The sequence below is a fragment of the Vigna unguiculata genome, chromosome 1 (assembly GCF_037176805.1).
Source record: "Vigna unguiculata cultivar grain cowpea cultivar isolate G323 ecotype 2 chromosome 1, ASM3717680v1, whole genome shotgun sequence".
NCBI lineage: Eukaryota > Viridiplantae > Streptophyta > Magnoliopsida > Fabales > Fabaceae > Vigna > Vigna unguiculata.
Window position 1 is genome coordinate 46,149,562 of NC_140792.1, and position 125,056 is coordinate 46,274,617.

Below are 125,056 nucleotides of genomic sequence, written 5' to 3' on the forward strand. Positions count from 1 at the left end.
AAACTAACAACCTAGTAAAGGGAAAAAAACTATATTAAAGGACCGAGCATGCATCCCAATCAACATTAATGATGCAATGCAATCTTTGTCAACTACATTCGAGGTTGGTTTCAACTCCCTTTCCCATTCTAAGCTAAGCCAAAATAAAAGCACTAGCTGATGCCCTTAATAATCATATCAACAAAACATTTCCTTGTCAAAATTATTGCTTACACGAACAAGCAAGCAAAGCAACGCAGGATTTTATTCTCAAAATCTTCAATTCCAAGTACTTGTACCAAACTCAATATATGTTTCTCCTTTCATTACATTTTGACCATCCATCTAAAAAATAAAAAATTGTTACAAATTCAAATGTGAGTCTAAGTTTTATATTGAGTAAAAATAAAAATGTTGAACACCATATAATCAATGTGGACACCGTATAGTATTGAGCGTTTTAAAGATTTTTGATTAAAAGTGGTGTTAATCTCTTATCTGTAGATTGAGCTCATGAATGAAGATTCATAAAATTATTATTGATATTGTATCTCTTCAATTTTTCGATATAACCAATTATTGCACATTGATTAAGAATTGAAGTTGAAATTTTTTTTTCAACTCTTCGAGATGTCTCTAAAAGATAAAAACATAAACTTCAAGACAAATAATATTTCGATAATTAAAAACAAATCGAACTACGGTGTAAAAAAATTAAAAGAAAATAGTCACGTGATGTGAATTATATATGGATGGTGAGATTTGCATATGGGTGAATGGATGTTAATTTGTACGATGTTTTGAAGATAAGTATGAATGGATGTGGTCCATATAGATAGATATGTAGGTAGCAGAGGTGTATGTTAACAAGACCGGTGGTGGTGGATAAACATTGCACCAAAGGTATGGCAGGAAGAAATTAGAATGATGATTAATGATATAATTAATGGTGTTGTTAAGTGAAAAGCAGAATAATTTTGACCTTAGGGTCAGAATCAATGAAAACAAGTGTGAGCAAACAAATTTTATGGTGTAGGGTTCTTGAAATGGACTAGGGGTTCACTTCACTGTGACAAGCTCCATCATGAAGCACTAGTTTTTTCTACCCTGAAAAAAACATGGGGGCCCTCCAACCATGAAAAAGGTTGTTTTGCATCCCCACTTTGAAGTGCACAAACCCCTTTTCCAACCAACCACTTCTTAGTTTTCCCTTTTCCTATGAGTAGCAGTAAATCACTCATCACATATTCTCCACTGTTCCACTCAAAAAGCTCCTCTTTTGAATGAATAATATATCAAAAAGCAAGCAAGAACGAAACCCTTTTGCTTTCCAGGCCAATTGTCAAGCTCATACACCTCCTCCACCACCCACACAACTTTTCCATCATCCAATTAATCTCTTTCTTTCACCATTAATTTAGGACTGAACAAAACAAAACCCAGTAATATTTCTCCTTCTTTTTCGTTCACTTTTATAAATTATACAGTTTTTTCTAATACACAATTTTATATTTCAGTCTAATAAAATTGTTTTAGATAATTTTTTTTTTGGAAATCTTAATTTAGTTAACCATTTCAATATTTATGTTTCCCCGAATTTTTCCTTTTAGTCCCCAGCTTTCAAATTTCACAATTAGTTTGTCTGTCTTTTTTAAAATTTTTATAAAGACCAGGTTGTAGTTGTTGTATCTAGAAAATTTATATTTAGATCTCTGTAATTGTTTGGTTTTAGTGTTTGTTTTAAGGGTTAAGTAGGTTTTTAGTCCTTGAATTTTTATCCAAAATTAGAATTTGTCCATGTCTGAAATTTTAATATATTTGGTCCCTAAACTTTAGAAATGAATGAATATAGTTAGTTTAACCCAATTATGTTAACTTTTTTTACGTGTCGAACGCTTTTCATATTAGTATTGAAGTTGTTTACAATGTTTGACACATTCCTGGTTCAATATCTATTGAGAAATGCGTTCGACACCTAAAACAAAGTTAACGTAATTGAATTAAAAGAACTATATTCATTTACTTTTAAAGTTTAGGGACCAAAATATATTAAAGTTTAGGGACCAAAATATATTGAAGTTTCGGACATGGACGAATTCCAATTTTGAGTTAAAGTTCAGGGACTAAAAACATACTTAATCATAAATTTAACTTTGTTAACTTTATAGGTTGAATCATCATAAAACTTAAATTTCAAGATTTAAAAAAGTCTTAGTTTAATAATTTTTTTGTAATAATTCTTGTCATATTATTTTAAGGGTTAAATATATTATTATCCTAAAAATTAAAATTAAGTCATTTTTAAAATTTTAAATCAATTTAGTCCTTTATATTTATTTTCGTAAAAACTTCCATGTTTTTACATTGGAGAAAATAATGTAGTATTTGGAAAACTCTAAAGATAAATTAATTGATGAGAAAAAAAAAGTTTTTTTGTTGCTATATGATTTTATTGAACTTTAGGAGGTTGCATAACCTCAAGCAATTAAAATATTACCCAATTGTAATGAATGTTACCTGATTCATATTGAGAAGCTAGCTCGAGCGATAATATTTTGATATATGATTGATGGTTTTCAAATGAATATTTATCAAAGTTCTATATCAAGTAATATGAAAAAAAAAAAAAACAAAAAAGTGTTGTAAAAATAAAGAGTCATTTTTAGAGTTTCCACCATAATTCATCAAGTTTATAAGATGTATAGGAGGTTTGGATAGTTGTATGTCATTGAAAGATTTACAAATTTGTACACAAAAAATTGTATGAGAAGGGTTTGCAATTTTGTCTACAAAAATTTGTGTGAGAAGGTTATTAATTATTGTTAGAAAAATCAATATATTAGTAATAATACTTTGAATATTCGTATGTAACCATAAATGTGTCGAACTATATTAGATTTTTTGTGTGCTTTTTATATTTTATTTATGCTATTATTTACGGGTGTGCATTTGATGAAAATATTTAATATAATTAAAATATATAATTAAAATATTAACTACAACAAAAATCACTTTAGGCAATAACACAAAATTATGACTTCAATTATAAAATTCGTGAGCTAAATTTTAGACAACAATTTTTTAGGTGTGGTTTAGGTGGGCGTAGTTGTAGGTAATAGGTCACAGTTTTCAATACGACAAAAGTTTTAAAATCTTTGCTTAAAATCCTCATAACAGGCAATGATTTGATGTACGTGTTTTTCAAAACTTCACATTTTCAACACTGTGATCTCGATCTCTAAGCATTTTTTAGTCTAAAAAAGAAATTCAAATTTTTGCGTTTTTGAAACTGAGTTTTGCGTTTTCAGTCAAAATAAGAGGAAAGAAATATTTCTAATCTAAAAACTTTAATTTTTAGTGTATTTTAGACCAAATTTTATGGATTAACCCAAACTTTTTACAAGCAACATTTATATAAATGTTGTTTACGATAGTTTTTAAGCAACATTTTATATAAAGTATTGTCTTACTATGTTTAGACAAAACTTTTATACATATGGTCTCATTTAGTGTTGTCTAAAGTCATTTTTAGTCATTTTTTATGTAGTGATTATCATACGCTTACTAATATTTTTATGAACTTTTAATTTTATGGGTAAATGTCATTTATGGTTAACAATTATAATTTTATTACAAATTAATATTTTATTTAATCAGACTTATTACAATTGAGTATTAAGTTTCTCTCTAATATCTATAAATACTCTCTATTTGTATGAGAATAAACATAACAAACACCGGAGCTCATATATATGTGTTTTGTTTTCTTCTCTATATTATCTTTTAAAATAGTTGTGTTCTCATAAGATTCAGAGATCCTTCATTGCACTCGATTGATTTGACAAATTTGTATCTTGGGAGAGAAGCGCATATGATTTTGTTTTGCCTTGTGCAGTAGGGGCATTTTCTCTCTAAGGAAAACACTTTATGTGTCTCAACCTAAGATATTTATACTTCTTTCCTCATTTACATTTTATCTCTTATTCTTATAAGAATGGTTGGGTTTAATTAATATTCTTTGATTCATATATATGTTTCGGTATTACTATTGCTTTCATAATTACTATTATATTATTCATATTTTTATTATTAGTAGTATTATTTGATTATTCATTAGAAACTTAATTACTCATCTACTTATCAAAAAGTTGATCTATCAACATGGTCAAGGGGGATGCGACTAAAGCCTATAAATTAGTTGCAACAATGGACTTCCAACTCCACATGAATGACAATCCTATGGAACGGAGTTTAATGGGTAACAACAAAGTTATTGTTGACTTAAGTACACCAAATAATATGAATAAATGTTATCTCTCATTCCTATGGCAATGTGTATTATAAATTGTGACAATAATAAGGTTGAGGTATGTGCATTATTATACTTAACTTATCAATATCTCTTAATTAACCCAATGACAATTATTGTAAGGGTGTAAGTCACAAATCACCCTTTGAAGGTTTACCTAGTGAGTGTGATGGTGGGGTCGCCATTGTGAGACATGGACAAGTCTCTAAGTGACACTCATGAAATAAGATACATGCACAAGGCCGTAACGTGCAACCATTGATTAGAACCTAAAATGAACATCAATATTGTTTGTGTTATTTACTAAAATCCGGTCACATGAGATGTAGCTCAAGACAATTAAGACTCTTCATTTTCTCGGGTGGAAGTTTATAAGAACTAGGTATAAGACTAAAATCTGGAAGGTTCTTTACGTTGAACTACAATATTTTGTTTTAAAAGATGATATATTTTTGTTTTATTTTATTTTTTAAATTATGTGAGGATTGTTGGAAATATTTAATATAATTTAAAAAATATATAATTAAAATGTTATCCTATTATTACTAATATTTTTATGGACTTTTAATTTTTATCGATAAATATTCTATATGGTTAACGACTATAATTTTATTTAATCAGACTTAATATACTTCACTCTTAAGTCTCTCTAGTATTTATGAGTACCTATAAGTACGTTGTATGAAATAAACATAACAACATTGGAACTCATTATAAAAGTGTTTTGTCTTCTTCCCCATATTGTCTTTTAAAATAGTAGTCTTCATAAAGTCCTTGATGTACTCGATTGATCTGACGAGTTGTTGTATCTTGTAAGAAAAACATATATGACTTTGTTTTGTCCCCTGCAATAGGAGCGTTTCTCCTTTGAGAATAGCGCTTTGCATGTCTCAATTCAAGATATTTCTACTGATTCTTCATTCACTTTTCATCTCTTATTGTTATAGGAATTGTTGGATCTAATAAGTATCCTTTGATATATATATATATATATATATATATATATATATATATATATATATATATATATATATATATATATATTTATTTTAGTATTATTATTGTTCTAATAATTCATATTTTAATTATTAGTAGTATTATTTGATTATTCGTTCTCTAATTAATATATATAAACAGATAATTATTCTCTTATTTACTAGTAAATTTTTGTCGTATTTTTTTGTTGATATGTATGGTATGAATAGGATCGAAAAGAAAGTTATATATTAAATATTTTGGTGATGGTTGCATTTGAGCTGAATGTGAATAGAATATGAAATTAGCGTTGGCTATGGTTTACGATATCTGCATCGATGAATCCCATGAATTAAGAATAGTTTAAAAGATATTGTTTGATATAAGTGTCAAAAGCTGACCCTTCCATTTCAAATTCTTGATTTGACCTTCTATCCTTTGGATGCCCATTTTGTACTTTATTTTTTATTCTATATTCTAAGCACCTATGCTGTTTCTTTACCTTTTATCACAACTCACCAACATTAATTTAATATTTAACTTTCCCTTTTATTCTTCCCAACTAAACATTTTTTCTTTTTCTCTTCAAATTCATTTAGTAGTTTTCACTATAGTAGGAACCGTCTATATTTCTTTTTTCAACAAAATCAGCAAATACCATTTCAAATCAAATAATAAGATAAGCAAGTACATGGTTTTGGGATAAGTTGATGTGACAATTTTATATCCTCTCTATGTCTTATAATTTATATCAATTGGATTTGAAAAACACAAGAGAATGTTGTTTATGTGTTTATCAAAATTTTGGAATTATGATTTCACCCAAATAACTTAAACAACATGTCATTCCAAATTAATTGTGTTGAATTTACATTTGCGGTGTGTTTAATGAGATAATTCAATAGAGTAATACTTTATTTAGATAATTTGATAGCATTTCGTTGTATGTTTGAATGAGACAATTTAGTAATTAATTTATTTTAAAAATTTGAAAATTTTCTAAGAAAATTATATGTTTAGATGGAAAAATTAAAAAAAAATTGAATTTGAGAAATTTTAAGAAAGTATTTTAAATAACTAAAATGGTAAAATTTGAAATTTATTAAAAAAAGAAAAAAATTGAAATTTCACATGTTGTGAAATTACTTATTAGTTAGCAAAAAAAAAAAAGTCTACAGGTCCAAGGTTGAGACAGGTCAAAAGTCAAGCTCATGAGTTGGGCCGAAAGTTGAGGCCAGTTGGGCTGGACGAAATGTAAAACCAGGTCGGGTCGAAAGTCAAGACAAATCAGGGCGAAGGTTGAGTAGGGTTGGGTCAGGCCAAAGGTCGAGCTAAGCCGGTTCAAATCGAAGGTCGATCTGAGCCAGTTCGGATCAAAGATCAAGTCTGATTAGGTTGGGTTAGGTCGGGTTAAGCCAAATGTCGAATCGGTCGGGTCGGACCAAAGCTCAAGTTGGATCGAATCGACTCAAAGGTCGACCCGAGCTAGCCTGATCCGAAGGTTGACCCAAACAAGCCCAAGGCAAAGTATGAGTCGAGTCGAGCCGAACCAAAGATCAAGTTGGGCCAACCCAAGACGAAGGTCAAGTTGGGTCAATTCGAGCCGAAGGTCAAGCTAAGTTAAGTTAGACTCAAATATAGAGTTTTGTCCACCATAAAATAGAAATTAAATTATTTATCTAAACAAGAACATTAAAATTTAAAATATTTCAGTTACTTCATCCAAACTAATTATTTAAAAAAGGAAAAAAAATTCAATTACAATTAATTTAATTACTAAATATTTCAATTTTTTATTTTTGAATTGTTAAATTCCTCGTTGACATACAAGTTAGGGTTTTCACATGTTGAAATGTATTTAAGATTTAACAATTATTTTGAAGAGTCTATTTTGGACGGAAATTTTATTTGAAAAGATGGTTAAGTTTTGGTTTGTGGTGGTGATGTAAGATGTTAATTCAGTGGTAGTGGATGCTGATATTTTCACTTGAATTCATGTTTGAGATTGAAACAATATCCAGCGAAAAAGTTGTTTGGTAACAAGTTATTGTGGAGCCTAGGTTGATGCTGTGTTCTTTTATACCCCCATCTGTGTCGTAGAATAGTTGTTTTCATAATAAATGCACTATGTTCAAGTCTAAAGAACAGTCACTTAGGAACAGGACCACCTCCCACTTACGCCCCTATCTTCTTTCTAAACCCCGTTTCATTTTTCACTTTCATTATATAACTTCACCAGTCTTTTAAAGGATTATTGGAAACCTTCGATATTAATGAAGTTTGAATTAAACTACACAAAAGTTTAATATCATTCTAAACTAGAAAGTGAGTTTGAGGGAAAAAAAGAAAGAAAGAAAGCGAATGAAAAAATATGGATTTTCTAACCAAAGGAAATTGAGTAAAATGTAAAAGTTAGGTTTACAATAAATTTGATTAATATGATAGAACAATTTTAGTTGTATATTAACATATTTAGATAATAATTTGTATTTTTTTAAATGCAAATTAAAATTAAATTGAAATAAAAATAGAAAATTTTAATAAATAAAAAAAATGTATTTGAAACAAATTTAAGTTCATTATCACAAAAGTATTCAAATAGAAGAGTCTAATTTTATATAAAGTATGACCAAATTTTCAAATTTTAAACAAATTTTTTCAATTAACTTGAATGATTGAAACAAAATTTATAAAAGAAATCTTAAAATTTTGTATTATTAGTAAAAGAAAACACTTATAACCATTATTTTTCACCACATAATAATTTGTGGTATAACATTTTAAAAAATAGGAAAGATTTACTATATGGTTTATTGCTTAAATTATGAAAAATGTTTTACTTATTATGTTAACTTTTTTTCCCAAATTATTAAATAATTCCATCTCTAGTAAGTTTTCCTCTTTCTTTTCAAGCATTTAGAAAATAAAATGATACTTTCCACCAACACATAACAATATGTCCATTTGACAATTTACTCTAATAATAGGATAAAATGAAAAATCAAATTAAATACTATTTATAGTCATCAATATAGTATTTTATCTAATTATAAATGTTGCTTCACATGTTTTATCTGATGTAGAGTATATGTTTCTCCATTTTATATCTTAAAACATGCTTATTTGTATTTTACATTTTTAAACAAGGGCTTTAACCATTTTTTTAAAACAAACATCTTAAAAATATTCATTCACACGTAACCACAAACGTGATATGAGTTTTTCTCTAGTTTCAATGTTTGACAATAGAATGAGAAAGATTGAAGAGTGCCACTTTTTATGCAAATATCCATATAATATCCTACAATTATCGTTGATGAAACGTTGACTTCTTCAATTTTAAAATTCAACTATACCTTTATATCTAATATTTCATGTATCTATGTGATAACATATTGTACTTTCACTAGTAAGGAGGACAAATATTTAAGTAAAAACGAAGATATATTTTAAAAAAAAAAATTAATAAAACAAATAACTTAAATTTTTTATACAACACAAGTTTGTTTTCATTATATTGGCAATGTAATAAAATTTAAAAAAAGAAAACTCGACAGAGTACAGAGAGGAAGAGAAAGATGAAGAGATGTGGAAAGGGAAGAGGATAAAGGACAAAAGTGAGGCACAGTCAAAATTATGGGCCTAAATTAACCATACGTGACCCAAGACGTTATAAAACATATCCAAGTCCAACATGCAGCAAATATGCTTTGGGCTTATCATTTGACAAAAAATCTCACAGCCCATCCCTTTGGCCCAAACTATTACGCAAACACTACTAAAATTAAAGTTAAACAAATGAACGTCTCAGCAAAGTCAACAGTTTTGAGATATGTGTAAATGTTAATATAACAATGTTTTTAGAATCATGAGCCATTTTATTTTATTTTATTGAATTTCTTTTTCAGCAGTAATCATCAAACCACTTTTTATTTTTCTTGTAAAAACTATACATTGAGCAATTCGTCCCTTCTTCACAACGGGAAACAAACAATAATTCAATGAACTCCTTTCAGATCTTATTTCACGTGGTAATTAGCGACTCGATTTTTTTGGTTTAGATTCTATATGTATTTAACATTTATGTACATGGTACTTTTCGTTCCCCCACCTTTTTATCGATCTCTTAATTTAGATATTCAAAATATTATATAATTATTTTATTTTGTTTTATAACAAAAAAATTGAGATTTCTTGCATTTTTTCTATATAACTCGATTTTGAAATAGAAAAGAAATATTATCTTCTAAAGATATTGACCTTTGAAAATTATAATTTTTTTTATTTTCTTAAATTTAATTCAATTTTATAAAACTAAAAGTAAAATTTATACTAATTTGTCTAGTATATTATGAATTAACCTTATCATAATTAGTGTAGGACTTTTAATCGATTTCAAATATAAATTAAGAATAAAATAACATATTTTAACTTTTAATTCAATTAAAATTTAAGGTAAATTTTACTTATTATTAATTCTGAATAAAGATATAAAAGATATTAATATAGTAATTAAAAGTTAGTTGGAGTGTTGGGACTAAATTTTATATTACGTGAATAATAATAATTGATAATATTAAAAAGAAAAAGAAAATTATAGAAAATAATAATAATAATATTATAATAATAATAATGTTTATGTTGTTTTATTCGAGTGATTTTAAATATATGTTTGAATTAGGATTAAATACCGAAATCAACTTTTAAGTTTTGTTAAATATTATGTTTAATTCGAGTTGATATCTTTAATTTCGAATTCAAATTAAAAGTGCCTTGAAATTGAAGTTAACTTAAGATAAGTGAACTTAATTTAGTTAAAATCCAAATGGCACATGACTCCATGTTGCTGTATATTTATTTTCAATAGATTGTACCTGAAAATTATATTATAGTCTATTGTGTAATATTGTTTATCATATGAAATACACTCTATCTTGTGTTGTGAAAATTTTGTATAGTCTACTATGTCTGTTTATTACATGATAAACATTTTACATAATGTTTGCTTAAAAATAATATTTAGCATTTTTTTATAAAATGCAATAACATATATATATATATATATATATATATATATATATATATATATATATATATATATATATAATTATAATACAAAAATATTATTAAAGTGCAAGTACCAATGGTAGAAGAATAAGATGATTGTAGATTTGACTACTATAACATTTCAAAGCATGAAATACAAATTCATTTTTATCCCCCATAATCACATAATCAAAAAGTATACAAAGCTTTCATTTTATCACCATCTCCGTAGATATACCTTTCCTCATGAATTCAGGATTTCAAATATTAATTAAATAATCTTTTAAATAAAATAGAAAACACAACAAAGAAAACATATATCAAAAGATTAAACTTTAATGATAAGTAAATTATAATTATATAAATGTGAAAAAAAAATTGAATAAACGTTACATAATTATAAAAAAAAATGTTACATAATTATAAAAAAATAACCAAATATATATTGGAAAAAAAGTTACGATAAAAAAAGTAATATAAATTTTTAAATTATCAATGTTCCAGTACTTTAAAATGAAGATGAGAAAGAAATTGATATTTATATATTCATTCTCATCTTATAATTAATTTAAAATCAATAATTATATTCAAATTTAGTTAATACAGAATTTTTTTTTGTCAAAATTGTGATCGGTAACCGTATCATTAGCTTTGTGAATAAGGATGAAGTTAAATGTTTGTAAAATTATAAAGAAAATGATTATTTGAAACATTTTGACTTACAAGAATTATTTATAAATAAATTTTTTTAATTCTATATATAAATAAAAATATCAGATTTTAATCTCACACACGTAATTGAAAAAAAAAGCTATATAAATTGAAGAATAACTCTTTCATATTTTTCTGTAAATTTTAATTTCAATCTTTAACTTTAGGCGCAATTTTTTGTCGCTAATTACTCGAGTAAAATTTCCAAAGAAATCCAATCACTTAAACTCAAAACACAACCTTCCTTGGTCCTTAACCTCAAAAGCACTCAAATCTATATTAACTCCTTTTTGTCCTACATGTCGGTTAACTTCTATTACTGTACGTTTTACACTAAAATTAAAAAAAAAAAATTATTATTAAATTTTAACTACTTTTCATTATAATATTAGATATTATTTTTTAAGTGATTTTATTCTTCTCTACTACTTTCTCAGAACCCAGAAGAAAAATTTAAGAAACCATAATTCTTTAACTCTCAAACTTTTTGAACGACCAGGCTTCAAGTACTAGAATCCATTTTCTAGAAATCAAAAACCAGTTAACGTTGAATGAAAAGAAACCACCATAGGTATAAATTTGTAAAGGAAAAAAAGAAAATCATGTGTGCTAACAAAGAAGAAGCCAATAGTAACATACATTATTGAATATTAAGCTGTTTCCGATGGATTGTACAACAAAAGATGAACATTATACGTAGTAGCTAAAGCACAATGCAGTACAGAGTCGAAACTTATAACGTTTTCAGATGTAAACGTTATTATTATATCTTAATGGCTTAGGATCTTTAAACCCAATGATTTATTCAACCATGCCTTCCATCCACCACTGCTCTTTTGAGATACAAGCTCAGATTGTGGAGCTGTTTTTGATGAGTAAACCTGTTTTTTGCACAGCACAAAGTTCCTCACCCCAAAAGATCCTATCGCTTCCAATGGACTCACGGCTATGTATTAAACAAGTAGCACCGAAAAATAACAACAACAACAACCCTTTTAGCTTTTCAGAATCAACCAAACTTTATAATATGTTGCACTGTTCTATCAATACATGTATGGATGAAACGTGTTATGTGATGTCATTTAGTTACTAATTAAAATAATGAAAGCTGTCCATAGTTTAATACTTCGTACAATTATGATAGATTTAGATATGAATTTAAATGTAATTTTAAAACACAATCGTTTTCGATATGACAACTGATTGAATGATTTCATATTGGTTTTAATTATTAAATTATGAGACATTCTCCGAGGAAAAAAGAACAAACGATAAGAGAGGCATGAAAACATCATTAGAGGGAATAGATTATCGAACCCAAGCAAATGACAGTCACATACTTCATTACAAATGGTCTTTCTGATATAACTCGCATATTGCAGAGAGACCAAGCTCACAAAAAGACAAATACTAGTACAAATTCATGCACCAAATGAAAATGGGAATAAAACTCAGTGGTTGTTTTCAATATTATTTTGCAATTAGAATGAGAGTTACACCTCTTATTATATATATATATATATATATATATATATATATATATATATATATATATATATATATATATATATATATCAGAAACGAAATTGACTTCACCTCATTGTAGAATAACGTCAAAAACAACTTACAAAACTCATAAAATTGCATTTCTTGAAAATAAGATTTAGATTCGATTCCTTAAATTTGTTTCATGTTATTTTTCTTTAGAGTTTTATTCTGTAACCAAAAGTTTGTACTAACGAACAACCATGAATTGAAGATTTATCTTTCAATTTCATTGTTTTAACCCTTATCATATAACTAAAAGAATTAAGTGATGTACGTAATTGAAAATATATGATCCATATCAGAACTAAAAGTGAATGCTGTCAAGTGCAAAAACTAAAACGAAACTTCGTGTGAATATATAACATCCAAATAAGCAACTAAAAGTGTTTGTTTAAACAACTTTAAAAGTTTGTGGAATTTGAAAAAGGATTAAAGAAGAGAAGAGAAAGAAGAATACCATCAAAGCCAGCATTTGCACAGTAAAGAAAGAAATTGGTGGCATCAAATCCCAGAACAGGAAGCCTCCCTTCACGAGCATAGGATTTGAGAGCAGTTTCAATGACCGCAGAAACAACCTCTTTCTCGTTCACCACAAACCTTATGGGTCCCGCACTCCCCATTATGTTAATCGTAACCAGAAACCTAGTACTCTTCCTCCTTGTCTCATCCTCGTACCTTCCCTTCTTCTTGTTCTTCTGCAACACCATCTTCTCAAAACCACTCTTCATCTTCTTCCTTCAAATTTTGGCACCCACCCACCCAGATGAAAAATGGCCCCAAAAATCGCAGCTTTTCAAGGGTCGAGGCCCAGGCAGCGATAGTACCACACAGTTTTGGAGGATCCGAAGGAAGAAGAAGAAGACGACGCGTGAAGTGTGATGCCACGCGATGAAGCGGTGGAGCAGAGCATGAAAGAAAGAGATAAACTCAAACCCAACATTCAAGGCAAAGTAGTAAAGAGGATTGAAGAAGAATGCATTAACCACGAGTCAGAAGAAAACTACAGAAGCTTATGGTGTCACCATGATTCTGCCTCAACTCTAAGTTTAAGCACTTTATATCCTTTTTCTCTATGTATATTAATAATTCATTTCCTTTAGTTGCTCTAATTATTTTCAGAAAATATGTTATTCCGTCTTGTTTTAGATCGTTCATTAATATTAATATATATATATATATATATATATATATATATATATATATACTTTTGACTTTATTCGATTTGCTCCATCCTAGGACCACCTTTAAATTATACTGTTACCCAATGTGTATTCAGTATGTTGTATTAAATGTTTTATTTGTTTTCCATTGGTAAATGTATTATTTATTTGACTCAAAAGTTTATTAGCATTATACTGAATTTTTTGGATTTTCTGTTGATTTTTTTTACTTCATTTTCAAAATATATTAATGAATATTAATTTTAATGTTTTAAACTATATTAAAAAAATTAATATACCAATATCAGCGAATATTTAGTATAGAACGGTACCAATAAATCCAAAAAAAAAAAACTGAACTTCATTATACTAATCCCTTTATTTATTGAAGAATTCATTCAAGGTTGTTTTGAATATATGACGAAAAATGTGTTAATTTCAATAGAATATTTATAAAATATTCAATTTTACTTTTATTATTTTTACATTATGATATATATATAATTTGAAAAAATATTTTATTTGGTCTATGAAATATGGAAAAATTAACTAAAAAAATTGTTGATATAAATATGCTAAAAATAATATATTGTCTTGCATCTAAATATCCCGATAACACCCTTTCTAAGTGACTTGCAACTAATTTATTATTTTGCATTTAAGTCTTTTTATTACTCTTGAGATTTAATAAAAAATGGTTTACATAATCCCAAAACTTTTGTATTAGACAATCAAGTTCTTTTTATTAAAAGATTCAAAATATCGTGAAAGCATTGGAAAATATAATTAAAAAGGTGGTTTCATCCCAAGATTCTTTTCTCTGTAAATTTCTCCCCTTTACAAAAGCTATTGAATGACTAAACCTTAAATTTAAAGCAAAATATTATATAATAAACACCATACGATTTTAATAATGACTCTGCAACGAAAATCCTTATAAACACGAATGCGTTAAAAGATAATATAGAGGATACTACAGAACAATTTTATAGGAGTTTCCTCACAAATAGGAGAGTTCCAATTGAAGGGGTATGGAATTGCAGCTTTTGAAGGTGTAGTGAATGAATGAAGTGATCGATGATAAAGATGAAGACTTTGATTTTGAGGCTCTAAATTGTGCATTGTTATAATTGGAATGAAGAAGCAAAAGTGGAATATCCCTTTGGTGGGAGATTCTTTTTGAAGGGCAGGTAAGGTCTTCGATAAACCTTTCTTTATTCTTTCTTTTCTTTTCTTTTCATTCATAAACTAATTCGTCAAACTTAGCATCTTCTACCTCCTAAATCTACCTCCCAAATTATTTATTTTTTTCTTTTCAACTTCACATCAATGCACCCAATTCTTAATTGCTTTTATGGCTTATGTTTTTCTTAGTCTTTCCAACCTTTTTCGAATGGTTGGTTTTTAAAATTTCCCGTTTTAAAATTTTGATTCTTGTCGTTTTATTTTATTTTTTATAGTTTTTCTTTATCTTGTGACAAGCAGATTATTTATTTTTTTAGTCCTTTTTAAATACTTTTAAACAGACAAATTCAGAATGAAAAAAAAAATCTAAGAACTAAAATAAAAATTGAATATTGTGAAGAGACTAAACAAAATAATAAAACCACAATACGAGGAAGGATCAAAAGTAAATATTGTCGATTTCCACTAAAATGCTTTCTCTTTACTTCTTCCAAAATTTTGTGAAACCCAAATAAAAAATGTTACGAAAAGAAAGATCTTAAAGTTTACAGTGCTGCTACGATTTGATATTTGGCTCTTGCAAAATACTCTTTGCTTTGCAGAATCTGATGTGACAATAAATTTAAGATTTTAAGCTTTTTAGTTACTAATTATTTTATATTTGATTTAAAGTAAATAGTATTTTTCGGTGTATTTTATAAGACGAATACTTTTTTATATTATAATTAACATATATAGTAAATAATTATTTTCAATATATAACTTAAACTTTAGATTTGTAATTAAGATTCAAAGGATATTGTAGCTATCAATAATTCCCATTAAATTTAAATAAAAAATCATGTATTAAAAATATAATAAAGTAATATATACATTAAAAGTTAAAAGATAAGTAGCTTGAGATTTAATATTTTTAAATGAAACTAATGCTAATCAATAATTAAAATCCATCTTGTATAAAAATATAAATTGTTTACTATACTTTAAAATATATTTTAGGAATTTAAAATTTTGTATTTATTGTATAAATTTCTTTTGAAGTCATATAATATAAACATTTATCTTGTGTAATATAAAAGTTAAAACGTTATTTTGTCAAAGTTTTTTTAATTATATTTTTCATTTACAGTTTCAGATTTTGTTCAAAATAGTTATTATGTCCCATTCTACCATAGTGATATTCAAGTTTAAAATAATATTTATGTAAGAGTTAATACCTCTATTGTCAATTGAGAAAAGACTATCATTCGTATTTTATGGTGAATAATTGGACACTTGGCTGATTTTATAAGTCATCGATAATTCGGACTAAAATATTTGTTGACAATAATTATTGCTATTTTTTAATCACTCAGCAGTAATCATTATGCAGTTATTATATAAAATATGTAGTCTTTTACCGGTGTAATGTATGGAATAAATATTTACTTTATATAATTAATATTTGTAATAAATAAATATTTTCTAACATGCAATAATGGTGTACTTAAAATTACAATAAACAGATATTGTTTTGTATACAAGTTTTTTTTTTTTAATTTAGAATGAACAATTTACTTTGTGGTGTAAGATTTATTTGTAACCATATATTGATAATATTGTCTTGAATTTTATTGGAATTTAATTTAGAATAGACACAAAAAATTATAAGCGTAAAAATATAAAGATAAAAGATGGTGGATTAATATGGTTCGTGGGAGTTTTGTGTAGGCAGTTTGTTAATAAAATGTAGTTTTAAGATGCAAATATAAAAGCATATAATTAAGAGAATGTATTTAAAATGTTATTTTCTCATTTATGATGTAAGAGTATAATATTATAAAATTCAACCAGACTAAATTACATGAATTTATGATTGAACAAGGGTGTAATTGACCGAAAATGTATAAATACTCTTAAATGAGGTAGTTCCTCTAAAATGAAATTCTACAATAATAATAGCTAATATAATAACGTCTTTGTATAGTTAGATTGATGCTTAGTTTTAGATAAGCTAATTTTTACTAACTTTTATTATATAGAAAATGTTTATTTATAAAACAAAAAATCATTCAAACACTCAAACAAACCTTATATCTCCTAAATGTTGGTAAATAGTTGAGTCTAAAATCTCTTTCACTTTTCTTCTCAACTTTTACTATCAAATCCAAAGTATAACATTTTGAAATTCTTATTTTAAGTATGTCTTACCAAAATATTTTCACTTGATTCATTCTTATCACTTAAGATCTACACATGAAGTTCAACTCAATAAGTTAAGACAAACTCATTGAACAAATAACAAAAATAAGAGTATGAGAGTTTGACTCAACTTCTCATCACTTAATGTCTTAATTTACATGATTGAAACCATTAGTGAAGTAAGGTCATCTCCTTTCAATAATGAGTTTGTATATTAATACCACAAACAACAACAAATTGTAAGTATCGTCCGTTCTGAAATATGGAGATACTCCAACACAATTTTATTCTTAAAAAAATTATCTCGAAAGACAGAGGAAAAAAAAATATTTAAACTGTGTCTGACATCGACTCTTAAACAATGTGAGACTTATTAAGTGCAGCGGAACACTTCATTTTCTCTATCTCTTCCACCCCTTGTGTATTTTTTATGACCCTTCTATATATTTTTTAAAATTTCAAAATTTCCCTTCTCTGTTCTTAACATGTCAGGTATAGCGAAGATGTTATTTCAGAATATATTTTTATTTTTCTTCTTCTGAAATTATCTAAATAGTACTAAGTTTAATTATTATTTTGAAATATCCTTTGAGAAACATTTGATTATATTTCAGAATATATATTTGACATTGTTTTGAATTATGTATCTGGAACCCTCTTCATTTAACCTTTTTGTTAACAAAAATGTATAATTTATTTATTTTTAATATATCTCAAATAACATGTATTCGGTAATTGCTAAGGATTTCAAAAGAAATATTTATCCATCTAATAGACGTGTGCGGATGCAGGAAGAAAAAAATAAAAATAAACTCCTTAACTATGTTTGAGATTTGTTATTTCAACTTCATGCTTACTATTAAATCTGTCACAATTATGAATGCTTCTTTAAAAATATAATGAGATAATAGAATGCACTTTCATGCTATCCATATAATGTGTTGGCTTTTTCTGCTACATTGCCCCTTTAAGAATTAAAGTTTGTAGTTAATTCGGTAAATTTTGAATTTGCTATTTGAGACATGTTAGTTAATTTAGTGATTCTTTTAAAGATAATTTCTTTAATTTGAAATTAGTAGAAACTTTAAAAGATAATTTGTGAAGCTATTATAAGTGAAACTTTTTAAAAATATTGTCGTTTAAATTTAAATTACTTAAAGTTTTATTTTCATCTTACAACCTATTCTATCTCATTTTCATCTCAATCTTAAGAAAATGACCAAGTATATCCAACTACTTCGTCAAAGAAAAGAAGTTATACACATTGTATGTTATGTTCATTAACTATTACAAGCATAAAATGTGTTAGAATTGCAACTTAAAATTTTCAAATTAGTTAAAATTTAATATAAGGAATGTCATACACTTTACAACAGTCAAAAGTGTTGGTGGGTATTTATAACAAAGATAATTTAAATAACTTACACAAAATAACACTCAAGTTTATGCGTATTCTATTACTAGAAATGAAAATATGGATCATTACTCAACAACTAACAAATTATTTTTCGTCAACCCTTCACCAATAATGGGGAATTCTGGGGACAGCTGCCATTCACCATCTACTAAGAATTTAATTTCATACCTACACAACAATTATTGTTTTCGAGTTTGAAGAATACTCCAGGTTATAAGGTGAGTTCAAAAGCTACACAAGTTTAGAAAAATGGTACCTTCCTGGCCTGAGCAACAATGTTGTTGAAAACTTCGTGTAAGAACCATTATATTCCGGTGAAAGGTGCTCTCCTTGGCTCCAGCCATCAAAGGATCCCATAACTTGCACGCTCTGATGGAAAATGAAAGTTCAAACGGGCAAGGCATTAGCAAATATATTAAATTTTTGAAGCCACACTATACCATAATGTTGCAAGGCTTCATAGAGCAACTATTTTGTATCCTGAACATTTAAACCGAATACCTGGTGCTGAAAATCAAATTTCCAGAGATTAATGTACTAATATTATACTCTTGTACTTGTACATGGGATGCAACTTCTCGAGAAATCAAATCTCAGGTTTGAAATAGCTTGATAATATAATATGCATTGTATGCAAAGAAATTTATGTGTTTATTGACAAAGCTGAAGCTTTTTGTGAGACTAGTAAGGAAGGGAGAGGGAAGAGATAACTTCCACTGATTCAAGTTAGTTGCATCAGGTAATAATTCTATTACATTTTTTATACATGCTACAGAAAGCTATATAAATTAATGAAAGCAATACACGATTCCCATAATTTCAAACCAAATTCTTATTTAACATATTTGGAGGTTTAATCTTGAATTTGTTTACCTCAGCCATGCCAATCCAAAACACGGAAACCTTCTTTGATTGTGCCGCATCGACATCCTTTATTTGTTCCTTCAGTTGGTCATGTACGGCTATGTAGGCAAAACAAGGCATTTGCATCGATAAGGACACAAAAGAAGCCAAGTTGGCAACACAATGCTGTGAGGTTTCATTAATATATTCTACACAAACATCAGCAACTAGTTATCCGGAACTATAAAATACACTTCTGGATCATTATACCTTCTAATCTAGCAACAAGGTGAGAATGAATGTACTTTCCATTGATCTTCCTCGAACCTTCTGGAATACCGGATTGAGCTATTTCTTCTGCTAGTCTAGCTAAAGCCTAACCCCAAAGTAAACCATTCATTATGTCTCAATATGATTCTTATCAGCTTTTAACGTTTAAACAATTACAGAGCAGCAAAAGAATTAAGAGAGGAAGCCAAGTATCAAGCATACTACAATTACCAATGCATGCCTGAAGAGCACAATAACTGATTGAGTGGAGAATTAAACAGTAATTAGTCCGTTGGATGACATTCTTTTACTCGTGATCATCTTATACATATATAATCTAGCTTTAATTATTAAAAGCTTTATCAAATAAATGTAATTGTTGAAATAGTTTTATAATTTACAATCAGCATTTTTTATCTATATATTTTCAGACACAAAACTTTGATATTATACATTAAGTTATCACTTCAACATTATACAAGCTTTAACAAAATTTTAAATTAATATTATCCTATGATAACTTGATTTATGTTTTCAATATCGATGACTTGGAGTTCTTTTGAAGATAAAAAGAGTATAACATTACAGCAAGCACACGAAGGAAGAGTATTCCTGAGGTGCAACTTCTGTATGAAATGAGAATAGAAGAGATAAACTTCCACGGAAAGTCCTGTAAAATTTCGTGAGTCGGTTCTTAAATCAATAGTAATTAAGATACAACAGAGTATTGAAAGGTATAAGTATACTCATTCAGTTGAAAAGTATGAAAACTCTAGATCACCAAATATCAAACCAAGAAAAGTTGGCAATATATAACAGCATAAAAAGTGAGAAGGTAGATATAAATTAAACCTGAATTTCAAGCTCCATGACACCAAGTTCACTTTTGAATTTAACCAATGCATCCTCCTTTACGTTCAACTGCAGAGAAAAAAAGTCGGTACAGGATGTTAGCGCAAGGAACTTTGCCATTCATACGTCTTCATTCTAACTTCTGATCATGGCGTCTATAACCTATGAATTCAATAAATAACCAATACTTGCTTTATTACCATCCCATGTGCATATTATGACATCAGTGAATCGTCTTTCCAATGAATCATCTATAGGTTGGCACAAATAAGATTTCCCAACTTTTTATACAAGAATGTGATTCAACTTTGACCATTTAGGCAATTAGCGTAAATTGCAAAAACAGGAAAAGTCACTATCATTAAGAAAATTGCACTTTAGTGTCAATGTAAGGGCAATGCAAAAGATATCAAACATAATGCAGAACCTGTCTTTTTAGGAATCGATTTTGCTGGTTGGCTTCACTAAGCTTCTTAGTGAGTTTTTCTCTCTGTGCGTCAGCAAGCAGTGCCATTATCTGATTAACAAGATTTGGAACAGAAGGTCTAAGTATGATATATTAATTTCAAGTTGCAAACACGGTCACAAAAAGAATGTATTTTGAACAAGTGTAATCGCCCTGGCCAAAAACATACTAGCCATTTCTTAGAATGTGAGATAATTTAAGCCCAATAAAGTAAACACAAACTGAACATGTAACTTCACCATATTAAGTTATCTCCCAAAATAATCACACAAAGGAAGTGAAAAAATACAATTAGTCTCGGCTATTGCAATCTCTTCAAAATAACTGCACAAAATAAAGGTGTTTGTTCAGTTATTGGAACTTAGAGAACCATTTCTTCGGGTTTGATTTCTCTTATTTTAGAAAATAATACCGCAACTAAAAACAAATGTGAGACCTATTTAAATAATATTTCACCGAAAAAACTCAACTTCAAAACTTGAAATAGTTTCTCTTTATTAGCTTTCCTTGATCCTTACATTTGATTTGTCCCAAGTCTATTTGTTGTTCTGCATCCCCGTGAAAGAAGTATATTAACGGAGAATCAATTTTTTTAGAGGATAAAGTAATATAAGGTGGTGTTTCAGAAATAAAGACTGCTTACCTCTCAGCATCAAAAAAAACACAAAGCCAAGTAAAGGAAAAATGCACAAAGAAAATAACACCACAGCGAGTGAAGGATTCCAAGTCTGCTTATTTTTCACTTTTTCTTACGCAATAGACTATAACCTAAAGAACTTCCCAGTTTATTTTCACAGAGAAGCAAACTGAGACAAAAGTAGATAAAGAGAAGTGGTTTCAACAGAGTGAAGGATTTTTTATAGCTCACAAGATACATTAATACTTCAAGGCCATGCTAAAAATAATCTCAAAACAATGGCTTCATCTGCTCTCAAAAACGAGAAAAATAACATAGTCAGACAATTAAGAAGCATTTCCTAAATTTCAGCTGTTTTCAAAGTTAAGAACATGTCTGTAATCAAATGGTAGTTGTGCGATTTCAAAAAGACAGTTGTAAGTTGGATAAAGAATACCTGTTCACGGGTAGGTGGTTGTGCCAAAGTCTCCACTTCTGAGTCTATAGGTGGATTCTCACCTTCAAGCGAATTATCTCCATTAGATGCAGATTCCTGTAAACTAGTCGGCATGGAGTTTGGTCTACAGATTAAATGCCTTTTAGGATTCACAGAAGTAAAAGCTTGACAGGAAGAGGCCAGTCTGTGAAAGTCCTGTGTAGAACTTAAGGCAGCCACAGTACATGGAGGTTTCTTAGAGCTTTCCCATGCTATTGTTCTTGAAATATTTGAAAAGAATACTCCCCGTGTTTCAAGATGAGGCCTACTCAAATTACGAAAGAAAAATATGGTGATTAGTATCTCAACTTGAAACATGATAATAATGTATAACAACGTATACAATTCACCAAAAGCAAAGACTACTACTTTATAACCCCCCTCCCCAAAAAAAAAACTTCCCTTTTTTAGGGTTAGGGGGAGGACCAAAGGAGAGGGAGGATGCAGAGGTGGCATTAAGAACAATGATAACGCTTCACACATCCTCAAGGTTAATTCATTATTATATATTGTGTAGGTTTACCTTGCAATACTTATTTCCATTATGAAGTGATTGTTACTTCCCCTGCCAAAAAGAGAAAAGAAAAAAGCAGAGCATCAGGACCTGTTCAAGCAGATATAATGAATGAACGGGAGTAACTTTACAAAACCAAAATGTCAGGATAAATTACCTAAAGGGAACACATGAAAAGAATTCTGAGAAAAGTGTTTCAAATTTTGTTTTACTGTCAAGTTTCAACACTTATAAACCAAAAGTTAGAAAAGATTCATGTCAAATCATGTGAATTAAAGTATTTTTTTTAATTTCTAAAAGAATATTTTCGTTGAATATCACCAAGGTGATCCAGCCCAATTAAAATGTACATGAACTAATTACCTTAGGAAATTGAATTCAATGACAAATAATTTAAAATATCAATAGAGAGAACTAGGTTGTGGTGACAAGATTCATCCTCGGTGTCAAGTAGCTTAGTTTCACATCTATCAGGTATCAACAATGTCCCAGTCCATCAACACAACAAATTTCTTTTTCCTTCATAGTATAGCTCATTGTTCATAAAACGTTCAAACTTAAATTGTCATGACTTACTCTATAAACAAATCAGTCATGTTGATAAGATTTCCATAGTGGCCCAAAACATTCTTTAAACCCAGAGATTCCTCAAGATCAATAATGAAACCTAACTTCAAATGAAGGTGATTTACTGGTTCTTTACTTCTTTATTTAACTCATTATGAGCTGCTAATTACCAAGGATACAACCCTCTGCTATCATCCACAATTAACAGTGAACTCTAAACGGGAGTTTCCAGCACAAAAGGTTATCTCCAACACGAATGCAGATTCACAAACTTCCCCCATGGAAGGAGCCACTAGTCCCCTAACATACAGATAATCTCATCAACAGTAATTAAAACTATTTGGCACAACAATACCCAAAGCAATTTACAGTATTAGAAAGCACACAAGTATGTGAGGCCCAAACATCGACCACAGGATGATTTTACTGTTTCCAATCCAAAGTCCTATTCCACAAGATTTTACCATGAAACTCTACTGAAAACTGAAGTTCCTTTGTTCTTGAATGAATTGAGTATTTAGAAGAGCGACACAAGCAAGAGGGAAATTCTCGTCTGTCATGAATCTTGCGATACAGCTGCGAACAAAACCGAATCCACTAACATGATTGAGGATTAATGATGCTCTGGGTAACAACTAGTGGATGTCCCTGATAATACTAAACTACACTCTATTGTTCAGAAAAAAAAAAAAAAAGTTATTAATGAACAAAACCTCAATGTAATGTAAGCACTTACACACAGAGAGTGTGAAGAATAGGAGTAGATGGTTGAATCCCTTGTGCTGTGCAGTGAAGTTGGTTCAGATCACACCGCTATGGTTCATGTTTACTCTTTTATCAAGGCCAATAGTGTGAGTGATTTTTGTGGCCAGGGGTTGGAAGTGACACCGTTTTGATAGAAGATGAAATTTAGAAAATGAACAAGCACAATAATCAGCACGTTGAGTTTTGCATCAATGAACGGTGGAGGATTCACCGTGTGGTTTGGCCTCTTCTTTCTTAAAAATCATCAGTTTTAGTTTGATTTTATCATCTCCTATGTGTAAAGCTGATTATTTTTCACCTTGAAGATGATTGTTTATGAACCTTGTACAAGAAATATTATAAATATTAATGCTTCATATTTTAATATATTCATAATTTGCTATACATAAGCGCATATTATTGACTATTAATTTTATAATTAAATGATTAAGATTATCTTATAAAACATAAGGTTCCCTTTTAAGAATTGCATTTTTTTTTTATAAGTTGAAAAGCAATAGCATGAGTTCATAATGAAAAATGAATGTATTTCCATCAATTCTTGGTGGATAATGGTTTAATGATATCTTTTGAATCTCAACTCTCTCTACAATATAATTTTATGATTTTCTTGGGACTCAATTATGTATAGATAATATTTTATTATTTTCTTGAAACTCTAACATATTACTACATGAAAATCTATATGTGAATGGTATGTTTTAACTCACAAAAAAGAAGTATATAAAGTAAAGGTGATTTTTCTACTTTAGCACATTGGCAAGTGATCCAGATATACTTTGTAACTATCAGTGATTTACCTAGGTATCATATAAACCATATAGCACCAATAAATGTCCAAACAATCAATATAGAAAAAATTGATATATGACTAGCGACTAACATATAAGCGCAAAATCTATATGTTAAGTTTCTTGCACATTATTACACGGTACTGGAAGATGATTCTAAACTACACCTAGAGAAACAACCTCTCCCATTCTTCTTCACTAATTACTACTAATTGCAACACCATAGATGGCAAACCAATATTGAACAATTTTGAAGTTGTGCAAAAGAGTAAAAGGGTAGCATAATATGAAACATAAGGTGTTGCTGGTTTATGAAGCTGCAAGTCTAAACTTTACAATATGCCAAGTCTTGGACTGTGGTCATCATGTCTTGGACTGTGACCTAGAGATGCCTTGAACCAGGAATGTCAATCCAATGCAACTGGAGTTCCACCTCCCCACACTCTACATTTCTTAGTCTAAGAACCAGGTTTTGCACAACTTTGCCATCCTTCCACACAATGTGACTCTCTTCAGCCAAACAGTTTTGTCTGCTAGGTAACACTTTTGTAACTATGGTATTGTTGGGGAGACCTGTCAAGCCCATCTTCACTGCTTCAGTGAATGGACCAATGGAAAAATCAGCATCTCCCATTTTGTCATCTAAGCTGAATGTGTCCTTGTCATACACATGCTGCATCAAAACATAAGAACATTATTGCTAGAATTTGCTGATAAATTGAATTGATCTATATTTTAATGATCTTCCATATGCACAATAAGCAACAGACAAGGCTGAACATTGTTTCAGAAAAACACGCATAAGTTATTGTTTATAGACTCTAAAGTTTACATCTTTTGATGCTATGATAATATTCATATGGCCTTACTGTGTATTTAACATGTTTGTCTCAGATGGTCTATATAGCTTTCATTTTGTTCATTTTGTACCAAAGTTTTGTTCTCTGGTATTGCATTGAAATTTGAAACACAGACATTATAAAAAGAGTTACTTACAAGATGGATTGGAGCATGAGGATCTGAAATAGACAGGGTCAAGTCATCGTTCCATTCAGGATTTAAATTCTTCTTGACCACCCGAGTCTTCAGCTTCTGCAAGAGACATAAAATGCAGCAATGAGATGGATGTGTAAAAAAGCACAAGGTTTCATTCTGCTATCTACTATTTAATGCCATGTAACATAACCCAAAATTTGGAAAAAACACATAATTAATTATACTGAACATTCTAACTACTGTGTAGATAGAAATTTAAGATATAACTTAATCACCCCTTACACATGAAGTTTTCTGCATATCCATATTTAAGTTATTGAGTTGCAGTGCCAGAGTGCAGAATCTAGTTCTAGTGAAAAAAAATAAAAAAGGTCAGAAAAGACTACTTTGGGATGCAAACAGGAATTTTATCCTCACTTTTTTATTAGAAAGAAATCCCAAAAACAAAACAAGAGAAGAGGGCCAACACTTGATTTAGCTGATCAAAGACAGCTTAGACAGAATTTATTATAATTTATGCGCCGGCCATATCCATTTTTAACTCAAAGTAACTTGCTTGTTGAAAAATATTTTAATACTTCCAAGGTTTCATATCTTTGTACAATTCTAATTTATTTTAATCTGTTATTACTGGACTTGTTGGTTTGCCTCATCTTCCCCACTTACTGTACATGCAAGTTGCAAATCTTCAGATTTTGTCTCTATATTGAAGGATGTAAGAGAGGGAGACTATGAGCTTCCAACTTGAATTAGTCACTTTCTCTAAAAAATGTTGACTTACAGAGATACTATATATTATTTTAATTGTTTCAAATTCATCTTCTTCTCCAACAAAGTTCTAGAGCCATCTATGGTGGATAATGAGATGACACAAAAAATGAAACAGATACTCCACTTTTAGTCAAGAAAGATGAGCATGCATCAGAGTTAGAACTGCTAACAAAAGAGGGGGAAGGGAATCAGAGAATTAAGATGAAAGAAGAAGACACAAAAAAGGGGATTAAGAATAGAGAAGAGAAATCAAGAGAAAAATTAACAGAGAACAAGTCAAGACTTTCAGGAACATGTCGCAGAAGCAAAAGATGGAAGAAAGTGAGAAAATTGATGATGACAAAAGTGGAAAAAAACGTACCTGCTTGCCCAGTTTGATGACAACATAAGGATCACTGCTCACCACATCCCTGATTGCAAGATTGACACCTCTTTCAACATGAATTCTGAGCAGACCCAGCAAGTTCTCCATAGCTAAATGTGTAAGGAAATGAAGAAAAAATTGAATTTTTCAAGACAGAGCAAATGGTAATAGGGACCCCTAAACCATGAGCAAAGTGGTTGAAGCTATTTATAATATAAGAACTGTTAATTTCTCTCACTATTTTTTATTATTATTCTTTTATGACTAGTTCTCCTCTCTTTTACTGAACAAGAGCTTTTATGAACTTTGTGGTGTTCAGATTCATTGTCAGTAAAAGTCACAATAGTTTCACTTTCAAGAACTAATTTGATAATAATTAAATAATTTCTTCGATACTCCTTAGATCAGTATTATTTGGTGCAACCTCGTCCAAATTAACATTAAGGAAGAGCAAGTCTTCTAGTAAATTATAAAAAATATACACTGTCATTTAATTATAATTGATGTTGTCGTAATTTTTCGTAAAAGTCACAATAATTTCACTTTCAAAGTTTTAATTTAATAATAATTAAATAATTTATTTGATATTCTTTTAGAGCGATATTTCTTGGTGCCACGTCATCAAAGCAGAGTAAGTCTTTCCTGAATTATAAAAAGCTAACCTTGTTGTTTAATTATAATTTATAAAGAAAGTTGAATAATACCAGTGTACAAGTTGAATAATATATAAGGAAGGATAAATCTTTATAAATTTATTGTTAAATTTTAAAAATAATTTATAGTATTAATCTTTTGAATGGAAAGTGATTTGATATATTTATGATATGTTGATGTCATTTTTTTTAATATATAATTTAAGTATGAATAATTTTAAATGTGATTAATTTTGTACATTGTGAAATAAAGTAATGTTATTATACTATGAGGTCATGCATTTATATCTTTTTAGTTAGATTAAATAGGTGAACATTTTGGTTTGAGTTTTATTTGATTAATTAATTTTTAAGTCTTTATAATTAAGTTTAATAAAAAAATTATATTTTTTAATTCAGTTATGAATTTAAAAAATATCTATTAAGTGTTTATAAAATTTATATTTTATAATTGAATTTTTATTATTACTTGAAATAATTATTTATTTTGTAGTTTCAAGTATAAAATTATAAATTTAGACAATAAAAACTAAAATTAGATAATAAATATAATAAATTCTTTTACGAAGAGTTAAAGTAAAAATATCCAAATTAACAAAATAATTAATTACATCATTTAAAATGTAAAACAACGCTCCAGATAAAATGTAAATTTTTTTAAAAATCAGACAATTAAAAATGTAAAATATTGAACATTAAATAAAATAAGAGTTTTAAAATTTCTCATTTAAAAATTCTATAGAATTGAATTAAAACTTAATTAATTTTTGTAAGTAATTGGAAATCGAATCCAAATATTACTACTAGGACAAAACTAAAAGAAATGGAATGGAAAGTGTGAACTGTTTCTCAATACTTGCATTCACGTTTTTGCAATTTCTTTTCCTTATTAGGTGAACAATTATCCACGTTTATTTTATTGGTACCCATTCAAACTGTGTCAACAGTTACTAAGTTGACCCATTTTAAAAATTCTGGTGGCTAAAACAATTATAAACAAACACGTTAGAAGTGGAAACAGAAACAAGGTTAAAAGATGAAAGATGTTACTTTGTGTTATTTTTTAATTTCATTTTTTTGTCTTTTTTGTTTGGCAAATTTATTAATTGACATCAACGGCTGAATCCACATAATCTCAAATTGATGTGAATGAATATACAGCTAAAAGGTCGACGAAATAAAAACTGAAACTATGAAATATATTTTTGTTGTTTTGTAATGGAATTTGATGTCATAAATTATGTACATGCCTTTTCAAATTGCCTAGCCATCGAGTAGGACCAACTATTCTTAATTGATGATAGATATAACTAGCTGCCACTCATCTTTCTTGTCCTTTATTAAAGTTTCACCGTTCTGATTTTTCTTCTTCAAATAATACTATATTGAATAAAAAAAAAATAGATAACATATTATTCTTGTTTGATATTTATGATCAGAATTTAGTACAATTTTATTCATAGTAACATGATTGGACCTATGAATTGTTTTAAAACTATAAGTTATATATTTAAAAAACAAACAGACATTTTGTTGTTAAATAATAAAATCTATAAATAAATAAAAACATCTATTAAAATTTTATTCCAGAAAAATGATTATCTTTATGAAACACTTTTTATTTATATTATTCGACTTCTTTTTAGAAATCTACTTATTTTTTTTCTTTATTTTTGTATCATGGTTCATAATAGGAATCCTAGTAAATAATAGAGCAATTTATTCTATGGATTTTTTTTAAGTAAGTTCCTATTCTCCTTTTTAGTGAGTTAGTTTTGGACAATTTTGGATGTTCAGAGGGTTAGGAATGTTACATGTAATTTTACTATAAGATAAAAATGAATTTCTATTATATTTTGATCCTGTGGCTCTCATATGACAGAAGTGGTTTTGGAGAGCTCAAACTTATATGCGAAAGTTTTCAGAGGTAACAAAATCTAGATTAAGTTTTAATATCATAGGTTAAATAGGTTAAATGATTTGAATACAAAAGTGATTTGCTCACTATATTTTATTTTATGCAAGCTTTATGTTTTGTTTGATCCGTATACATTTAGTAATTTATGTTAGATTGAATATTGAAAAGTTAAAATAAATCGATTGAGTCAAATCAAATCGGTTTATATTGATGTTATTTTAGAATGAAATATATATATATATATATATATATATATATATATATATATATATATATATATATATATATATATATATATATATATATATATATATATATATATATATATATATATATATAGTATTAAACATAAGAAAGGAAGAGAAAAACTTAATCTAGTTGATTGGTGATCTTGTTAATTATATAATTGTTAGACAAACCATATCTTGTTGGATGAAATTCAACGAATTGAATTGAAATTTTCAGAGCTTTGATTATTAAGTAACTTTTAAATAAAATTTTCAATGCGAAATTTGCCCATTAAAAACCTGAAAGTTTTTTGTGTAAGATGAGTCATATTTTTTCCTAAATATTGTTTTTGTAAAATCTTTCCATGATCACTAAGCTAGTAGAATTTTTCCTCGATAAGCTAAAATTCACAATATACATTGGTGCCTTTGGTTAAATGTGAGTAATTTTGATACAACATGTGCTTAATTTGTGGGTGAATTAAGTGTTAGCTGAGCAAGAGAATATTTATGAACTTTAAGAAAACAAGTTTGAATATTATTGACTTAATTATTAATTTGGTCATCTAATTTCATTTGAATTTTTAAAAAGATTGCTAGTTATTGATTTTTTCAATTTATATCAAACAATCATTTAATCACTTGTATATGTCTAGATGCATGAACATAAAAGACAAAGTACACCTGTATATTTAGTTATAGTTTTACATTAGTGAAAGAGAAAGAGAAAGGAAGAAAAATGCATGGCTTGCTAGTTAAATTAAGAAAAATGTAAGGAATAATTTGGAAAAGGAAGAAAAAAAATTGTAAAAGTTAAAATGCTTATAATTTGCAACAACCATTCAGTTGGATTTGACAGACAGTTTTCCCACAAAGCAAAACAAGTTATGAAAAGTACAAAAACTCATAATAATAAAAATGAAACTACATAATCAAATATGATCCAGACTTTAGTTATCACCAACTGTTTTACATCTCAACTATAAAACCTGACATAATTACTTATAAACATAACTATCAAAGAAAAATAAATGTAAAATCACTTATATTTAACTACAATAATAATGATTACAAATTTCCAAGTAATGATTAAAAAAATGAAATGTGATAAACATTATAAAATTACTATACCCATGCAAGTAATTCAACAACCAGTGAATAGTTTTATTAAATCAAAGTAAAAAAAAAAACGTGTATTATATGCAGTATTTTTATATCACTCAACAAGATGTCGTGCAGATATAGTTTTCATTTTTATGGAAGATTTCACTTTAAATTATTTTTCCCTAATTCCTACACACCATTTTCACATTTCCTTTCAAAACACTCAAGGACGGAACATAAAACACACTAGTTAATTTTCTGAAAAAGAATTGTTTCTATTTAAATATAAATTTTTTTTTTTAAATTTAAGCAACTTGAAAAATAGAAGAAATATATTTGTTAATTTTTATAAAGAAAGCTTAAATTATATTTTTGAGGTGCAAATCCAAATTTCCTTTTATTCGGTAAGATATGGCAACTCCATCTACTAGCATCACATTTTGGACCGTAATCGGAGTACACATTTTTTTTTCTTTTCGTATTTTAATGAAAAATGTTATCTTCTTAATATGGAATAAGACTGTTTTTGTTTTTAAAATAAAACACCTTTAATATATCAAGTATTTTACTTTAATTTTATTATTTTTTATTGATAAAAAAAACACTTTAAATATAAAACGAGAAAAGTTATGCTGACAAATCACTGCAAAAGAAAAAAAAATTATGAACATTTCTTTTTTTTTGAGTGGTGTATGACAGGTTGGGTAGTGAATTTTCAACTTCAAACTCTCCCTAGTCCACTTCTTTGACTTTTCTGCTATTAGTTCTTAGGTAGTCAAGGACGGAAGAATTAATGTGTTTATAGGGTTTTGACCTCAAAATTTTAATATTTAATATTATACATGTATCAATAATCAAATATAGTTAGTATTTGAATATTTTGAATAAATACTGATATTTGCATATGTTTATTTATTTATTTATGTTTATCAATCACGTAAATTATTCAAATTTATTAACCGAGAGAAATATGTAATATTATTTGCCTAATTATACAATTAAATATATTTTTTAGTTATTTACATTTTTATTTTTATTTTAAGTTTTTGAATACATAATAATATTGGAGAGGGTATTCACTCAATTTTCAACTTAATATTTATATACACTGATATTTTTAATGGGAGAAGAATTTTTCTTTAATGAATATCTTCTTAATCTATGTCATCAACTCTGTGCAGATATCAAAAGATTATTTGACCTGTTGAAACTTCTCTCAAGAATAAATACCTTTTTGTGAGAATAATAAGTAATATTTTTTTTATAAAAAAAATTATAATATAATTTTATTAAAATCTAATATATACTATTTTTGTTATGAATGGTGAGAGAATCATCCGTTTCTTTAATTAAAATTAAATTGTTATAAATTTCTAATAAATTTAAGTATTTTAATTAAGTTTTAATTAATTTTTTATTTTATTGAGTATTTAATTTTTATATTTTTAATTAAATTTTTATAGTTTAATTTTTCTATCATCTGGTCATCTTCATTTTGTGATTTAAAACTTTTAATAGTCCCCTAAAAGATATGTTAGATAACCATAATGTTTTTATCGATGATAGTGACATGACGGTTTTGAAAGTGATGAGAAAGTATATTATCCAACATATTTTTCATAAAAATAGTAGAAGTCTTTCCAGGTTGTATATTAAGTATAATATCCTTATAGAAAAATATCAAATTTTTAAATACTTAATATCAAGAAAGTTTAATAAAATTTTATTAGTGTACCGTGACCAACTCAACCAAATAATAACAATAAACAATCACCACATCTATACTGGAAACAATCCAGGTAGCCGGCTCAGGTCGACATAGGCCTAACTGGCCTAAACCCATAACCAAAGCTGCTAAAGGAACGATCAACCTAGGACAGTATACGAACAATAACGACATAAGCCAACTAAGGAAGTAACCGATCACAACGACCATTCTAAAAGACTTGGCGAAACTAAAACACCTAAGAAACAACAAGTCCACGATAGTCAGGACTAGGGGCCTGAGCGAGAGCCCAGGTCCAACTACGGTCCAAGCTAGGGTCCAACCCATGGAATGATCAAACACAATTAATAATCTATAAATACACTTGGACCCATAGATTAAAGGTACGTATTTATTACTTCATTAATCACTTTATTTGACATTTTGAGAGCTTTCGCTGATTTAGGCTTCAGAGTCCCTTCTGCACTTCTGCAGGTAACCCCTCTTGGATCTAAACCGATATATACCAAATGAGAAGAGGCCAACCGAAAAAATAACGGACTATATGGATAAAGTAAACTTGTACCTAATTAATCTTATTTGTTTTCTGTAAGAACAATTAATATTCAATTTTTTTCGTGAAGGACCAAGTCTTTGATTAATTATTGAATTGTTGCGACTTATATGTAAAAAAAAATTCCATGTATATTGTGAACTATGTAGTTAAAAATATAATGTAGTAATAGGAAGAGTTTTATATTAAACAAAGGTAATTTTATATGATTTAAGAAGGAGGTGAACAGAGATGGGAAAGGTTTGACTTCATTTATTGTGGATGCGTGTTGAAGTGTTTAAATGTTGGAGTGTCTGCGGAAGCAGCTTCCTCCTTCCTTCGACTTAACAGGCATGGAAGCATCTTCAGACAATTTTGGTGTACCAGACATTTTCCCCTTTTTCTGATGTAACGCATTAATAGGTCTAAATCCTTAACCAAAACAAATACATTTCTTGTTTCAATGATCAATTTATTTGGGGTTAAACTCACCTCTTTTACAGGATCCACTTCACCATCTCCCATCACCTTCCAACCACTAATAACACCACACCTAAAAAATACAATGTCTTCTATTCAATTTCAATGCCATTTTTAATTAACTTAAAATTTGATAAAATCTGATACAAATTGATTAGTTAATTTTTATAGCGAGTCTATTCATAAGACTTTTACTTTTACCATATGTTAGTATTAATTTTTGTCACGTATCATTGTTCTACATATAATTCTTTATGATGTTTTAGAATAATTTATTGATATTTATTAATAAATATTTAATATATATAAAATAATAGTATTTATAATGATAATAATTTATAATTTTAATATATATAATTTTAATTTAAATTCACACAATAATAATTATATATTTATTATATTTTAAAAATTATTATATATTTTTCAATATCTATATATCATATACTATATTTTACAATTTTCAAAATAAAGATATCAATTTATAAAAAATACATCGTATTCGATACACATATTTTATCATTACATTATAGCTTTTACCTAGATGATTTAATTATAATTAAAACTTACTTCATGATTATTAGAAATATATATAATTTAAATTATGATTATATATTTACATCATTCAAAGAACATAATATAAAAAGTTGTAATATTTTAAGTTATTCTAATTTCTTATTTAATATTATTAAATTAAAGTAAATATCTCTGGATATATAATATAAAAAAAATTTAAAGAGTGGGTAACTATAGCTCACCGATTCCCTCAATGGAATAATAGGTAACTTTTTGGTTGACATTGACAACTAAATAAACATGTAAAAACTATTATCTCTCACCAAAATGAAAGGGAACTCCTTCATTAGACCCGATTTAATTTATTACCTCTAACATTTCATAATTTTATGAATTAAAATTTGAATATTTTATTTGTAAAGGTAATCAAAAATAGTTTTAGTATCTTCTTAAATATAATTGATGTGTTAAAAAATTTACTGTTTAAAAAGATAGATGAAGATAGATTTAAATCCATATCTCCTAATCTTCTCATACAATATATCATTCAAAAGGAACGCAGCATTAAAGAAACTTTTGTTTCGTTGTCTAATAGAAAAGTCAAGGTGATGATTTTAGTTTAAATAGTTTACACGACTTCAAATATTGATGTTTTGTATTAATATACATTGTATATAAATACTAAGGAGTTTAACAAAATTGATACATATTATTTAACTAATTTATAAGTGACAATGATATGTAGTACGAATTATATGAACTTAGTCATAATCAAAAAGTTTGATTTTTAGGTTACAATTGAAAAGTTCAGTTTTTCTTAGGAAAATTGTTAGAAAAAAAAAAATTCTATCACTCAACTATGACTTTTTGACAAATAATAAATGTCTTCCATTTAAATAATTGGAACTGAGACTAAGATGATAAATTAAACTCAATCAAAAGGACAAATTGAAACTGCTTTGCCATTAAGATAATAACAATACTCAATACTCCTGATATTTGAATATATATATATATATATATATATATATATATATATATATATATATATATATATATATATATATATATATATATATATATATATGGGAAAACCTTTACATGAATCTAATTTATTCATGACTCTCTTTTTTTTCATTTTTTTCTAATAAAAAAATATGAAAAATGGTCTAGATTTAACCTAATTTTATGCTGTAGTAAAAGTCATAAATGAGATAACTTCTTAATCTTTAATTTAGCAGGTAACTTGAGAATTGTAACATAAGTGGAATCATATTTTTTTGATCCTATTTTACGTAGTTTTATTTTCTGGAGTGGATAGATAAGATTAGTGATGAAGTTGAAAATGAAAAATTGGTGTGATGTGAGGCCAATTAATTCAGCATCAGCAGTGGTTGGATTGGATAGATGTAATGTGTGGACTATATAAGCTTTGTAGCAATCTGAAGCCAAATTGTGTGCAGTGGGTCCTTGGTTTAAACTTCAGTGTGTCTACCTTAAATTTATTCTCACACAATGTTCTTTTCCAAATCACCAAGTTGATGCCAAGACATGCGGAAAAATAATTCTTTATTGGTTCCACACACTTAAATGCAATCACCGAGGATTCACTTAGCCACTGCTTTTCTATTCAAACGTACACATTTCTTCAATAATATTAAAATACTACTATCCACGAGCATTCCACTTTATTGTTGGGCCGTTGGCCTCTGATGGACGTAACCCAGGGGCCCAACCCAATAGTGTATATAATTTTCTTTTCATTTGGGTACGTCCTATCAATTTTCTTACTACACCTTATCACTTTCGAAATTTATTTTATTTAAGAAACACAATAAATATTTTCAATTTTTTTTCCGGAAAATAATCACTCATCGGTACCATACAGAAAAAAAATTCAATTTCCAATTACCCGTGACAGGGTGAGACAGGAATTTGATAGGGTGCAGGAAACGATACCATTTTCGTTAGGTAGTAACTAAACTAAACCTGTACTTCGGTTGAGAGACTAAGTACAAATATTATAAAGTTTAAATATTAACATTTATAAAAAAAATATTCGTATTTTTAATAAAATAAAAATAAGATATATATATATATTTATTTATTTTTTTTGCTTTTTTTTCACAAATGCTTTTTTCGCTCACCGTTCTTGTTCTTGTGAAACCTTTTCTTTCTTTTCAGTTATTGTATCCCTAGCATCAGGCCCACCGTTGCGAGGCCGTTATCTCACCCTAGCACTGAGGGCAACCGTTGAACTCAGGCACACCGTCGCGCCGAAGCATCTCCGGCTTCTCCCCGAAGGTTACTTGTTGCTGTATATTATTTTGTCCTTCGCTTTGTAGTTCTTCTATTCCCTGAATTTTGAACGAAGGTGTTTACTTGGTCTCTGTTTACTGATAAATTATATTTTAGAAACATAGTTCTTTTGGTTCCATCACTGAATGGGTGCATACTTGGTAATTCATCATTCAAGGATTATTGGAAAGTAAACGTAATATACTAGTTGTTCAATGGATGAAATATCTAATCCTCGAATACTGGAATGTTGATTACGCATTTCAAGTATTTTCTGCATGTTGAGAACGACAAGGATATTGAAATTATATTCAAAACTTTCCCTTCATTTTCCTTTGAACGAAAGCAAGAGGTTCGTGAAAACAATAACTTAATTTTATAAATGTTTGATTAGTGTTTATGTAATTGTACTACATCATAATGAATTTTGAGATAGTTAATGGATTTATAAGGGATATAGTTCATCTGATACGTTGAGATAATTGAGTAAATTCTGAAAACGATATATAGCTTTGGAATCAAATGGATTGTTTATGCATGACAAAAAGGTTCAAGATAAGTGAATCAATTAAATGGGAAAGTGTTCCAATTTAAAAAGAGCAGAATACAAATATAACTTAAAGAGAAACCACTAAAAACAAAATCCTTGACCAGAAAATCTCACAGGAAAAACTCCTAGAAGGTTAATCCTTAGTTAAAAATTATGGTTAAGTAAAGTCTTTCTCGAAAATATCATTCCAGGATTCAAGCCTTGACATGGTTAGGTAAAGTCTTCTTAGAATCTATACTTCCATTGCGATCAATTCATTTAGTCATCTATTCTTTTATCTTCATTTTTTTTATCTGCATAAAGGTAAAGTTATCTCTATTTAGTTTTCACGGATAGAAATATAGAATTCTGTTGCAACCTAGGCACTCAGATCTTTTGGTTTGGTACTTTTAGAAATCTGAACTTCAAAACACTTTGTAATTGATTGTTCGTTTTCCCTTGATATATAGCAAGCATTTGCTCACTGCTTATTACTTATATAATAAGAGTGTTCTAAGCGGGAAGTAGTTGATCTTCCACAATACTGTTTATTAGGCTTTTTAATTTTATTGTGTTATATGTGACCCACTTGTTGCTTACCAATTACTGACCCAACCGTTCATTACCCACTGTTATTTTGGTTTTGCTTTTTAATCTTTTTTCTCCTCTTCTTGCCTTCTCATGGGAAGAAGATTTCTTATTCTACATATGTAATTAAACAAAGAGTTTAAACTACTTCCACCCATTCTATTATATACTCAGCTAGCCAGCCCACAATAATATTCAGGGTCCTTTGTCAAAATAAAGATTTTTTTTTTCTGTTCCACCATTCAAGGTAAAGTCATTTGTTGCTTTATGATGATCTAGTATAACTTTGTCTAGAATTTCAACTTTGGCAAACTGATGTAAGATTCACTACCAAACAACTAGAAGAGTAAATGAAAAGCAATTTGGCAATACTAATTCAAATTGCATACGTTACAGAGAATTTCAGCGCATGATAGGGCAGGTCTATGCATGTTAAATGTAAGAACATGTATAAAACATTTACGAATGCACACCAAATCTAATGGCTTCAGCTTTAGGGTAGGTTGGTTCGTGACAGTATGGATATCTGTCTCATTCTTTGCTTCTACTTAGTTTTCTGTCTTTGTTGCCTCTTTTACTGTCACTATTTTTGATTCACATTTCTGTTCACTTATACCATTTAAAGTAATGATCTTCCAATGCTTACTAAACCGGTTATACTTGTCCAAAACTCATTACAACTAAACACCTTGTTTATATAACCCGTACCAAAGTTTTTTGCTGCCCGCGTTCAGTTAGAATTGAACTGGCAAAGAAATTATTTGAGATTCTGCATTGGATCAATATTTCAATATTGCTATTTCTTTAGTAGGAGAAACCAGACGAACTCAATTTTGTTGCTTCTAATGTCCACCCAACCCCACCCAAATTTTGCGCTTTATGTTAAAATTGTATTAAGATGTATTTTTTGATAATTCAATTATTTAATTTTGTGTTTGTTTGTTGCTTTATTGCAGAAGCAAAGGAGAAAGTCCCTTTTTGTTACTTCCTTCTCTCTCTAGTGTCTCACAAATGAAGATGTATGTTTCCCCAGTGTTGTTTGTTTTCAAATTAATACACTATTTTCAATTGAACCTTTCCCTTATCTATTGGCATATGGCTGATGTTTACTAACTTTGTCATAGCTTAGAGGCCAATGCTGGTGCACTAACAAATTTTGAGGTCCTTGATTTCTTACGAGCTAAAGGAGCTTCAAAGGATCCAACAAGGGTTATTGCCAAAGTAGAGCAGTCTGAATACAAGGTTAGGTTTGCTTTTTTCTAATTTTTTTCAGTCTGAATACAAGGTTAGGTTTGCTTTTTTCTAATTTTTTTAAGTTCTATTGGTAGATGAATCTCCTGCATATCTAACAGGTTTATGATTATTTGGTTGACACTGCTGCCTCTGATCAAACAAGAGAGAGCATCAACGAGTTTTTGACTAGTATTAAACGGCATGATCTTGCAAAAGCCGAGGTTCTGAACATATTAAACACTAGGCCAGCTGCTGAAGTTGAATTATTCCCTGTAAGTATCAAAATTTTAATTTTCCCACTTATTTTACACTAAACCATGTAGTTAGAAGCTATTAGCTCTGTAATGTGTTTATGTTATTTGCCTTCAGCTTTGAAGTATGAGGTATGAAGTGTTGAATTTTAACTTTTAAGCTGTGATGTAACTTGTCAACTCTAGCATATAAGCATCAAACAATTCTGATAAGCTTGGTGAACTTTTAAATCTCTCTGTTTTGCTACCTTAGGGAACTTTTACTTACCACAAGCTTCACTCATTTAAGGGGATGATGGAGTATATTATTGGACATTTTTAACTTATTATACACGATAATTTCTATTTAGACGACGGTATAAAATATTTTTGCATTTATAGAGTATAGTCAGTGTATACTAGCTATGATCATCTGTACGTAGGGTTTGAAATTTCAAACTTAAATATATTAAGAAGGATTAATGAAGTTTTTAGTCTAGAATTTTAGATTTTTGTTCAGTGCCTATAGTTTTTTTTTTGTTTCAAAATTACTCCTTTCAGTAAGAAAAATTTACTCCGGGAGAGGGTTTAATGTTGATGGTTAAAAATACATGAAAGACTAAAATCGGTCAATTTATTTTGTAAAGAGTGAAATAAAAAATCCAACATTTTTTAAGGACTATACTTTTTTAGCCTTGTAGCTGATTGTCATATTTTTTTCAAATTTGCTTTGGGATATTTAAATTCCTGATTAATTGTGTTTGCGCAAGTCTGCCATTTCTTTTTGTGCAAAATTTTTAAGCCAAAATATTATAGGGCTTTGTTATGTTTGATAATAATTTTCTGGCACGAGAGTATTGTTATCTCTAATTCTAAATCCGGAGTTCTCCATTCTTGGTTGGACTTGGATTTGGGACTGATAATGTGGTTTAAGATATAGTCTATTTCAATAGGTACTCCTACGAAACTGTAATTAAGCAGTTTGTTCACTCTGATTACACAGATCATAGAGAGTTGTGAAGGGCGTTTTCCAGATGAAGAGGTGACCGAAATAGTAGAGCTGGTGACAAGAACATTGCCGCCACCTCCCAGTATGAAGCAGGAAGAAATCACAAAGGGTGATGAAGAAACTGCTACACTGAAAAATGAAAACGATGAGGTTATTCAAGATCCCATGGACACAAGATAACACAACTAATTGGCCGTTATTCATATATTTAGAAAAATTACTATACGCATCTTAATTTTATGTACAATTATTACATTTTTGTTATCTCTTTTTTCTTATCGTATTATATAATCTATAAATTTATCACTTACTTTTTGCTAGGTGTATATTAAGGATTGATAATTTTTTTCTCTGTACATTAATATTTTCTAAAATTTATTTACTTTTTTCTTGAATGGCTTGTTGAGATTGTTAAAAATCATGTTAAAAAAAATAAAATGATAGTTAATTTAGAAAAAAAGGAAATTAATTAGTTTAAAAAATAAAGAAAAGTTTGTTGTGTTTTTGATTAATTGTCCGGTTATTTTAGACTAACCAGACTTACTAGTATTTTCTTCCATAGATAATATTATTGCATTGTTGTACTATTGTCAAATTTTAAACAAGAATTTGAACTTTGGATCGTTACTGTATAATGTAGGTAAATTATGTTAGTTTTGAAAACTGTAATTTACTGTCATCTGAGTGTCATCTAAGTTTACAAAAAGTATTCCTCACAAATAAGTTCATAAAAGTGTTAAATTAAAAAAGTTCTTGATGATATAATTTACGCGTTAATTTAGCTTTGATGCTAGAAAATCTCGATTTAAGATAATACTTGCAATAACTTATATATGTTAAAAGTCATTTTCACTATTCAATTTAATTGTTTACTGATAGAACTTTCAGTCTGATAGAGAGACATATATTAGTTTGAATGGAACTCATTTTAGAATATTCAAGTGACATATAAATTACATTTTCAGAAACTTTTGATGAAATACGATTTTGACAAGAGTCACTATCTATCCTTGAGAAAAATTATTAAAACTGTTCTTTGGATTGTGAGAGTAAAATCTATTTATAGTTAGTAGTAAACAGTAGAAGGAATGTTTTCTTTTTTTCTTTTCCATTAATTCCACATCTTGATTAAATTTCAACAACACACTACATTTGCGATAAACAGAATAATTGTAAAATGCATGTCATTCATTCACTTAAATAAATAAATCAGTGACTTACTAAACTACGAGCGCGTCATCATCTTCTTGAACTCTTCGAAATTCACGCTGCCGTCGCCGTCGGCATCCACGTTTCCGATCATTCTCCGGCAGTCACTGAGGGAGCACTTCTCCCCCAGCCTCCGCATCACGGAGTGCAGCTCCTTCGCCGAGATCAGCCCGTTCTTGTCCAGATCGTACAGTTCGAACGCCTCCCGGAGCTCCCTTCCGTCGCCGCCTCCACCGCAGTGGAACTCCCCAAACTCCTTCAAATCAATGTAGCCGTCGCCGTTGCGGTCGAGTTCCGCCATCATGCGTCGCACCTCCTCTGTGGTAGTTTTCGATCCCAGCGCCGCCATCAACTCCCTCAGTTCCACGCTCGAGATCTTCCCGTCGCCGTTCTTGTCGAACTTGTTGAAGATCTTGCGCACCTCATCGTCCATGGCGACACCGAGAGAGAAGAAAAAAATGAAAACCAGAAACTGAAGAGTTTGGGGTTGGGTGAGTTCCGCTCCGCTGGTTGCAGTGACTCACTCGCGCTTTATAGGAAGCGCGGTTGTGCGATTGGATCAGCAGGCAAACGCGTTAAGAAGTTGTGAAAGAAATTATGTGTTGTGTGAGGTGTGAGCCAAACGCGGTATTGTTGAGTGTGGCAGAAGTGGTGAGGTAGTTAGTTAATTGAAAGCGAAGGAAGTTTTTATTAACCACAAGAAATTGGAACACGTGGCATGTCCTCGTGGAGTGCACGAGAATCGATGTATCATGTCCTTATCATGTTTTATGAGAGTTTCCGCCCTACATAAATTGTTGCAAATAATTTACAAACGGTACTTATTTTTAATTAATTACTTATGTTGTAATTATAGGATAGGACATAATGGCGGTGATGATGCATGGTCACATGGTGACATAGTGACATAGTGATAGAAGAGAAGAGAAGCGAAGAGAAGGATATGGTCCACATCCTCACACATCACATGCCATCATATGTGATAAAAGTGACCGTACTCATGAAATGTTTATTCATTTGGCGCCAACTAATTAATGAACTTTCTTTGGCAGATGCACCTGTCTTTTGGTACTCATTTCTTCAAAGGAAGAAAGAAGTTTTAGCAAATATGAGGAACATTTTTTTTTTCTTTGTGAAAAAGAAGACCAAGTTATAAAATAAAGTGTCACTGTATTTTTTGTCACAAATAAAAATTATCTAATTGTTATGTATCAAAGCTTTGTTAAGTACTTTAAGTTTTCTTTAAAAAATTTCAATATTGAAGGGAAAAGGAATTTGGTGTCTTTATGGTTGAACGAACAAGCATTAAGTAAGAAGGCAATTGAAGATAATATATTAATGTTTCTTTAGGTATAGTGTAGCCATTATGTGGTTATGCTGTTGATTGAGAAATTGTTATATCAACATAATTATGTATCAATGTTTATTTTTTATCTGTAAAAATTGAATGTTAGGAAGTTTACAATAACAATTAGTTTTTGATATATAACAATCAAGTACTAGTTTTTAGCTGATTAGACAATATTATCATCACATTCCAAACAGATTAAGAATTGACTTATTGTACAATGAAAATCTTGAAGTTGAAAAAATTATGGAGTTTAATTTCCACTCCATACGATATCTATTCAATTTCAAGTTAAGAATATTTTGCTTCAAATATTCATTTTATCAGTGTTTTATTAAATTAATAATATATATACATTTAAATTAAAAATCTTAAAAACAAGACACAAAAAATCTGGTCATAATAGTTTAGTTTAATTTAGGTAGTGAATTTTAAAATTCAGTGTAATTATTTTTGGGTTACTAAGTGAGACTGATGGTGGTATCCATCCACTATGATGGTTAACAAAAACTATGCATCATAAATTTGGTTTTTAGTAGGCTTTCTTTCCAAATAAATTTTCCAGAATTGGTGACAAGGATTAAAATACATCATGTTCACTTGGTGCAGAGAACCAAATATTATTGAAAACAACATTGGGGAGTTGTTGCTGTTATTTTTGTTAATTGTAGCATGAACTGAGGTTGTCTTTGATAACAATGTTTTGAAACATGTCTTATTTGCTTGCGGTTGTCGTTGAAGTGAAGGGGTTTAAGGTGGTGGATGCTTTGACAACACTGGCATTCCTGTTTCTATGGTGACGACAACATTATCTATCACAAATAGCTGTACAATAATTACACTTTTCATTTTGTCGCATATTCAGCTTAAATTATCAACAAACTTTTTACGCAATCTGCTTCAGAGTTGAGTAACAAAATAATTCGCTGGACTTGACTAAAGTAGAGTCCTCCTTCTACAAACAAATTATTAAAGAAAAGGTCTTGTTTATATAATTAGAAGAAGATTATAACTTAAAATATAATTCTCACATTTGAATTGTTTTGCTACAGTTTTGATCTACGAGTAAACTTTCTATTTAAACACCTTTTTATATGGTTCTAATATGGATCAGAGTATTGAGCACAGTTCCTTCATGGGCCTCCGGCATGCTCGCCGGTTGTGACCACAACTTCAGAGTTTAGTGGATAAAAAGAACTGCACAATTACACAATCATAATAACATCCACAACGTAAACCTATTATAACAACATAACTTACTGCTTTAAGTTTTATGTGATGGATGGAATTAATATATATAGGAAAATCTCACTTAGTTTAAGATAAAAAAACATAATAGGATTATAGATTATAACTTCATATTTCTTTTCGTCACATGTGAAAGATATTTTAAATTTGTGTTTGATTTTCATTACAATTTTGTAGTAAAATAATATACGAAAAAGTTGTTTGTATTATATAAAATTTTTATATAATGTTATTCTTTAGTCCACAGTTGTAGTTTTTTTTTTTCGATTATTCTTTAATTGACAATCATTGTGATTATTTTTGGATCTGGAGATTCATAATATATTATTGTGATTTTCTTTTGGATTTGGAGATTTATAATATATTATTGATTTCTCTGTGTTAATCTTATTTTTTTATTAATAAAGTGATTATTGGATTATTAAAGTAACATTCTTTCCCAACAAGTATTAAAAGTGATGTAAATTTTTTTATATAAGTTTTGGATTCTTAAAAATAAAATTATGGGTTAAATATGTTTTTGGTCCCTCAAGTTTCAGTAAAATTTAGAATTAGTCACTCTTTCAAATTTTTGATCAATTTAGTCCTTCATCTTTAAAAATGCATGAATTTAGTCATTTTAACCCAATTTTGTTAAGTTTATCTGGTTTCAGGTGCATTTCATGATAGTATTTGAATTGTTCATACCGTTTGACACATTTTTGCTTTAGTATTAACTCAAATATTATCATAAAATGCGTTTAAAATGTCAAATAAACTTAACAAAATTTGGTAAGAAGGACTAAATCCACGCATCTCTAAAGATAAAGGACTAAATTGATATAAAATTTCGAAAAGGGACTAATTCTAAAATTCACTAAAACTTGAGGGACCAAAAACATATTTAATCCAAAAATTATTAATAATATTAAAGTCAATAATCATCTTATCAACCAACTTAATTAGTTAACACTCATTACTTTGATTTAATGGATAAAAACAAATTATGACAGTCAATCTCACTCTAATAAGTCCCTTAAAAAAGTCCATCAATTTCATCTTCAAATAAACAAATTATAACCATACAGATACCCGATGTAAAATTAAGAAATAATATATTTTGACTATTTTTTTTTGATAAAATTTACTTTTCAACACACTAAACATTTTTCTTCTTTTTTCAAATTATAAGAAACCTTTCTCTCATACATTAAGATGTGATCACGCGTGTATTATCAAAAGTTTGTCAACAAAACTTTATCAAAAAATAATTTTTCTAAAATTAAATAAAAGAAAATGGTAAAATAAAACTTCAAATGCATGCAAATAATTAATAAAATGTAATCTAGTTTATGTTTGTAAACTTTACTTGTAGTGAAACAATTGGCGGCCAACTTAAATTGAACTAAAGGGTCTTTTCTTCTTTTTTTAACACAATGATTTGACTCAGTTTGGATCAATTATAAGAATAATACCTATTAAATAGACTCTATTGATCTAAATATTAAGATAATAGAAATATTGATTCATCAAACAACAAGTCATTAACATAGAGATAATAATGTTGTACAAACAACTAGCACTCATCTCATGTTTCTTCCTCACTTATTAGAATTGAGTAAAGAAAGTCATTACGTCAAACTCTTTCAGCATTTAACGGTTGTTTTAGCAAACCTAATCATGGAAAAGTATAAGCCATTCATTTTTTTTATATGGTATTTATTTAATCCATAAATTTATACAGAATAAAATTATACCATCATTCAGCCACCATTAAATAATAAACAAAATTAAATACCAAATATATTTTTTAAGAAATTTTATTGTGTCTTCTGTTGGTTGAAACAGGTGTTCTCGTTCTTTTAAGAATTTAAATATGAGTTTGAGTTACACGTAAAATCGAAATAAGATTGAATACCTGAGATTTGTAAACCAATTATATTAAGGTGTTTTGGATTCAAAGTTATGGGTTGATCTCTTGTCCTCTGGCTAAATGGCTAAAAGCTTGTATTATGAGATTTTTTCAAACACTTAATTAGAGTATTTCCAGAACTGAATGAAGAGATATTCTGACATTTCAAAAGGTATAAATATAAACCACAAGGTGCAAAAAGAAGTTAGATAGCTCACCAACCCAAATCCAAATACCTATTTCTAATGTTATATAACATAAAAATAGAACTATATATATATATATATATATATATATATATATATATATGAAAATAATTAATTTAGGTAATTTATAAATATATAACTTATAGCTGACTATATTTATAATTTTTTTTAACTATAGTGCAATAATATATATATATATATATATATATATATATATATATATATATATATATATATATATATATATAATTGTTAATAATTTATTGGTTGGTGGTCAGTATCCCATTATTTTAAAGATCCCGAGTTTTATACCTGTAAAACTAATTGTTTTATTTTCAAACACAATTTATTTCATTATTTAATCATCAACTCATTTTAACAAATTTTTCGAACTTGTGAAGAAAACATTTCCTAACTAATATAATTTCTTTAATCCCGTTTTTCAGACAATAATAGTACGAGGAACAATTGCAACATAGCTGGGAATAACTTGAGATTTTTTTTTTTTGGTTAACATTAGTCTTTTTTAGTTATTGTATTGTTAGTGAGGAACTTTTTCCATTGGTAAAATTTTTTAATTTCATATTGGATTAATGACATACACCTTTTTGTAATCAAGAAAATTTATGACGGAATAACAAGAAAGATGCATGCTTTAGGAAATCTTAGTTGATTAATTACGAATAAGTTACAAATTTTTCCTTTTGCAATTTCTCTCAATAATTAGAAAGGTTACTGAAAAATATTTCCCTCACGAATTCCATCATAAATCAATGAATTTCTTATAATGAATATGGAATCATCACGTTTAATGGAAGAAAATAGTTTTTTAAAATCTAGAATTGAAAACAACATGTTATTATCATTAGTTTACTTTTTATAAAGTAATATTTCGAGAAAATCATGTTTTCGGATAAAGACTTTTCGAGTAAGTTTTTAATAATTTTTTTTTTCACAAATAGTACAAATTTAAGTTTAACAGGTCAATAAATTTGAGTTTTATTTTTCATTGTATTTTTTCTTAACTCTATTTTGTTCTCTTCAGGTAGAGTATTGGGATTGAGTAGACTAACATTGTGGCTTGATGGTGATGAAAGAACTCTAACTTTGCCAAACTTGATCTATATTACATTACTTATTTCATGGCATAAGTTAGACTAAACCAAAGTTCCAATCAATTTGTAACATTCATACTATTGCATTGTTTAATAGAAAATATGTGTTTTAATTATGAGGTTATAACCTTTATTCTAATCTTTGACCCAACAACTGTTATTAAAATTGGTTATTTGTCTTGATAGTTGAATTAGATAACGATAACATAAATTATGAGAACATTTACTTAATGTTTTTAATTTAAAATATATTTAGAAAAAAAATTCAGTTCTTAAATATTATAGAGGTATGGGGAGAGAATATATATATTGTATATACATAATCTAAAATTGAAATTAAAAGATAGATATAAGAACGTAGGGATCTGTTTGGTTTATAAGTAGGGGTATTACTGGAAAGATACAACATTATTGAGACATCAGCCCAATCTTATAAGGCATTGACACCACTCTCAACCCAAAACCTTAAGGTATTGACTCACCCAAAACCTTAAGACTCACACTTGGATTTCTAACAGAATCGAAACATGAGAGGCTAAATGAGAATTGATTAGTTATTTATCAAGAAAAGTATATTATTAGAACAAGTGTGACATGTTTTCATGATAAATTGGATGCATCATTTCCCATTAGAAGGCTAGTTAAAAGTATATAAACATTGACAATTTTTTTCTCTCTTTTATTTCCCCCTCCTTGTCAAATAAAATATATGCACTTTAATTTCACAAAAAATTATCAATTTTTCAACTAGATTGCATGCAAGTAGTACATAATAATGGTTAATGATGAGGGTGTGAATTAGCTCTCTATTGTGCTTGTCAAATAAGATAGATACGATTTTAAACAATTAATTCCCAAATTTCATGTATTTGTTTGGAAGAAATTTTGGAAAAATGTACATAAATGAAGGTGAATAAAGAAATTTTAGAATGTTGGAAATAACCGCCAATGTTTTGTGAGACCAAGGTTTGAAAACCTATTCTTGTTTTGCTAATTATGGTTTGTTACTTCGGGGACCATGCATGCAGGAGCGTGTGACATGTCATTTGAGAAAGTGACCAAATTTAGCAAAACATTTTTAACCATTCTCTAAAGATCATGTTCTTCCATTCATATCGAAAAAACAATTTGGCCAAGTTTGGTAAAGAAATTGTGAATTGCGTTATCTTTGTTAATTAGGCCTTAATTGTGAATAATAAGTAAACCCCATAAACTAAAGATGGCATAATCTTATCCGTTTTAAGTATAACACGAAAACCAAAAGAAACTCATTCTTTTACGTAGAATACAAACATTATTCCACAATGGGTGGTGATGATCCACAAGATGTAGCTGATAGGGAACGCATTTTCAAGCATTTTGATTCCAATGGTGATAACCAAATCTCTTCACAAGAGCTTGGTGAAGCCCTTAAAGCACTGGGATCTGTTACCCCAGATGAAGTGCAACGTATGATGGATGAAATTGACACAGATGGTGATGGCTTCATTTCTCATCAAGAGTTCACAGATTTTGCAATAGCCAACCGTGGTCTAATCAGGGATGTAGCCAAGATTTTTTAAGTTTTTTCCCATTCAACAATATTTACATCACGCAATCATTTTTATATTCTATGTAACAATGGTAGGTTCATGATGTTGGCCTTTTTCGCATGTTCATTATTATAAAGGAAGCTCCTTCATAAGTTAGAGGTAGTTGAGATGCTCTATTCTCAATACGCAACACCACAAGTTATGTAATCAAATTCTTAATCCTTAAGGTTGCAACCAGACACTACACATCTCTTTTTTTTTTTTTTTTTGTTGTTGACATAACTCATGAACATGTATAAAATATAAATAAATGTACAGAGCTATATATATACGTATATATACATCAAACTATATATGTAAAACAGAAAATAAAATAAACCATATGGTAAAATTTAAATTTATTGATTGAAAAGTATCTTTACTTTATACATTACGTGTTCATCTTCGTCTATTCTTAATGTATTCCCTGTGTGTCCTTTTATTCTTTTACTTGTTGAGGGGCATTAATATGAATTAGGTGAGGGAGAAGTAGAATAGGGTATTCTCAAAATGGAAACTCCAACACGCCCTTCATTGAAGGGTGTTTTCCATCCAACAGAAAAAAACGTTTCATTCACTATCATAGTGATGTAACCAATTTTGCTAATAACCAAGTTAGAGAACCTATGTCACTTGAATATCTTCTAGCTTTACTAATAACTAAAATATGTTCGAGAACTTCAATAACACCTGCAACGAAATGATACAGAATCATATTTATGAGAAAGAAAGCTTTAAAATGAAATTGAAAATCATAAATTTCCCAACATGATTCACAAACATGAATGAAAATCTATTAGGTTACCCTTTGTGAAAAGGGAAAGGGAAGGTATCTACACACAATCTTCATCTAAGCTCCTATTTCTATTTACAATTTTAACTCGCTCACATCTAATCTTTAGCACTCTTAGTCACAATCATCACAAAAAGTAAAAGGTTATTGAAGAGTTGTCAACATATGTTTTATCGACCATAGAGATAGTCATCATCCTCAAACTCTGCAACTCCTAGCATTGCTAAAGCCAAGTGACTTTTCATCTCATTATTAGTTTGTTGTAACTGAGAATAACAATCAATCACGCATCCATTTCCAAGAAAACTGGATTTCTTTCTTCTAGACAAAAGAGGTTCTTCTTCACCCTTCAGTATTGCAATAATCTCACGTATGCCAGGTCTCCGAGATTCTTCATTGGTGACACAGGCAGCTGCTGCTTCAATCATTCTACCCATTTGATTTGAGAATCTCAGACTGCACTTCAGTTGAGGATCCAGCAACTCTTCAATGGCACCTTTCCCTTTCTGTAGAAAAGGTTTCGCCTGCAAATGAATTTTGGATTGGACGTGTGTTAACAACACCATATCAATTCCATATTACTGTTCTTAACTTAAATGCAGTGCCGTAATTACAACCACAAATGTGGTCATAAATGTGAAACTTTCGTGGAATCTTTCTGCTATAAAGGAAAACATAATTCACTGTGGATACTTCAATGTAAATAAATAAACTCCCTAATTCCATTCATCCACCAAGAAAATATTAATTAAAGTATATATCTGAACTATTAAGATGCATTACAAATCTAGCTGTATCGTTTTACAGTTTAAATCTACTGTCATGTAAGTTTGATTACAGAAGCAGATAAAATAAACAATGTTCAATTAAATTTTGTTTTGTATAGGAGTACAAATTAGGTACACAATGTTCTGTCACCTAGAAGAAATGAACTAAGTTGAAATTGGTGTTATTGATTTATTGCTTTGATGTACAAAACAAATGCAGTAGATTAAGCTAAAGAAGATTTTGTTACTAGCAATCATATGTACACACAAGAGGAATAAATTCCACCATCATGATATCATAAAAAAAAGGGCAACTTCGAGAGAATGAATGCAATAACTCACCCATAACACCAAGTTTTCTTCTCCTGAAGGTCTTCTTGCCTCAATGGGCTTCCGGCCAGTAATGAGTTCCAGTAAAACCACTCCAAAAGCATACACATCAGTCTTATCCGATACTTTCCCATGTTGGAAATACTCAGGAGCCAAATATCTGTAGGGAAAGCAGATGCATAGAAGTTTTATTTTCAGCTAATCTTAACATGAAAAGAAATTATACACACGAATAATATTTTTTTCAGAATCAATATAAAAGGCTGAAGTTTGTACCCAAATGTTCCTTTGACGGTTTTGCAAAGGAAAGGAACCGAAGGTGCAGAAGTCCATGTAGCTAATCCGAAATCACATAGCTACAGTTTAACAAAAACAATCAGAATGACTTGCATGAGCCCCATACGAGACAGATTTTACATTACATAACCACACGATTGATTCACAAGAAAATGTCCCACCTTGGGAGTCTTCCTTGAAGAAAGCAGAATGTTTGAGGGCTTAATATCTCTGTGCACAACACATCTTTCAGTCCCACTATGCAGATAAGCCACAGCTTCAGCAATCCCAATTGCAACTTTGTACCTCACAGACCACGGAAGAGGTGAACTACCCTTCTTCCTTCCTGCAAAATAGACATGCCAGAATCAGTGAAATTCACCAATTCAAAACCTCACAAAAGAAAAAGCAGGTAAATTCTGAGAAATTAATACCATGCAAGTGGCGCTCCAGACTGCCCCCTGAGACATACTTGTACACCAAAAACAGACCCTCCTCGGGATCAATACAAAACCCCACAAGGGGAACCACATTTGAACTGTGAAGAGAACTAGCAATCATCAATTCTCTGCAGAAGGCCTTGGCAGATTCCTTGTCTTCCTTGTCCAACCGTTTGATTGCCACAGCAGTCCTCAAAAGGCCAACTCTCCCCCTAAAAACACAGCTTAATGCCCCTCTCCCCAACACCCTCCCTACATACACCATAACATAGAAACAAATCACGATCTCACACAAACCAATCAACTTTCATGAAAGAACAATAACAAACATCCAAAGCATATATAAAAAAAGGTTAATGGTGTCTTTCATACATGAACAAATTCCCCAATTTCGACTTTAGTCTTGACTTTTACGATGAATAGTTTCTTCACTATATTTTTTTATAATACTCAAACTTTTGTTCTAAAACATTAACACTTTCTCCACCACAATTTAGATATTTTGATAAACATACAGAAATTAAAACCAAAATATAAGGAAGAAAAAAAAAAACCCTTACCCTTGGAGAAATTCCTAGTAGCAGAGAGAATTTCACCATAGCAGAACCTGATCAAGGAGTGAGCCATAGGGGATATGCTCTTCTCCAAGGACTCCATTCTCCTCCATTTGATTTCCTTGGCGCGAGATTCACTCACCCCATTGTCCAAATTCACCATCAAAACGGTCGCAGCACTGGAAGAACTCATGTTGAGGGACTCCAACTCAACCTGAGAACAGAAACTGAACCTGAAAGAGGAGTGAACCGATTGAGGGTCAGCATTGGACAATTCCGCTCCGCACCCACCAGACTCCGCGAGCAACCAAGCCTTGTTGTGTTCCAAATTTGTCTTCTTTCCGTCGCTCAGGCCCCTCTCGGAGCCCCTCCGGCGCCGGGAAGGGTTGGCCACACAGGCAAAACCGAATTCCCAGATCATTTTTCTTAGCAAGGTTCTGAATTTGAGCTTGTTGTAGTCACAGTAGTGATCTACAACTAAGGGGGAAGAGATTGGGCCATTGGAAAGGTCCCTGGAATCAGTGCAGGGGCCTTGGGATAAACCCATTATGAAGTAGATCCCAACAACAAGCACAGAAACCCAGAAAAGCAAAATGGGGTAGAGAGAAAGAAAAAGAGAGAAAGAAAAAAAGCGGAAGCAATGAAAAATAAAAAATTGAAGTGAAAAAGGTTAAGGGTGCTTTGCTTGTGGGGTGAGGGAGAATTTTTAAAAGATGGAGAAATGGAAAGGAGGCATGGCTGTGAGTATAAATAATTGGATTTAAAGTAATGTTGCTGCCTGCTACTGCAGAGTCGGAGAAGGTCAAAAAAAATTGAAACACCCCTCAGTCACACATCAATCTTCTTTTCTTCTTCCTTTTAGTAGTTTCTGTAATAATACATTAAATAGAAAAATATTTTATTCTCATTTTTTTTCCTTTTATTCTAGCAACCAAAAAAATTATTTCTTAGAATGATTAGATGATAATAAATAAAGAATGACTCTTTCAGCTTCATTCCTTTTAAGGTTTAATTCAATGCATCTTATAATGGAAAGATGCACAGAGAGGGGTTAATTAACATATGTGAGCTTATTATTTGTGGTAATTTGATTCTATAATTAGAAGATATAGAGATGTGTCTTATAAGTAATAATAGTTAGCATTATAATTAAATGTAAAGTATTTAATGGATAAAAATATTAAATAATTATTAAGATATTGTATTGGGTAGGTTAAGAAAAGGAATCGTGTGGTTTGACGGACTGAAGAAGACGGGGAACCCACAGGAGGACAGCATCCTTTAGTTGTTAGGGACAAGACTCTAATGAAGTTAGAATAATCCTTTCACATGAAGTTCCTGTTCTTTAACTTATCTAAGAATAATAATAACAATAACTACTCGTTTATTCATTTTTTTTTTCAAATGCATTTTTTAAAACTATACTGAATATGAAGTATTTGGTTTAATTTATTCAACAAACTATTTTTTAAATAAATATTTTTTTCGTAAATGTGTAAATAACTCTAATTTATGTTCAAACATTTTTCTTTCAATGCATTGTAAAAAATATTTATAATTATTAAAATCCATTCATGACCATATTTCATGTTTTGGATTTATTAGAAATTAACTTTTATATAGTAATGTCACCATGTAACTGTTATTTGATAGCATTGAATAATATTCAGAAAAGAAAAATTACTCGTTTTTCAAGTATTTTTAATAAATAGATTGAATAATACTATATTAGTTGTATTTTAAAATATTTTTAGCGATGAATTGTATAAATACGTATTCATATGTATTTAGTAAATTCCCTTTTTATTTTATAATTTTTTTTAATATTACTTCACAATAAAATCTGTTATTAACCTTTCTATAATTCTTACATGATAAACTTGATTTAATTTTTCCTATGTGATTTTTAATTTATCTTTTTAACCAATAAATTGAAACAATTGTTTTTTAAATATATTAAGAATATATTGAAAACATAACAAAACCTCGAACTTTTAATTTTATTGAAAATAAGAGTGTTAAGAACTCTGATTAACAGTTACCGAAAAATATTATTAATTTATTTTACCATAATTTTCATAAGAAAATTTATTATTAAAATCAATATTCACGTACCTCCAGACTAGCTTAAATACAGTTTTTTTACTTTTAGAATATGTTTGAAAAAGATTATTTAAAAAAATAAAAATCAGCTGTTTCTAGATAAAACAAAAAGGACGTTATTTTTTAAAGTTTCAGCTGTTTTTGGATAAAAGAATATATATATATATATATATATATATATATATATATATATATATTAGTTTTAATTATATGTTTAGAATAACAGCTTATTATATTTTTTAACATTTTTTCTTTCCAATTTTATACGTACTTTTTTTCTTTTATAGAACTGTTTTTTACTATATCCAAATAAAATAATTATCTTAAACTTTCCTTTTAAATAAATTTGTTCGAACAAAAAAAATTAAATCATAATTAATCATGAATATATAATTTAATTTTTGACAGTTATTCTAAGCCTATTTGGGAATAATATAAATGCACGTGGAGTTCGAGTATTATGCGAGAAGAAAGACGACTGCTATTAATTAATCAATAATTAAGATTTTGGCTTTTCCAATGAATAAAGGTCATGCCTCTGCCAAATTGAGATGACAACTTGGAGGCCTCACTCACTCTCATTCTAATCATTTTACTTTATTCTTCTTTATATGTTTCTCTAAATATTTTAATTTTCTTAACATACTTGCCGTTTTAAATGATTATTTCAATTATTACCACATCCAACCACAGTAATCTACTTTAACAATAAAGTGATCTTTTATTGTGTTAAGAATTCAAAAAGAATATATGTTAATTATTTTTTACATTAATGAATAATCTCAATATAAATATTGTGATTACAATAAATATATATATAAAAGATTAAAAATAATATATCCTTAATACATCCAATGTTGTTCTAAAAGATAGAAGATCACTACTTTTAAAACAAAGTAAACAATAAATGAATGTGTCGAAATTGTTGTTTGCTAAGTGGGAAAGGGACAAAAAATGGCAGAATGTGGGAGAAAATACTAAAATAATAATGCTAATATTATGACAAAGATTGGTGAATGGTTTTTGAGAAGGAATTGGAAACATGGAAGCCTTCATGTTCATTCGATTCTAAGTTTGGTGACCATCCAATGGTTCGCAGCCGCAACATGACACCGCACGTTAGCTAGTTTCTTCTTCTTAATTAACAAAAACATTTTTTTATCCGTGTTGATGTTAGGTTTGCAGAGGGTGTCACCGAAGACAATAAATGAGATCTGAGTTTAATCATATAAGATATTGACACCACTCTTAATCCAAAATTTGTAAGCAATATATGTATGGGTCTTTATTTTTATACACTGCTCTACTTTCTCATTTCTAACCAATATAAAACTTAAACTCACTTAAATTCCTAAAAGTTGAATCATTTCATTGATCCTCACTTGAAAGATCAAACAATTAAAATTTATTGCATAAAGATTTTAAAATAAATAATTTTATATTAAAACAAATGCATGGAGAAAATGATTTTATTCAGCTAATATGGAAACATCTTGTACTTATTAACAAGAAAAATGGTGGTAGTGAGCAATTTTATAAGCCTAAAGGGTTACATGTGTTTGGTGAACCTCTAACACACTCAATTGATTTAAACTTTTCCTTCTTAATGAAAATATCAGTTTGAATCTGAGATGAGTTCAGGTACGGCATGGTCGGTCACTAAGGAGTTTTTAAAGACTTTAGAATGGTCAAAAAACAATGCAAACATATCATGTATAGGACCCACGATGAAACCTACCAACACCATCAATAATAGTATAATTATAACGATAATAATATTCAAAATTAATCCACAGTCACTATCTGCAATACCAACTTTCTGATATTATATACTCACCAATGTTTCATGGGACATTGTTTAATGATTTCTCACAATTGTTTATATGTAAAGGACACGTGCAGCTCTGTGTTCTGTCTATAGTTTCAAAATATATACTATGAGTAAATTTTATTAATGTCAAAATATTAAATCGCACCTATTTTTTGTTGAAAAAATATCTATATTAATTGACCATGCATGTCTTTAAATTCTACGTGAAGAAGAGCCAATATAACGTAATCATTAAGAGATTAATTGGATAATTAACAGAATATTAATTAGCAGAAGAAAATTTGTAATACAAAGTTGTTTACCGGACATAAATATGAGGTTGGAAATTATTTGGTAGGGCTTTTTTAGGTCACCTTTGTATCGATATTTTTTTTTCTTTGAATTGGCGAGAAACGTCAAAAGTATTATAACATAAACGAGAAATGTCACCAAAAAAATCATGTTTTGAACGTAATGTAAGCACACAAATCATTCTAAAGTACATTTATTTTCGTTAAGTTCACCCTTCGTCCTTCACGAAAATTATGAGCACGTGACTATTTATGATCAATTAAAACTCTTCTAAGTGTGTTTGGTGAGGTGTAAAAGAGAAATTCTTAGATATTATTTTTTGTTAAAACTGATTTCGTAAACTATAAAATAAGTGATTTGTGTTTAAATATTCTTACCCCTTTAGAAAATTCGATATAAAATATTGTCATTTATAAATTAACATCAAACTAATTTTTGTCATTTCTAATGAAACTCAAATTTTGGTGACAAAATTATTTTTGTTTAACAATTTTCAAATAATATTGGTGTGTGATCGCTTAGAATTTGTTTTGTTCCTTCTTTTATATAAATGGCTTTCTCAAAATATATTTAGAGAGAGTTTAATTTTTTGTTCACTATATACGTACAAGAGTTTCTTTTCTTTTATTTTTCTAGACAGATATATAAAATTACTAGTAGACAAGCTTTACTTTTGATATATCTGTAACCACTATATTAAAGTTGATAGAGTTGAAATTAATATTAAATTTTACATTAAAAATATAATTAAATTACTATTGAAACTTTTGTGCCAATTAAATCGTATGTAAATTTTATTTTATACATTGATGTCCATATATATATATGGATCCTTTATAAACACATAAATTGTCTTATACATGTAAGATAGGAAAATATATATATATATTTTGTGAATTAAAATTTTCTTATGCGTAAATTATATATATATATATATATATATATATATATATATATATATATATATATATATATATATATATATATTACTATAATTTAGCCTATGCAAAAATAATCTTAAATAACCAAAAAAAAAATCAATTTTTATTTATAAGTATTTATGGATAAACTCGTTAAAAAAGAGTTCACAAACAATCAACTTAAAAGTTAAAATGTCATTCCTAGAACATCATTTCAGGGCTTTTTCTTCTGGATAAAGAGTTTTGCTAATAGTGATCTAGTTCTTAGTTTACTTCTATCAGCTATGATACTTTAGGATACTTTTTCGATACTTATCAATGAAGTATTTAATATATGAAGTCTTAGTAGATTACAAGAAAATCTTTGAATAATTATTAATTTTAGTGATAAAAAATAATTAGTCATTATAATGACTAATTTTAGATACCAATTTATAAAATAGACATTATTGACAACTAAAATAGTTCCGACAATTATAATTGATCTCTAAATTAGTAACTAAAATAGTTTCTATTATAAATTGGTCACTAATATTAGTTACCAAGGTTTTAATTTGGATTTACATAATAACAATCATATATTTATCATGTTTTTAGGAATTATTGTACACTTCTCAATATTTATATATCACGTATCTGTTAAGATCGTATCCTATTATTTTTAAAATAAACGTATCGACGTATCGATTACGTGTCGTATCTGATACATGTATCATGTATGTACAACATATCCTATCAGTGATACGCACCACAATATTTACGGAAAAAAATGAAGGCATTTTACATGACTTAATTAATTAATTAAATTATTTTAACAATATTTATTTGAAAATTAAAAACGAGAGTCAACTAAATCTTTCTTTTTTGTGAGAAACCTCCAAAGTGCAGCAACAATGACAAACTTGTACGAGGAAATTTCTCAAATTGTCTCATTCTATCTTATTGTTGTGGTGCTCGTTTGGACTCAAGTTTTCATTCTCCTGATAGTGTTTTTTCATTTTTATATTCAAATATTGAGTGTTCATGTATGAGATATTATTCATAGATTCAGAGCTGTGAAGATGTTGGGGTTAAATACATCAAATGGTCATACCTTCAAATTGGTTACTGATTCTAAGTCATATATTTTTTATTTCGTAGTATTTTTCACCTATTTTTTTATACTTTATAGCTTTATTTGAGATACTCACATTATTTAGAAAATTTTATAAATTTCTATAATGTACTATTGAATTGTATATTAATTTTCCATGATTTCAATGGAAGAAAATATTGACGCAAAATAAAAAAAAAAACTATTAAATTGATAGTATATTAAGAGACAACATACATCAATTTAACATTTCTCACTATAACGTTAAATCTTTAACAAACATCAAAAACCGAAAATAACATTCGTTAAAAAAAATTTATGTTAGATATTCCTAAATTACATCATAATGAAATCAATGTTATAAAATTTAGATAGTAATAAAAAATTGAAAATAAAAGAAAATATATTAAATAAAATATAGACTAACTTGCACATTTTATAGAAAATACAGCTAGCCTTAATATATATATATATATATATATATATATATATATATATATATATATATATATATATAATTTAATTCCTAATAAATTTGTAAAAGTAATTAAATTTTAAAAAAAATTTCAAAAATTCTAGGATATTATTACATCTATAATATAATGTAACAAAACTTAAAATAAAATGTTTACCTTAACATTAAAATATTGTACATGTGTATATATTGAAAAGAGATTTAAAAATTCGGGGAGCCCAAGCATCCAAGAACAAAGCACTTCCATCTCTGCTTCTGAACTTTTATTATAATTTTTTTCCTTTTTTGAGAAAATGTATTGTGTATTCGACCTTCAACATTTTGACAAAAAATTCATCAAAGTTTGAATAAATAGGAAACATATATTTAACAAATGATATACATTACCTTATCTAATAGCACTAGCGACCGAGTCTTTTTCGTTCTCTTTGTCTTCTTACGATGAAAATTAGTTACATATTATCTTTCTTATTGTCGGGTTTATTTTGTGAAGGACACTTATATTATATATCTTACGAACCAAACAAGGTTTGGTAATGTTTCATTTTCCTTACCCTTCTGAGGTTAAGAAAATCTTGTAAATATAATGTCATTGTGTACTACCGTATACAAACATACAAAATTTTCATCCATCGATCAATCATAGATGTTTCAACAAACTAATTAGTACAAATAATAATTACTACAACTACCACCTCCCCCTAAAAATAACTCATGAATATACAAACTCACACCAACATAACTAGGGTATGTTGACTATCGTGTAATGAAAATTAAGGAAATTAAATTTGATAAGTTAACCTCCTCATAGTACAAACCTTATCGTTTAAGGAACTTAAAGTTTATCGGTGTAGTTTCTGTGCAAGGACTCGTACGGCACATCGATAATTTTGCTTTTCTTTTATGGCATGTTTGGTTTGTAAAAGAAAACATATATATATTTTTTCTCTCATTTAATTGTCTAAAAAGTTGTATATAACATAATTATCCTTAATAAAGTAGAAAAGTGTGTGTTTAATTGGTTATAAACCAACTCAGTACTTCTAGATCAACTGTTTCAAACAAAGGGCTACTTTTCCAAGGTGGTGGTTGTTGTGTTCCTTCTTAATGACATTTATTAAAATTTGTTTTTGATTTTAGGTACAGTAACAATATTTCCAACTTAGTACTATCAAAATTAAATTCCTTTATAAATGTTTTTAAAACTGCATCCAAAACAATCAATTAAATTTATTAGGTGTAGCATCTCCACATTGATTAGCTGGTCATAGTAAAAAAATGTCATGTAGAACTAGCCTTTTGCTGTTATGCAATAATGTTGCCTAAAGAAGATTTTCAATAATGTACATAAACCTAGATATCTAATCCAATACAGTGTTTATGAGCCGAAATTAGCTGGAATTCCATTAACACTATCATGTCAAACCATGTCAACAACAACAAAATCATCATAAATTGCTACAAAAATGTTAAGACATTGATAGTTGGAATATTTACTTTCAACCTCATGTTCATGGTGCAAGGTGAGGTAGAGAAAATTTATGAGATTAGACAGTGTTTTTCACTAATTTTAGTATCTACTTTTGATTCAGTGAATAGAACCTAGATGAAGGCTATTCTTGTATGTGATTCAGTATATGTGAATCTGAAATGGTGTCTAAAATTGAAGTGCAAACTAAACAAGTGGTGTAGCCTAACTAAAACTTAGTTGGTATTTCTTATGAAAGTCTGTGTCAGGAGTTGCAGTTATATGGTGAAGTATCAAATCAATCTCTAATCTCTTTTCAGCATTTTGTTTCCGTAATTGAAGACTCAAGCTGTATACAGTTACACATAGTTATATTTGAGGTCATATTTTAGCTGTGTTAGGCTTTAGCTTTAGCCAACCTAACATAACATTTGTACAGAAAAGATAAGTAGGACCAAATCAGCAGTATCATTTTCCATATTCGACCATTCATCAGAACCTGTTCTCTTCAAAATGTTTTCAAGTCTTTATATATTTCAACCTCAAGCATAGGGTTAAAGGCCTTGTTTAAATGCTGTTAAAGGTTTTCATTGCTGTAGAAGTCTGGTGGGGGCAGTAACATGCCCCAGAATTCTTAATTAATTAACAGGATTTTTTCATGATTTTTTTTAATTTATTAAATTGGGATAAAATAGTGTTTATTTATTTGAACTTAATTGATATGCTAATAAGTAAAACTTGATTAGAGGAAGTGTTAAGTGAAGTGAAGGGAGAAAACACATCAAGTATTTTTTTTAGGTTAAGTATGTTTTTACTTCATGAACTTTGATCTAAAATTGAAATTCGTTCCTATCCGAAATTTTTATACATTTTTGTCTCTAAACTTTAAAAGTGAATGAAAATAGTATTTTTAACTCAATTATGTTAATTTTATTTAAGGTGCCGAACATATTTTCCAGTAGATATTGAACCGGGTATGGGTCAAACAGTGTAAACAACTCTAATACTGATATGAAACGCATTCGATACGTGAAAAAAAAATTAACGTAATTGGATTAAAAAGACTATAATCATTCATTTTTAAAGTTTAAAAACCAAAATGTATAAAAGTTTCGGAGAGGGACGAATTCTAAATTTGGATCAAAGTTCATGGACGAAAAAGATACTTAACTTTTCTTTTCTTTTTTTAATGGAGGGAGGTCATATATGGTTTGGTGTGATGTGTCTCCGCTGTGAGATGAAGTTTTCTTATAATGAGACATGAAAATAGATTGGATTGAAAATGGCTCAACACTTAGCCTGCAATTATGTGGTGGACAACGTTAATCGAAATTTTGTAATAAAGTTTGGGGAAAATTTTACGTATTCATTCTCTAATTATATTTAGAATTTATAAAATCGTACATACCAAATAGCACTTTTTTTTCGTTGAGACAATTTCGCTCCTCTATCAGTATCCTATTTGTATTGCAACTTAATCCAACCTACAACTCTTTTCGCAACTCAAGTTTCAATGAAAAACTCCAATTGCTAGAATTTAAGCATAAGAGGAGAGTCCATCCAAACAAACTAGTCTATTAATTACGAGAACATCAAAGCTTAAGTACCACATCAATAACTCATCATACTCGATGAGACTCTTGATAAAAACAAAATTTCTATATATTAATAACATTTAGTTAACATATAAAAAAAATTGTACACGTAAGATAAAGAGTTAATTTTCTTATCAACAAATAAAATTTGTCACTTTTCACTTTTCATTCAAAAAGTTAATTCCTCAGTTTAGTGGAGTCGTGTTGTTTAATGGTTGAAATGGAAATAGCATGTTCTTTGACGTTTGAAACCACAATTGTAACTAAGTTTCAAAAACATGTCAATTTCCTCTAATATGCAACCAAACAATCTTGGTCATCAAGTATTCGATTACGTAAAAAAATTAACATTAAATCGTAAAATCAAGGCCCAAGCATGCACTAAAATGTAATCACATTATGACCCATGCATGTGCTGAGATATAATCAAAATCAGGCCTAGTCACGTATTGAGATATCTAATCAAAACAAGGCCCAAACATATAGTGAGATTTATCCAAAATAAATAAGGGTACTTAAATTCAACCAGGGATACCAAACACCGAATAAGGTGACAAGCCTTCTTCAGCTGGCTTGATATCATATAAAAGAAAGAACTAAATGCTATCAATTCCAGTTTACTACTATCAATTCTAACATATAGATGCTGTGATTATGATCCCAAATAGTAAACAAAATTACAAACCAATTGTCTAATAATACTAAAAGCGAAGGTAGACTCACGTTTTCAAGCAGGATTGCTAAGAACCCTGTGTTAAATCTAAAAAATAGTGTGTCTCGCAGCAAGCTAAAGATCTTTCAATCTTGTAAGAATAATTACAAACAAAAGATCTAATTCTAAATACACTTAATGTAATGAGCACAATTGACAATTGATGACCCTTTACAAATAAGTGCAGACACCAGATAACCTCTATAGACCAGAACAATACAAGGTCAAACTTAAAGGGTGCTCGTTGAAACCTCCAGATAGATCATTGAATCATGTATAGAAAATAAAGGTCTATACAAGTTTGGAAAAAAGAGTTAATCCACTGTATAGCCCACCACTTCAAGTACATTTTTTTCTCTTTGTTTCTAAACAGTTAGCTGTGAAATTCAGACCAATAAGTACTACAAATGCATGCAAAAGTGAAGAAATAGCCAAAAATGATAATCTAGATAAAATCAGAAACAAATGAAAAAAAGAAATTAAGATCAATAAAAACAGATAAAGCCTTTTTTCTTTTATAATATTACCAGAAACAAAAAATGTATATGAACTTCATCCACTCTAGCCTTATAAAGCAATTCTACAAGGATCTTTTGCAGTAAGAATATACAAAGATGATACATGCCACAGCCAACAACTTCCCAGCATAATCAAAGCATCACCTTAAATAATAACCATTTCAAAATTTCCCCCTCTATAGCAGATAAAGCTAAACATTCAACTTTGGTACTAACATTAAACTACACAATTTTAGCAAATTCCAAAGCACTTATTGAGATTTGCACTTTCTCAAAAGTTCTTCATACACAAATTCCTTTCTTTCCTTGACAAGGGTTTGTCTCAGCTTTGACAGTGTGGAAGAGGACAACCTGATTCCTCTCTCAATCATATCCTCGGCATACTTAACCGCCTCCGGAACCCTATTCAAATCACGAAGCCCCACCACCAGAAAATTCGCAGTCCGCTCCAAATCATTCTGATAATTCTCAACCAAACACTTCCAAACCTTAATCGCCAAAAGAGGCTCCCCACCATCCACATATACCTTAACCGCAGTATCACAGTTATCCTGATCCGGCACGAACTCGTTCTTCACCATCTCAGTAAACACTGCAGACGCCTCCCTCAACTTCCTCCCCTTGATCAAGAACTTAAACAGCAAATTATAAGTCGCCACATCAGGAAAGGCCCCTCGGAAAACCATTTCATCAAGCATCCTCCTCGCAGAATCAGTATCACCACAATAACAAAACAAAGCAATCATCAAATTGTACATCTCCGTGGTGGGTTGCAACACCCTCCCCACCTCCACCAACACCTCCCAGAAAAACTTTGCAGTCCTAGCATCATGAAACTTGACACACTCATCCAATGCAACCTTCAAGAACCTCACACCAGGGTAACACCTCCTATCCCTCATCGAATCAACAAACTTAATAGCCTCCAGCAATCCATCAGGCCCTCTAACAAGGGCACACAGGAATGAATCATAAGCAGGCACATTGGCAGGATCCCATCCAATCTCAATCACCATCTCAGCAAAAGTCTCCTTCGCACCAAACACACCCTTATCTCCTTCTCCCTCCCATCCCTCCATCAAAATCGCGTAAGAATCGGCATCCGGCAGGACAAATTTCTTAGCAATCTGCAAGTAATCACAAGCATCAACTGTCCTACCATCCCTACAAATTGCACTCAACAATGAGTTCAAAGCAATCACGTCCCTCACAACACCGTAATTCTCCATAACCTCAAACGCCATTATCGCTTCCCGGGTTCTGTTGGCGATGACGTAGCTCCCGAAGACAGAGGCGAACGTGGCCAGCGAGAGTAGCCCTTCTTTCTGCATTGACTTAATAGCGTCCCACATCGCGTCGAAGAAGCGATTCTTGCCCAAAAGGTCGACCACAAGGTTCCAGGAATAGGGAGTGTGTTTGTCGTGGAGTTGGCGGCCGCTCCACCGGAAGAATTTGACGGCCTGGCCTGGAAAGCCGTAGGAGAGTCTGAGGACTTCCTCGACGTCGTGAGGGGTGATGATGACTGCGGCGCATTCGAGGGCGTGCTCGATGGCGGCGGCGGAGGTAGTGGCAATGAGGTGACAGAGGGATTTGATGTTGGAAGGAAGATTGGGGATGTCTTGGAAGGAAGGGAAATTGGGGCGCTTGGAGAGTGGAGGAGACGGAGAAGAAGAAGAAAAAGGGTGGCTTCGCTTTCTGCTAGCTCGAGGGCTTTCTTCCATGGCGAAACCCTAACCAGGAACAATGAACATACACAAATTGCAATGTTCTTTCGTCTTTACTGTGTTTTCTGGATTTTGTTTATGGAAAATAATAATAGTTATTAATTTTTTGTTTTCAATATAATTTAAAATTATTTTCCTTTCTCTCTTTTTTTTGTAAGAGTTTAAATTTTTTTTTTTGTTAAAATACCTTTTTGGTCCCAATTTTCGTCAAGTTTTTTGAAAGAAGTCCTAATTTTGGTTTTGTGTTCAAATAGGTCCCAATTTTCGTCAATTTTGTTCAATTGGGTCTTTTTTGCTAACACCGTTTAAATCATTAACGGCCATGAACAGTGACTGCCACGTGTCACTTCCTGGTTTTTTTGAATTTTTTTTATTTTTATTTTTATTTTTTTTAATTTTTTTTTTAAATTTTTTTTAATTTTTTTTAAATGTACACGTGTCAACCCAGGAGTGTGCCACGTGTCACTTTGTGGTTTTTTTGAATTTTTTATTTTATTTTTTTGAATATTTTTTGAATTATTTTTTAAATGTCCACGTGTCAATCTAGTAGTGTGCCACGTGTCAAAGTTAATATTCTATATTCAATTTGGTCCCTATATTTGTTATTTTTGTTCAATTAGGTCCTAATTTTTGTTAAGATTAACCAATTTGGTCCCTATAGAAGATGTGACCAAATTTAATTTTTATATCAAAGTTATAATGATGTGAATTTTAATTTATTAAATAAAGATATTTAATAAAAAATATGAATTTTAATATAAAAATTAAATTTGGTTTTAATTTGGAGAGGGACCACATTGGTTAATGTCAACAAAAATTAAGACCTAATTGAACAAAAATAACAAATATAGGGACTAAATTGAATTTAGAATATTGATTTTGACACGTGGCACGCTACTGGGTTGACACGTGGACATTTAGAAAAAAAATTTAAAAAAATTTAAATTTTTTTTTAAAAAAATTCAAAAAAATTCAAAAAAACCACTAAGTGACACGTGGCACACCCCTAGGTTGACACGTGTACATTTAAAAAAAAGTAACAAAATTTAAAAAAAAAATTAAAAAAAATTCAAAAAATAAAAAAAAAATTCAAAAAAACCAGGAAGTGACACGTGACAGTCACTGTTCATGGCCGTTAATGATTTAAACGGTGTTAGCAAAAAAGGACCCAATTGAATAAAATTGACGAAAATTGGGACCTATTTGAACACAAAACCAAAATTAGGACTTGTTTCAAAAAACTTGACGAAAATTGGGACCAAAAAGGTATTTTAACCTTTTTTTTTTTTACTTTGTATTTGTTTTTAAAGTTGAAATTTATTATGGATGCAAAATATGTTTCTAGGAATGAGTTCCGGTTAAACAAAGTTACAATATTACTTCTTTTTTGTGTTGAATTTTGGTTTTTCTTTTTCTATTTATCTAATGTTTTTACAGTTTAAGATTATGAGTGTTTTATCTATAAAATAGTTTTAAAGTCGAAATGGTTCTAAGAACGAGGTTCTGTTCAATGAAAATTACAATTTTTTTTTAGTATTGTCATGGATAATGATAATTAAATTTTTATTTTGCACAGGCTTGATTATTTAGGTAATTCTAGTTTTAAAATTGAAGAATTTGATTAAAATTTTAATCAAGATTAATTGAAGAAAATAAAGAAATAATATAAAAAGGAAATGGAATTTTTTTTACATATATTATTACTAATTAAATTATTAAAAAAATTATTTTTTATTCAGTTTAATTATTTATCTTCTAAAAAGTTTAATTTAGTTTTATTTACGCATTAGTTGTTGTACCTCAAAATTTCATTTTACACACATTATTGTTTTAAATTCAGTTTTTATATTTCGTATTCTCTTAAACATTAACAAGTAATTTTTTTAAAATAAAAATATTAAAAAAAAAAGAAGTAATCGTTATTATTAATTGGTACAGATTAATAATGATGATAATTTATGTTATTAATATTTTTTTACGTAATCAATTACATAAAGTTGGCTCTGTTCTCCAACCGACTATGTAATTGAGAAGATCATTGCTGTTAGGTTGTTTCTTCGTCAGAATCAAAAACCATGTTTTCACTAAAACTTGCTTTTTTTGTAAAAAGGGGTCACTTTGACCAAGAATTTGTAAAAAAGGGTCGTTTGATTTTTTTTTTGCAAAATAGGGTCAAGTCGTCCTCCACCGTGCCGGTTTCTTTTTTTTTTTTTTTCAAAAAGTGAAACCGTGCTCTCGGAAGCCGGTTTCTATATATTTTAAAAGTGAAGCCTGACGACTTCACTTTTTGGGTTTTTTTTTTTTTTTTTTTTTTTTTTTTTTTTACAAATTCAGCTTTATATATATATATATATATATATATATATATTTAATTATATATTATTTAGTTTTTTTTAGATATTTGTTTAAGTAAAAATATGAAAAATAGTTTTAAAAAAATTCTAAAATACTTAATCGTTAAACCTTAATACAAAATTAAGAAGATAAAATGATACAAATTAAAAAAATATTAAAAAATCATTCGATAATTATATTTGAATATTTAATTTGTTAATGTTTATTTTATTTGTGGTTTAGTTAGTTTACTAACTATCAAGTATCATTTAATAAAATACTAAATTTGTAAAATCAAACGAAGAAGTAGAGAACGTTTTGACCAAATCAGAAGAAACTGGCAAAAAAATCGCCATTAAGGATGTCACTTTATTTCTCTACTGTAAACAAATATTTTAAAAAAAAAAACTAAATAATATATATATATATATATATATATATATATATATATATATATATATATATATATAAAGTTGAATGTGTAAAAAAAAAAAAAAAAAAAAAACCAAAAAATGAAGTCGTCAGGCCCAAGGACGACTTCACTTTCAAAATATATAGAAACCGGCTTCTCAGAGCACGGTTTCACTTTTTGAAAAAAAAAAAAAAGAAACCGGCACAGTGAAGGACGACTTCACCTTTAATGTCGTCCTCCACCACAACGACTTGACCCTATTTTGCAAAAAAAAAATTCAACAGACCCATTTTTACAAATTCTTGATCAAAATGACCCCTTTTTACAAAAAAGCCCTAAAACTTCAATTCTCTTAGTCACTTCAACGAAACTCCTAACATTCATTCCCTGCCTTCATCGTTACCCCAACAGTCATCACTTCCTATTTCTGCTGCTGCTAAACCTCATCTCCTTCTTCATCATCTTCTTCTCTTCTGTGAAAGCCCACCATTTGTCTAGATTCTCAGGAACATCACGCCAAAGTTTGCACCTTTTTGTTTATAGAAGCTTTTTTTTTTTCACTGGGTCTTTTTTATTCTAGCTTTTCAAGTTTTTTAAGATCTGTGTAATATGAACTTTTCATGAGTTTGTATGCAGTTTTTTGATGGACCTATGTATGATACGTATGAGTACCTTTTAAACAGTCAAAACTCTGTCCAGTGTGAAGAAGTTGGTGTATTTGGCAGTTGAACTGTTTCATTGTGAGAGACTTGTCATTAGCGACTTGATTTTGAAATCTTAAAGAAAATCCTTTTAAAGCCAATGATGCTAAGAAAATGTTGTGAACTGAGTAAACCCTCTCAGTAGTATGGCATAAGCAGCTAATGGTATTTATCATTTTGGAGTGGTTAAAATACTGTTTAGAAAAGTTAACGAGAGCTTGAAACATTTATTATACACTTTGAGCACATTAGCTGGTTGTGTGGTTAAAAAAATCTTTACCATACATATGCATTGTTCTATCTGAGTTTACATGAACGAGTACCTCTTTAACTAGTTAGTGTATTTTTGTATATCCCTGTTTAGCCAACATTCGAATTATTTAAATTCTGGCTCCCAATTTACTTAGTTGTCACATGTGTGCTTCCTCGAAACCTTCTCACCTTAATTTCAATTTCTTTCTTTATTCTTCTTCAGATGTACTTTCTACATTTGTACATGGCACTGTTGACCTTTCTCCCATTTTAGAATTTGTGCATGACAACAACAAACTCGAGCCATCATTTTTTTTCACACAAAAGAATTTATTCCTTATGTCTCTCTGTCATATTTAGAACGGTATTTGCACATACATTAGTAGCATTTTATGCCCTTTGAGACAAGTAAATCATGAACCATAAATTGAAGGTTCAAGAAGTATAATAGTTAAAATTGTGTACAAGAGTAAAAAGATTAAAGGATGATTTTGATAGCATAGTATAATTAGACTTTAAATTTAACTCGACTCATAAAATCAACTTGTAAGATGAGATTTATACTCACTTACATAATATGAAATGCCGTTATCTCTAATCAACGTTAAATTTAGGACAATACCGATCAAAAGTACATAAATGGAACAATGCAAAATCTTCATGCCAATCAGTGTTGTTAGCCTATTGAATAACTATTTCTAGACAGCAGCACAGAATGTTAACAAAAAGTATAAAATAAAACACAACTCCACGTGATCATGGTGAGTGAAAGGAAACATGTAAGAAGCAACCTCAATAACCACCAGCTTCTTCTTCAAACAAGTGGGTCTGTGCGAAGGAACCGGCGACCCTTGTGCTACTTTGCAATGCTTTCATCTTCTCTCATTTCAATGCATTAACTTCTGCCAGCTAACAATCCCAATATGAAGATGAATTAATCTCACATTATGGAAACTCATAACTGCTTAAATATTATAGTATTAGATTATGATTTCTTGTTTCCCCATACTTAATGTTTCTGTCACACACACTATTCCCATCTCCATTAATGTATAAAATAACATCTGAGTTGAATGTTTGAAATCTACAAATACGCCTCCCTCAGTGTTCCTAGTTGACCAGCCTCAAAAGACCAACCTTAATTGCTTCCTTTACCTCTCTAATGGCACTGGCCAAAGACCAAAAGATTCCACATGATTCAACCATGAGCGGCAAGGTTCCAAACTGTGTTTTCAGTGAGGCTGTGGAAACTACCTCGGTGACCGTTCATAGAGTCAATGAGTACCGCAAATCTGTCATAGAAGATGAAGATGCTTCACAAACTACCAATGGTCTCAGCAATGATTCAGGTATAACGCATTCTCCTCCTCTATCGGGCTGTGGCAAAGGGTATACTTATAAGGAGAAAAGTTACCAGCTTGATGAAGAAGAATCACTGATTAATTTCAAAGGCTACACCAATCTCTTGCAAGCTGGTGAATCTTTGCTTAGCTTTCAGCACAACAGGCTGGTCCCTAACAATTGTTACTTGAAAGATATTAGTCAGAAAGAGTACTGTGTTTGGGAGAATAATTTGCATCAAGGTCATAACCACTGGAATAAAGACATGCGTCTGGTGCAGGATTTCAATTGCTTTCAAACTGCTAGTGGCTATGGCTCCATGGTCGATAATGCAAAGGAGAAACAATATGGCGAAAGTTCTTCTGGGTGGCTCTACTCAGCACCAACTATTCCTAATGATAGGAACCTCCACAAGTTAGGAGCACGAGAGATGGTGTTGCAAAAGCGTCCTTCTATGGTATTTCTTTGTAATATCATGCCAAAACCATATTCATAATAGAGGGCTTAACATGCACCAGTTCTTAGGTTCAACTTTGCTGTCATTATTGTGCAAAAAAAAAAACATGTTCATAAATGACTAGTCCTTAGAAAGTTTTATGAAGGTAGAATGATATACAACTGGTGAAGTTTGACTTTAAATTTGCAGGGAGAGAGCATGAAAGCTGCAAAGAAGCAATGCTCAACTGAGAGCAAAACGCCAAAACATAAGTCAAGCCCCTCCAAGGATCCTCAAAGTGTGGCTGCCAAGGTTTGCTTCTATCCTAAGTCAATTTATTATGTTATAGATATACGGACAAAGGTTTGATTGTAAACTAAGCAAAGCTAGAATTTGGAGACTTCAATGTTCATAGAATGTTTGTCTCGCAGAATCGAAGAGAGAGGATAAGTGAACGACTGAAGATACTACAAGAACTAGTGCCTAACGGCTCCAAGGTGCTTTTCTTTTCTTTCTCTTTCACTTCATTTGTAGCAATAAGGCCAGGCTTTTCGACACATCAGAATGATCTTGATGATGAAACTCGCAGGTTGATATGGTTACTATGCTGGAGAAAGCAATCAGCTATGTAAAGTTTCTTCAACTTCAAGTGAAAGTGAGTACTTCAAACACTAGTTTTCTTCTTTTGATGCATAGTTTTTTCTCTATACTATATAATGCTCTGAATTGAAAAAAAAAAAAAAAAAAAAAAAAAAAAAAAAAAAAACATGGTAACATCTTTGTTTTCTTATTGTTAATGGTGCAGGTGTTAGCAGCAGATGAATTTTGGCCTGCGCAAGGTGGAAAACCTCCTGATATTTCTCAAGTAAAGGAAGTCATCGATGCCATTAGTTCATCACAAAGAGAGAGAAGTTTAAACTCAAAGTAGATGACTAAGATCATGGGTCCAAGGAAATAATAATGTCACAAGAATCAAGCACAGAATTTCAGAACAATAAAATCCTTGCTCTGAGAGTTGTTAACTCGGCATTCTACAAATTCAGAATGCATGACTTTTCAATCCAATATCTTGCAGTGTGTGCTACTGCCTCTATCTTTCCCTAGAATTTAATTAACAAAATAATGGAAATATCTATATCTCTAAATGGTAGTTTTCTCTGTATTAGTTACAATGAACTGTTCTATAGCTAGATCTAAAGTATTTTCCTTCTTTATTAATATGTATACTATATTAGCTTACGTTCTGCATGCATATTTATTAGCATTCAAGAGGACATCGATCACGTGAATTTGTCTCAATGCCTATTGCTAGCAAGAACAATATCTAAACTGAACTTTGACTTTTCTCATAATTTGACAATATCAGAATGAGCTGTTAGCACGCTACCTAAGAAGCTGAGGGACCATGCAACATATACCGAAGATTAGATTAGGAAACTAGTTTTCACATAAAAAATTATCATAAATTATTCATGTCAAAAGATATTAATCATAACTAATGTGATGATTCGAGACTATATAATAGTTTTTCATGGTTTCCAATTAGTTAGTTTCATAACTTTTAATTACTGAATCCTTCTGACTTTTCCATTTGATTTCTCATCATTTCTTATACAAATACTTTAGTTTGTATATTTATATACCAATGAAAAGTTAAAATAAAACTAGAAAGCATGTTCCTTGGTCTGATATCAAACATGTGGCATGCATTGAGGTTTGGCCTTTGATATTGGGACCACCTCATGTTATTATCTTCTCCATAATTTCAGGCTTTGCAGATATAAAGCAGAACCTTCAGTGCTTGTCAAAGAATCTAGATTTCATCTTCTTTATATTATTACTCGGGAAAGGCAGAGAATGAGATTGATATTTGATAAACCAAAAGCCAACAGAGAACCAAGAAAAAAAAAAATTAATGAGAACGAAAGAAATTTGTCCATGGTTAACAGAAAATTTAAGTGTAAAATCTTTAACATTACAATCTTGAAAATAGTTTAACTAATTATTGGATTTAATATAGTGTTAAAAAGGATTGAATTTGGTTAACTACATTTTTTTATATGTGTGGCTGGCACACACACAGTAATGTTAGGGTACGAGAGAGATAGGTATCACACGCACTTGTATAAGTTGTAACAACTTTTCCTAACATCGGCACTTTTCCTAACTGCTTTTCTAATGTTATCTTCTTCTACACCAAAATATTTGTTATGTGTTTTCAATACTAATCCCTTTGATAATCTCAAATTTAAGCTAAAAATCAATTCCAATAATTAGAAGATGTGGTCATGAAACTCTCACCGAAGAATCACAATCCTGACAATCCTTCTAAAATCCAACTTTACCCATACAGAAAAAACTCCTCATGCATGAAATGAGATAATGCTATAATTAGAGAACCTTAACTTTGAAGAGAGTTCAAATATATTGGATCAAGCTGTTTACTACTTGACAAAAACCTATAACTATTAGTTAGGATGCAACTCTTTTTATTTAAAAGCGTATAAGTCCAAACGCTATAATTCGATTGTAACTCGGTTCACCTAGTATCCGCTAAAGGATAATTACTCTCACCCGCAACAAAGTATGTAGGAGAGATTAGATGCATTGATTTTTGAACTTTTCTGCCATGGTTCATATGTATAAAGGACAAACATGATAAAAATATTTTCAATTTCATTTATATGGTTGATTTTAAAAAAATTAATATCATTTTTATGGTTATTTATATTAATTCCAATTTATAATTATACTTTTTGAATAATTAAATTAAGAGTTAAATATGTTTTTCGTCCCTTAACTTTTAGTGAATTTTGGAAATAGTCCATTTCAAAGCTTTAGACCAATTTAATCCTTTATCTTTCAAAATACTTGGATTTAGTCATTTTAATCAAATTTTGTTAAGTTTATTTGACATTTAAAGTATGTTTCATAATAATATTTGACTTAACATTAAAGCAAAAATGTGTTAAACAATATAAACAACTCAAATACAATCCTAAAATGCGTACGAAACATCAAATAAACCTAACAAAATTTGATTAAAAGGACTAAATTCACATATTTCGATAAATGAAGGATAAAATTGGTCTAAAGTTTCGAAATTGACTAATTCCAAAAATCACTAAAAATTAAGGGATCAAAAATATATTTAACTGAATCAGTTACTTTTGATATGATGACATTGAAAGGATATCTATATTAAAGAATGGTAATGAATTAATGAAGCAGTTAATGATAGGAGGCTTGCGTGTCATTTGCTGAATATATTTAAGCACATCACGCCTTCAAAGATACGAAACTACAGAAAGGGGAAAGCGACAACTTAAGTTGGACAACTACGGTGCTGTCCAGTTGATTTTTCTTTTCATGAAATTATATTTTCAGCTTTTGTAATTTTAGATTTTCTAGTTTTGGAATAGCAAGGACACTGCAGAGTTCAATAATTGAGCAAATAAACAACTACATTAACCACAGTTGACCCAAACATAATAATTAATTAACTTAATCACCAAAAGTTTTGTGAGGAACATATGTAGCTCACAAATTGCCAAGTGTTATCTTCGAATTTTAAATAATCCCGTGATTCCCATCGTAACCAAAACCTAATTAATCTTCGCATGTGTAGTGCCAAATCTCAATTTGACTTTAAAAAAAATAAAAACTAAGGGGAAAGAAAAACGTAAATTATAAATATATTTTTGAACTTAATTACATTAATTTTTTTATGTTTTGTATCAAACATAAACGGTGTAAATAATTTAATGTTATGTGAAGAGATAAATCAGATCTGAATGATTATTAATGCACATGTCATATTTTTTAGAGACATGTTCTCTTTCTATGATGTAATGAGGTGGTTGAGAAATACATTTCCAAAATTATATACTTGTCATTTAGTCACTTATTCCATCACAAATTTAAAAGCTTTATAGAGAGTAAAAAAGTAAACAAAATTAACCATTCAAATTGACAGCAAATAGTTTCAGAACTTAATTATTCATTTGGGTGATTCACTGAAACAACATAGGGATGAGTGATTATAAATAATTCCTAAAATCACAATAATTGGTGAAAAATTGCAACACTTATTTATTAATTAATTTTCATGGGACATGTAACATATACACGTAGCCCATGAGTGGGATGGCACTATAAAAGAGGAGAAGCAATTTGAGAGTTGGGTGGCACGTGTGGCTATGTTTGTTTGAATGATTGATGAGGAAAAGATAGAAATCATACAGTCTCCAATTTCAGACAATAGAATGTCATTTTTACACCTGTGATGGCTACCATCTTTCATATCATATCATATCTAAATATTAATAATTAATATAAAAAAAACATAAAAAAGGATTAATGAAAAACAAATTTATGGTGGAAGAGGAGAGTTCAGGTTCAGTGGTTTAGTGCTAATAGACAAAGAAACAAGATATAACGGATCAAAGGTTATACTTTCACACGTAGTCAAACATGAATTGTCAAAATCGTAAATCAATTCTCGTTTCTTCTTTTATTTGTGGTAAATTGAATTATATGAGTATTTATTAGTTTGTTACCTCACGCAACTCACTTTATTCTGTAGCCGTTTCAGGTGAATGCCAATCAAATTCAAATTTAAATTTGTTTCGAATAATCTATGAGTTAAAATTTTATATTGGATAAAATAAATTAAATTAAATATTATATAAAAATAAAGATTCTTGTTTTAAGATTTTAAGATTAAAATAATATCAGAGTTAATGATTTAGAACAACTGATCGACTAAGTTTTATTGTGAAAAAATTGTACGGTGGATTGAGACCTGAGCAAATTAGAAAATTGATTCATTAAATTCGCTCAAAGATTTTGTATGCACGAAGCAAATTATTTCTTTTCGTGTTACGTTTTGTTGTCTTCAAAAAAATTGTGGCTTTAGATGTTAGCTTTACAATGTCTTTGGAATCATTGAAAAGAAACGTTGGAACTCTAGTGATGAATATTTTAATGAGCAAAAGTCCAACGATCAATTTTAGTTGAAGTTGGCGTAACTTTTAAACTTTTAAGCTAAGTAATTTATTTTTTTTTCAACTTGAAGTATTCATAAGGGTTGTATTGTATTCTCTTAGTTTTCTTATGAACTATATTTGACCCTGACTAGATGAATGAAGATGAATAAGAGTTATTACTGTTGGATATTGATTTATGTCTGACTTACGATAAGACTTTGCTGAATATTAGTGATTTATTTTATTATATTTTACATTTTTTAATAATTAAAATTGTTGGGTTTAGAATAAACTTAAATGAATTAGTGGTTGGAATCATAGTAATAATTAATGAGTTGTTAGTCATTGTGTAAGGGTTAGAATCTTAGTAATAGTTAAGAAATTAGTCGTCGTGGGTAATTAATGAGTTAGTCGTTGTAAGTAATCAATGTATTAGCCGTTTATAACCATTTTGAGTACAATGGTAAAAAAATATGAGCCTATAAATTGTATTTGTGAATTCTATGATCACCAATATTTGGATAAATTGTATTTGTGAATTCTATGATCACCGATATTTGAATAAAGTGTATTTGTGAAATCTATGATCACCAATATTAATATTTGGTGTGAGTATATGAGGATTTAGATGTTGGTTTCCCTGACAATGGGAATCACAGTGCAATTGTTTAGATTTTAATTAGTATTTTGCTACTCGTTATCTTTTGAGGAACTTTATAATTATCATTTTTTTTTAGCTTATGCTTTTGAACTGAATTTAAATTTATTTTAGTTACAGTTTTACTTTTATAAATGACCATAAATTAAGTAATTTATATACTTTATGTATATTTTTTTGGATAGTAACCATATAAAAACCATATAAAATCTTATGAGGTGGTTTTGAGTTATTATTTTGGGTGTTACAGATGTTGAGTATTTATGAGAAAATGTTATTGATGGAATAATTATTATTATTTATTTTCTTTATTATCGTAATTTTTAATTACTAATATAATTATAATAATAATGTTCTTATACTAAATGCGACTGTAAATGTTAATAAATATAGAATTTTTTTGGGTGTTAAGTCTAGGAATTTTATTTATAGATGTAAAAGTAAAATTTAAGTAAGTAATTTCTTACAAAATTTATCAACATTAACGATAAATTATTTACAATATTAAGTGATTTATGTTGTATCTTTTCTTAATATCCACTAGATGTATTATATTAGAAGGAATATCTAAGATTATATACTTACAATTTTCTATGCTAGTTGTTATTAATTCAATTTTACAACATGCATGTAATTTATTAATTACTCCTCTTTCTGCTCTTGCAATTATTTTTTATCATATACATATCTCTTTCAATTATCTCTTATATTGATTGATTCACTTTCAAAGTATATGTTTTGCCATCATAGATAGAAAAAGTGAGTAAAGAAAGAAATAATATAAAATGTTATCTTTCTTTAACTCAAAATTTTAAAATATAATTGTATTGATTTTTTCTTCCTGTATATCATGTTTTAATACGAAACTGCCATCTTTATGATTAAATTTCTAATAATGTTCCTTTTCTTCTTGATAGAATTAAAAGAAATTAAAATCTATTAAAATGTTATAAAAAAAATACATAATGTATAAAAAATCAATTATTTATCACAATATAGAAAACATGACTTCTCATCAATTAAGCAAGTCATTTAAATCTTTTAAAATGTTTTTTTTTTATTTTAAAGAAATTAAAACCTAATTAAGACAAAAAAAAAGTCATTTATTTATTTATTTTTTTGACAAAACAACATTTGGTTATAGAATATGTTAGAAGTAATAACATGAGTTTTTATTTTAATTTTTACAAGAGTTTGCCATTAATAAAATCAGTAAATATTTGATTTTGTATGGCGATTTATGAGGAGTATATGTGAAGTGTTATTTTTCATACATGAAGATGGTGACAAGTGAGTTTGAATATAGTGTTGAAAACCAGGGTTCAAAATTGCATATACAATCATATGTAGAATTGACCTTACTGGATAATACCTCTATTTATGGATGCAAATGCAAACACCATTGGCTATTGTTCCTGTGTTATCTTCTTCATTATGACCTAAGTATTGAACAAAGCCACGTAATAATTGGCTTCCATGGATGAAAGCTTGGAAAGTTTTGATTAAGATGGAAATTGTCTTTTTTTTTAGTGGACTCATCATATCATACTTCAGTAAGATCAAAGTCAATTATTACGTTTTTCTTTATCATAATGGATCTACAATCTCAAATCTTACCAACAATAATTACTCACTACGTGTTTACATTGTGCTTTTTCAATTTATTTTTAATTATCCATTAAAACTACATTTACATTAAATTATCTTTTACTATTCCTACATTGGTAGATGATTGGCTAGTTATTTTCGTAATTTTATCTATTTATTGTTATTTGTTTTTAATTTACTTTGTGTTTAAACGAAGAAAATTTACAATTATAATAAATTAAATATTTAGTAATTGAATTATTTGTAGTTGAATTTTTTTTTTATTTTTTAAATAATTAATTTTGGATAAAGTATTATTATATTTCAATTTTTTGTTTGGATAAAAAAAATTAATTTTTATTTTATGATAAATTAAACTCTATCTTTTAGTATAGCTTAATTTAATTCGATCTTTAATTTGAAGTTATTAAATTTAACCTTTGGTCAAATCAATTCGGACAAATCATCTCAATTTAACGGACTTGACATGACTTAACATGATCTGAGTTAGAAAAGTGTGTATAATAGATTTATTATCATATTAACATGTGTCGACTAAAATTTGAAAATATTTAAATAATTTTTATACTTAAATAATTTTGATTTGAAAATGTCAAGTAAAATATAAAACATAATATTTTAATTTTGTTGGAAACTTAATCAAAGATGAAAAATTTAGAGAATCATATAGAAAAATACAAAATGTCAGTGATTAACTTTTTCAATATTTAAACAGTTGTCCCAATTTACATTAGTACAACATGTGGAAAGATGAATTTTTTTTTTAATTGGGAAAGGAGAAACATTAACTTGGAATGGACAAAATCTGTAATAAGTAATAGACATTTTTTTTTCTTTCGTATAAATTAATATTATTTTGATAGTAATTTTATATAAATCATTGTCTAGCGACTTTTTTCAAATAAAGATAAAAAAAAAGCCTTGATACTGATATTAGCATTATAATATTGACCGATAATCTTATTTCTTAATCATGCGGTCAATTTGATCTTTGATCAATAAATAAAAGAATAATAATAAGATATCACATAATAATTTCTTTTACTTAATTTTTTATCAATAATAAATCTAAAATTTACATTTTTCTTACTTAAATGTGGATATATAATTGATCATAAGATATAAACTTAGACTCGTAAGATGACATTTTACTTAAACACATAATTTTGCAGTCTAAATTCTACTTAAACACTCCAAAACAAACACGGTATATTCTGACCAAAAAAATCTTAGGAGTTAAATTATTATTTCAGTCGTTTTTATTTTATTTTAGTTATAGTTGTTCTTCCTGTATTTTATTTTTTCGATTTTTGTTTCGCTATTTTGAAAAGTTTACTTAATTGTCAAATTTAAGATGTCCTGATAATTTGATTAATTAAAAAAATTAAAATATTATCTTAAATTTTTCTATCAAAATTATAATTTAAAAGTATAAAAAATAAAACTAAACCCGTTAAACAAAAACACTAAAAAATTGTAAAAAAAAAAACAAATCCTTTCAAAAGAGGAAATAATAAAACTCGTTTTTTTAAAACAAAAAGGAAACTAAAAGAGACAAGAAAATGATATGTCGTGATATGCGCATTCGATGTGTTGGCCCAATATGACGTGTCTTCTTTCCAATCGTTTATTTGCATCACATCACATCGCACCAACATAAAGTCAATTTCAGAATGAGAGCACTTCCAAGCTCCAAATTCTTCCGTTAAACCTTCTACTAATCATTATCATCCACAAATTTAAATAACATATTCTATTTTCAGTCCTTCCAAACAACACTATTTATAAATTAATCCTCTAAAATATAATTAAATTTCAATCCTAAAAAAATAGCATAAATTAGTCTCCAAAATATATCTCATTCGTTATCGAACAAATTTCATTTGTTGAGGAAACAAAACTTATATTTTTTTAATGAAATACAATCTATATAAAACAATTCTTGCTCACCTAACCAATTTTACTGTTTAGAGATTACAACCTTATAGTTACTTTTGGGTCAGCGTCAAACATTTAATAAAAAATTATTATAATAAATAATAAATAAAAAATTGTATATATACACAACTATACATATCTCATTTAAAGCATTCATAATGAAATTTTACTAGGGTTAAATATACTTTTTGTCCTTTAATTTTCGGTAAATTTTGAAATTAGTTAATTTCGAAATTTTTGAACAATTTAGTCATTCATCTTTTGAAATGTATAAATTTAATCTTTTTAATCAAATTTTGTTAGGTTTATTTGACATTTCAAGCACGTTTCATAATAGTATTTGACTTAACATTAAAGAAAAAATGTGTCAAACAGTATAAACAACTCAAATACAATCCTGAAATACGTACGAAACATCAAATAAACCTACAAAATTTGATTAAAATGACTAAATCCATGTATTTCAAAAAAATGAATGATTAAATTGGTTCAAAGTTTCGAAATGAACTAATTCTAAAATTCATTGAAAGTTAAGGGACTAAAAACATATTTAACCATAAATAAAAACATCATTTCATGTAGATTAATAAAATTGAGTTGTTTAAAATTTTAAATAATTATTTATATGATAAATTATTTTCAATTTTAAATCATTCATAAGAAACTCTTGTAGATATTGAAAGTTCATTTAAACATATTCAATTCGTAAATTATTTCTTCAATTAAAAAAAATGTTTTGCAAAGCTTATTTCTGGAATCTCGTAAATACATTATTGTAGCATTCATTACAAGACAAAAACACAAAGGGCAAGTAACCATCTAATATTATAATATGTGATAAATAATATGAATATACTTTTACATGTAAAGTTTCAAGGTCATTCATATTGATAACAACACATACACTTTAGATTTAGAAATTGGCATTTATTATATTGTAATATAAATCTCGTTCGAATAATCTTAATCAATAACTTCATGAATATTTTATGGAATAGAAGTATGATTATTTTTCCTCATCAGTTAAATCCCATAAACTTTCACTGAATTTCACTATCTGATGCTTTTATTTATATTCAATGTATATAACCTAAATATTTCATCAGATTTTTTAATTTAATACCCACTATAAATAATACACTAGGTATTATATGTTCGATCAGTACTAACTAAAATCTCATCACATCACATGTCACCCTATAATTTCAATCTACTCAAGATTTATTCTAACTACATCTCAAAACACAAGCAATCAAATAAATAAGCATTTAATTTAAATCAACTAACAATATAATTAAAAAAAAAATGCGAAATCTTAACAAATGGATGATGTACATGTGAGAGCGAGGTTTTCACCCATAAGCATTGTCATGATGAGAAAATAATATTTTCTCAATTTGATAAAAGTATATTCTCACATAATACACATATAAAAGATTTAGTGAAAGTAAAATATTATTTTACCCAAACATATAAACTTATATCAGAAAACAAAAAACTTGTAAATATAATTCTAGTAATTGATTTTATTGTGAGGTATGATTATGTGTCTTTTGGAAGTCTCACATCGACTAGAAATAAGGTCAATTCATAATATATAAATAAGGTGTAAACCTCACCTTACAAGATAATTTTATGGGATTGAGTTAGACTTAAAGCCCACTACTAATATCTTAGTTACTAAATTTTAATAATATAGATGTTATTGAAGACAAAATTAAAATTTAAGCATTATGTTTTATTCGATTTCAATAATAAATTTGTTTAAGTAAGAGCATCTCAATAAGATATGATACAATTTAGTTTAAAAATTTGAATCTAAACTTAACTATTTTTATATATGGGAATCCAATTTGCTTTATTCGCATATATAGTTTAACTCTAATATATAAATAAATAAATATAATAAACTTACGTTTATGATACTGCAAACATGCTTAGATCTACAAAACATCATACAATTTTGCTATTGTATGCAACAAAGTGCGATGGATTAAAAATTTAACATATTTATTTTAATGAATCAAAAATTTGAAAAATAATAAATATTTAAACAGTTTTCATTCTAGCTAATAATGATTTAATTCGGTAATGCTTACAACATAAATTATGATTTGTGAAAAGAAAAGGTCAAAGAAAATAAAGAATGTTCACGTCCATAAAAATCTGGTTAGGAAGAAAGTAAATAGAGAAAAAATAAATACAATTATCATTAAATTTAAATCAGGTAGCATAGTTGTAATGAAAATATCACTTTCAGAATTTTAATTCATTAAAATAAATATTAATAGCTCTCTAATGGTGCACAGGTGAAAAGGACCATTAAAAAAAAAATACAACAAAATAGCAATATAAAAAAAGAGAGTAAATAAAGAAGGGAGTCACCGACACAATAAAAGCCTTACAAATAATGGAATAATAATCTTATGCAGAGAATCGCAATTCTCGGGCCTGCAACTTAGCTACATCATGACATGATCTGAAAAATAATAAATTCATAAGAATATTTTGTTTTTTTTTTCAACATTTTTATTTTCTGCTTTTGAAGAAATAGTAGTGTTATTTTAAAAGAACAAAAATGGAAAATATTTTACTGAAAAACAAATCACTCTTAATCTGCGAGAAAAAACGAGTATTAAAAGACTAAAACGGAAAGAAAGCATTCATTAAATTAAAAACCAAAAACCAAAGAAAAGGGAGAAAAGGAAAAGGCTTATCTTGTGGAAAAATCACTTGAAGGTGAAGGAAGGAACAGATTTGTAAAGCCTTTTTGGATGTGATAAATGGCTTTAGTATTAAAATTGTTCTTTCTTTTACAAATACAAAACTTGTATTCTAAGAACACTCTCACTCACCATTGCATGTGGAAAAAGTGCATAGAAATAGAGTTTCAATCGCACAATTAGGTGTCTCTTTCCGTACCTTAAGCATATTTTTAAGGTGACATTCATGATTTCCATGTTTCACAGTTCAACTGTAACCCACCCTACATTCATTTAACGGCACAAGATCAAAAAGATGTATTTTTTTTTCCAAAATTACTGGAAGTGGCAATTTTTAAAAAATTACAAAAAATAAATGATCATATCAAATTGGCACGATTTTATTCCGGAAAAATTCTGTGCACAAATATATAAATATATCTATAACAATATACAAAAAAGGAATTTCCCTTTTTGTGTCCACATTTCAAAATATCCATTTTACCTTTAATTATTTTATAAATAATTTATTTTTAATTATTTTTTTGAAATCTTTTTTGTCTTAAATCATTATTTAAATTTTCTTTTTACATATATTTTTTTCTAATTTTATATTTAACAACTATTTTAAAAATTATATATTTATTATTGATCATAACTTAAATTTTTTAAAAATTAAAAAATGCGAACACACCGATGCGATAACACCTGTGCGTTCGCTAGTATATATATATATATATATATATATATATATATATATATATATATATATATATATATATATATATATTACTTTTAATTTTTTTTTAATTTTCAATAAAATATTGTTAATTAATATTCTACTTTTACCTGTTGTTGTTTATTTTATGATTTATATGAAAATATTAATATTTTAAGGTGACATTTTGTATAATTGTCATCGAAGAAAAAAAAAAAGTAGTTTGAAATTTCAATAAACTAGTTAGTTTTTATTTAAGCTTAAATATAATAAAGTCTATTGTAACTATGATTTAAATTCAAAAGTGAATTGAAGAGTTTGAGGAGATAAGACATATTTTGTTGTTATTTGTATTAAGGAATAAGATGTAAAAGTGAAAAAATGTAGAGATAAAGTTTGTAAATGATTTAATGAATGTGATAGATAAAAAAAAATAGTCTAAGAGGTTAAAATGAAAGATTTAAATTTTGTCCTTATAGTTAAATCAATATAAAGTAAAATGTAATTATTATTATTACCATTATTATTATCATTACAACTTCTTTTTGAGTGGTGATGACAATTTGAGGTATGACAATTTAAGGTGGACTGATCCGTCCTACATAAAAAATACAAATTAATTTCTCTGACCCATTCTGCATAACATTTGATTCGCGGATTTGTTGGTAATCCTAGGACCTGGATAAGAATTTTAATAACTTTATTTTTATTTAATTAAATTATTAAAAAAAAATCTATAGGCCTATTTTTAAAGTAAGTAATATTAATAATTTTATCATTTAAGTACAAACCTATTAAAAATATAAATGATTTCGAAGTTGATTGAAACAAAGGAAAAATATGAATGATGAAACTACTTTTGGATGGATCAAAGAATAAAGCAAATGAGCAAATTATTTAGAAGAAACATACATGTGTAAAAAATACAATTCAATAAAAGATCAATGAAAGAAAAGCAAGAAAAGAAATGTTTGAGAAAATGGCTGACTTGAATGAAAAATCTAACTGACTAAGGAATTAACCTGTAATGCTATTTTTGTTTGAGAAAAAAAAATTGTTTGAACGAAAGTAAAACCAAGAGCAAAATTTAAATATTTGTTCTATATTCATTTGAGCGAAAATCTTCCACTTCAGTGAAAATGATTTACTTCGGTGAAATATATAAAAAAATTAACTACATGCAATATAATAAAACAATTCAAAATTTTATCTAAATCCAATCTACAAATATAAAATTTGAACATAATTGACAAGCATAATCTAAAATATTTTAAAGTATCATCCTTCACTTATTTCAATTTAATTGTGATAGTTCAAACTCAATATAAATGAAAAACAAAAGAAACTAACCATGGTCATCAAAATCAAATCCACAATCAAGATAAATCATATACTTTAAGATGCACAATTCAACCACTAAATATTTTTTTATCGAGAGTATTCAATTCACAATATTCTAAAACAATAATATGATAACCAAAAATCAAATAATATTCAAATAGTTTTTAACACAAAAATATTATCCCCACATAAAACTCAAGATAATATGATCACCTACAATTTTTTTCACATCTAAATATAATCTACCTTAAGATTTTATGAAAATATAATTAATTTTCTTTAAATACAAGCATTTGACCTCAAAACAACTTAAAAAACTAAGCAGTAATTCAAAATATAGGACCTAGAGTAAGGTTTCAAAACATAACCAAATTTCAATTAGTTTAGTTAAAATGATATTTTTATCGATTGATCCCACTAATATTAAATAATAACAAAAATGAAAAAGGTAAAATATATTTAGAGTGAATGAGAACTCACTCTTTTTAAAAATTTGATCACTCATGATTAATTAACTCTTCAACTACGACCAAATAGTGCTAATATATTATAAATAAAATATAAACACATAACTAGAAAAATGAGTAAGTTTAGCAAATAAAGTTTATTTATTTTAGAATGGAGCAAATAAAGAATCTGGATGACATTTTTAATTTTCCCTCTTGAATATTCATTTTTCTTATGTTTTGAATATTCATTTGTTTGAAATTGAACAAACCCACCGACGATACACCATGGACAACGGTAGAAAAGCATATATTCTATGTCCTTTTTGTTATTACACACATTCTCCTCATAATCCATTCTCAATTTTCAATCACACCATTCAACAACCAAATAAATTCCCCCCTAAAAATATTAAAACCAATTTAAAACATGTGGAAGGGATATTTCGGCCATTTTCAAGCATGCACAAAACCTAAAAATAATAATGTATCCAAACCAAGGCCCACCAAAAATAGTGTAACACGTTGATTGAAGACCAGACCAACATAAGCACAGAGCCGAAACAACAATATATAACAAACAATAGTAATTAATATAATAATAAGAAAATAAATATTTCAATATAATAATATATCCTCATTTATACTCGGTGATATAATATGGTATTTTTAACTAAATTGTAAATTTGGCACCTTTTTAATTTATTTTCAGCGATTTTAGTTTTTTAGATCGCTTTATTAAGGTGGGTGAATAACTTGATTGAATATTTTGAATGAAGTTTTCTTCTTTAATAACTTTGAAACTTCAATTCAAAAGATCTAATCCTGTTGTGTTATACATAGACCCATGAAATAATAGTTAATAGTGTAATAATAATATAATAAAACAAACAAAGAAAAAAATAATAATAAATATATGAAACTTGTTCTAATGTTTTACCAAACTACCAAACCAACAGCTTTCTCTCTCTTTATATGTTACAAATAACTGTTGCTTAACGCCTCTCCCAGGAGCCTCCGCACCAAAACCACACACTTTGCGTTTCTCACTCTCTTCCTTCAAACCAAACAGATATTTTCTCTCTTTCTCTCTCCACTTTCTCTCGCTACCACCTCAATGGAGAGTCCCCATTCGCTCTCTCCCTCCTCTTCCTCCTCTTATTCCTCCGACGGAGTCGCTTTCGACACGGAGGAGCCGAGGACGCCGCTCGCCGTGCGCCGCGCCCTCCACCTCCTCAACTCCGGCGAGCCCCACCTCTGTCTTCAAGCCGCTCGTGACATCCGCCGACTCACCAAGACGTCCCAACGTTGTCGGCGCCAACTGTCTCAGGCTGTCGGTCCACTCGTTTCCATGCTCCGAGTCGACTCGCCCGAGTCACAGGAATCCGCTCTCCTCGCCTTGCTCAACCTCGCCGTGAAGGACGAAAAGTACCTCCCTGCCCTTCCTTTCTTTCCTTTTATTTTCCTTTCCAATCACCAGAATTAAAAATGGTGGAAAATTCTGACTAATCATATTTTTTATGAAAAAATGAACGAAACCTCTACATAATTGACTGATTAGATTTTTTTTTTCTCTCGCGTGATTAATTTACTTGTAGTGGGTTTAATTTTTTTTCTTTAATTTATACAGTTTTATGGTTAGTTTTATGGTAGTTGTTGTTTGACGCACTTTTTTTGATTCTGGGAATTCGTGCGCTTTATGAAACATACGCAATACCTTGAAGCCATCGAGTTGGGATTCGATATTGGAATTAAATATTGTCAATTTGGGATTTCATGTATTTCTATAATCATAATAATAGTATAGTGTTGTATAATAATGGTACATAGCATATATGGTGTTACATGATGATTCTGATTCTACTCTTTATTCTGTCTACTAAATTCTTTTCTCTTCCTTTTTCTTTATTTTTTTGTTTTTTTGAGCGTGATGGTTGAGATTTGATTTTATATTCTACCTAGATGTTTGTTAGGAAAGATGATGAAGATGGGTGATTCACGGTGTACCATACTTTTATTCTTTGGGGGGGGAGGGGTAGTTAGTTTGCATCTTTGACAGAAAATGAGCAAAACCACTTTATCATGCCTTAGAATGCAAGAGTCACATATTTCTGTGATTGATTGAACTCTCTACAATATTTTGTTTCTTGAAATTAGAAAATGAACCATCAAATTGATATTTACCTTTTGTCATTATTATTCTTATAGAATACTGTTATTATTATTAATTAATCAATTAATTATAATACTTTTGTTAGTCTTTATTTTGCGTGTTGTGAATTCTAGCATGTCGAGTACGTTGCTTTGTGAATGATAATTGCTTTTGTGGCTATTATGCATGCATGCTAATGCTATGTCACTCAAGAAAGAATTGGATGCTTTTTTGTTGTTGAAACTTATCCGATTGCGAGGTGGATTTCCTTTGTTTCACATGGTGCTCTTTCTTTTTTACTTTTGTTTCTTTTCCTTTTTGGATCATGTCTTATTGCGGAAGTAGTCTTTATATCATTTAGTGCTCGTTGCTTAGAGTCAAGTTTCACCTTCTAGCTAAAGGAACAGTTTTAATTCCTTTATTTTGCTTTCGCTTCTAGTAGCTAACTAAATATTTGCGTAAGGGGTTAAAATATTAGAGAACAGTATGCTTACTCCGATTAGGATCATCTAGACGAATAATAATGCCATATTTGTTTATCATATACAGAAAATAATTAAATTACCTAACGGGTTAAAAAGGAAAGCTATTGAGCATGCATTAATGACTTCTAGGATATAGAAATGGGAGAATTCTAGCTCCTTTGTTATCTTATTTTCCTTCAATGTTTTTAAATTAGTGATTTAAAAACCGTGGGCTTAATGTTTATAGAGATGGTTCAGATCTCTGCATTGAACGTGATGTTCAAATGACTTTTTGCCTACTCCTCTCCTCGTTGTTTTTGTTCAAGTGAGGTTGAAAATAGGAAGGTAAGAGAAGGACCAAAGGGTTGGATAGAAAGTTTTTATTTTCACTCATTGTTGCTTGGATAGAGGGTAAAAAATCACTTTCATGCTCTAGGAGTGACCAAAATTTGTGGGGTGGAGCGTAAATGAGCTGCACTCCTTTTTCAACCTACCTCCGTTTTTGCTATACCAAACAACTGTGAAGTGATTTTCATTTCAAATTCCTACTTCCCCCATCTTCCACCTATACAAAACAAGCGCACCTAAAATTTCTTGTTTTGGCTCATGTTTTAATACACGATTACTGTCAATATAGATCCTTTATCTCTTGTTTCTTTCTCCTCCCTGGGAGGTAGGTGTTTTGAGCCAGCACCATGGACAAGGATGTGCATGGCAAGAAGTAAATCACCTAATATCTAACCACCACAAGAGGGTTAAACCAGGGGAATCAGATCTTATTCTACTTTTGCTTACATCAGTATTTTTATTGTTTCCACATTGTACCATGACATCATTAGTCTTCTACATCTAAGACAAGATTGGGTATGTTCCAGGTTGTGATTGAATATAATGCCATTAACTTAAGAATGAACTCCTAATAATAAAATATATATCAGGATTTCAAATTCTTTTTTTCTGGCAGATCTGATGTTACATTATATAGCTGGATGAAGTTATTGCAATTTGCAGTTCATCGTGAACTAAAACATTGGCTTGTTTTCTGTACCCTGTGCTATTTATTTTGTGACGTTACCGTTCTACAAGTATCATGTTTAAACTTTTCGTTAGATAATTTTTTTAGTCATAATTCAATCGTATTCATTACTTGAATTGGACTTGCAGGAACAAAATCAATATTGTGGAGGCTGGTGCATTAGAACCGATTGTTAGTTTCCTCAAGTCTCAAAATGTAAATCTGCAGGAGTCTGCAACTGCATCATTGCTCACACTATCTGCCTCTTCGACCAACAAACCAATTATCAGTGCTTGTGGTGCCATTCCTCTTCTTGTAGAGGTCCTTAGAGATGGAAGCCCCCAAGCTAAAGCTGATGCAGTAATGGCTCTGTCTAATTTATCAACCCACCCTACTAATCTCAGCACCATTCTTGAGACAAACCCAATCCCCTTCATAGTTGATCTTCTTAAAACCTGTAAAAAATCATCAAAAACAGCTGAAAAATGCTGCGCTTTGATAGAATCGTTGGTGGATTATGACGAGGGCAGAACTGCCTTGACATCTGAAGAAGGTGGGGTTCTGGCAGTTGTGGAAGTTCTTGAAAGTGGCACTCTCCAAAGTAGGGAGCATGCTGTTGGAGCACTGTTGACAATGTGCCAAAGCGATCGATGTAAATACCGGGAACCAATTCTAAGAGAAGGTGTGATTCCAGGACTTCTTGAGCTTACAGTTCAAGGGACACCTAAGTCTCAGTCAAAAGCACGCACCCTTTTGCAGTTACTGCGAGAGTCTCCTTATCCGAGATCTGAAATTCAACCTGACACTCTGGAGAATATAGTGTGCAACATCATATCACAGATTGATGGGGATGATCAATCTGGTAAAGCAAAGAAGATGCTAGCTGAGATGGTTCAAGTAAGCATGGAACAAAGTCTGAGACATTTACAACAAAGGGCTCTTGTCTGCACCCCAAGTGATCTTCCTATCGCTGGCTGTGCTTCTGAAGTTTCTTCAAAATGATAGTTGCCGCTGGCCAACTCTGCCTCTTTTTCAGTTTTCTTCATCTTTTTTTTCTCTGCATTTGGGGTTTGTGAGGTAAATTTCCAGAGTAGAAAACGGAAAAAAAGAAGGAATAATACATAGTGAAGTATGATGCCAGTCCAGGCCATTGTGGAGGTATCGAGTGACTGGTAATTGTCAATAAACTAAGTTGTCAGTGGTAAAGGTCATGATTTTGTAGTTGGTTTGTAAAGAAACTGCTGTATAAAATGACATACAAGTGGTAAAAAGCTCCTTGTCCAAATTTCTTCTCCATTTCTGCAGTGACTTGGTGTTTGTGTTTGTTCTACCCATTATAATCATGCAAAAGGATTTGGATCCACCACTAACAAATCACTGGAGTTCTTATGAGAAAAACAAACATGCCCTTATTGACCAGTGTGTTTTATTGTTTAACACCATTTCAATTTGCTGAAAATTTATTATTACTCAGCCAAAATATTGTAACAATTCAAATTGATTTTTATCAATATAATTGCTAGCAAAAACATAGATGTTACTTGTAAGTGTCTTCATTTTCTACCATGCAATTAATATTTAAATTAATTTTGCTTTTATATATTTTAAAATAAAAAGTTTAAATTTTAACATTTAAAATAACAATATATATGACAATGGATCTCACTTGGTAGATTTGAAAGGGAAATTAAAATGTATATTACTGAAGAAACAAAATTCTCAGATCTAAAAATGAAAACCTTAAATTAAAAGTATTAGTTCCCAACATACTGAAAAGTGGGTTGGCATTTGCAAGTTAAAACTAGAAAAACCAAGATTTTTTTTTCTTTTCTGAAGACACATTTAAGGAGTTTTCTTCGAAATAAAAAAGGAAAATAAAATGATGAATCAAAAAGTGTGGAAATGGGCCGGCGGACAAACCGACCAAGTGATGAAATGTTCCCCAGTATTGGTTTGGCTACTTTTTTAGCATATACTTCAAGTGCGAGTGCGACACGTTTGCAAAACTTCAGTCAAAATTTTAATAATAAAACCCTAAAGTTCATACCTTTTTCATTTAAAAAAACAATATTAAGATGAAAAAGGCCATTCCATTTATCTCTTCAAACCAATATTATTAATTCAGTTAACTCTTATAAAATACGATCGCATAGTTATACTATACTTCCAAAAATAGAACACAAGTTTATGAAGTTTTTAAATATAGAGACCTGGTTAAACAAATAGTTCTAGGAACATGCAAATGTCCTGGTCGTATTTCCAAAAATAATTACGTAGTGTATGCTTTCGCTTTATACGAATAGTGAAATTATTTTCAGTGATAGTGTCCCTTCTTTCGTCTGGTTGTCTTTAATGGCTCAACCTAGGCAAGTAAGTTCCTCTATTCGTATGTTTTCTGGCACTTAGCCCCTTTCTTTCATAAAAACAAATATATTTTTTATGAGACTAAATACACTAATCTATTGATAGCTTAAGTTGTTTTCATTAAATAAAAAATACTTTTAAAAGTGATATTGTCTTACTACTAGATAAAAAATTATACTTTAGTCAAGATTCACTGTTACGTACTCATGTACTTTTTTTTTTATCAATTGTTACATATTCATGAACTTTTTTCTGATATTAATTGTTAGGATCGAATAAATTATAGCTTAGTCACGACTTATTTGGCCTTTGTCACATATTCGTGATATTGGTCCGGATACCAATTGTTAGGATCAAATGCTTACAACTAAACTAAAAGATATAATCATTAATGAGGACGTGACTCTTTTAATTTAAAAACGTAACAATTCCAAGTCACAATTGGATTGTGACTTGGCTCACTCAGTCTCTTTGCAATACAATTGATGTCACATGCAATAAATGTTAACTATGATATAACTATTATTTAAACTATTTGAGTTTATAGATATTTTTAAATATACATAAAAATTCTCAACTATTAATTAAAATCATTTATGCATTTGATAGAAGTGGAAGAAAAGAAAAATATTAAAAAATTATAATTACTTATCACTTCTTACTTTACGACTATCGAAAGATGAAAAAGAAAAAGTGTTAAGTTTGGAAAACGAAATTTAAAAACATGAAACACGAAAATTATATTTTACAAATGTAATACATCTACGAGCAATCATATACAAAAATCACACATTTTAAATATCACACATACATCATTCAATTAATGTCATTTGATACTAAAATTATTTAACTGTCACTAATAATTAACTCTACTTTCAAAACACTTGTGCATGACTTAGACTGGAATATTTTGTTATCCATTCACACAAAGTTATATCCTAAAATCTAAGTTCTCCTCTTATGATATGATAAATTTCATATAACATGTTTGATATGGTTTTCTTTCACACAAATCCAAGTTATAAAAATTTTCATGAACCCTCATCACCTAATATCATGCCACATAGTCCAACATTAGTAGATTTAGGATAATCTCATTAAAGAATCTTGATTCAATACACATCATACAATCATTCAAGACAATACTTCCTCGTTATAAATAACTAAATTCACATCACAAATATATCAAATCAACATCTCACGGTAGATTATGGCACAAGCACTAACTCTACTCAGCCTCAAACATATATCAATAATGTATTAAGGTAAATCCTAACTTTATGTGGATACAAACACACACAAAACGGTAAATTATGATTGAACAACTTGACTTTACTTCATGAGCACTAAACCTCATTCAATGAGACAACATTTATAGTTTTTAAAATAATAAGCTTTAACATCCTCAATTGCCCAATGACATATCTTTGGAGGTATATTCACTGGACGAAGCCTTGACTGCCTTATTGACCAATCATCCCAAGCTCTCTAGATTTTAATTAAAAGAATTTCGCTCAGTGAATGAATTGACTCATCTAGCGAATAAGTATTGGAAGTCATTATCAATTAATTTCACTTGAGACCAAACTTGCCCAACAACCCCAAACACCTCAAGTTCTCTATATTTTTATAAAATGAATTTCACTTAGTAAGTGATTTACTGATCGTCCTATGACCCAGACCTAAGAGCCTTATTAACAAAGCTCGCCCATCAAGTAAAGCAACATGAGGCATATAGATTTTAAAATCTTGAACTTCACTTAGAGGGTGAATGACTCGCCCAGGAAATCTACATAATTAAAAAAATTGGATATGTATATCGATTTGTTTCATTGGCTTCAACTAGTGTTTTATATACTTAACATATCACGACAAATACATTTCAATTTTAAAATATGATATTATAGGTTGATTTAACCAAACTAATATATGTATCACTAGTTTATTTCTCAATCACATAACAATATCTCAATTACCATCCCATATAAATATTCTAGTCCCACATGCCTTAAAATCCTCCAAACACATCATTGCAAGTGTAGTGACTATAATATCCTTTCAACTTCTCTCACTTGAATTAAACTTTAACTCAACTAAGCTTCAAAGTATCTAACTCTCAAATGAGACTATACACATATAAATCTCAATTTAATGATATGAACATATCCTAACAATCATAGACAAATAGAAATTCATCTTGAACTATTTTGAATCACATTCAACCGTCATAAAACACATGCATGCAAAACTTCTAAAAATGACTCAAGAGGAATAAAGATGAACTTACTCCAAAGAAAAAATTGATCATCTAGGAACACTCTATTTTATGTCATGATTTTGACAATCTATTTTATGTCAGGATTATGACATCTTTAATGTTGTGTTTGGATTTGAAGATGGATTTGAGAGAGTGAATTAAAGTAGATTTGAGGGATAAAGAGGTGAATGTGAATTTATTTGGATTAAGAGAAATATGATAAGAAATAAATATATTTGAGATGAAACTTTACAAAAGTTAATGAATGAAGTGAAATAGTCGATAAATAAACAAAAATAATAATTAAAAAATGAAAAAATGTTATCATTTATATTTATTATTGTTATTATTACTATTATTATTATTATTGATATTAAAAATTAGCTTTATTTAAAAATAAAATTTATTCACACTCTTCGATGCAAATCTGATCTATAACAAAGAGAAAGTTAAAATAAAGAAAAAGTTTTGATCCTCCTGAAATTTGTGTGTTTTTTATCACTTTCTATTCTAAAAGTAAATTTTTTCAAATGGTTAATTTAAGGATGACAATGAGTCAGGTTGACTACAGATAGTGTCTATCCATAATCTGACCTGTAAAAAAAAAATTCACCTATAATCCGCTAGTTTACCTACTCGGTTCCGTCTTAATAAACATCCGCAAATATTTTAAAATTTGAGGGCACCCGTGGATACCCACAAATATTTGAAAAAAAATAAAAAATATAAAATAAAATTACAAAAAATATAAATTAAATTAAATTAAATTGAATCTGATAAAATATAAAATATAATCTTAATTTTAATTAAATTTGGGTTAATAAAACAAATTAAATTTTAATTTTAAGTTTTTGATGGTAACGAATACCCGCGGGTATATGATACTCACGCACGACCAGTTTAAAAACAGATATTAAAATATCTGTTACCTGTTACCCATGTGTAATAAATACTCGTGGATATAAATTATCCGTCGTAAATCTTATCCGCAGATATCCGTGAATACGAATATTTTTTTGTTATTCCTAAATTCACCGATATAAACGAAACATAATCTAAACAAAGACAATATAATAAAAAAATAAAATTTAAATAATTTAAAAGTATGTTAGTCTTTATATAAATATTTTTTATATTTATAAGCGTTATATTTTAATAACATAACATTCAAATTCTAATTACAAAGACTACTTCAATATGTTACATGAGTTCACTTACCTACCGGTGTTTCACTTTCTTTTTCTTCCATAAGATAATTATATTTTATTTTACTTCCTTTCTCCTTCGTGTCTACTTTTTTAATTCCTATTTCACTTTTTCTAATATAATAAGTTATTTATTATTTTTAAAATAATTTAACATGTATTTTATAGTTTGTTTTTCTTTGTAACATCATTTCATTACTGCTCTTTTTGGGAAGTTGTTTTACCTTATTTATTTTCTTTGTTTTCACACTCACTTTGTTGATGCTATTTATCTTCATTGGACAAAACAAAAAGGGTATTTTTCATTGATTCTTTTCATTTATGATTATCCGTCTGTATGTTCTATCATTGAATGCCTAATTGTCCAATTTATGATTAGTCACTTTTCATGTTTTTTATTGTTTCTTGTGTTTAAAAAAAATGTTTTCCTATCCTTTTTGAATTTGTTATGGTGGACAAGTAATCAACTAAGATGTTGTGGGCAAGTCAAGAAAAATTCCTTTGTCGCAGTAGGAATGATGAGAAATGAAATTTAAACCTTCTAACAAAAATACTTATGATTTCACCATTAATTTATTTTTTGTGTGCATCTTCTTTATCGTTGTTTTATGATAGATTCCGTTAAGGAGGCATAGAATTATGCGACGATGAGGAATTTTTTTATTGTTAGGGCTTGTTTATTTGTTCATGAATTTAATAAGTTTTATAAGAAGCTAAGAGATGACAACATGGCAGGGGACGAGTTTTGCTATCTCATACTCATTCCCATAAAAAAAAATTCATCCCCATCCTCATACCCAAACCCAACGGATATCAAACTTTTGTCCCATCCCCACCGGGTAACGGCGGGTATAATTTCATGTCCATACCCGTACCCATTTTTTAACTACTTCAATATTAATTTTTATAAAAAAAATTATGGTAAAGAAAACATAATATTATCAAATATTCAATATTAGGAGTATGATTATTTCTTCCATATCAAATACTTTGAAATAAATTATAATTGTTTAGATTTTAGATTAGAATACCAAATTGTTACATTTTAGATTAGAATACCAAATAAAATTTCATCAGAACCAAAACATTTATTAAATTTACAAACTACAAACATTAATGAAACTTAGTTGATAAAATTAAAAAATATTTTAAAAAAATATAAAGAAAAACAAATAATCAAATTAAAATATATTTTAAATGTTTGTTTACTTCAATTTTTTAAATTCTAATGAATCTTTTTTTTATACACTAATAAAAGTTATAATACATCACTTGATCAAAATGATACAAAAAATAAATAATAAATATAATAATAAAATTTTGACATAGATTATGTATCTTTTGAACTCCAATATATGTTGGATAGTGACAAAAAAATATTCATGACAATTACATTAAATTTTTAAATTGTAGTAAATAAAAGTGATTTATACAATTAAAGTGAAAAAATTACAGTATGATTGATAATGAGTTAGAAAATAAAAAATAATTAGATAGAATATATCGAAATATTATTCTACATGATGAAAATAAACAGTAAATAAAATTTTTAAAAATTTAACAAATGTGTGTCTTAGAAATAATTTGAGAGACTATTGAAAGAAACCGCACAAAGTAAATCAAATGTATAATTAAGGGTATAATAAGATGAAAAATACCTTAGAGATTTAAAAAAAACTTTTCAAATATCAACATATGTACCCAATTATTGAAAAAAAAAACAAAATTATTTTAACGAAACAAATGAGTTCTTTAAATTAAACAAAAATTAATAATAACAAGTAAAGTAAAGAATTTTTTTTATATTACCTTAAATTGAGAGTATTAAACATTCTCATGTGAAAGGAAAATATATAATAAATAAAAATAGTAAAAAATAATAGAAATATTCAAATGTGAGGCATACAAATATTTTAATTGACATACATCATTTTAACGTAATTACATAAAGATTATGATAACATGAAAAATATATTGGAGATGCGAATGAGTTTCATGACAAACTAAATAATTAGAAGAAATAGAAAATAGAATATATATATATATATATATATATATATATATATATATATATATATATATAGGATTACTTAATTAATTGTGCTTTAAAAATTTAAACGAGGACGAAGATATGTACATCCCTATATCCAATTGAAAAAGTTGGAAATTCCCCATATTCATATCCATATCTTTTTCCGTCAGAACAGAGACGAGTTCAGATAATACTCATGAGAACGAATTTATTTGTCATCTTCGTGTAACCGAGATAAGAAAGTATAAGGCTTGATGTGCAATTGCACAATCTTCGTATAATGGCTTCAAGCCTTTCCACTGCTTCAAGCGTGTAATCTGGATGAGAAATACAGCAGGTGCACCAAATTTCAGTATAAATTTATTTTTTATTTTTAATTATTTTATAACTAGAACAAAAATACTTTTCCTTAGAAGTATTTCTAACTGTTTTTCATTATAACTGTATTTAACTTTTAATTATTTAATAACTTTACAACCAAGATATTTTTCATTATAAGTTTAAAAGTTTACAAGATAAATATTTTTCATTTAAAATATTTTTTACTTTTGAATTTTTTTCATTTTCATTTATAAGTACTTTTTACTTTTAATAATTTTATAAGTTTACAACATAAATATTTTTCATTATAAATATTTTTAATTTTTAATCACTTTATAAATTTACAAGATTAATATTTATAATTTTTAATTATACATCAATGTTTTTAACTTTTAATCATTTTATAAGTTTACCGGATAAGTATTTTTAATTTTTAATAATTTTATAAATTTACAACATAAATATTTTTTATTATAAGTTTTTCAAAATTTTCATTATTTTTTAAGTTTACAACATAAATATTTTTTATTATAAGTATTTTTAATTTTCAATCACTTTATAAGTTTACAATATTAATATTTATAATTTTTAATTATACATCAATGTTTTTAATTTTTAATCATTTTATAAGTTTACCTGATAAGTATTTCTATTTTTTAATAATTTTATAATTTTATAAGTTGATAACATAAAAAAATGTATTATAAGTTTGTTAAATTTTTCTTTATTTTTTAAGTTTACAACATAAATATCTTTCATTATAAGTATTTTTAATTTTTAATAACTTTATAAGTTTACAACATTAATATTTTTAACTTTTAATTATACATCAATATTTTTAATTTTTAATCATTTTATAAGTTTTCCTGATAAGTATTTTTAATTTTCAATTAATTTATTAGTTTACAACATAAATATTTTTCACTATAAATGTTTTTAACTTTTAATTATTCAATAACTTTACAATAAACATATTTTTCATTATAAGTTTCAAAGTTTACAAGACGAATTAAACTGTTTGAGTTAACCTGAATTGAACCGAAACAAATCAAATCGAATCGAACTGAACCGAGCCGAATCGAATTAAATCAAATCAAACTGAATTGAACCAAACAGAATCATACCGGATCGGACAGGCCGGACACGATCGAACCAAATCGGACCGAATCAAAACAAAGATAACTGAACAAAATTGGACCGGATCGGATCGATCCACACAGAACCAAACCGAACCAAATCGAATAGAAACATATCGAACTGAAGTGGATCAGATCGGGTTGGACTAAACAAAACCGTATTGTACCGAACCGAACCGAACTGAACTCAATCAAACCGAATCAAACCAAATTGAACCGAACCAAACTAAACTGAACCTAACAAAAAGGATCCGAATCGAACTAGATCGAACCAGACCGAACTAAATCGGACATGCTTGAACCAAATCGAACCAAACTGAATCAAACCGAATTGAACCGAACTGAATCAAACCAAATTGAACCGAACTGAATCAAACCAAATTGAACCGAACCAAACCAAACAAACCGAACTTAACCAAACATAATCGAACCGACCAAACATACCGAATCAGATGGGGCCGGACCAGGATAGACCGAACCGAACAGGATCAAACCGGACCGAACCAAACCAAATTGAACCGAAACGAAAAAACTAAACTAAACAGAACCGTACCGAACCGAACGATACCGAACCAAATTAAACCAAATCGAATCGAACTGGACCGGATCAAACCGGGCCGGACCAAACCCAACGGAATCGAACCTCAAAGAACCTCACTAAACTGAACCGGATCGGACCACACCGAACTAAACTGGACTACTCTTCAATTGTGTTGAATTTTAAAATACCTTGAATAAAAGAAGGATAAAATTTAAAGGAAAATTTAAAATTTCACAATTAATTAATATAAAACAAAAGGAAAGTCATTTTGTAACGTGTATAAAAAAAGTCACACCCAAACATTTTTCATCATCAACACCACAATCATAAGGTTCATATTAAACAACTGAAACATAATGTTTTTCTCCAAATTAAATATAACACGTGTATAAACAATAATATAAAAAAACTGTATACTTTTAATAAAAAAAATATCCAAAAAATAAACTTGAAGATGATAAAAACCTATTTTGGATGTTTTTGATAAAAAAAATATCCAAAAAACAAACTTGAAGATGATAAAAACCTATTTTGGATGTTTTTGTGAAGAACATGAAGTTTCAAAATTTCAAAATTGATAAAAATCTAAATATTTAAAAAACATATTATAAGATGACAAGAAAAAAAAAATTGAAATGAGAATAATAAAACATTGAGTGTAAAAAAATAAAAAAATACAAAAAATAAATAAGAGAAAGATAAAATATTAGCTACAGATTAAAAGAAAAAAAAACCAAGGTAAAGCATAAATCTCAGATCGAAGGGTAGGTGGGATTTATATTATATATTTATTTATTTTCGTTTTTACTAACTAATTTGCATTAAATTTTCCTGTAACAATGGCTTAAAGAGGAGAGAAATGGACGACTGAAACAAGACAGGCAAGAAAAGAGGAAACTAAGGAAAACAATTGATTGATTTGTGAGTATGATTGATTCATAATTGAGGGTTCGGTTTTTCATTGGCCATGTTCTGAGCGGGGGCCTTCTTCCCGAAACACGTACGCATCGAATTCCGTGGCGACGCGCAGACCTCACTTCAGTGTGTAGTCATTGGCGTGGACTATTAGACACTTTCTTAATCGCGAGTGCCCAACCCTAACTCATCACTTACACGCACGCACACACAACACACTCAGCTCATTGTGAACAAACATCCCTATTGTATCAGTAGAAGAGGAGCGACCATTAATTATTGATCGCTGAAATGGGAGATCAAGAAGAGAGGTTAGGGTCGGAGGGTTTGGATTCCGGCGCCGTCGTCAAGACCGATGACTTGTGCATGGAAATTGATCCGCCATTTCAGGAAAACATCGCTACCGCCGAGGACTGGCGGAAAGCGCTTAACAGAGTTGTCCCCGCAGTCGTCGTCCTCCGCACCACCGCCACTCGCTCCTTCGACACCGAGTCCGCCGCCGCCGGCTACGCCACCGGCTTCATCGTGGACAAGAGCCGCGGCATCATTCTAACTAATCGCCACGTGGTCAAGCCAGGTAGTTAGTTAACCTCGCCGCTCTTGCTTTTTGTTCTTTTTGTTGAATTCTGTTCGCGTTGACGATCTCTCTATTTCGAATCCGTAGGTCCTGTGGTTGCCGAAGCCATGTTTCTGAACCGCGAAGAGGTTCCAGTGCATCCGATTTACAGAGATCCGGTTAGTGATTTCTGTTTCGGTTTTGATATTTCTCAATGTGATGTGGTCAACAGTTTATAAACTGGTGATCTAGCTGAATCCTGTCTTTCGTTCTGTTATTATTTTTAGTCATTTATACATGCACTCTGCTTTGTATAAACTTCTGTTCACTGTGGACTATGAAGACATGGGAATCGTGTGTTACTGTTACCCACGTTCAAAATCATTATCGCTATAGGTTTTCAATAAGTCTTTATAATGCAAAAACACGTTCATATGTTCATATTGTTATTACCTGCTTGAGGAGGATCAAGATATTATTACTGTTGAAAGGAAGATTGTTTTATCAACTCAAGACACCTTTACTGTTATGGTTTAATTGATCTCTTTTCGTGTTTAAATTGTGAAGCGGCGAACTGATTTCCATTTCTGTCGTGTTTTATTGTCAGCATTTTTTTTCTTCTGGGAGTATGTGTTATAAAGTTCGTTTTTTAAACAGTATTACTTTGTTCATTTGTTTAAATTTTATAGATTATTATTGTAGTCCTCAGAGTTCTTCTATGTGCGTGTCTGTGTATTTTTTTGAATAATTAGTTCTGTCCTATAATTAATTTATAATCACTCTCTCTATGCTTGTTGATGCAACGAACTAAAATATACGCATATGTAGGTACATGATTTTGGGTTCTTTCGTTATGATCCCGGGGCTATACAATTTTTAAACTATGAAGAGATACCTCTTGCTCCTGAAGCTGCCTGTGTTGGACTTGAAATCAGAGTCGTTGGTAATGATAGTGGCGAAAAGGTATTACCTAAAATTTACCTCAAATCCACTTATTTCCCTCCCGCACCCCTCCATCCCTGCACTTTGTCTTGCATTTTTCTGTTTTTTCAATTGACTCTTGTAGGGCAAAGCTACATGATTTCCATGCTTGTTACAATACACGTCATATGGCTAGCAAGTGGTGCTTTTCTTGGAAGCTGACCAACTCAATAGAACATTGTTGGTCAAAGCATAATGATATATGCTGAGATTTTTTTTCTTTTGGTTTCTAATCAAGATCAGCCAGTTTTCAACGTATGTCTTGGCCCAGCTACATCCATTTGTTTCCTTCTGAAAGGCCTTTGGTTTCTAAAATCAAGCTATTTATCAACTTTTGGCGGTCTTTCGTGTTTAAGCCTGTTCACAATTGGCACTTGTTTTGTATTAATGTAAAGGAATGGTGTGTTCCAGTATTAGCTTCGATCCTTTTCTTCCCATAAACTTTCTATAATTATTTTTGCTTTTGCTTTCAGGTTTCCATTTTGGCTGGTACTCTTGCTCGTTTGGATAGGGATGCTCCTCATTATAAGAAGTATGTTGTAGAGTGTCTGTAACTTTTTTTTGGGCTATTTATGTGGACAGGTTGAATTTAGATAATGGAACTATTATTTTATGCAGGGATGGGTATAACGACTTCAACACGTTCTATATTCAAGTAAGTGGGAAGAAATATTGTTTATACCATTTATATTAAAATTCTAAATTGTGAGTTTGTTTATATGTTATTTCCTTTTTCCTTCAAATTTTTGTATCGTTTAATTTCCTTCAAATTTTAGTACCTTTCTTGTTGCTTCCCAAATTTCATTTCAAGTGTTCAGGTGTCTTATAATATATCCAATGGCATGCTAGTTTTCTTTTTTCAGTTTTTTTTTTAATTGCTCAAAGAACGAAAATGTAGAACTGAAAGCAGGATTTATTTATTACTAAAAGTGGTAGGAAAGGAAAATTAACCTCAAGGGGATCGTTTGTGCCTCCGTTGGGAAACTTATTTTGATGGAAAGAGTGATTTGTATGGAGTGGTTTTGAAGTCTTTTGTAGACGTAATTTACCATTACAATATATGGTATTCTTGTCTTGTTTCTGATGAATCCTTATTTGCAACCTTATATCTACTGATTTTTTTATTTCAGGCAGCTTCTGGGACGAAAGGAGGGTCAAGTGGTTCCCCAGTTATAGATTGGCAAGGCAGGGCAGTGGCTCTGAATGCTGGGAGCAAGTCATCAAGTGCATCAGCTTTCTTTCTACCTCTAGAACGAGTGAGCTTTTTATATTTGTTGAACTTGTTTTATACTTCTTGTAATAATCAAGGGAAGTTCAGCTCCTCTTGTTGGGACCTGGACCAACTAATTCAATTGCATTTCAGGTTGTGAGGGCCTTAAGGTTTGTTCAAAAGGGAAGTGAAACTTATGTTAATAAATGGCAAGCAGTTTCTATACCTCGTGGTACGCTTCAGGTCTGTCAATTGTTGTTTGCTGGCTTTTTCGTTTTTGAGTTTTTCATGTGATATAATATTAAACTATTTCATGGTATTGAGTCTTGAATGTTCTGTGTGCTACATTGCAGTGAATAATATTGACTAGATTAAATTTCCTTTCAAAGATTTTTCCTTGTAAATTGAAATATTTTGCTTTGAAAAATGTCAATAAAGCCCCAGTCGTGTATGCATGCATTCATTTGTTACTTATCTTGAGAATAAAAATGCTGTGTGAAGAACAAAGTTGCTTTCTTTAGGAACTTGATGTTGGATATCCCACATCCATTAGAGATAATGATCAAATTATAATGTATAAATAGGGATAAATCTCACCTTACAAGCTGGTTTTGCAAGGATTAGTTAAACTTAGAGTTCATTTTCTAGGATGACATCAAAGCTTCTTAGTGAGGTTTGTTGGGTGTATTGAGCCATCCCTTAACTGGCTCCTCTTTATTCTTACACATGAGATGCGTAGTTATTGGCGTAAAGGTAGGTTGAAGATTCCACATCGATTAGAAATGTGACCAAATTATAATATATAAGTGAGTGTAAATCTCACCTTGAAAATCAGTTTTTTTACATTGAATCGGGCTTAAAGTCCATTTTTTTAAGTCTTGAAATTATTAAGTATAGCTTTAGGCTTTATCTGCGACAAGGACATTCAAGTTTATATTATGTTTTATCCTCTCTAAAATCATTCATGGCCCTCTGTTTTGTCATTCTTGTTCCTCCATCATTAAAGGATTTTGTGTTCATATTTCTTCCTTGATTTTTTACCCTGGGTTTTGACAGTGTTTTTACCTTCGTAGACTTTATCACTTTATTTTCTGAAATTTCCATATTGCTAATTTCACTCTGCAATTATTGTGTCTATGGACTTTAGGTACTTGAAAAATGCTAATAATCTCTTACCATATGATTTCTTGTTGCTTAACGTTTTGTCATTGTTATAACTTTTTTAACTTTGATAGTAGGTTTGCATGAAGATACGAACGAATATTGTATCATTCAGTAATCTCAAGATAATATTTATTCCTTACATCTTGAATTTACTTTTTCAATGCTTGTTATAGATCACGAGATGATTGTATACACTTGTTGTAATTAATAATTTCATGATCCTCACATCTTTTATCTGTTTGTGTTGTTATTACAGATGTGCTTTTATTGTAGAGGTTTCACACTTATCATTTTGTAATTTCTAGTTATTTTAGTTCCTTACATCTTTAATCTGCTTGTCTAATTTTTTGGTTCTTGTATATTTGATGAGATCAGAGATGGTTTAGAGAAATTGTTTTTTCTTGTTTCCGAAAATGGATGTTTTCCTTGCATATGACCCAATTTGTGTAAAATCTGGTGCAGGTGACATTTCTCCATAAAGGGTTTGACGAGACTCGTCGCCTTGGCCTCAAAACTGAGACGGAGCAGGTTACTTTATTCTATCATTTCTTTAGGTTATCTGTATGGAGCAGTATCTTCCTTCAAATATGCCCTGAATTATTGACACCGGTTTTAAATTATGCAGATAGTACGCCAGGCTTCTCCAGCTGGTGAAAGTGGAATGCTTGTTGTGGAATCTGTGGTAAGCAAATTGGAATGCTAATATTTTGTGTTGAAACTCCATTTCAATTTTTATGGCTTTACTCCTTGACATTTTTAGGTGCCAGGTGGTCCAGGTTACAAACATTTGGAACCAGGTGATGTACTTGTGCGTGTCAATGGAGAAGTAAGTTGATATCAAGGACAATTTTTTTTGCTTCCCTACTCCACCCTCCCCATTAATTTTCGGTGTTTATTTTTTTCTCTGTTGTATGTTTGATGTGTATCTAGTTTGTTTATAGTCATTGGTGAGACACTAGGTTATATGTTTCATATAAGAGTGATAATTGGTTATACCAAAGGCCATACTTGATTATGGAAGTCAGACATTGAAGGAAAGTTGCGAGGAGAAACTATTCTGGGTGAAAGTAGGTGTACCTTTGTACATCCAAACCATTGGCATAAAGACAAGGAGACTGCTGCTTGTGAAAATAACTTTGTTATTGTTCCATGTCTTTTGTTAATGTTAAAGTGCCCACATCAACTAGACATAAAACCAAATTATAGTATATAGTTATAGTATATTGGAGAGTACAAACCTCTTCTTACCAAGTTGGTTTTGTGATGTTGAGTTAGACTTAAATTTCACTTTCTTAAAATGATGATATCAAGCTATTGAAAGTCTATCCTAATCAAGCCGGTTTTGTAAAGTTGACTTAAGTTTAAATTATACCAATTGGTTGAAAAAATCATTTTGAAGTATTGACTTCTAAATCGTATTAACTTAAGTTGTTTTGTCATATTTTTTCCCCATGTCTTCTGAATTATTATTGGTACTTTCTTGCACTCAAAGGCTGCAAAAAAGGGCTTTCATTGTGTGTGTGCTGTTTGTGGTTGACGTTAGACATAGGAGTCTCTTTTTGTAATTTGTTTTGAACAATTTGACTCTGTAAAATTCATTGTAGGTCATCACTCAGTTCCTGAAACTGGAGACTCTACTTGATGACAGTGTAAGCAAGAATATTGAATTACAAATTGAAAGAGGTGGCACTTCAAAGAGTTTAACTTTGTTGGTGAGATTTTTCATTCTTGGATATTTACTTTATTAGTAGTTTAGTACTTTTTGACATACCCAAGTGCTTATATTTTCTTTGGGAAGGGCATCGTGGTGATCTACTTTCAACCTCCACTAAGAGAGGGGCTGAAGAAACTCTAACTGTATAAAATGGTAAATAAATTGAAAGCATAGTCAGACTTTTACTTCATGTCCTTCGAATTTCATCAAAAACATAGGCTTCGAAGATCTTAAAATAAATATAATAAACTTACACTTCTTTAACAATTTTGTTTGCACGCAATGCACTGGCTAGATCTCAATTTAAACAGATTGTGATTTTTTAATGCTTTGTAATCAAATGCATGATAATTTTTATTTTTGGGTTCAACCTGACATATGGCCTCACCATCTATCTTCTGAGGTTTATGAATAAAGAAATACGAACTCAGAGGAATCAATCTAGCATTTCACATCAGCCACCCTTTAAACAGTGATATATTTACTCAGAGTAGAATTGAACGGAAACAAAAGCATCGAATGAAAACATAAAAGTAGTTTCTTTGTCGCTAACATGAGGCTGGCTCAAGAATTTTATTAGCATCTCGAATAATGATTGTAGAAATACCAGTTATAGCTTACCATTGTGCTAACTTTTTTATTGAATTTTTATATCAGGTGCAAGATTTGCACTCAATAACTCCTGATTCTTTCTTAGAAGTGAGTGGGGCAGTAATACATCCTCTTTCTTATCAGCAGGTTAGTTGGACTGTACTCAGAAATTGGAACGTTCATTGTTTTTTATACTCTCGTCTAGAGAGAACTTAGTTGAATACAATTTGACTTACGGTTTGAGAGGGTGCAGGTGGTTGCTGTTTAAATGAAGAAATATATCGAATGTTTATTGTTTCTTATATTTATGATGTTATTCGAGTAGCTGTTGGTAGTTTTCCTTCATTCTATCGATCCATGTGTTGCTGTATCTGTCTTTATATTAAATTAGCATTTCCTCTACCTAGTCCATTTTCCTTTAATATGATGTAGGCTAGTGGTTTCTTTCCTATTTTGCTTACTGGAACTTGGTTATCGGAGTGTATTGTGTTGTGCCATAAATCTCCCAATAGGTTATTCTTCCAATTGAAGCTGTTTGCCTCATTTAGGTTATGTTTGTCTTCTTTGTAATGCAGGCTAGAAACTTCCGTTTCCATTGCGGTCTTGTTTATGTGGCCGAACCAGGGTATGTATACTTAAATAAGCATTAACTTCTAATTTGATAACTATTTATAATCTACTGGCCAGATAAATTATTAGAGATTTGTAGTCGGTATCAATTGGTTTTTGTCAAAATTATTTATAGAGCTTTAGTTAAAATATTAATCTTTAATTTTCTGATCATCTTTTGATTTTATCCCTAGTTTTATTTAAAAATTCCTTGAAATTGCTCATCACGACAAATTGGCATATAAGCTTAAATCTAGCATTACTTATGTTTTCGTATAAAAGATCCTGAGTGGAGTTGATTCCGATGATTTTTATTTTTTTTATTTTGGTATATAAGTTATGCTTTATTCAATGTAATATTCTGTTTTGCAGATATATGCTCTTCAGAGCAGGTGTTCCTCGCCATGCAATAATTAAGAAATTTGCAGGGGAAGAAATATCTTGTCTTGAGGAACTAATAACAGTTATTTCTAAACTATCTAGGGGTGCTCGAGTACCATTGGAATATATAAGTTACATGGATCGTCATCGAAGGAAGGTAATGGTTACTTCACCATCAAAACATAATTTTAAATTAGTGTATATTGTCAATTCCGTTTTTACTTCATTTATTGAGTTGTTTGCTATTTTGAAACCTTTATATATTTTTCAATAAAATTGGTCCTAGTTATTCATGAGTAGAAAACAATCCCTCATTGATTAGATTGTGTTTATTATATTTCAAAGAAAACAATGACTTTTCTATTTAGTAGTATCTTGCATTTTCTTTGGTCTATAAGATTTAGGGCATGTGTAATGTACTTGTAATTAATTATACATGTAATTAATATACATTTTTTCCTTAGATTTGGATAGTCAGCTTATATGGTTGTATATACTATTTGTTATGATAAGCATCTAGCGTTTTACAGTGATAGCCTACATGGTGTGTGTTTTTGTTGGAAGTATATTATAAAATAACCTAGAAATAGTTGAACTTTAAGAGAAAATAGAGATAAGAAAATTAGAGCAAAACAGTCATTAAAAGCCACAAATGAGAATTCCTATATACAGGCTTGCAACCAATTTGAAATTCCTAAAATATCTATCCTACCATTAGATTTATATGAAATTTAAATTAGTAGACCGAAACAAATTATAAAAGATAATCTGTCACAGTTATGGAAGAAAAATCTTAAACTTAAAATTTGAGTAACTTCAAATCTTATAAAATTTAACACCTTGATATTTGACATGAAAATGCCATGCTTAACCTCCATGAACTTCAGAGTTGATATCAAAATCGTGCCCCAGTCATTATGATATCATAGACATTTAATTTAACTCCTCTTATCGTTTAAACATTGCATGACATGATTTGTCAGTCTTGTCTTGTTATGAATTCAAGTATGAGCTAAAAGTCTCACATTGAGTAAAAATAAGGAAGTTGAGTGACATATAAGAAAAAGAAAGACTTACAAACACTAAGCCTTTAGGCTTTGTGTTGGAGGTGGTATCAAATTTCTTATATGGACAACATATATCTCAAAAGGTAAATCTCCCCACTCTATCTTCCTAAAAATTTCCCAGCATGTCTTGCATAAAATCTAAAGATTTCAAGTTGATGCGACCCAATGTTTAACACCAAATATTATTCTCATCAATTTTGGCAATGGAATGAAGAACTTCAATTAAAATTTGTCTAAAATTGTTTTAATCTTTGAAAGAGACATCATAGCCTTAATCTTTCTCAGTTAAATATTTCTCTTCAATTTGAGAAGCCTAACAAATTTGACTTTTTGTGGTTTGAGTGGTACTGGACTTGGTCCCTCGAGCAAACTCTTGAGCTCAAACCTTGAGGATTGAAAAACTATGCTTAGTGCAGATTTTAGAGGATTGACTTTCTGATCTGACATGATAATATTTTCATATTAGAAGCGGTGGTATAATTATCTACATTCCTTTGGTGCATTTTTTTTTGCATGGAAATCATTTAAAAGCTATATATTTTGCTGATTTGTTTAAATAAATGGTTATTGGGATGCAGTCTGTGTTGGTCACAGTTGATAGGCATGAATGGTATGCACCTCCCCAGATATACACTCGTGATAACAGTACAGGCCTTTGGATTACTAAGCCAGCTCTTCAGCGTGATTCCCCCTTTCTATCATCTGGTGCAAAAGATGTTGAAAATATGTCTAGACAGCCAATTTCACCAACTGGCGAGCATGCTTGTGGGGGTCATGTGTGTGAAGGTAACAATCAGGACTTTGTTGATGGTGTCACTAACATGGAAACCAATTGTGAAGATCCCTCAGAGTGTGCATCTCATCACGATGCATCTGATGGTGTGGTGAAAAAACGAAGAGTGGAGGAAGATTTATCAGCTGATGGAAGTGTTGTTACTGATTTATCCCAAAACGGGACCAGGGAAACTAAGCTAGAAAAATCAAGTGTCACACAGGATGACATGTTAATGGATTTTCAAGGTGCGACTGCAGCTGGAGCAAATGCATCAGTTGCTGAACGTGTGATTGAGCCTACTCTTGTGATGTTTGAGGTACTACTGTAGACTTTTTATCAGAATTTTTTTACTAGTGTTAACTAGACTGTGGATAATTATATCATGGTGTCCTCCTTGAAATGTGCCAAAATGTTTGCAAATTTTGTTTTTTTTATAGTTAAAAGATGAATTTCATTTATTTTTATGAAATTTATACAATTCATGTTCCGTTTTGAAGGTATTGAAATATATCAATTTGTTTGGTGTTGAGATGAATTTCAGTTCGTTTTTCTTCTTTTGGCATGTTTTGAAGTTATTTTAACTGATTAGAAAGTCTTTCAAATTGTTTCTATCATGATTTGTTGCATAATGTGTGTTTCTGATATATGCAAACAGGGAAATTCACATTATTTGAACTTTTCAAGAAAACTCGAGCTGTAACGATTGAAGTTTAAAAAATTTGGGGGTAGGGGGTGGATAGATGACAGAGGCATTTGTTATTTATTCGTGCAAATATAAAATAATTCTAACTATGTTAAATTTGTTTTTACAGCTATTTAATAATATATTTAGGTATATGTTTTTAATAGTTTGTTTGACGTATCCTAGAATTGTTTAGAACTGATGTATATGGTTTTTCATCCTACCTTACCGATCTACACGTATCTCCCATGTCTGACCTGGTCTACGTAGTCAGCTATGCTGATATTTTGTAGTACGATTTTCAAGTCATCAGTTTCATAGATGATTCAGTAGTGTCTTAAATCTGTTCTGCATACTTTATGCATGTAAATTGATGGCAGCTAACTGACTCGGGTACAGGCCAGTATAAGTATTTCATAGGAAATGTTAGAAGGAAACAGCGAATTTTAAAAGGATCTATAGACAACACAACAGGATATATTTTGAATAAAATCATTGAAATTTACAGTTTTATATTAAAAAGTTAACATTAAAAAAATACAGTATCATAAAGTACAAAAGATTAAGAGACTTTGATTAGCTCAAATTACTCTGACGTCCTGAAATTTAACAAAATAATTCCTTTCTTGACACTAAACAATTTTCCATCCATTTATATAACAACACTGTGTACCCATCCTGTTAACATTGACGTCCCTTGATTTCTTAAGCAGCAATATAAACCAAGGAAGATTAAATTAATAATGTCAAAAGAGAGAAGGATTATCATTGATCAAGTGTATTTTATTAAATTTCAAAGGTGTGACTGTAATATTCCCTGACTATCGTAAAAAATTTCAAAAATGTGTTCTCTGATGTGTACAAAATAAATATTTAGCAATCTGACATGATTTTTTAGCATTCAAGAACTCCCTTTTGAAGTTTTTATAATGTTTTGAAATCAAGTTTTCCCCATTTTTATTTTTGACCACTTTAAGGCAAAACATTTAAGAGAAGTTATATGCATTCATTCGAGATGTATGGTAAGCAAATATGTATCCAATTTTATATTTTCTCTATTACTAATCTCAAGTTTCTGCACGTAAGACAATGTAATAGATTTTAAACACTATATTGGACTTTCTCGAGCAAGATATTTTTCAACGTGCAATTCTCTTTTCAATATATATCTTATTTCCTCCTCTGAGTATGGTTTAGGACAGTGCTAGTAGACAATGGGCGGATGTATGTAGCCTGTGAGTGCAGTTTTATGATAGCCCAAGTTCCTTTATGGTTTCCTTTTCTAATTCCTTAACTACATACTACCTTTTGTTGTGTATTTCCTGATAGATATCTGGGCCAGGATTTCCATGTAATACAAAAATGATGTATTTATAATTGTGGTTTGCTGTAGTTCATTTTGTTTCTCTTGTTAGTCTATTTGTGAATGAGGTCCTTGGTGCAGTTTGGTTTCAATTTCAAGTTGTGGAATTAGCATTTTGCAAGGTAAGGCTGCATATGTAGCCTCAGTATGGATTGGACTCTTCCTTGGATCCTGCCTTTGCAGGAGCTTTATAGAGTCTAGTTTCCCTTTTTTCAGTCAGTCTAATTGTCTTAGTCATTGCTTTGATATGTGGTCCAAATTGCTTATAATCCTTTTATTTGATTGATGGAAATACAGAAATTTGGCTTCTGGTGTCCCTTGATCTTTTATTTCTTAAAAGAAGCATTTTGATTTTCAGTACTGTTATGTACGAGTGTCTAGTTTTTGTTAATCTGGAGCATTTCAATTTGTGTAACAATTTTTTTCTGCATTATATAACGTCTTGTATTTGTATGCCACCAATGTTTTATGTTGTAGCATGGTAGTAATGCAGATTTACTGAATTCCCTGTGGTTTTTACGTCATTATCATGTGAAACATGTTTTTCTAAAATCCTTTGGGACATGCAGGTTTATGTTCCGCCATCTTGTATGCTTGATGGTGTTCATTCACAGCACTTTTTTGGAACTGGTGTCATAATATATCACTCCAAAGATATGGGATTAGTTGTAGTTGACAAGAATACAGTTGCAATATCTGCCTCTGATGTAATGCTATCCTTCGCTGCCTTCCCAGTTGAAATTCCAGGAGAGGTGAATCTTTCTAAATGAATGGGACACTAATAAAATAAATGAATAAACAAGATAGTTGTTTTTCTTTAGCTTATTGTCACACTTTCTTATTTGCAGGTTGTATTTCTCCATCCCGTTCATAATTATGCTCTCATATCATATGATCCCTCTGCATTGGGACCTGTTGGTAGTTCAGTTGTTCGTGCTGCAGAGTTACTTCCAGGTGGGTTTATCCATGTAATTGCTAAATTTATACTGTTTTAATGTGACTTTATCTTTATCAGATCCAGATTTCAGAATGAAGACCGTGTTTCATTCTCATTGGCCTGTAATTAAAGACTAGATTACTATAGAATTTATGATTTGTTACTCTGAATTAGATTTCTCTTGTGACCCTTTTCTGTCGAGGAATACTTATCTTAACTGTGAGGATAACATGATATTTGCGGATGTGATGAACTTTGTATGAACTTATCACTATATAGATTTGTAGTTTATTCTTGACACTTTTACATTTTCTAGTTGAAGTTAATTTCTTCTGGTAAAATAGTTTAAATTACTCTGGATGAGGGAATATTTTAAAGGTAAATAATATTTTGTACGAAGTAAACATTTTTACATGTAGATGATGTGAGAAAGGAGAGATTTAGTGGCACATTTATTTTCACTCTTATATTTCTATATAGTTGAAAGATTTTTTTGTACGTTTTCTTGTTCAGAGCCAGCATTACGTCGGGGAGATTCTGTTTACCTAGTGGGGTTGAGTAGAAGCCTTCAAGCAACATCTAGGAAATCAGTTGTTACCAATCCTTGTGCTGCATTAAACATAGGATCTGCTGATTCTCCTCGCTACAGAGCAACCAATATGGAAGTAATTGAGCTCGATACAGGTAACTTTGGATGAGATTTTTTGTAACCATGTTACTTGTACATATAAATGCCTTACTCTGCATGTGTTTAAATACAGATTTTGGAAGTACATTTTCGGGTGTGCTAGCTGACGAACAAGGAAGGGTCCAAGCTATATGGGGAAGCTTCTCCACTCAGGTTTATACAACATATTCTGATCTTGCTGGGATGGATCTGAAAATTTTTCATTACGTTCAAGATCAGAAAAAAATGCTAAATGCAGATTGAATGATGTAACTAAAAACCTTTGGGCAATTTATGCTTTCAGGAGAGTTCATCCTTTGGCATGACAGAATATAAGTGCCTTTTTTTCTAAACCGTGAGAAGTTAGAACTTTCTGCTGCTTTTTTGGTTTAGATTAATTTCATTTATGCTCGAGATTTGGGCACATGTATGCAATGCCCACACCTAAACATTTTCATTTTGCATTAGGAGAGCACGTTAGAAAGTTTAGGTAGAACCACTCTTCAATCTTTTACAAGATTAACTTTTAACAAGGTTGGTTGTTTGACAGTTGATGACAATAAACCTTAATTTCTATTCTTCTATAGAATAGAAGTTCAGTAGGGGATGAAGTTTCCCCATTTCAAGGTTGGGACATGAAACAAACTATAACAAGAGCTTACTAGTGTACCTATAAATGGTACTAATGAAGGACCATATAAGTAGGATACTACAAAGGTAATCCAATTCCACCTTCATATTAGTTTATAAATAGACCTTGTCTATATTGTCCTGTCGTGAGTAAAATACCTGATGAGAGATTTGTACAGTGTACATATTCTATGGTTTTTTCTCTATTCATTTGTTTAATATAACAAAGCCTGACTTCAAACAATTGTGTCCTCGTAGAAGAAGGGCAAGAGAAGAAAGAAGATAACCGGAAAGAGACGAGAGAAGACAAATTTTACTCAAACTTCAAAAGGCTACCTGAGGGTGGGTTGGTCCTAGAAGACTAAAATGCCATTTTTCCTTTTCATTTAGAATTCTAATATCAATTAAGAGAAAGGCCTGGGGTGGGCAATTTGGTCCTTGAAATCTATATGGCATTATTCACCTTCGTTTATAATTAGAAAAACAAATATAGGAGAAACTTTGACAAATTTTTGCTAGATATTTCGCTCAAATATAGTATTCACGAATTATTACTGCTACCTTTTTATTTAAAAGCTTGTCAACTAACTGGCTAGTGAGTCGTGGCCAAGGATGAGCCAGGATATATTACTTTTTATTTTTATTTCTTATTAAAGGGGAGAGGGTGTATTTATACGATGAACCCTAACTGAATTGTGACATGCTTTTTCTCTGGATGTGGAAATTCCCTGTTCCAGCTTAAATTTGGCTGCAGTACCTCAGAAGATCATCAATTTGTGAGGGGTATTCCAATTTATGCAATAAGCCAGGTCCTTCATAAGATTGTATCTGGCGCAAATGGCCCACCTCTTCTCATAAATGGTGTCAAAAGGCCCATGCCACTTTTGAGAATTTTAGAGGTTGAACTTTATCCAACATTGCTTTCAAAGGCTCGGAGTTTTGGATTAAGTGATGATTGGATTCAGGTATTGATATCTTTCATTTTATAGTTTTTCCTTTTACCTATAGGATATCTGGCAAAAGGCCCATGCCATTTTATGCTGTATTTAATACTATACTTCACTCAAGCAATTGAAGTTTTAAAAAATGCAATGTTTGGTCATATATATTTATAATGACCTGTTCATGGAACTTTCTGTTTATGATTATAAAAAACCCTTACCTTTGACTTATTGAAAGTTGAAACAATCAGCTTTGATGTTACCATTCTCTTGGTTTGGTCTTAATTGTTTTTGGTCACAATTACTGTAGGCACTTGTTAAGAAAGATCCAGTGAGACGTCAGGTTTTACGTGTTAAAGGTTGTTTGGCTGGATCAAAGGCTGAAAATCTTTTAGAACAAGGGGACATGGTCTTAGCAATCAATAAAGAACCAGTCACATGCTTCCGTGATATTGAAAATGCTTGTCAAGATTTAGACAAATCAGATGCTAATGATGGGAAGCTTCACTTGACTATTTTCCGGCAGGTATGCGACAGTATTTGCTCTCTAATTGAAGTTATTTATACTTTTCTTTTGATTGAATTTGTGGAGCCTGCTAAATGGAGCTTTTGTGTTTTGTTTGTGGCACATTGACTACGCCTTACTGATTAATGTGCGTATTTTGTAAGGGACAAGAGGTTGAACTTCTTGTGGGAACAAATGTTAGGGATGGAAATGGCACTGCCCGTGCAATTAATTGGTGTGGCTGTATTGTACAAGATCCACATCCAGCAGTTCGTGCACTTGGATTTCTTCCCGAAGAAGGTCATGGTGTATATGTGGCAAGGTATGATTTTCTTGGCGGCAAATTTTTTCAAGCCTAAGTATAAAAAGGGACCTGATTAATGGATAGCAGGGCGTCTGTTTTGATAAGTTTTTCCATAACTTCTAACTTCTAAGAAAGGAGAAAATGAAATTGATTTCTTTATAAGCTAAAATTACTTTATGCACAAAATAAAATTAAGGTTTTGAGAAGTTATACGAGAGAATGTCTACAAAATAGTATATGTATAGGCTAATTTGAACTTGTAAGGTTGTCAATTTCATTATTTTTCTCTTGCAAATCCTTATGAAGAAATTCATCCGAACACATCCATTATAGTGTTATTATATGTTAAATTTTATGAATGCCTAGTGTATTAGTGAGCAAGCTCACTTTGAGTATGCTTACAAATAGCCGTTGTCATTATCAATCATTATATGGATTATGAGGTTTGGTCTGTATAGCTTGTTTATGGTCTGAATTCTGAAAATAATGATATATTTACCCAACATATAGCTTGGATAATGATAGTTTTTGTACACCAACGTGCCGGCCTAAGTATAGCCGAGCACTTGTATTGTATCCTTGAATCTGCATTATATCTTTCAATTGGACAAATCTTTTGCTCCGCACTTGTTCAGATTGAGGCTTGAGAGTGTGCATTCATGACAATATGAAGATTAGCTTTGTGGTCTGTATGATCATGTTGTTTTATCGATCTAGTAATTTGGAACTCATGCTGTTTCTTTCATTTAAAATTAAAACTAATATATTATTATATAAAATGAAGTAATTGTGTCCTTTTTTATTTTTCCTAACTATTTTTTGTATTTGTAAACTTGCGTATGCTCTCGCAATGCATACTCGTATGACTACAGCATCTGCTTATAACAAAATTTTTCAAATTCACAGGTGGTGTCATGGGAGTCCTGTACATAGATATGGTCTGTATGCTCTTCAATGGATAGTCGAAATTAATGGAAAACCAACTCCAAATCTAGATGCTTTTGTTGATGTGACAAAGGTATGGAATTACTATGCATGGAAGCAACTTGCATTTGTATGCTGTTCCTCCATTTTCTTTGTTTGAGCTTTGGATGTATGCAATCTGATGTGATGTCCAGAGTGGCTTGAATACTCTATAAAATGCATGGCACGTGTACATGCGGAACATGACTGGTGTGTGTTTAGTGATACATGATGAATTTACCCAGTTAATAAAGGTTGTTTTATTACTTATTTACATAAAAATTATGGAATTTCTAAACCCGTGATGTTTCTAATACATGCTTTTTTTTACGGCTAGCAAATCTGCATATTTTATGAAGAATGTTGTTGTTCTCTTGTCTATATCTAATGGTACTGATTCACAGTATGGAATCACGTTTCTTGGCTGCACATTTATATCTAGGACTAGCCAAGCTGCTCTTTATCGCTGTTCTCGTAAATTATTAATGTCTTGTGATCATTTATTGAATGTTGGCAGGAACTAGAACATGGGGAGTTTGTTCGGGTAAGGACAATTCACCTGAATGGGAAGCCTCGCGTCCTAACATTGAAGCAAGATTTGCACTATTGGCCTACGTGGGAATTGAGATTTGATCCAAATTCTGCGATGTGGCATCGCAATATAATCAAGGGATTGAACTGCAGTACTGTATGAATACGTAATTCTTACGCATTCCTGTTCCTGGGGATGCAGCTGCGCGGGTGCATGAAAAATCTTGTGGAAGGCATCTTACAGGTTCAAAATTATGGTTTAACAGTGCTGCTGCCTCGTTGCAAATTTGATTCTCTTAGTGCAGAGATTTTCTGTTGCATTGCCATGATTAATGGGTTTATGAGGCATTAGATTCTGGCTGGCGATTATTTGGAATGTGTAAACCTTTGGGTGGATCATATTGGATATTGGATAATAAAAAAGATAAATCTTCACTTTCAATGTATCATGGGCAAATAGAACTTTCGTTTGATTTGTGAATATTTTTACTGACCCTCTTGGCTTGAATTTCTCCTTCATTGCACATTTACAATGTAAATAAATAGCCTAGGTAGAAACTGTGATTCTTAGCTCGTACCCTTTTTCCCATCTTCTCCTTTTCCTTTTTTTTTTCTCATACACTATCGAATGGAGTCCAAGATAATATCAGTTGAAGAAAATAAAATTCATAACTTCATCAGAGGATAAAAATTGTCATTGTGGACTCCAGGTGGATAATTATATTTCTTGTGAAGGCACATTTCCTTCTCAACTTCATCCATATTTTATGCATTTGAAAGACATTCAAGTGACCCTCTATCAATTTAACAATAGCAAATTTTCTCCTTGAATGCTATATAAGGCGTGAAAACCGGTATGTTAGAGACGAAGTTCCACTTTTTCTTTTATGTGCTTTGTAATAGAGGTAGACGTGATATAACTTTCGATGTAAACCGGTTTTTCCCAATTCGCTCATGTACCCGACAACAAGACCACCTCTCTAAAAGTTTTCAAAATATTAATGAGAAATAACAGAAGATTCATACATTGAAAGTAATTTAAACAAGTTAATTTATAAAACTTTACCACATTAGTTTCTTTAAAACTAGTTTTTAACTTGTATATAAATTAACTTTAGTTTATAAAAAAAATTGCAAGTATTTCTGAAAAGAAAATTTATCCAAACACTATGTAACTTCTCTTTGGTGCGGATAGAAGTTGTCACGATGTGCGAAAATCATGAATAATGGAAATAAAATGAGAAAAGAGGGAGAGGTATAAAATGTGATTGTAGCAACTAATCTTTGGGGCATCTCGTGAAATTTCAAGCATTGGAGAATCCACAAAAGAGACTCTTGCAAATAGTAGATACCCCAAAATAGGACTATCATACACGAACAATGATATTTTAATTACAAAATTTTAATATGAGATGTCATCTTTTAAGTAATTTTGAAATATTGAGAATAAAAAAATGGAAAACTAGTAAACCACCTAAAAAATGACACCTAAAATTATAAGAAAAAATTTCAAAATTCAGTATTAAAGAATCATTTTCCATCATACATATTATAGCAACCTGTTCATACAGCCTGAACTAAATCCTGAACTGAAAACATGTTAAATACTTATAAAAACTTTGCAGCTAATATAAATTTTGAATTATTGCGCATGACATATCAGAATCAATTTTCCTGTGAGTGAATACCAGGAAAGAGATAACAAGGGCATGGGAATTAAACTGAATATGGAAAAAAATAATGTGAACAAGAATAAGGAAGAGGATGAAACGTTAAGACTAAACTTATTTTCAGAAGCATAGATTTAGCTTCATGATGTCATCGATAAGTAGCGTTGCCAATGATATTCCTCCCAAAGCAGCCAAAACAAGCAATCCCACAGCTCTGTTTTCAGCACCTGAGTAGTAATATACCCAAGTATATGGTTTTGGAACACCTGGCACAGGCACGTATACGAATCTTGGCGGTGGTGGTGGCAAGGGGTTGCAGTTCTGAGGACACGTGGGATACTTAGGAGGAGGCGGTGGCGACGGTGGTGGTGGAGGAGGTGGTGACGGTAGCGGTGGCGGCGGAGATAGACAAGGAGGTGGAGTTGATGGTGGGGGTGGTGGAGGTTGGTCACCACAGGTGTCTCCACAAGGACATGATCCACACTTGATTTCAGTCTCTGCTGGTAGTTGGTCTAACTTCTTAGAAGATATTATGACTTCTTCAACTGAATATGAAAATGAAATGCATATAAGAAAGAGCACTATTGCAGACTTTTGAGGCCTCAAACTCAGTGTTAGAGAAGCCATTCTCTTGAGTCAAGGTACAAAAACGAATGAGAAAGAGAGAGAGAATATGTAAAGAGGGGTGAAGTGGTTGCTGATGCTGTCTCCTCACGTAGAGTGCACGAGTTTTGTGATAAGCAAAGATCATTCATTAGCATTAGGTAAGTTAGGTCATTTCTGAAACTGAGGTAAGGCAAACTTTGTTTGTTCAGTTATATGTGTTCTATTACATGTGGTTGTTGTAAGTGTAGAATGGTGAATCTAGTATGAACTTTCTGGACAGTTTAGTGAGAAAAACTTCACTTTCTTAGAATGTTAATTTCTTTGTACAATTATATGTTCCAAATACCTTCTGGGTGGGTTCTTTATTCTCTGCACTTTTGACGCTGCATAAGAATATTTGCCTTTTGCATAGTTATCTCTAACTCTATTCTTTCTGCTCTCTTACTTTCACCAAACCAGATTCTGTAGTGGACAATCTTACGGAAACGAAAATTAAAATATATAATGAATTTCTACCTTATAATTTCCCTTACAACATAAAACCATTATTTTTTTAATCATATGCTCAAATCAAATCATATCATATCATAATATATTACAAATGAAAAGAGAAACAAATGAACTGAGACTTCATCTCTCAAATCTTCGTTATTCTTTTGGCAGGAAAGCAAATGAAACCTTTAAATCCATTTAATTTTAGTTTTATTTCAAATGACATCTTAACATGAAGTTCAAATCATTTTTTTTTCTGGGTTGACGTGTGCAAATCATACACTATTATATCTTAAAATGAAAAGTATAAAGGGAAAATTAAGGTCTCTTGACAAAGGAATAGAATGCCTCCTTCACTTTGCATAAAGTGGGAAGCCAGCACCATTCTTCTCCTTACGTGACCAATTATTGGAATCTTATTGATAATGTAGCTTGCACTTGCATCTTAAAATTATGTCTTTTTGCATAAATTTCCTGCGACAGATTAGCTTTTTAGCAAAGTTCAGCTTTTCATTTGAACACTTTCTTCTTCTTGCTCATTATTTACCATGTATATGGTTTTTATGTAAAAAATATAGAAAACATTTTATGTAAAACCCACTATTTGATACATTGAAAACTTTTACTTTTCATTTACCGCTATATCTTTTTGAATAATACCAGTGTGCTTAATGGCTTTAGTTAACATTTTCCATTTACTATTTTGAAGCGCAGATCAACAGGGAGCACGATAAAATAGTTTATTTCGTTCCTTTGATATGTTATATACAACTTTCACGGTTATCGTTGTCCCTTTCATTTTATGTATGATCATAAACATTTTGATTTATGCACATTATCTAAAAACAAAATGAGGTTGCATATGTAATGAGAAAAATAAATGGTTTGGGGTAGAACATTAAGAAAGGAATCACATGCCCGGAATTTAGAATTAAAAAAGTGCACTCATACACTTTTTCTTGATTATTCTTGGCCACTTCTAATTGATGTACGAGTTGTAGGGTTTCATTACATCAGATTTATCACATACAAATATAAAATAGAATATAGAAGAACACCGATACTATGCCATGGATTGAGAAGGTGTGTCAATGAAATTATAAAGAGGTCACAAGTAATAAATTGAAAGTGCAATAAGTTTGACATTTTTTATGTACTCAAAGAATTTATAATTCTTTTATTCCAGTACAAATTTATGGTAAATATATACCATATAACTCTCCAGAATGCATATATGTGCATTGCTTTTTCACTTACATTGCTGCTTTAAAAACACACCTTGGCACCCAGAATTTATTCTGGTTTTACAGATCATAAAGATGATGGTACCAGATGCTCAGTTTCATGTTCCTGGCATTGATTATTTTGCATATATTTTGTTCTTTTGAAGCCATTCAACAAAGGACTATAAGTTTATTTGTGAATATAGACATATATATATATATCTTTGTGTGTACAGAACATTGAAGCGGTTGAAGAAGAAGACAAAAATCAGAGAATATAGAGTCCATTATGAGTGATGAGTGATTGAGAATCATCAGCTCCAACTCCATCTTTGTCTTAAATTTTGGCCCAACTCAAACTCTTCTTCTTTTTTCTTACAACTTTCCGAGGTAATATATAAATTTTGAATCTTAGTATATTACTGGTTTTTGTTAATGATATGAACCAATCTTCCAGGCACATATATATTAACCTTATCTTACTCATCCTTCAATATTAAATGGACATGCTCTTTTTTGATGAAAACAGACCTAAGTTTATTAGTTAAGAAGTCATATATTGTTAAATTTGGCCAATGTGTTATGTTACTTAGTTAGTAATCACAGAATGAAATTGTTGAATGATCTTTTATTTTGAATGCTGTAAGTAACTCAGAAAAAATGGTTAGAGTTACACTATAAATAACCTCAGATGATATATAATAAAATATATTATTTTCTGTTATAATGACAATATTGATAGTCACATGGTTTCTTGAAAAGCATCAACCTTGTTTTCTTCGATTAGCAACAAGGAAGAAAATACAAAATTGAATATAATATTATATTGGGTTAAATATTTTTTTTTCCCTTAATTTTCGGTGAAAATTGGAATTAGTTCATCTTTGAAATTTTGGTTCAATTTAGTTCTTCAACTTTAAAATTGTGTGGATTTAGTCCTTTTAACCAAATTTCATATGCGTTTCATGATAGTTTATTTGTTTATATTGAAACAAAAATGTGTCAAATGGTGTAAACATTTTAAATATTATCATGAAATGCGTTTAAAATATTAGATAAACTTAACAAAACTTGTTTAAAAGAACTAAATTCACGTAATTTTAAAATTAGAATATTATTAAACCATTGTTTTAAGTAAGAATTAATTTTAATTTTCATTGAAAATTAAAAAAAAAAACCATATTTAATCCTATTATATTTACCGTAAGAGTTGCTCCATTAAGTAAGTGTGAAGTACACTTAATTCCACTACACACATATATTGTCGGAACAGTGTTGCCATAACAATGTGTAACAATTGTTTTAATAAACTCGCTATTGATTAAAATTCATTAAAAAAATAAACTATAAAATCCATTTAGGTAGAAAATAAAGCCCATGAAATGTTATGATTTATAATAGCAAATATCAGTAAATAAATAGAAAATGCTAAACATTATTTATTTTGGAATTGATCATCAGCCCAAAGGAATGGAGCAACATTAGCCCCTGAAGTGAATCTAATTCAAAACTATATACAGGAATACAAGTTTTTCTTCTTTAAATGTAAAGTAAAAAGGCTAAAAACTAAAGAAAACTAAAACTTCAAACATAGGTTTTTAATTTGAGAATTAAATATTTTCAATTTATGTATAAATGCAATTTAAAAGATTTATTAGTTGGGAATGATGATTAACCGCCTTTCGTAAGGACGCAAACACGTGTCCAGCAGGTCAAGCAGAAAAGTAACACGTGTAAAACACGTGGCTCATAAATCTGCACGATGTTCACCAATCACAAAACCCACACTTATCTCATTTCTACAAACACTACACTATAAAAGAAGACCAAGCTCTCCAACATCAACACGAGCAAATATCCAAAAACTTGTACAACAAAACATCATCATCATCATCAACAAAATTCTGAGATAAAATCCCAAAACATTGAAGATGGTTGGAATTGGAGTTCCAATTTGCGTGGAATGTGGAACGAGGAGCAACCCTTGCCGGTGCAAGGTGGTGGGGCCGACACTGGGGTTCGTGGCGTTTGCGGCGGCGGCGGTGGTTGAGTGGCCGGTGGGAGCTCTTGTCTATTGCTTTCGCCATTCAAAGGGTCGTAAAATTATGGGTCATCCCGCTTCCGTCATATACCCTTCAGTCACCAATGCCATTCCCATCTAATCAATTATGTATTATTATAAATACATATAATCTTTATTCTATGATTTTCGGTATGTTATTTGTGACTCTATGATTAATATCTGTTAATCATATATTTAATTTTGTATCAATACATTATAGATGTATATTTATTATATTTATTAACGTTTTAGAGTTGGATTGTCTGATGTACGGTACGTATGAACTAAATTTTAAAGGTGTTGCTTATTTAAATTAATAACTTGCTATACTATTTAAATGTTAGTATAATGTATTATTGGTGTAAAATTAAACTATCTATATTTAAAAAAAAAAATATTAGGTAGAAACTGTACTTCTAAAGGTAACTTACTTTGATCAAAGTAAATAAATGAGTGACATATATAATTTTTATGAAATATATCACAAAAAAAAGGCTCAATTTTTGTTATGACACTGCTACGCTCAACCGTTTTATTGAAAGTTTAATAATCATGTGCTAACATAAACAATTTTGCATAGGCAATTAATAAATGATAAATTATTTATATAATCCCTAATCTATTTTAAAGTTCAACAAATTTACCATTAATTTATGATTAAATATCTGTATAAAATTGTTTTAACAACATATTGATACTCAGGTTGGAAACTTCAGAGTACCGTCCAACGAATTTTGATTTTGATACTTAAACATTAACAAAATTTACTTAATTTTTAAGGTCTTCAACCTAATAAAAATCAAGACTTTAAAAGAAGGAAACAAATTAATCGTGAACAGGATTAAAAATTCACATCGTATCGAATAGAGAATGGATATTAAAATAGACAATTAGAGATGACAAATAAACCCGTCCCCATGGGTATTGTTGAACCCGTTCCCGTTTTGACGGGGAATCTCCGCATTGACTGGGTATGGGTATGGGTATGGGGAATCCCCGACTTTTTCAGTTGGGTATGAGGATGGGTATGGGGATGTACATATACTCGCCATAATACCCGTCCCCGCCATATCTCCGTTCTCGTTTAAATTATTAAAATATTCACAATTAATCAAGTAACCCCTATATATATATATATTTTTTTTCTATCTTTTATTTCTTTTAATTATTTCATTTGTCATGAAACTCATTCTCATCTCCAATATATTTTTTATCTTATCATAACCTTTATGTAATTATATTAAAATGATGTATGTTAATTAAAAAAAAATTATGCCTCACATTTGAATATTTATATTATTTTTTAATATTTTTATTTATTATAAATTTTCCTTTCACATGAGAATGTTTATACTCTTAATTTAAGGTAATATAAAAAAATTTATTTACTTATTATTATTATTAATTTTTGTTTAATTTGAAGAACTCTTTTGTTTCATTAAAATAATTTTTGTTATTTTTCAACCATTAAGTATATATGTTGATATTTGAAAAGTTTTCTTAATTCTCTAAGATATTTTTCGTCTTATCATACCTTAGTTATACATTTGATTTGATTTTTTTCGATAGTCTCTTAAATTATTTCTAAAACACACATTTGTTAGTTTTTTAATATTTTTATTTATTGTTTTTATTTTCATCATGTAGAATAATATATCGATATATTCTATCTAATTATTTTTTATTTTATAACTCATTATTAATCATAATGTAATTTTTTCACTTTAAATTCTGTTTGAAATGGTTAAAATTATATATATATATATATATATATATATATATATATAATGATATTTAGGAATAATATATGATAATTCACTACAAGAAAAACATGAAATGGTGACTGATTTAGTCAGTAACCCATATCAGTCACTATTTTTCGCGTCATTGGTGGTAGTAGTTGATTTATTGTTTGAATCAGTGACTAAATTAGTGACCGATTCAATGATCGAATCGGTACTTGATTTAGTGACCAATTTAATTACTAATTTATTTGTAATTTAATGACAAATTTTTTGGTCACTAATGATATTTCTATTTAATTTTAACCACTTCAAACATAATTTAATAATTAGTTCTCTAAGGTATTTTTCATTTTATCATACCTTAATTATACATTTGATTTCCTTTGTGCGATTTCTTTTGATAGTCTCTCAAATTATTTTTAAAACACATATTTGTTAGTTTTTTAATATTTTTATTTATTGCTTATTTTCATTATGTAGAATAATATTTCGATATATTATATCTAATTATTTGTTATTTTATAACTCACTATTAATCATACTGTAATTTTTTTCACTTTAATTGTATAAATAACTTTTATTTACTACAATATAAAAATTTAATGTAATTGCTATGAATATTTTTTTGTCACTATCCAACATATATTGAAGTTCAAAAGATACAAAATCTATGTCAAAATTTTATTATTATGTTTATTATTTGTTCTTTGTGTCATTTTGATCAAGTGATGTATTATAACTTTTATTAGTGTATAAAAAGAGATTCATTATAATTTAAAAAATTGAAGTAAAAAACATTTAAAGTATATTTTAATCTGAATATTTGTTTTCCTTTTATTATTATGTTTATTATTTGTTCTTTGTATCATTTTGATCAAGTGATATATTATAACTTTTATTAGTGTATAAAAAAGAGATTCATTAGAATTTAAAAAATTGAAGTAAACAAACATTTAAAATATATTTTAATTTGAATATTTGTTTTTCTTTTATATTTTTTTGAAATATTTTTTAATTTTATCAACTAAGTTCATCAATGTTGTAGTTTGCAAATTTAATAAATGTTTTGGTTCACATGAAATTTTATTTGGTATTCTAATATAAAATGTAAACAATTATAATTTATTTTAAGGTATTTGGCATCGAAGAAAATCCTCCTAATATTGAATATTTCATAATATTATGTTTTATTTACCGTAATTTTTTTCTTTTATAAAAATTAATATTGAAGTAGTTAGAACACGGGTACGGGTATGGGTACGAGATTATACCCGTTACCCGGTGGGGATGGGGATGGGAAAAAAGTTTGATACTCGTTGGGTTTGGGTATGGGGATGGGGATGAATTTTTTATGCGGGGATGGGTATGGGATAGCGAAACCCGTCCCCGCCCCGCCCCGTTGCCATCCCTATAGACAATGAATATCGAAAATAGATCCGATATCGACGTGAATAAAAAAATTTCTATTTATAAAATAAAATGAAAGATAATAAAAAATAACATCAAATCATTTAAAAAAATTAAGTTTCAAAATATTTATCCTAACATATATGTAATCATAATTGGACTAATATGGATAAACTTAAAACCATAATTTTTTTTTTCGAAATTAATTTATTATTATTATTTAAAAATTAGAAAGAATTGTCATTTACATGTTTCCACAAACTTTTAATATAAATAAAATTCTAATTTGTATGTCAATTTTAATTCATAAATAAATTTAGCTTTTTAAGTGTTTATATAAAAAGTTATCAAAATACATTTTAAATAACAATATTATTAGTTACATTTCCAAAAAAAAAAATCTAACACAAAACTAGGGATGTCAACGGGACGGGTAGGGTACGGGTAGTAGTTCCCCATACTACCCGCTGAATAAATATTCGCCCCGTACCCATATTCGTCGGGTATCCGTTATGCGGGTACCCGTCTATTTTTTCATATCCGCGGATATTCACGGGTACCCGCAGGTATTTACAAAAATATTTAAAAAAATAATTATTTAACCATAATTATTGTTTGGATCAACCAGTTCCCTTTCTCCGATTGATTTTTAAAAAACAAACA

At 29.6% G+C, this 125,056-nt stretch overlaps 12 protein-coding genes across 18 annotated transcripts; 6 read left to right on the top strand and 6 right to left on the bottom strand.

The window, feature by feature from the left end:
• Positions 1-11,639: 11,639 nt before the first annotated feature.
• Positions 11,640-13,617, bottom strand: LOC114173293 (uncharacterized protein At4g22758-like). The gene is made up of 2 exons (XM_028057585.2): positions 13,026-13,617; positions 11,640-11,966 (listed from the first exon to the last, which is right to left on the bottom strand). The coding sequence occupies exons 1-2, from the start codon at positions 13,294-13,296 to the stop codon at positions 11,791-11,793; spliced, it is 447 nt and encodes a 148-aa protein (XP_027913386.2). The 5' UTR covers positions 13,297-13,617; the 3' UTR covers positions 11,640-11,790.
• Positions 13,618-18,418: 4,801 nt separating this feature from the next.
• LOC114189972 (PROTEIN TARGETING TO STARCH (PTST)) lies at positions 18,419-24,056 on the bottom strand. Of its 2 annotated transcripts, XM_028078955.2 has the most exons (10): positions 23,872-24,045; positions 23,600-23,711; positions 22,578-22,619; positions 22,016-22,319; positions 20,904-20,993; positions 20,477-20,545; positions 19,625-19,730; positions 19,385-19,473; positions 18,768-18,880; positions 18,419-18,679 (listed from the first exon to the last, which is right to left on the bottom strand). In XM_028078955.2, the coding sequence occupies exons 3-10, from the start codon at positions 22,595-22,597 to the stop codon at positions 18,577-18,579; spliced, it is 894 nt and encodes a 297-aa protein (XP_027934756.2). In that variant the 5' UTR covers positions 22,598-22,619; positions 23,600-23,711; positions 23,872-24,045; the 3' UTR covers positions 18,419-18,576. The 2 variants fall into 2 exon arrangements, with proteins under 2 accessions (XP_027934756.2, XP_027934824.1); XM_028079023.2 differs by lacking the exon at positions 23,600-23,711 and having other exon boundaries at positions 23,872-24,056.
• A 678-nt stretch (positions 24,057-24,734) lies between these two features.
• Positions 24,735-27,066, bottom strand: LOC114173068 (Calcium-dependent lipid-binding (CaLB domain) family protein). The gene is made up of 3 exons (XM_028057288.2): positions 26,820-27,066; positions 25,688-25,783; positions 24,735-25,364 (listed from the first exon to the last, which is right to left on the bottom strand). The coding sequence occupies exons 1-3, from the start codon at positions 26,928-26,930 to the stop codon at positions 25,074-25,076; spliced, it is 498 nt and encodes a 165-aa protein (XP_027913089.2). The 5' UTR covers positions 26,931-27,066; the 3' UTR covers positions 24,735-25,073.
• Positions 27,067-36,094: 9,028 nt separating this feature from the next.
• LOC114192424 (uncharacterized) lies at positions 36,095-40,177 on the top strand. 2 transcript variants are annotated; one of them, XM_085674964.1, is made up of 5 exons: positions 36,095-36,292; positions 38,347-38,409; positions 38,515-38,632; positions 38,743-38,895; positions 39,857-40,177. In XM_085674964.1, exons 2-5 carry the CDS (start codon positions 38,402-38,404, stop codon positions 40,040-40,042), a joined length of 465 nt encoding a protein of 154 aa, XP_085531090.1. In that variant the 5' UTR covers positions 36,095-36,292; positions 38,347-38,401; the 3' UTR covers positions 40,043-40,177. The 2 variants fall into 2 exon arrangements, with proteins under 2 accessions (XP_085531090.1, XP_085531089.1); XM_085674963.1 differs by having other exon boundaries at positions 36,095-36,279.
• Positions 39,779-41,713, bottom strand: TCH2 (EF hand calcium-binding protein family). Its single transcript, XM_028082154.2, has 2 exons — positions 41,084-41,713; positions 39,779-39,991 (listed from the first exon to the last, which is right to left on the bottom strand). The coding sequence occupies exon 1, from the start codon at positions 41,502-41,504 to the stop codon at positions 41,088-41,090; it is 417 nt and encodes a 138-aa protein (XP_027937955.1). The 5' UTR covers positions 41,505-41,713; the 3' UTR covers positions 39,779-39,991; positions 41,084-41,087.
• A 6,352-nt stretch (positions 41,714-48,065) lies between these two features.
• LOC114174399 (Calcium-binding EF-hand family protein) lies at positions 48,066-48,850 on the top strand. The gene has a single exon (XM_028059257.2). The coding sequence runs from the start codon at positions 48,184-48,186 to the stop codon at positions 48,439-48,441; it is 258 nt and encodes an 85-aa protein (XP_027915058.1). The 5' UTR covers positions 48,066-48,183; the 3' UTR covers positions 48,442-48,850.
• A 333-nt stretch (positions 48,851-49,183) lies between these two features.
• On the bottom strand, positions 49,184-52,427 carry LOC114164297 (putative serine/threonine-protein kinase PBL7). The gene is made up of 6 exons (XM_085674956.1): positions 51,617-52,427; positions 51,051-51,308; positions 50,799-50,962; positions 50,617-50,696; positions 50,353-50,500; positions 49,184-49,767 (listed from the first exon to the last, which is right to left on the bottom strand). The coding sequence occupies exons 1-6, from the start codon at positions 52,155-52,157 to the stop codon at positions 49,414-49,416; spliced, it is 1,545 nt and encodes a 514-aa protein (XP_085531082.1). The 5' UTR covers positions 52,158-52,427; the 3' UTR covers positions 49,184-49,413.
• Positions 52,428-62,589: 10,162 nt separating this feature from the next.
• Positions 62,590-64,402, bottom strand: LOC114191149 (pentatricopeptide repeat-containing protein At5g15010, mitochondrial-like). Its single transcript, XM_085674977.1, has one exon. It carries the CDS (start codon positions 64,335-64,337, stop codon positions 62,868-62,870), a length of 1,470 nt encoding a protein of 489 aa, XP_085531103.1. The 5' UTR covers positions 64,338-64,402; the 3' UTR covers positions 62,590-62,867.
• A 4,650-nt stretch (positions 64,403-69,052) lies between these two features.
• On the top strand, positions 69,053-71,115 carry LOC114194811 (putative transcription factor bHLH086). The gene is made up of 5 exons (XM_028085225.2): positions 69,053-69,837; positions 70,027-70,128; positions 70,248-70,313; positions 70,406-70,471; positions 70,622-71,115. Exons 1-5 carry the CDS (start codon positions 69,202-69,204, stop codon positions 70,742-70,744), a joined length of 993 nt encoding a protein of 330 aa, XP_027941026.1. The 5' UTR covers positions 69,053-69,201; the 3' UTR covers positions 70,745-71,115.
• Positions 71,116-85,198: 14,083 nt separating this feature from the next.
• Positions 85,199-89,131, top strand: LOC114194494 (ARM repeat superfamily protein). The gene is made up of 2 exons (XM_028084758.2): positions 85,199-85,643; positions 87,996-89,131. Exons 1-2 carry the CDS (start codon positions 85,333-85,335, stop codon positions 88,846-88,848), a joined length of 1,164 nt encoding a protein of 387 aa, XP_027940559.1. The 5' UTR covers positions 85,199-85,332; the 3' UTR covers positions 88,849-89,131.
• Positions 89,132-98,570: 9,439 nt separating this feature from the next.
• DEG7 (DegP protease 7) lies at positions 98,571-115,671 on the top strand. 4 transcript variants are annotated; one of them, XM_085674985.1, is made up of 25 exons: positions 98,571-99,194; positions 99,282-99,352; positions 100,002-100,136; positions 100,628-100,686; positions 100,773-100,809; positions 101,285-101,410; positions 101,518-101,607; positions 102,991-103,056; positions 103,154-103,210; positions 103,289-103,354; positions 104,133-104,240; positions 104,900-104,980; positions 105,409-105,458; positions 105,815-105,980; positions 107,469-107,981; positions 110,280-110,462; positions 110,559-110,664; positions 111,161-111,331; positions 111,409-111,488; positions 112,203-112,286; positions 112,682-112,909; positions 113,196-113,411; positions 113,555-113,712; positions 114,601-114,712; positions 115,175-115,671. In XM_085674985.1, exons 1-25 carry the CDS (start codon positions 98,909-98,911, stop codon positions 115,349-115,351), a joined length of 3,426 nt encoding a protein of 1,141 aa, XP_085531111.1. In that variant the 5' UTR covers positions 98,571-98,908; the 3' UTR covers positions 115,352-115,671. The 4 variants fall into 4 exon arrangements, with proteins under 4 accessions (XP_085531111.1, XP_027942487.2, XP_085531116.1 ...); XM_028086686.2 differs by lacking the exon at positions 112,203-112,286 and having other exon boundaries at positions 98,572-99,194; XM_085674990.1 differs by lacking the exons at positions 98,571-99,194; positions 99,282-99,352; positions 100,002-100,136 and adding an exon at positions 100,179-100,409.
• Positions 115,672-119,411: 3,740 nt separating this feature from the next.
• On the top strand, positions 119,412-121,453 carry LOC114180374 (cold-regulated protein). 2 transcript variants are annotated; one of them, XM_028066684.2, is made up of 2 exons: positions 119,412-119,569; positions 120,869-121,453. In XM_028066684.2, exon 2 carries the CDS (start codon positions 121,111-121,113, stop codon positions 121,339-121,341), a length of 231 nt encoding a protein of 76 aa, XP_027922485.1. In that variant the 5' UTR covers positions 119,412-119,569; positions 120,869-121,110; the 3' UTR covers positions 121,342-121,453. The 2 variants fall into 2 exon arrangements, with proteins under 2 accessions (XP_027922485.1, XP_085531126.1); XM_085675000.1 differs by having other exon boundaries at positions 120,891-121,453.
• The last annotated feature ends 3,603 nt before the right edge of the window (positions 121,454-125,056 follow it).

Excerpts from the sequence above, each read along its gene's own strand:
- LOC114173293 (XM_028057585.2), bottom strand. The coding sequence starts at position 13,296 with ATGAAGAGTGGTTTTGAGAAGATGGTGTTGCAGAAGAACAAGAAGAAG. Across the intron at positions 11,967-13,025 it reads TGCAAATGCTGGCTTTGATG|CCGTGAGTCCATTGGAAGCG; the intron begins GTATTCTTCTTT and ends TTTAATACATAG.
- LOC114174399 (XM_028059257.2), top strand. The coding sequence starts at position 48,184 with ATGGGTGGTGATGATCCACAAGATGTAGCTGATAGGGAACGCATTTTC.
- LOC114189972 (XM_028079023.2), bottom strand. The coding sequence starts at position 22,597 with ATGGAAATAAGTATTGCAAG. Across the intron at positions 20,994-22,015 it reads AACCACCTACCCGTGAACAG|ATAATGGCACTGCTTGCTGA; the intron begins GTATTCTTTATC and ends CTTGTTAATCAG. Across the intron at positions 20,546-20,903 it reads ATCGATTCCTAAAAAGACAG|TTGAACGTAAAGGAGGATGC; the intron begins GTTCTGCATTAT and ends TTTTCTCTGCAG.
- LOC114191149 (XM_085674977.1), bottom strand. The coding sequence starts at position 64,337 with ATGGAAGAAAGCCCTCGAGCTAGCAGAAAGCGAAGCCACCCTTTTTCT.
- LOC114194811 (XM_028085225.2), top strand. The coding sequence starts at position 69,202 with ATGGCACTGGCCAAAGACCAAAAGATTCCACATGATTCAACCATGAGC. Across the intron at positions 70,129-70,247 it reads CTCAAAGTGTGGCTGCCAAG|AATCGAAGAGAGAGGATAAG; the intron begins GTTTGCTTCTAT and ends TTTGTCTCGCAG. Across the intron at positions 70,314-70,405 it reads TAGTGCCTAACGGCTCCAAG|GTTGATATGGTTACTATGCT; the intron begins GTGCTTTTCTTT and ends TGAAACTCGCAG.
- LOC114192424 (XM_085674964.1), top strand. Across the intron at positions 38,633-38,742 it reads TAGAGCAGTCTGAATACAAG|GTTTATGATTATTTGGTTGA; the intron begins GTTAGGTTTGCT and ends CATATCTAACAG. Across the intron at positions 38,896-39,856 it reads CTGAAGTTGAATTATTCCCT|ATCATAGAGAGTTGTGAAGG; the intron begins GTAAGTATCAAA and ends CTGATTACACAG.
- LOC114164297 (XM_085674956.1), bottom strand. The coding sequence starts at position 52,157 with ATGGGTTTATCCCAAGGCCCCTGCACTGATTCCAGGGACCTTTCCAAT. Across the intron at positions 50,963-51,050 it reads TCTGGAGCGCCACTTGCATG|GAAGGAAGAAGGGTAGTTCA; the intron begins GTATTAATTTCT and ends TCTATTTTGCAG. Across the intron at positions 50,501-50,616 it reads ACCGTCAAAGGAACATTTGG|ATATTTGGCTCCTGAGTATT; the intron begins GTACAAACTTCA and ends CTTTCCCTACAG.
- LOC114194494 (XM_028084758.2), top strand. The coding sequence starts at position 85,333 with ATGGAGAGTCCCCATTCGCTCTCTCCCTCCTCTTCCTCCTCTTATTCC. Across the intron at positions 85,644-87,995 it reads CTCGCCGTGAAGGACGAAAA|GAACAAAATCAATATTGTGG; the intron begins GTACCTCCCTGC and ends TTGGACTTGCAG.
- DEG7 (XM_085674985.1), top strand. The coding sequence starts at position 98,909 with ATGGGAGATCAAGAAGAGAGGTTAGGGTCGGAGGGTTTGGATTCCGGC. Across the intron at positions 103,057-103,153 it reads TCAAAACTGAGACGGAGCAG|ATAGTACGCCAGGCTTCTCC; the intron begins GTTACTTTATTC and ends TAAATTATGCAG. Across the intron at positions 104,241-104,899 it reads CAAAGAGTTTAACTTTGTTG|GTGCAAGATTTGCACTCAAT; the intron begins GTGAGATTTTTC and ends TTTTTATATCAG.
- TCH2 (XM_028082154.2), bottom strand. The coding sequence starts at position 41,504 with ATGGACGATGAGGTGCGCAAGATCTTCAACAAGTTCGACAAGAACGGC.
- LOC114180374 (XM_028066684.2), top strand. The coding sequence starts at position 121,111 with ATGGTTGGAATTGGAGTTCCAATTTGCGTGGAATGTGGAACGAGGAGC.
- LOC114173068 (XM_028057288.2), bottom strand. The coding sequence starts at position 26,930 with ATGGAGAACTTGCTGGGTCTGCTCAGAATTCATGTTGAAAGAGGTGTC. Across the intron at positions 25,784-26,819 it reads TCATCAAACTGGGCAAGCAG|AAGCTGAAGACTCGGGTGGT; the intron begins GTACGTTTTTTT and ends TGTCTCTTGCAG. Across the intron at positions 25,365-25,687 it reads CTCATGCTCCAATCCATCTT|CATGTGTATGACAAGGACAC; the intron begins GTAAGTAACTCT and ends GTTTTGATGCAG.